Genomic DNA, 127,836 nt, shown 5'->3' on the forward strand with positions numbered 1-127,836 from the left:
TGGTTATTGTAGCTTTGGAGATAGGAGGAAAGAGAAAAAAAAAAGTTGTGTGCGAGAGTAAGAGTTTAAGCTTATGCTGTGCTATAAGCTGCTCTCAGCCCCGAGGCACAGGAGAAGAAAAGAACATCTCTTCATGATTAAAAGGGCTGAGGACCAGGAAGGGAAACATAGGAGAGGACAAGCTTCCAGCCCTCAGGGGTAAAGGCTCTCTGGAGAAACAGAAGGCAAGAAGAAAGGCTGCAAGAAAGCAAAGCTGGGAAATGTAGGGGGGAGTGAGACTCAATTCTCGCCCTCGCAGTCTCCTGTTTCTCTCTCATCATTAAAAAGGGGCAACGGGATAGATGAGAGGCATGTTTGCAACAAGACCCACAAAGAAGACAGAGATAAACATACCCCATTAGGCACTGCACATTTCTGGTATGATCGTAGACAGTTCAGGCGGGTAGTATCTAACCAAAGATTAAAAAAAACAAGAGAACCAAGAACAATTTATTTACTTCACATCTGTGAGCACCAAAATAAAACTCAGAGAATAAAGGTTCAAGCAAATCCAGAAATATCAGTGTGTTTTGGCAAATGTGGAGCTGCTTTGTTGTGAATTTGGGACAGAAGTCACAGAGTCACTGGGACAGAGCAGCATGTCACTGGACCGGAGACAGGTAAATTATGTGGAATTTCACTTTCAGGTCAGATAGGAACTTCCTATTACGTCTATACAATGACATCCACATATATTTGTGCAGTCTTCATGCTCCACTTGAAGTGAGAATGACTAACAAGCAAAAAAAAAAAAAAAGAGTCCTTGATGGTAAACACTGGTGTGTATCTTTATTATGAATACTGAATACAGATTAGCCTACACACAGGACAGTAATCAAAACATACTTTATCTATTCATTATTTCAAAGTTGATTTTATTGAGATCTTCAATATGAAGACCACATTTCCCATTATCCTTAAATGAATCTCTCAGACTTGTGCATGACAATACCAGTGTTTTTGATTAAGGCTTAACATAAATTTAGAAAAATAAAGAAAATGGATTACTTTTATGGTATCACCAACGTTTTGACCACCCTTGTTTTTTTTTCAAATGATAGCACAACCATTGGAACTGTGCGGCCATTCGTCCACCTTACTTTTGGTGTGCATTAACCAGACTTATTATCACATATGATAGAAATGCCATGTTAACATCCAAGGAACTATTAGCAAAATTCTGCGCCACTGCTTATTAGGAAAGGTAATTTTTTGTGATGCAGATAAAAATTCCAAGTTGCCATTTGAAAAATAAAAAACACTAAAAACACCAAATCATAAAGACATTCTTTCATAAAAGTGTACTTTGGCACGAAGGTAAAACCATTTACAAAAAGCGATACTATACATTTTGTATTCAACATGTTTGAGTATGTTTTAGAAGCTGTTTAAGCTTTATTTTCCTGATAGACTGCAGATGTGTGAGCTACTTGGGAAAAATTATATAGGACCTAAATGTCAAAAAGGCTGGTATTATCCTTTAAGAGATGAAGTCTTCAAGCAATACTTTGACATTTTGAACTCCAGTCTGTTATTCTTCTTCAACAAGCACTTGTTATAGTGTGCGTGGGGGGGTACTCTGCTAATCAAACAGCACCTCAATGGTATTATTAGCATTCCACACTGAAACCAATGGATACTACTGGCTACAAGCTAGCCTGTTAGCTAGTAGCTGTGTATTGTTTTCCATGCTAAATGTTAAGAAACCATTTTGTGTAGCTTTGGGGCAAAAGCAGAAACATTTTACCGACCACACAACCAGCATCTGATGAAGGTAAATAATATACTAAACTTAAAACATGAGGGGGGCTGCTGCGCTAATCAAACAGTAACTCAACGGTGTTGTTTTCAATGCTAAATGTTAAGAAACTATTTTTGTGTAGCTTTGAGGCTAAAGCAGGAATAATTTGCCGACTACATAACCTGCATCTGATGAAGGAAAATAATACACTCAACCGCAAAATGTCAAAGTAGCCCTTTAAGGTACATTTAAATGAGACAAGAATCACTCATGAGAGATTTCTGCTTTATAAAATTGGCATTTAAGTCCACAAAGACAACTGAATGGCACTGGAAGATGGAGAATACAGAACAAGAGAATTAGAAATCAGTTACGTATCAGTTACGTATATCAAGAAAAACAAGTTTGAGGCCAGATAGCTTCCTTGGTAAATTTCTACAAAGAAAACCAATACAGTGTTCTCTGGTCTCTGAGTCCACTTGGTCCTTGTTCAGTCTGACTATAATAAAACTGAACTGCCAGCAGAAACACAGGTATTAGAAATAACTAACCACACTCCAAGAGAAACACATGGAGTTACTGAAGATTACAATTCACTCTGAAATGAAAAAAGTGCTGATATGTCTCCGTCTCTCTCTTCTCCTCACATGTTGTAGAGCTGGTGAGGGGAGAGTCAGACTGAGAAGGATGAGAGAAGTCTGATTAGGTCGAGTACAGCGCTCTCCAAAGTCTGCATTACACATCACACCTGAGTAAAGAGGTAACGTTGAAATCAAATGGGGGGAAAAAAAAGAAGAAAAATCTGACAGTTAAAATGTTCAGGCTTGATGTGAAAGGTGTCTTTGTAGTAATGTAATCCAGATGGATTTAATGGAAGACACCCAGGGTGAAAGCAGTTCTCATTCATAATTACACAACAATATGAAAACTGAAATCCTTGGATTGGCACTGGCATTTCTTTTTGTCTCCTTTGGTGAAGTTACTTTTTATTGGGACACCAAACCAGTCAACTGCCAGTTTTCAAAATGACATGATACTACAGAAACTTTGTAAACTCTGATCTGTCTCTCCTCTTGGGTTAGCACATTTATTGGGTCCTAACTTCGGGTATATATAAAAACACTGACCACAAACTGTAAAAATTAGTCAGTCTGCACAGCGTCAACTTCATCCCCTGGTCATTGTGGGTGACAGGGACTCGCTTGTCTGTGGACGACTCTCTCATCCCGATGGGAAAGTTATCTTTAGGCGATTAATAAATTCTGCTAATCTCTCTTGGAGGCCATGTTCAAAGTGGGTCACAGGAAAAGGACCCAGAGTGCTCTCAGTACATGGCTGCACCTGTGTGCTGGTATTCACGTCCAGGTTAGGAGAAAGGTGAGCTAGAAGGTCACAGTTGCAGTGCTCTTGTTCCGAAAGGTTATTGTCTGGATGCTGGAAAGGATTTTCCTCTGATGCCCGGCCAGAGTCACTCCCATGTGCAGCAGATCCCTGAACAAAGATGAGAAAAATCACCAATTAGACAGGAAGAACAGAGAAAAATGAAATATATAGATTTGATGAACATTAAAATCATATCAAATTTTTCCTCTCTGGGCTTCCACAGTCTTTCATACATAAATTCAAATAAAAATTCCACTTCAGGAAATTGTGGTCAGTAATTTAGCCTATTTGCAGTTGTCACTACTAAAAGCTATGACGCCAGCTCCCTGACCTTGTAGCCAGTAACTGTGAATGGAAAAGTGAAAATAAAGAGATAAGTATCAGTTTAGATAAGAAAACTGGAGATAGGAACTGACTGTGTGGTGATCTGGGCCAGCTGGTCCACTGAGTTGAAGTCGGCCTGCAGGAAGCTGTCTTCGTAGCGCTCCATCTTGATGGCCCTCAGCCATTCCCCCACAGAAGCACACGATGAGAGGGCTAAAGGTGCACGCTGGTCCAGTAGGGGGTAGGACGGCCTGGGGGACAGAGTAGTGAAACAAAGGGACAACTTTCACACACTGTCACCAAAACAACAGTGAGGAGCTTAAATATATCCTGCGGCAACATTCCAGTCAACAAGCAGAGGTATAATCTGAGGCTGAGTGACTGACAGGGACAAACAATGGGATTTGTTAGGGGTGGAGCATCCTCTGCTGTATGCGACCAGCTGACAGGCAGAATGTGGAGGGAGGGAAATGGGCACAGCAAGTGGCTGACAGGTCACAGCAGGACATTAAGGTGGTACATAAGATTGGGCAGTAGGAGGGTACTGTCTGTCCTGTGACGGTTCGAATTCTAAATGGACACTAAGAAAGAGACATTATCAAAGGACAGACATGCTTTCTTTTGTCCGTTCATTTACAAACTGCCATTGTGACCATATCGGGGCAGGTCTTATGTCAATCACCCAAACACATGTGCACTCTCACCCTGCTCCTTCTTGAGCCACTATTTTCAGCGATGCAGGGTTGCGGATCAGCTTGTCCAGGGCACTGACGAGGTCCGCGAAGCGAGGACGCGCCGAGCGGTCCTTCTGCCAGCAGTCCAGCATCAGCTGGTGCAGGTGGGTGGGGCAGTCAGGGGGCGGGGGCAGCCGGTAGTCCTGCTCTATGGCATTGATTACCTGATAGGGAGAAAAATTATCACTATCCAAACCAATAAATTAACTTAATGGTATTTAAATCAATTTTGAGTTGCTTGGAGGGTACAAACAGGAAGAAAAAATAAACTATACAGAAAAGGGAAAAGCTAGAAACTTAATTTGCCCTGTACGACTGTGTTGCTTAGCAATCTCATGATTAAGCTACTATTCAAAACACACTTCACTGATTCCCTGAAAAGTTCAAACAATTTTTTTTTTCAGAATGCAAATGTTAAATTTTGTTTTAGAAAAGCTGACAAGACCTTAAAAATAATTTTCAAGAATGGCCCAATCGTGGCTTTTTGTTAAACTTACATCCTGGTTGCTCATGTCCCAGTACGGCCTCTCTCCAAAAGACATGACCTCCCACATGACAATGCCATAGCTCCACACATCTGAGGCTGAGGTAAACTTTCTGAAGGCTATCGCCTCCGGTGCTGTCCAGCGGATTGGGATCTTACCTCCCTGCACAGAAAAGAAAACGGTCAGCTAAAAGTAAAATAGTAACTTTAAGTTAATGCGGCTAAATAATGAACTTTTACTATTGAAATTATAATATTTCAACAAATGTACAGCGAGTGAGTAAATTAAACTGTTTAACATTTATAAAATATGTGCATCAGTCTTGTGCATTAAAGTTAATTGAAAGGATTAAGAGAATTGCCATCTCACCAGAGAGCTGGTGTAGGTCGGGTCAGAGGAGTTCTCCTGCAGGAAGCGTGACAAGCCGAAGTCGGACACCTTGCACACCAGGTTACTGTTGATCAGGATGTTGCGGGCAGCCAGATCTCGGTGGACGTAGCTCATCTCTGCCAGGTACTTCATGCCGGAGGCGATGCCACGCAGCATACCCACCAGCTGGATGGGCGTGAACTGGCTGTCATTCAGCTACGGAGGAGAGAAACAGTTCAGTTGGAGAATGAGTGAAGTGGAGGTGTGTTTCAGTGTATAAGTGAAATGACAGCGTGTTTCAGTGTGCGTTTTCTGTGTCACACTGACCCGTAGAAAAGAGTCCAGAGCTCCATTCTCCATAAACTCTGTGAGGATCATGACTGGACAGCTGGCCGTGATGATCCCCTCCAGGTGGATGATGTTGGGGTGCTGGAACTGGCCCATGATGGACGCTTCAGACAGGAAGTCCCGTCTCTGCTTATCAGTGTAGCCTCCCTTTAGTGTCTTAATTGCTACGTAGTTTTCTTTTTTCCCTGGGATCTTCAGCCGTCCTCGACACACCTCCCCAAACTCTCCTGCAGCACACGGACACATAAACACACATTAGGGCTGTTTTCTTCAACGGGTGTTTACCACATTGGGAGGATGACAGTTGTCTTCTGCAAACCTAAAGCTCGCTTGCAGCTAGTGGTGTCCTTTGGTTTGGTAATATTGCTAAAATATTTATCAGTTAATTACTTTATTTACGCTGCAATTTTGAATTTTGCCTGATAAGGACGAATACAGACATTTAAATGTCACAGAATCAATTTAACTCAGTAAATTAGATATATTTTTAATAATGTTAATTTGAAAGAGGACAATCTGTAAGACTACAAAGTACACAGAAATAGTTGACCACTACAAAGTTTACTTGTGAATAATGGGAAATGGCTGGGGCTTACCAGCACCGATAACCTCCTCAATCTTGACAAAGGAAACATCAATTTCCTTGGCAAATTCTCGCACTGCCTCATTAGGGTCCTCATAGGTGAAGGGGTCGATATAAACCTTGACCCCTGCGAGAGAAAGACAAACAGAGTCGTGGGAAAGGAAAAGAATAAATGTTTAGAGTACTATGAGCAGCAATGAACCCAGGCACATTAAAAATGATTTTCTTGACGTGAATAAGTTGTAAATCACAGCTGAGGTTTAGTGTGCGTGTCCTTGATCTGTTACCTTGGCCAACAAGGTACTGGTTGTTTTTGTCGCTCAGTTCTGGATCCTTTACTCGGCTGTGCCTGCTGCAGGCAGAAAGAGATCAGGAAAAATAAAATAAGGATTAGGATGGCAGCACAGTTATCTGAAGAAAGGGTGTTAGACTTTATTTTCTGGCAAGCCTTCCTAATGCTTTATCAGCCTAATGTGATGCAAATCAATTGTCTTACAATGTGGCTGTTCAGATACAAGAACAGTACAATAACAAAGATGCCTCTCTAAATACTAAAATACAAACTCAAAAAAAAGCACAAATGAGCCAAAAATCACTAATTATATGATTATTTTTATTTGATGTTACAAAATTCTAGGTTGCAGGCAAGCATAGAAAAAAAAGATAATTTATTGATCCCCTTGGGGAATACTCTGCTATCTTGGCCCCATGCACTGAGAGGTCAGAGGTCAGTTCAGCTGCAGACCAATGCCAACAGAGTTACAGTGATTTGAAGGACACTCTCTGTTCCAAAAACAGCGCCATTATTTTATTAATTTTTTGACACAAAAACTCTGCCTTGTTAACAAAAGGCTTTTGTTGGCCTTAAACAATCCTCAGCGATCTCAAAAGGCACACCACACGATGGCTTGTGGTAATGGTGAATACCTGAGCCAGCCTCGATGGCACTGCTCTTTGACACAAGTTGCTACATTATAATTCTGCTGGCGCAAACTCATCCCTGCAAGACTGTAACAACCCTGTAGCTACTGGATTCCTGCCTTCCTCCATTTCTCTCCCTCTCCCACCTCATAAGCCTAAAATAGCAATAATGCACCACCCTCAGTTAGTGGCAGATCTGGGCCTCAGCCACTGGTTTGTGTGTGTGTGTGTGTGTGCGTGTGTGTGTGTGTGTGTGTGCGTGTGTAAGTTTGTGCATGTGTCACAAGGTCACAGCTATTGTTCTCCTGTCCTGTGGAAACAGGGTTGGGACGCCTGCATCCTGTCTCTCCCTGCCCTCTACCTCTATCACCATCTCTCTCCCTCTCCCTCTCCCTCTCTCTCTCCCTCTGATGGCATCCATTATTATTTACTCAAACAATGAAGCCTAAGGAAAACGTTCTAATGAGCAGGATTACTTTTAGCTGTGTAAGCAAAAGACATCATGAGCATTGCTTTGTGTCTGAACTGCCTCACACAGAGAAAAAAAATGGTGTGGGTAACAGAGTGCAAATCCACTGTTGATAAGATATGATTTGTATAAACAAAAGAACAAAGTGGTGCAAAACCGTAAAATTGGGGTCACCGTTGTTATTGGTTTTCGATCTCCCCCTTTTTCCCGTTTCCTGTTATTCTGTCAGCGTCTTTCCCTTCCAAATCTATCTTTTTCTCTGCCTCTTTCCCTTTCCCTCATTCTCACCGTATGCAGTAGGCGGCCACAAAGACAAAAGTGACAAGCAGCAGCATCCCAACAGCGATAAGGATGCCGGGTACCAAGAACTGGGAAGCAGAGTCTTGTCCTGAGAGAGGAGACAAACAAAAGACACAGAGAAGAGAGAAAAGGAGACAGACAGAAAGAGAGTTAGAGTAATGTAATGACAAATCATGACAGGAGGTTTACATTGGTAGTAAAGAAAAGTATGAGAAGGAAAGAAAGAACATGACAGGAATTTATAATATTACAGAGGCTCAATACAAGGACACTAACTCAATACAAGGACACAGGCAAAAAATTCATACAAGAAACTGTGTAGGGACTGAAAGAATCTGAAAAACCTTCCCAGTGGAAATGAAAAAAAATGTGTGAAAGAAAAAAAAAAAAGAGTAACGTGTGTGAAACTCCCTCTTCAAGAGCAAACAGTGCCTTTTCTTACCATCAGGAAGGGTGCGGAAGATGGCCGCAGGACTGAAGCTTCCATAACCTGCCATGGTGCGCGCCCGAACCTGCACTTCATACTGAGTGGCCCTGCGGAGGTCCGTCAGCACGGCCTGGTTTCTGTTACTCTCTGTGTAGTGGCACTGATCTTCACTACGTCGCTCCTACCATATGAAAACATGAGTTAGCTGGACTGGAAGTGAGCGTAAAACAGGAATAAGTGAGGAAATGATCAGGTCATCTATAGGAATTCAAATATTCAAAGTTTAGTCAAACTGACCTGAACTGAACCTGGACTTTCGTTCAATCCAATTACAGTACATTAAAACATAATTATACAATCTTAATCAGAAGCACGTTAACTAATATGTTGGAGGGGTACATATGTTTTGAGATTTATTTATATAAATGTGAAATTTATTCACACTAAAGTGTCTTGTGCCTCAGCTGCAAGATGGTGCTTCTGAGTCAGCTTTTTCATTTGTGTTTTGGTCAGAACAAAAACACAAACCATAGTCATAGAAATGTAAATACGCACCCATGTGTATTGTATACTGCCTCGACAGTTGTCACATGCAACACTGAAACAAAGTCTTACATGGCAATGTCTTAAGCTGATATACTGCAATATATCATTTACATTGTCAAATATCTGGAGCACAGTTGTTTGGCCAGACGATCTACTGGCTACAGGCCAGTTTCAGTTCACTTGACCTGCATGTTTTTGGACTGTGTGAGGAAATCTACATTAACCACTAAGCCTACCTACCCCTGTTTACATTTCTTTGCAAAGCACTGAGTTTTCTAATCCTGAGCCATAGTACGCCTGAAAATAAAATCATTAAACCTGTATAGCACGTGACCTTTAAGCCAGACAGTTGAGGGATGTTGGCAGGGAGCTCTCACCTTCTCACAGTAACGTAGCTGGTACTGCAGGATGGTGTAGTGTGGCTGAGCTGAGACTGACCAGTGCAGAGTCAGACTACTCTCTGTGGAGTCACTCTTCTGAATCACAGACACCAGCGATGGCACTGCACAGATGGCAGAGGAATTATAAATACCACATGAAATTCTGACTATTTATACCTTTCTACCTCTTCGCCTCCACTCTTACCATCATGGCTTGTGGTGATGTTGACACTTTCACTGGCAGGGTCCTTGCCGCTGAGCTGAGACACCCCGTTGAGCGACTGGATAATGAAGGCGTATGTGGTGTGAGGCAGCAGACCCCACACCTCCAGCCTGCGACCCAGCAGGCCGTGCTGCTCGGGCCGGTAGGTGACGCTGTCGCCGCAGGGGAGGCACGGCCCCTTGGGTGACCTGCACACAGAGCACCTGACAGCGTAGCTCAGGTCTGTTCTGCCGCCGTTGTCCAGAGGCTCATTCCACTCCAGACTGAGCGTGGTGTCGTTGATCTGGGTGACGATGCTGCGCGGGGCCGAGGGAGGTCCTACAGTGACCAAAAGTTGCCACAGTTAAACTGATTTTGCATTCCCTATATTGTAAATTATGGAGGTCAGTAGAAGAATTGTCCTTCAAGCTCCTGTAATAGCAAATCATCCTGCTTAAAATAAATAGTTCAACATTTTGGGAAATACACTTATTTGCTTTCTTCCCAAGAGTTAGATGAGTAGATTGATACCACTAACATGTCTGTATGGTAAATATGAAGCTACAGCGTGCAGCCAGTTAGCTTAGCATTAAAAATAGAAAAGGCTTGGATCTGTCCAAAGATAAATACATCTTCTGGTTTTACAGGGGTTTATATGCGGGACTATTTCTTGGACGGGTGCTCCCAGCCAAGAAATACGCCCACAAATAGACAAAGCCAGGCTAGCTGTTTTCCTCTGTTTCCAGTCTTTATGCTAAGCTAAGCTTCTGCTGGCTGTAGCTTCATATTTACCATACAGACATGACAGTGGTATTGGTCTTCTCATCAAAATCTAAAATAAAGCAAATACACCTATCACCCAAAATGTCAAACTATTCCTTTAAATATTGTCCTTTTCCTGGTCTGCAGCAGCATTACTGTCAGGCCCAGGTCTTGCAATTTTCTAAACCTGTCAGACTGATTCAGCAGAGTCATTATAGCAACATTACATATGATGATTTATCTCTTTTTTTTGTGACTAAATACCTTCATCCCCCAGATATTGTCACATTATTCAATCAAAAATGTCAGATATTTTAATATTTAGGTATCACTTAGCCCTGATGCAATCATAGTGTGTACAATTTCTCTATCAAATCAAATTATAATCTCTGTCATTTTACTGATGCTTTACCTTTCCATGACCCACACAGACCATTTGTTTACATTTTTCCATATAAGCTGAAGACATTTTATTCAGTCTACACATGTAGTCACGCAGCAGAATGATGCTCCTGCAGTGGCTTTGCATCACAGCAGGGGCATATGTGTTGCAGAATTTAACTGGTGCAATTACATTTGTCTAAAACTGGATGATAATGAACACCGTCTGAAAATTGTAAGAAGATAGCTATTGCCTCAAGCCAAGCATAACTAAACAGCAATACCACTCAGCCACTGTGAATGAGATTCTGTTCCTGCCAAGGAGACAGAGCTTTGTCACTGAGCCTGCAGCTAACTTAAGTGCTAATAGTGTTCTCATTGGAAACCCAAGTGGGGCATCATCATAGACAATCTGGGTGCGAATGAATTCTGAATTCAACATTTGGGAATGGGGATTTTTAGAGGCGATACATTTTATGACTTACAATCAGAATCCACTTTATTAAAATCACCAGGGCTGTCACAGTAATGTTAAAACACTTATTTTCAGGGGAAAAGGTCCGCATGATTTACAGATGATACGGCTGGTTTGCAATTTTGCATACAAATTGAAAATATAAGTGATGTGCAGAATTGCACAGGCAATCCAGGACAATAACATAATATATAATAGGAATGGCCTAATTAAGTGATTAATAATTAAGATAAAGCCTTTGTAATTAAAGTTATCAGTAATAATGAAATTGGTGGATGTAAATTCTAGTTTCCATTGATATCACACCTGCAGAGAACAGGAACTGTCACCAGCCCGACGCTGTTTCACATCTTCTTTATGGCCATTCCAAAAGAGTGCACCTAATTAAAAAGTCCCTCCCCTTCACACAAGCAACATGCAGCTGAATTGAAATTCCTGAGTCTGCATTGGAGGTGTCACTTGAGACCATCAATGCCTACTCCACTTTTGACTGAAAGCCCTACCCCCAACAACCTGTCACAAAAGATATGCATCTCAATGCCCAGCAGTGGGACAAAGGACACAAAGCAGATTAGAGGAGTTTGGCTAAATGACACCAGAGGAAAAGATCGCGCCAGATACGGTTAAAACAAAGTGAAGAAGTGCAGGGGAAGGTAAAGAGTGAAAACAAGCGAGTGGATACTTGTGTTGCTTAGCACCTCTATATTTGCATGTGGATTCGTGCATAAGTACCGTTTTCTGCATACTTACTAGTGCATGGGGTGTCAGGAGCGTCAGATTCAGCACGTAAGTATCCAGAACGACAAGCACACACTGAAGCCCCCCTGATGGTGGTGTAGCTAAATCCTGGACAGCCTGTGCACTGTCCCTCTGTGCCCGGCTTGAACTGACCCACAGGACAGGCTGAGGAGGACAGGAGGGGAAGACAAATGAAGGCAAATCATCATGGAGGTCTGACCTGGACCTGTGAATACTACAGAACATTGCACGAAATCTTCACACCCACTGTGCCCCAGACAGACTTGGGTCAAATTGAATTTGCAAATACATTTCTGTATTTCTCATTTTTTTCAGGGTACTTGGTTGCAGATTAACAGACAGAACCAGGTAACGAGGGCTATAAACTGTCTATATATATATATCTCTATCTATATCTATCTATATCTATATCTATATATCTATATCTATATATATCTATATCTATATCTGTCTATATCTATATATATCTATATCTATATATATATATATATATAGATATATATATAAATAAAACAAACAGTCATTAGTGGCATCCCTAGTGTGACCCCATTCTCCTCGATACACACCAGGTTCAACACACCGACACTTGAATGTGTAATGAGCTGTCACCTTGTAATGCCACATACACCAAAACCAGCAGTGCTTACGATATGTGTTCAGTATGGCGGTTGAAATGCAGCTCCAGCTGCTGAGTGAGAGGAATAAAATAATAAACCCACACCAAGTGGAGCAGTGTTATAGACAAAACTGACTTGTTTTGCAGGGTCTACACACTCTGGCCTTTCCGACTGACATTTTGCCAGCTGGAATTTCCCACATGCGAAAAATGTATTGGTGTGTGCCGAGTGCTGCTGCAGCACATCTCACCTGTTCAAAGTTGTTAAAATATATACTTTATAAATCAAATGAAATTGACTGTCATAAGACAGGATTATGAAACTTGGGTGCTTTTTTGCTCTCATTTCCCCTTAAGATATATATATATATATATATATATAAATGACACTAACTGATTTACCTCGAGGAAACTATAAAAGAAGGAAGGGTCATTACGTGACTGTGTAGCGTGTGAATGCACATTGCTGCCAAGTGTGAAAACTGGAGCTTTTCCCCACAGGAGTCGAGAGAAATTAATAATATTCAGGAAGGCTATCGTTAGCCAGAGCTGTCAGGAGCTGGCGCTAATCGCCAAATTTTATTTGCTTCTATAAATCTGGACCTTTATCACTTATCGGTACTTATTAACTTTGTTCGTCAATGAACTCATTATTATTTTTTTATCTTGTTTTTAATGTTGTACAGCACTTTGGTTCAGTTTCGGTTGTTGGAAGGTGCTATAGAAATAAAGTTTGATTGATTGATTGAACTAAGTTAGCATTTGCACTTTGTTTAGCTAACGTTAGCCAGCAAGTGTAAAAGAGACAAACGTGCTTTATTTTTTCAGTCAGGGAACTGCGGTGTTGGTGAGTGATAGCAAATGTTACAGCCCCTCTAGCTCAAGCGTCATGACTTATGTGTGTGCTAGCTAAAAATGTAGCCTAGATGACTAGTACGAATGTAAGTCACTGAGGCAAACTGCAAGGCATTGTAGCATATGGTCAAGTCCTAGTTTGGCTGAAGGATATTTACCTAAATCTGACAAAGCTGCTAACATTTTGACGTAATTTCAAATCTATTTGTTGTCTTGTACCCTTTTGTATTATATAACATTGTTAAACCTATACTGGGGAAATATACCCCTTCTGATGTAACAATATTTATAGCCTATAGTTTTAAATATTCTAATCAAGCTCATCTATAACACTAAATCAACTTGACAGAACTTTTCATAAGTTTTATGTTAAAGGGTTGTGTTTGACCCAGAAAATATACAGTATGTACTGTCAATGGCATTACAGCAAAATTAATTCAATTTTAAACCTAGACGTCAATTTCATTTTCTGAAATGACCGGCCTACAAAGCAAATAAAATGTTCAACCATGCTATAATGGCAATTTCCCTTTATGGTCTGGTGAATGTTTTTTCCTCACTGCTAAGTGACAGAACGCTGGAAATGCCAACCTCATTTCACCAGAAGCAAAATGTCGGAAATTATTTTTTGTCATGAAAAATCATTATACCTTCCACAGAAATCAAACTGAATCCTACCTTTAAATACAGATAGATGCAACCACACATTTTCTTGAGAAAATGTGGCATTTCTTCTTGTGTTTCTGTTTTTTTTTTTTTCAACATTTATCTGTGTTGGTGTACTGCGGTGTGTGTGTATGTGTGCTAATGTGTGTGTGGGGGGTGTTCATACACGAGGCTTGTTAATTGGACTCATTAGACAGAGCTGCTGCACAGCTCCTGAGAGAATCATCCAGCTTCTTCCTTCTTTTTTGTCTGCTTTGCTTTGATGTTCTAAAAGTGATATGATCTTTACCCTGAGCACCCCCCCCCTCGCTCTCTTCACCTCTCCAGTCCTCCTGCGCTCCTTCTATCTTAGCTGAACCATGAGTTGTGGCGGCAGTAAGCATTTGACCCTACTCTTCCTTTCTAAGATAAGTGCTGCTCCACCTGACCCCTCGCTGTCCCCTTTGTGTCACAGCCGTTCCCCTGCCTCATTAACTTCCTCGGACTCTCATTTCCTCTCCAACGCTTCGACCCTCAGTGAACCCCACCCTCATCTTACCATTGTTTTCTTGTTTAGTCTACCTGCTCTGCTGCATATGTGGGTGTAGTCTATATACATACTTATATGTGTGGCCTACCCTTGCCTCCTTCTTACCTGTGCATCTCGTGTGTCCTTCAGCGGGCTCAAATCCTGATAAGCAGGCGCAGGAGGTTGTTGGCTGGCCCACCCACTGGCCATCTTCCCCACAGAAGAGCTTAGGCGGGCGAGGTCGGGGCCCCTGCTGGGCGGCGTGCTCCACACACACACCCTGCGCCTCTTGCACCAGAGTATGGGGAACAGTCTCGGGGAAAGAGGAAAGAGCACTGACCAGGGGAGGACACTTCTTGAAGAACACCCTGACGGACAGCAGGGCCATGCAGGCACCCTGAGCCTGAAAGGCCAAGTAGAAGCCTCTCTTAGATAGAGGCCCGAGTCTTAAGGTCTTCACATTAAATTTCCGCTCCCCGCCCTTCCTCAGTAGAAAGTCTGCAGCCACTGTGTCCACCTAGGACAGGAAGAAAGAGAAAAGATCTTATGTAATGGCCAGATTCCAACACACAGGATTCAATCTTAAAAAGGACCAGACTGGCGGTTTTGCATGTTTTAGCCATTTTAGCCCATTAACTAGAGATCACATATGCTTTACATTATTGAACATTTTCCAAAGCATACCACTGTGATTTTAGATTGATTTACTACCTTCCAGGCAGCCATTGTTTCCCATTTGTTACAGCACGCTTTGAACCTCTACTAGCAGGAACGTGCTTAGGAGAAAGGTAATTCATCACAGTGAACATTTCATCACTTTTATTTTTCTGTCAAAGTTACATTATTAAGTGGTAATGAAGTCGAGGAGCAGGCACTGTTTTTGAAACCTCTCTTTGACGGTGTGTTCAAGGACACTACGACATCTGAGGTTTGATGATGAGATTCCAAAAAGCACTGCACTCATGAGCTATGTGTTTGGAAAATGAAACCCAGAAGATAAACAATAAGCAAACACGCAGGTTGTGAAACAGACTGAATGCGCCGACGAGGAGAGTTTTTTTAAAAGTTTTATGTCCAATACAACTTGGACATAAAATAAAAGTAACCCAATGTCCAATGTAATAAATACATAAGTAAAGCAACTTGTTTGTCTTTGCAAGCTGATTTTGATACTGTAAAGAAATGAATGGAAGCCAGCTGCATATTAAAAGTCGATCTGGACTAAAAATGCAAAACAACTAGTAAAGTCCTTTAATGAAATGTGGACAAGGGAACATAAAGCCTGTCTTGGTTTGGAGAGATTCACTAATATTGTCAAAGGGAAAGACAAGAACTTTGCTCGTTAACAGAGCCCTCATACAAAAGTTACACTTTTCAGTGATTTGGAAATTATGCACTGCTGTTCTTTTCTGAATACATTATGCGATTTTTCTTGAATGCACTGAAAGGATACTTTAGTAATTTAATATTGCACTTACATAAAGTTAAGGGACTCACAAGAGACAGATGTTTTGAAAAGAATGGTCAGATTTGATGCAGCAGAGGCCAAAATATCCATACGTTTAGTCCCTAGTAAAACTCTTTTATTACTTTTTTTTATTACTGGATTCTACACTTCCCATAATGCAGTTCAAGAACTTCTTTTCATTGAGCCCTCCTTGCCTGGTAAACACCCATGTCTTTTAAACTCCACACCCCCAGTTTGTTAATATAGGCTGTCTGTAAAAAAGTTTCAAACTCAATCCAAAACAACCTGGATGACATCATCAGTGTTATCTTGGAATGTAAAAATTAATTTGAGCTTCAACGATTAGTCAATGAATCAATTAGTCAATCAACAGACTATTAATCTGAAACTGTTTTGATTAATTTGATTTCGATTAAGTCGATTTTTCAAGCAAATATGCCATTTCATGGTTCCAGTTTCTCAAATTTGCTGTTTTTCTTTGTCATACATACATATTACATATTACATACATATTACAGCCAATTTAATATCTTTAGGTCTTGGACTGTTGGTCAGACAAAACAAGCTAATTAAACACATCACTGTGGGCTCTATAAAATTGTGAATGGCATTTTTCCACTATTTTTTAACATTTCATAGACTAAACACTTAATCGATTGATCGAGAAAAGCAAACCATGACAAGTAAACTGATCTTCATATGTAAAATAGGTGGAGTACCCCTTTAATGCAGATGTTGAGTATGTTAAAAGTCAATCAAAAATATTATTTAAAAAAAAATAAAAAATCATTCCTCAAACAACCACAGAGAGAAAATAAGTCCCTTGATTATAGGATATCCCATAACAATGTGTGACAAATTTGCATATAACATCAGAAGGTGGCCGTGGACGTACCTTGATGTATGGGTTCTCCATCCAGGGTGGGTAAGTGGACGTGGCCTCGTTGGAGTCTGCCTGGTAGTAGTAGAGATTAAAGGTCTCCTTACAGCTGCGGTGGTGGGTGCTACTGGATGAACACTCCATCATGGTGAACCGCAGTTCCACGTAAACCTGAGACGCTGCTCGTCGCTGGATGAAGCCACTGCGCAGCCAATGGCTGGATGAACTGTCAAGCTGACAGATCTGATAGATCCTCACGCTGTTGTTCTCCTCATCTAAACCGCTTACTTCCTCCCACTGAGAGCAATGAGGAGAACAAAGGGTTGTCAGGTTGCAAGTTAAAATGACATCTGACCCAGAAAACTTGAACATTTTTGTGAGTCCTTAGTATATTTAATTCTCCTGTAAAGACTTTCACTAGGGTCTTTATATAATCGGTCACATTAAAAGTCCTATTCATCGTAATAATGTTGCAATTCTTTGTTGGCCCTCTGCTGTACTGTACCTGTCAGAGGCCCGTGGGACAAATCTGGCCTGCTGTGGATTTTGATCCAGCCCAAATTTGAATCTGGATTGTTAAATCATTCCTCCTGCTGAGCTGCAGCCCAGCTAGTGGGAATTCAGGTCTCACTTGTCAAACAGAGCACACTACTGCACACAGCATCCGAGACAGACAGTGCTCTCACCCTTCAAACACACTTTTAGACTAAAATACAAGAAGACAGAGGGGATATCACAAATATGTATGAAGTGAAACCCCTCCACAGAAATCTACATTTGTTGGGGAGCCAAATGCAACAGAAAAATGCTTTAATGTTTGACTTCTGAGTCAACAGCAAACATATTCACCATCACTATGTTCCCAAGAGTGGGAAACAAGCAAGAAATTAACATACTCAGGGCAGAATTTAGCAGATTTGCTGAACTTGAGGCTCAGAAATTCAGTTATGTAAATATGTAAATCTTTAAAAATCCATTTGCAGATGATGTGTTGAGTGAGGCAGAATACTGGTCTGAATGAATTACAGTGCAGCAGAGCACAGAGCCAGGTTTGAATCTCTCGATGGGAGAATTTCCCTTTTAATCCCAAAACAATAAATACTATGGACTTTGGCAGCACATATTTCTGTAAACAAAATGTTTTCTGCGATGAAGACGTACAAAATATCCCACAGGGCTCATCTAGATTTGACAAAAATCATTTAAAGCAATTGTTAAATTTAGTTGCTGTGTTTGACTGTCCCTTCTGTACAAAACGTAGGTCTGAGTGAGGTAAATGACACTACTTTCACACACACACAAGCTGTGTTTGATACATACATTCAACCTATGTTAATCCTGATTTATCGCTGTTCACTTACACTGTTAAACCACAAATTATATTGATGATTTTATTAAAAGTAGTAGTAAAGCACTGGAGGTTTAACATGAATATTACCTTTATTTGGTCTCTTTAAAAAAGTGAATGCAACAACTAACATTTAACAATGATGTTCATATAATTTATATGAAATTGAGAAGCCAGAATTGATATCTGGCAGGGTTGGGAGTTGCCACAAATATCTACTATGAGGGTATCATAATCCTTAAATGCTAAAAATAAATAACCATATATGAACCTTTTTATATCTGTAATCTTTGATGCAGACAGCTCATGGCATCTCTCCACTCCTGCCTGTCATTACTAACTAAATCACAGTTTTATACTTTTTAGTGTTAAGTTAGTGTTAAAAAACACTATCCTGCCATGTTTTTGACAATGTGGAGCTTTTGATAAACTACTTCAGATGATAATGGCTGTGCAAACTATTTAGAGACTGTCGGCCTGTTTTGCTTTGCATCTTGATCAAAAGCACAGACACATTTGTTGAGTATTTCCGTCCAGTTCCAGAAATCTCCTTGCCAGCATCACTGTAACCATTTTCCTTCTGAAACATCAGAAGTTGAGCAGTTTTGGTCACTGACAGTGCTGGCAGGACTGCCCTAGCAACCACCCCTCAGTTGATCAAATTACAAATATGCCTTTTTCTGGCTGCAGTATTAAAAATTGTGGGCAGCCAGTGACTTCAACTCCAACATTGATGGGATATATCAAAGCATCTGCTTTCAATATACTTTGAATCCCACATTCACTCTGGCGTCTCCTTTATTCTGTCAGTTACCTGCCATATAAGGAACTCTTTTATAGCCAAAGTAACAAAGGAACAGCTGTAAGCCAAAAATCCCCAGTCACCAAGCTCTGTGTTAGTAATACAGATAACATGGTGAAGCTGGGGCTACAGACCTGGGGTTTGGCATTTGTGAAGATGGTCCATTTGAGATCAGACGTCTCTGTCTTAGTGTTCATCAGAACTTCTGTGAAAAAGATAAAAAAACATAATATCACTCACAGCAGGAAATATAAAAATGACACGTATGAGACTCATTTACATTCAGAGAAACACATAAATGAATTTAAAAACACAGCGTGAACATATTTCCCGAGTCCCGAGCTCTCTGCCAAGTATCAGCTATGGCTTATACTGGGATTAGGGTAAAATATGGAGTTTCACCAGTCAATTACATCAACAGAAACATTCCCACTACCCTAAAATTGTCTTTCCTCTCATGTTTGTTTTTATTCTCTCCATGTCCCTTGTGTTCCCAGCAACACACCATGCCTGTGGTCACACTAAACCCGGTGAAAGGAGTCCGCCTTTGTCCAGAGAGTAGGGACAAGTAGTTGGAACAAGAGAATCGACCAGACACACACACACACACACACACACACACACACACACACACACACACACACACACACACACACACACACACACACACGTATGTAAAGATTTAAGCCTGAGATTACAATAGAATTGATTTTTGGTAATCTTTTGAGGGGCAGGCTGCCAGCTCACAAACAATCTGAGCTGTTCTGCTATGATTCAGTATCTCAATGAAAACCGGGACCTGAACAGCATGAAACCTGATGCAGAGTTAGGTTAGGGTGAAGGGACTTCATGTGAGGACATATTTTTTTTCTCCCCAGCTGTCTTAGCAGATTGTCTCTGTTGAATTGTGACTAGTGTTTATACTGATGGGATGAGGTTTCTGTCAGACTGGCTTTCAGAGCCCTGCATGTTCTCCGCGAAAGCTCATCTCAAGGGTGAGGCAGTTTGGTTTTTACCAATAAACAGGATTTAATGCGGCTCTCCTGTGTGCCATGATCAAGGAGAGCACCTGCATGAAAATGGATGCTGGAGGAAATGGGGGTTTCAGTGTGAGTTTATCACTGGGGTTATTAAAATGTTTTGTTGAATTAGGCTTCCAATATAAGGCTAAACAGTAAAGCCTGGCATCCCATAACCCCTCTAATACACACTCTACACACATACAGACAAATACAATACTACATCTGCATTAAAAACAAAACACTTCTTTTCCCTGTTTTTTCTTTTATGGTTTTATTTTCCCCGAATGTTTATTTAAGTATTTGTGTATTTTCCCCATCACACTTAATTGATTTTAGTAATAATGCTTCATATAAATAATAAAATGGTGCCTGAAATGCACTGAAACCATATCTTAAAATAAAAATTAATTATAATAAGATTATTCTTATTACAGTCATTTAAAAAAAAAGATGCTTCACTCTGAATCCTGGATGAAGACAAAGTGTTGCTTTCCTCAACTGTTTCAGATGTGTTGTTTCCACCTCCTACTTGCTTTGACATGTTGCTTTGTTGTCCAAAACATCCGCGGCAAGTCAAGTGTCTAATTTTATACACAGATTCAGTGATTCCATATGTATTTATCCAAATGTGGAGATTAGATGGCCCTGTAGTTCTTTGATAATACTTCTTCCATTGGCTTATTTGATTTTGGCATTTGTCAAGTTCCAACAATACTGGTTTACATTATCAGAGATAAAGTTAGTAATTATTATCTACAGTTAACTTTTTTGAAATGTGCATTACACAGAATGTAGTCTAAAACACAACAAGAAATACATGTTTCCCATCATCTGGAACTTCAATTTAATGAACCCCAAAGTTAAATAATGGTGAAATGATTGGTCCAAATAATTGATTAGTTGACTGACCCAAAGAAATCAGCAACAATTTTGAAAATCAATTAATTGTTTAAGTTATTTATCAAGAAAAATGCCAAACATTGTCTGGTTCCAGCTTCTCAGATGTGATAATTTCTTGATTTCCTCTGTTTAAATTGGATATCTTTGGGTTTTTAACAGTTTGGCTGGTGAACACAAGCAACTTGAAGAGGTCACCTTGGGCACTGGGAAATAGTGATTGGCATTTATCAAAAAAATAATCGATAAATTAATCAAACATAAAAATAATAATTAGTTGCAGCCCTAAAGTAAAGAAAAATACCTTCATCTAATATATTTCGTCACCACACTTCCCATAGTTTGATGCTGCTAGAATCATGAAAATTCATCCTTACAGTATAATCCTATTATCAGTGTCCAAGTTACTTTTATAGTCTGTTCAGTGTAACTGCTAATGATTGTAGTCAGTTTCATGTGCAACACTGTATACAGGAGAAAAGGATGTTTGGAAAAAGCTTCTGCACAGAACATTATGAAGATATGGAGGCTGTCAGGGACACTTGTAGTATTTTACAAAAATAACTGCAACGCCTACAGTTACTAATCTCTGTGATCCTGTGTAAAGTGAGAGGCAATCACATTTACCACTTACCAACCCACATCCCAATGAAATACACATGAAGGCACCAAAAAAACTCTGATATAAGGCAGGATCTGACTGGTGCTTCCTACTGAGACAAATGTTACAACCGTAGCCGTCCAGAGCCAGGCGCCATTGTTTAACACTAATGAACCTTAAACTGTCGGTTAAAGATCAGATATTGCGGACAAAGGCGGCCTATTCAGGATGGACAGTAAACTGTGTCTATAGTCCTTCCATAGCTGCACCCGACACTTACAAAATAAATATAAAGGGATATTTGGTTATTCTAAGCATATAGTTCATGGTAAATCAGTTTGTTGTTCCATTGTGCTTGATGGAGGTGATAGCTTTTTTATTTTCCCTCACTTTTTCAATTAATTATCCTACATCCCACATTCTACTAGGAAATATTAGGCTAATGGGATGAATTAACAGTATAATACAGTTGGTCAAAAGTCACAATCTATAGAAAAATACAAACAAACACATATTACAGATTGATTTGATAACTGTATTAAATAAATATGTCCTCCTCTGCCCCACTGCTATTCCTCCATTAGATAAAAAAAACATGTTTAACACAAACATTTTAATACAAAATAATTAACAGTAAAAGAACAAGTGTTTTAAGTGGAAAACATCTAGTGTCATCTATAAATATCTGACTCTATATCCTCGTTTTTCCATAATGATTTCCATGATTACTCAATCACGCCCACCGCTGCTCACATCTTAGCTGCTGCTAATTTAATACATTTCCTCAGTGAACAACCCACACAAACGCTGAATTCATCCCCTTTTAAACCCCACGCTCACTGCCGTACAGCCAAATTACCTAAATCTTTCTTATTGTATTCCACCTCAGTGTCATTTTATCATTCCCATGGTCTGGGTGACCTGTCCCATGCACAGCATATGAAAGCAGTGACTTGACATCACTAATTATCAGGGTTGCATATGCAGCAGGTTCGTCATTATATCACACTGAAAGGTAAATGTGACTTTAATCAGGGACTTCTCCGTCTGTATTACACATTTTTCTTTTGCAATCTACTCAGTTCACTCTCTCTATGCAAACTCCCTGTAAAGAAACAAATGTACATGCTTCTTACCCTCTTCCACTTGAAAACCACAGAAACCCACCAGCTTTATAACAACAATCTGAGGCGATAAAGAGGAAGAAAGGAAAGTCTGCTGAGAGCAGAAAAAAGAGAGGAGAGAGGTGGATAATTGGATGACAAAGTTCAGACAGGTGCTTTCCCACATTTAGTCTACCTCGAGTTCACTCCAGCATAATTTAAAAAAAAAAAACACCTTCATAATATTCCAGCTCCAGTTTGGAGACAGCCCCATCTCCACCTTTCAAATGCACAGCTGCCTCTGTTTCATATTTTTTTTGAAGGAGTGGAAAAGAACCCCCCCCAGGCATGGTAATCACTGTTTATCGGAGCTCTATCATTAAGGTTTATGAGATAGGATGCGTGAGCTTTAGTGTTTCTATGTGATGGTGAGTGTTTCTATTATGTGCATGCACGGCCTTGCCTTTCACTGAAGTAGATCCAGACTTAAGCCCTGTAAGAGGAAGCTGGCGTTTCCCCTACATTCTTACAGCAGCGGCGGCCACCCACCGCCGGAAAATTGCCCCCAGTGCTAGAAAAATGAAGGAACAATGAAAATTCGTCATCTGGCCATATTTAACACCCAAAACAAACAACTGTACAGTAATTACAGCATAATCGCCCACATTAGGAGACACTAGAGAAGTCTAAACTGATACTGCCGCTGGCCAGAAGACTAGGACTGAGCCTTGGCATTATGGAGATATGTTATATGTTACATGTTGTTAAATATCATAAATAGACATTATTAGCCAATTTTTTTCCCCAAGTAAAGACACTGAGAGGCAGGTCTGAAGTAGTTGGGTTGAGATATCAGTATTAGCATGGTATAGTTTTGATTTTAATCATCAAACCATGTCAGAAAAACACAAGTCAGGGGAAGGTATTAAGTTTTCTGTATGAAAGACAGACAACAATAAAGGGTGTTGTACATGGTTTTCTTTTGAAATGTAAAACTTGACCCTGTATTTTTGACAAAGGAGGGCTATACACGGCAAATTTTACACCTTCATTTTCTATACAGCTGTCTTCAGGCTTTATACAACTGACCTCAAATTCAAGAGCAGGACCCATTTTCTCTGAATCCCGCTTGCCATTCTTCAATTTTGTGGTCAGTTCTTTCCTGCGTGCCCTTTCCCTCCCTATTTTCCACTTTCTCTGTGGCTCTGGAGTGTGATAGGGAAATTATAGGCCTATGAACATTTGCCCTGCTTCAGCTGCAATTAGACCTCATTTTAATTAAAGAAACAGAGTGCCAATTAACAATAACCATACACCTAGAGAAATGGAGACAGAGGGGAAGAACGGAGATAATGGAAAAGAGGAATGTAAGAGGGGAAGAGATAGTAGAAGGTTTAAGATTTACAGATGACATGTATTAAAACTAGATGGGTTTATCTGTGTATTTGCCAATATTACAGCTACATTCATTAAGCTACTTGCTCTCAATGTCTGTTTTTTGTGTGTGCTTGGCTTGGCCAGCTAACATGACAGGCCATGACAGGCTGATAACATCTTGGTGTCATTATAATGTTTAATAATAAGTTATAATTGTATAGGTTTCTGTACACTCAGTACTTTTACATCACATTCCAACAAACAATGATACTACTGACATGTACCACATGTGTAGCTTAATTATTTCAACATAAAAACAAACACTGACAATATTTCTATCTCGGTGAAATATATTGCTTTTGTTTTGTAAAGTAATTTAATCAATACAAGACACAAAAATGAAATATATGATAAAGTGCTGAGCAAAGGAATCACATCTGCTTGCATAGTTGTTTGGTGGTTTGGGACTTAAAGCTGCTCCATTCCATGCTCGAGATGAAGGTTTGTCCTGCTAGGAACGTTATTGTGCTCCAGTTATAACTCAAAACCTCATGTGTTTCAGGGAATACTTCTAGCACATGTTTTAAATTTTGCAAAGATCAGATGCTTATGGGATGTTCTGGTGCCTCTGGTAATTTGATACCTCCATGTTTCATATTTAAAGTTAAAGGAGTAGTTCTTATTTGCTTTCTTGTCAAGAGTTAAATGAGAATATGGATACCAATCTGTGAAAAGGCGGATTTCCAAAAAGTTGAACTATTCCTTTAAAAAAACAAAATCCTTCACTTTGGTCATTTCCAAGTAAGGCTGATATTCATACATGACTAACTATAGGTATAATTAATGAGCTTGTCTGTATTAACATTAGTTTGATGGATTATAGCCGCTACTACAAAAGTCAGTTAAGTTTGTTTTGCTTGTTGGAGTATTCAAATAATTCCTTAGCAAAAGATTATCACATTCATTATATGGTAGGAGTGATTGTCCTCCAGGTATTATTGACCACATGTTACAAAGAATATCGTTGGTTAATCTTTAAAAATGCTAATTTTGGATGTCCTTGGTTATCTACCATAGTGCACTTTAAGAATGCAAATGAAAAGACGAAATGATTTTCTTTCACGTGTCAGCTTTCCAGCGTTGTTTTTGTGAGTGTAGGTAAGTGTGTGCATGTGAACATTAAAACTTATGCACTGAATGTGCGTGTGTGAATCGTGTTTGTGTGTCTTTGACAGAGTTGTGTCTAGTGAGGGTAGACCTCAGCTTCCTGTAGTTCCTGTCCCCTTCCCGTCTCCTGGTCTGGTGGGGGCCGGCCGCCAACACGCACATCATTCCCATGCACAGCAACCGAGCGGGACATTGTTCAACTCCTGTCTACTGTACAACAAAAGGCTCCAGTGGCACGTGTGGATGAGCTCAGCTACTTAAAGTATGTGTCATGGAGTAGTGAGATGAAAGGAGCGAGGGTGAGATGAAGAAAAGGTATTAATGTTTGACACTTTCCTTTCTGCGTCTGTCGGGACGCAGCTCATGTTGTGGTTGGTCTCTGTCCCAGTACAGGATGTGGCCTAGTTAGGGAGGAAGCTTCATACTGGACAGAAACCAAAGATGCTACCAGAGAGGATCAACACTGCTGTGAATGAAAGTGACTGACCCAGAGCACTGAGGATTAAGTATTGGTCTAAGATACCTGGCCTCTGAACGTTTTGGCATACGTTTACACGGTCATCAGAGATTCACCGGACAGAATCATTACATCTATCATTTTTCATGTGTTTTCCCCAGTCTCAGTCTCATAGTTCACACTGGAGAGCTTGTATGAGAGGTCAATGACTTTTCTTCCTTAGCTAATAATAAATTCACTACAACACTGAAACTATTTTGATTTCTAGTTGTTGGTCAGACAAACATATGTTCTGATCCCCGGGCAAATCACCCTTTTAATCTTTTCTAATTCTTCCCCAGTGTCATGCCGCTTTAGAAAAAAAAAGTATTTTTTATTTTGTCTCAGCAGTACAGCGTGATCTGTTTATTTCTGTAACTATAGTAACGTAATACTGGCGCACGTCTTGAATCAGGAAGTAGATGTGCGGTAGTCAGTTACGGCAGTGTGCAAGCTCTACCGGTCATCCGTTCTCAGGCGATCGCTTTCTCCTCTTCTCTTTTGCTAAAGCAACGTCTGTTAGTATTTCTCATCATATAATATTAGGACAGTGCCTATTTTCATCTTTGTAAGGTTATTGAGACGGCTAAGTTAGCTTTATGTTTATTACTGCTGATTGTTTACTAGCTTGATTGCGTTTACTATATAGATCACCGCTGTGTAGATAATCTGTGCTGTTTTTTCTGTCACTTTGTATTTGGATTTAATATTAATACATATTACATTTGTATTGCATTACAGTTTCACAATATGCCCAGTAAACTTTATGGAAATGAATCATCTGTGTCCTGGAGTTTCTTGGGAGTGTTTAAGCTGAATGGAGCTTAGTCCATGACACTCAGTTAAATATGAATACATCTGTGCATCACAACAGAAGAAAGGATTCAACAAAAGCTTTGCGCTGGAACACAAAACAAATGTTGACAAATACAGGTAGAAGCACCCAAAGGTGCATCTATGATTCATTGCAATTCCCTTAATTGTGGTAAAGTAGAAGGAAACACTGTTGCATTATTCAAGCCACACAAGTTCAAAGTGAATATTTACTCAATCACAGTGGTGTAAAAAGTTTGGAGCCTCACATAAAATGAGAGGTTAAGGTTAAGAGGAAATGAGACGTTGGCTTGGTTCTGTTCCTTTTTATATCACCGCCTACGAGTAATGAGTTTTGACCTGTGGTGTTAACTGCTGAACAGCACTTGTGCATCTTGGACTCAAACTGCCTTTTTCCCCTCAGACAAACAAAATTCACATAGCTGTGAGGCCAAAAGATATTCCCATTCCCAACATTATCTACAGAGAGGTGACATCTATGACTGTTTGACAATAGATTAGTGTTATTATAAGACGTGTTTGCAGTGGCATCTGTGTACAAGAGGAACTGAATACAATGAAGAAACTTGGCAAGAACAAATGAAAGCAATAGATTTCAACATTTAATTCCCAACATGACGAAAGGAAGTAAACAACCTTAATTATTTTTTTCTGGTTAAATTGTTAATCATTCGCAATTCTAAATAGACACATTTGTTTGCTGTTGAGCTGAATCTCGTGGGCAGGACCTACGCTGAAAGACATAAGACACGTCCCTATTGGCCAGCCTCAATCGGAGTGACAGCTTGGCAACATCCACTGTTAGCAGACAACATACGGAGTTCCATGGAGAAGACGGAGCGGGAGCAGAAATGTCACATTTCCATCGTGTTTTCTACATTGTTTTTTTCACCGTTTGAGGTCTGATTTGCGTTCACTTAATTACGTCATCTTGTTGCATATCTTATAATGGAAAGTTGGCGCCAAATACTGCTTACCTCGGTGCACCAACTCCTATAATAATAATCACATTACGGTAGTGATTAGAAACAAAGCATTCATTCACATTTTCTTTTGCTGATTTTTGTCCCACCAACCGAAATTACCTTTGGGAATATGGCTTTATGGTTACATGCTTTATAAGTATGGGAATGTGTAGTGACACGGTATTATTGATGTTACTGGTGAGAGATAAAATATTACTTCACTATCACTCTGTTCGAGGCTGGCCAATAGGGACGTGTCTTACATCCTTTAGCGTAGGTCCCACCCACGAGAGTCAGCTCAACAGCAAGCAAAGCTTTTCAATTCAAATGCAAAGCTTTCGGTTTCAAAAGCAAAACGGTATGTGTATATTACTGCACTTTTCAAAACCTCTACATTTCCACAAGCCATGCTGCCTTTAAATAAAGAATACTGTGAGGGAAAAAGAGACAACACTTGACACGATGCCCAAATTAGAAAGAAGACAAACCAATGGTTATCTGTTGGTTTTTGGGGTAGACAATCATATTTATCATTTCCACTTTAACCTGGAGACTAATTTCATTATGAAACTCCACAACTAAGGCTACAACTAGATTACTTTTATTATCGATTAATCATTTAGTTTTTAAAATGTCATGCTTCTGAGCATGAGTTTCTGTGTTCAAAAAATGTGTATTATTTCTTTTCAGAGACCTTGATTCTACACGATTGAAAAGCAAGTGCCTCAGTAAACAGTACATTTTAGCACTTTTACAGTTTTACATTGTTGGATGCTGTCAAAGGCTACAGTCTGTACAACTGCAAAGTAGAACAGAGAAAATGAGCTAAGCAAAACCTAACTCAAAGCCACACTCATCTATTTAGAAAGGTGTCTGGGAAATGACACTCTGCTCTTTGATCGATCATCTGGGTGATGTACAACATCAGAGCAAAGCAGTTTAGATCCTGTGATCAGAGTTGGCAGAAGAAAGCACCACATTTCTGTGCTTGACTGCAAACAGGCACATGTCACACATTTTCAGTTTGTTATGTAACAAAAAAAAAAAAAGATTATCTATCATCATCTTGGAAAGAAAATGACATAACTAAGATAGAAAGCTGTCAATACATCTGTGTTTTTTTACCACAGCACCAAGATCCTCATGAACAAAATTCAGGTCTGACAACTTTATAGACACTTTCCTGCTCTATACCTGGGAGCTATCACACATCATCACTCTGTGGCCTCTACAAACCAACTAGCCTCAAGTTGCTATCTCCTTTATAGACGGCTTGAAGGCAGTGGATAATCTGTGAAGCCGCTGAGCTGAGCTGAGCTGAGCTATGTGTCATCACGGCAAAAGCACCATGGGAAAGTGCAGGTTATGTGCTTGTTTTCAAACACTTTCTCAATCCTTGAAGAGGATATTCATCCTCTTGTCTTCTCCTGTCCACTGGAGGCCTGAGGTCGGGTCAGTCATAGACTGGCACCCCTACAGGGCAGACACTTTGGAGTCATGCAGTGCTGAAATCTGGGGTGATCTTCCTAACCAGCAGGAGACTCTGCCACCACAGTGTTTGCAGTGCCTTCCAATAATTAAACCAGATTGTTTGCCAGCTAGATGACTATAGATTAATTAATGGCATGTTTGTGTCTTGTGTCATTTAATCATGAATAGAAAAGACTGGGAGCCATTCCAAAATGTTGTAATGTGTGCGATCACCAACAGGGCTGGAATGATATATTATCCTATCGAGCTGCAGCAGCAACATTAACTCCCATTTGTTAGAGCGGAAGAAGCATGGAAATTTGAACTTTTATAAAGTAATATATGACAGGTGACCTCTCTCATTTCAAATCTGGCTTGATGAAAAACCCATATAGCTCCATTTACTGCTGTGATGCAGCTAACAAACTCTACATGAGGCCCAAAAATGTCGACTGCTGTACTTAAAACAGAGTTTTTATCAAAGCCTTATTCATTTTGGGGAAAAAGAAATCTTGCCGAAGAAAATGCACACACACACACACACACACACACACACACACACACACACAGCTTTCAGTGACTAATCTGCTGTGGGAGGTGGACAGCTTGTAGCTAACAGTACAGACTACAGCTAAATAAACCATCTAAAGATTGACACATCTAAGTAGAGATACAAGAAAACAGACTCTCTGCGAGAATTTTCTCTTTTATTCTGACACATCACGCTTTTTCATATTCAAACAACAACAGACGGGCTGAGAGCTAATTCTCTTCATCAGTCTATGCATTGCTCCTACAAGCCTGCGACTGGGTGTTTGTGTGGCAGTGACCGATTTATCTAGAATAAAGATAGACTCATCTTTGGATGTGAAGCCATTTGTTAGAGTACAAAGAGCATAATTTTCCTTCCTCAGCCAGCCATATTATATTTTCAGCGAGTAGTGAATTCAGTAGTTTACAAACTGTTTGAATTTCAAGACCACACTTGTCCAATCTCAGAAAAAGGGGCCGAGTTCAATAATACAATGACTGTTCTTCAATGACTGTGTAGGGTTGAGGAGAGATAGCAATCACTGAAGCAATGGTGATATGTAAGAATATGAGGGAAGGCAAAGAGTGAAAGATCATTTTGTGTGCAGCACTCCCTAAAAATAAGATACCAAGCCGCCAAAAAAAGGTGTTTAATGCTTCTTTAACTGATCTGACCCACTCCTTTTTGGAGCATGACTCCCTCTTAAAGCTCTTAGCTGTGTGCAAGCTGTAGGAGGGCAGCTAGCACACAGGAATGTCTCTGTTATGCCGTACATAGCAGAGCCCACTTGGTTCAGTGCAGTAGATAAAAGATGGCCCTGGAAGACAAGCAGTGTGCAAGCATGAAGGTGGAAACAAATATGCACGTGTTCTCTAGGTTGTTGTCGAACCAAGTGAATTGCATTCTAACTTAAAACGAGCATATCAAACACAAGATGTAGGTCAACCTATGACGCAGGGAGGAAAATATCCCAGACTCAAATCGAATCAAGTCTACTGATGGCGCATGCTTCAAGCAGAGAAATTTTAACATCAAGGTTGCTTTTTTTTAATCAATTCTTGCACATCCAGCCTCAGACACCTTACCAGCCTCATGTTGCTTCCCCCCCTTCAAGATTTCATTCTATTTTTGAATGTAATGACAAAAACATCACAAGGCATAAGACAACAATGGCATGTAGAAACGGTTCACAAAAGATTTTTTCCAACACAATGCTCAGTATGCCTCAAATGCCAGCTGCGATTAGACTGCAAGATAAATGGGAAAGATGGACCTGAGATAAATAGCTCCTTCTCAGTTGTTGTCTTCTAAGTAAAGGCCTTTTTAATCCCTTTGTTATACTCACATATTCAGCCCATCACTTATATCTCACATATCTGGCCCCAGGTGTGTGTGATTACAGAATGCAAATAGATAATATACCCACTTTGCTCATTATGCAGTGTGCAGACGTGCACATACATGCACCCTCATTGCCCTCTCTGCACTTGCTCTTTTCGTTGACTCATGCCGGTCTCCCCATCTCTCCTTGACTCACTTCAAAGAGAACCCCCATCCCTCTAAAAGTGCCATTCTCCTTGGTGCTTATGGCTGATAGGCTGTGGCCTCATTCCCTCTCTGCTGCAGCCTGTCCCCATTGTGTCCCACTCTCAGAGAGTAGCGTGTGGGTGGAGGACAGACCGGCTCTCCAAAGTGGATGCCTGACATGGATGTATGGGCTGGGGGTGTATGCTCTCACCGAGCTAAACTATCATCCACCTGCAATTCCCGGCTGCCATATGCATCCTTCTCGGCGAAGAGAGAAAGGGAGAGTGAGAGAGAGACATGGGCTGAGAGTACTTGTGGCACTCAGATGCCTGTTTAACTCTTGAGGAAGCTAATCATCGGATTGAGGTACTGAGGATGATGGGCTACAGGCTTTCAGAGAGGGGGAAGGTTGCTTTAAATGCAAATCCCTTTCTTATAAAAATCGGTTCCGTTTAAAAGGATTTCTGGGAAACGATCCACATTTCCACGGCAGGGGAGACAGTCAGCAAGAGAAAACAGCATAGCACCAGTCAAACATCAAGGAGACAGAGGACGTGGAAAGAGTAGCAAAAGAAAAGGCTACATGTCTGTGAAAGAAGGGATTGAGGCTCAAGTAAGGCCTCTTGGATAAAAACATCCTTTTTGCATTTGAGACACTTAGAGAGTTTTAGTTTAGATTGAGAAGCATTATGCTATTAATCATGCTAGTTATGGCACAGAGGAGTCAGGAGGTGAAAGACTAAACAGAAGACAGACTGTGTACAAAATGCGAGTCTCCCTTGATGAGCGTTTTTAGAGGGTCGGTGTCAATCTTGCCTTCCACCTAAAAGCCGTCTATCAGCAGATTAGATAAATATGAGCCTTGAAAGTTTTGTTTAATTCCATCTAAAGAAGCCTGTTACATGTTGTTTGGCTGCCTGGATATGAGCAGCTGGTGAGTGTTGCAGTATTTGTTTAAGGCAAGATCCAGATGTGCATTGGCTTCCCTCGTTGCCTCCACCCAACCACTACCAATCAACAGCACTGCACAAAAATGTTCAGTGAGCCTGTGGGAAAATTTGGGCATCTTTGTCAACCCACTCACATTAGAGCCGGGTGATATGTCAGCTTTTACGATTTTTTTCCCACATCAAATATGTATGGAGAGATATTTTTTAATTTACAATATGTTTTAAATCATGTAACACTAATGGAAATGTGAATTTATTACTCCATTTGTCTCATTACTCCCACTTGGCCCCTGGCGCATCTACTTGTAGCTGTGTGAGCTCATTGTTCAGAATGGAGGCTGCACGTGTGTCATTTCAAGTGCCAAACAAAAGATATTAATGTCACCTCTTTTGTATAGGGTTGCTTAGGTTTGAGAGCGTGTGATATGGAACAAACCACTGCTGTGTGTAAAGTTTGCAAGAGACAGGATGACACCTCACCCCTCTTTCCATCAGCAGAAGCTAGAAAGTGCTGGCGATGTTTTTCACCCCAACAACAAGACAGCGGCTTCTGCTAAACAAATTACACTGGCAGCTGCACTTTCTTGTTGCACACTACGTGAAAAGATATTTTGTAAATAGAATAGGAGGTAACAGCTGCAGCAACATATACAACACAGAAGGATTTACAATGCTGTAAAACTATAAGTACAAGCCTCCCAGCCAAAAATAAACAAGTTTGCTAAAGAGACACTGCCTTTACTTGACAGCAATGTTCAGCAGACAATCACACATGAACTTCAGAATCTCAGCTATTTCTCCACCACAGCCAATCTACAGTCAAGTTGCATGAAGAATGTAACAAGAGTGTTATGGTGTATTTCCATCCACCTGTTTTAAAGCACATTTTCAATTTGTCCATAAAAAAACCTCAACATTTTTGTACTTGGTTGAGGTGGAAATATTGGTATATTAATAAAAACGAAACGCGACAAAGTGCAGTGGAAAACAGACTTAGCGAATTAGGCTAATCATGACGAACATGAAGCATGTGACTCACTTGTCACTCATGTTTCCACTGAAGAAATGAAAAATTGCAGCAGACGAAAACATCAGATCTGTGTGGTGCGATGAGAAGACTGTAACCTTCCTCAAATAAATACACAAAACAAACATAAAAGCCATATTGGCCATGTTTTGTCTTTTTTGTTCATTTGAGGTTCAACTGGCGCTCTTTTAATTCCGTCATCTTGTTGCACCCTCTTCTTGAGAATTTGTGCCACCAACTGTTTATCTTGATGCGGACAACTCCTAATATTTGCATAACAGTAGTGAATTGAAATGTGCATTAATTAACTTTTTTTTTTGCTGATCTGGAAATTCGGTTGACATTTGCACTACATTTGGATGGAAACTTGACTTATGATATTGCTGTAAGAGTGACTGTCTACACACCGGTTACACCTCAGACGATCACACAGGTGATTCAGTAGTACTAGCGCTCAAAAAATATCTTCAAGCCATGGAAATTAGATAGGACAGAACATAAATATCGTCCACCTGGGTGGAAAACTGTCCTATAACTCTAGATAAGAGGCAACGAGTTAGCATCATTTTAGCTCTGGACCTGAACAGGTGGAAAAGACTGCAGTGCTTTTGTCACTGGCTGCATTTTGCCATTGGTGAGAGAGAGAAACTGTATGTGTAAGGAATAACGAGGGGCAGGGAGAAAAACAAAATGGGTACTTTAAAAGGTTGAGAGCCTGTGTGTGGGAGGATAAGGAACATTTATAAAGTCAAATGTTTTAAAATCACAGTAGGGCTACATTAGTAAGAATTATTAATACTGGATAAAAAGCTTATGCCTTTTTAGTTTAAGGCCTTGGTTATACTTTTCTGTACATGACACATTTTTTATATGCAAAGCAAGGCAGAGAAAGAGTGTTAGTTTCTTCTGTGTGTGTGTGTGTGTGTGTGTGTGTGTGCATCCTCGTTACTAATTTCCACCCAAAGCTTGCTATTAACTTCCAGCCAAAGTAATTATCTGATCAAGAGGTCCGTGTTTTAATCTTCATGGAGACAGAAGGAAAAGAGATCCATGCGCTGGCTGAACGAGCAAGTGGTGTGTGTAAGTGAGTCATTTATCCTTTCGTTGGAAAAGGAGGAGAAATTTGGCAGCTGTGAGCTTCATCTACCCTCCCATCAGTTCATTACAGAATTCCCTACTAGGTGGAGAACAAGGGGGAGGATGATCCAAAGCATGCTGGCAGAGCAGCGGGCCATTACCCAAGACACAGAAACCAGACATCTTGTTCACACTTGGCAAGGCACAGATGTTCTGGAGTCAGTCGACAAGGCGCTACGACCCCTCAGCTCCTGACTACATGTCTGTCCTCCACACCATGCCTGTGCTGCACCTGTTTGGAACCAGCATCAGCAAGGGGGACACAGAGCCAAGTTGACTGAGACTATTCTTGATTTTCTAAAAAAAGGGACATGTTTGATGATTCTGCCACCAAAAAACCTGCTGGGCATCGCTTCCCACACATAGATCTGAGGTTAAGCATCTCCTATGTCCCAGAGAAAAAAGACTGAAGAACAAAAACTCAGAACAGTTGAGTCAAAGGTCGGGTGCCACAGCTGCAGAAGAAGCTACAGTTCCTCTAATGGCCTGATCCCTGGCTCCCAGAAAACTCTGACCAAATGTTAAGTGTCCGGGAAAATCCCAAACTTCTCTCTTGAAATACAAAGTCAACAACGTTTTTCCCCGCAAGAATTCAGACTCTCAGTAGCTGCGGTAATTTAACATCTTCTTTTGATGGGTGTGTGCGCACAAGCGGTAAATCCAGGCTTCAAAACACCCTTCAGAAAACCATAGCTGAAGTCACATACTGTATACTACATCCATGTGTTTGTACAGTCTACTGTAGAAGCCATACTGTAAATCCACCCCTCCAAGAAAGGGCATTTAGTGCCAGAGGATACAGCATGCAGCCTCAAACCAGAGGCAGTTGACAGATTCATGTTCCTGCCACAGAATATGTGTAGTCATGCATGTTCATGGTGTTCCTGTTTACAGCAACTATTGATTGGAATGAACATACTTGGGGGAAATTTTCATTGTTAAAGTGCTCATTGTTTTCATGGCAAATTTATTTTTTTAGTTACAAAAACTCCTCCCTTATCTAGAAATGACTGTTGTGTCAATGTTTTGCTTTACGTTAATGTATGTATATATGTCCATTCTTCTTCCTTTTGTGACGCTAACTAGCGAGTGAGGGGGAAATTACATCTAGAAAACATGCTAGTTATGCCACAATGAAGCAACAGCACCTTAAGCAGCTGTGTATAAGCCTAAAACAGTACCAACCAGAAAAAAAGCCTGAATAAAGAGCAGTCACAGGAACAGCATGCAGCCTACACAGCAGTAAGGTACTTTTAAAAGCGCTGTGGTTCAACAGCTCTTAAAGAAACCCAGTTGTGATCCTTTGATCACCAGTAAAAAAAACAAAACAAAAAAAACAGACCTGTTATTTCCAAAGACCATTTTCTATCAAAGGTCTTAGAGAACGTTGTCTCAGCAGCATTGTTAACAAACTCAAATCAGCTTTCACTTCCCAAAAAGACAGAGAGAGGAGATTAAAAATAAATAAAAACCCAGCCTTCTAGCTGATTCTGATTTGTCAGCGTGGCTCACTGAGGCTCAGTCTCCCACCCCTGCATTAAGCAAATCATCCAGACACTGACCCTGTTGTTATGCTGATGATGCCGAGCTTTACTCGCCTGTGAAACCAGACAATTTGAAACCATCCTTTTCTTTAACATTGTGACAGCTAATTTCATCCTGTCTTATTTGTCCCTCCAGGGTTCACAAAGCTGATCCAGGACAATTTGTCCATTAATGTCAAGTCAGCTGCCAGAAATTATGATCTAGATTATATATTAGATGTTTTTCCTCAAAGCTAAAATGCCTCATGTAGATCTCTAAATCTACCCACAGAAATCACAGCAGCCCTGTATTAGCCTCAATGCACCTAATGTTTAATTGATTTTAGGGTGAGCTGGATAAGGGTCCCTAGGGGGCAGCCTGGGAACCTTTTGATGACTTGAAAGTGAAAACTAATAGTGACTATGTCTTAGGAATGGCCTTTCTGAAGATAACAGGAGGGCAAAACCAATGTTTCTTATTTCTTTGGCAACACTGTGGAAGAAACTCTTTTTAAATAAGCTTAATAGCCCACTGCGAGAAAAAGGATGAAAAAACAACAACATAATTTTATGAACACTTCCATGGTGTTACTGCTACGCCTGTAACATGCAGTACTTCTAACTAGTGAGGTAGAGTCATAACCTGCCATGATATTTCTATGAATAGTTATTCCCCTGAGATTTAGGTAAAGTTCTTGTGTGATCTTTGCATAGCAGGCTTTTAAATTTTTTTTGTGGTTTTACTACACTTCCCTTTGGTAAGGAACAGGATGCAATACTAATTGGACATCTCACTCAACCATGTAACCACAGAAAACATGTCTAGGCAACATTTGAAGGAACTCACCTTCCTCTGCAGAAGCCAGAAGAACCCAGTCCAGGAAGATGCACCCCAGCAGGACAATGCTCCTGTATGTCAGCTCCATTGTGCTGTTACTAAATGGTAAAAAAAGAACCGACTTCTGTTTTGCCTTGAATTAAAAATCAAGCGGCACTGGCAGCTCGGCTGTGCACTCACTGACCGCAGACCAATCCGCATTTAAAGTGGACTTCAGTTCAGAGAGCCGCACACTGTGGTCAAAACACTGCAGTAGAAAAACCACACTTCGGCTAATGCGGTTATCAGTCGATAGTGAATATAAAGCACGTTTAGCTTCCTTAAATAACAAGTGTTATCACGACAGACTGGAAACTTCTCGGAATTGTCCAACTTTGTGTTGTGGTGAAAGTCTGGCCAGAAAACAACAGTCAGAAACAAGCCACAGTGCTGCAGCTCCACTTCTACCTCAGTCCTCTGTCAGCACAGGGGGGACATGATTGAAACTTGTTGTATCCTCGGCTTTAACCAGCTCTTTGTGCTCCACACGACTTCTCCCAAATTCTCCCCCCCCTCAGCTAGATGACCGAGCAGACTGAATCCGCAACCAGGGCACCTCACTGCATATCTGTTAGTGGCAGAGATAATCCTCATTATCAGCCGGTTCATACCTACTTCCACATCTTCTTGTCATGTTCGGCAAAATATCCGCCAAAGTGTGTTTTGTTTTCCTTTTTTTTTGTACCTTAAAGCATCAGAATATTTGGCTGCGGGAAAAAAAAATCCACGAAAGGTGGTGGGGATACTGCGCGACACGTCTAGCCTGGCCTGGATTAACGGGCAAAATTAGACTGAAACTGAGGGGAAATGTCTAGTTTGTTCTCTGGATAGATGTCAGGAGACTGCACGCACAGCGGATATTAAAAGTTGTGCGCTAAAGTAGCTCGTAGGGCTGACTACAGTAAGCTGGTCACCGAGGACTTCATCACCGCATCAAACCCGGAGTCGAATGGCACCAGAAAGCTCCGCCCATCATCGTTTCCATAACAGCGGAGTGAAGAGCACGTGATAAGATAAACCATTTCCGAAGCGCGCCTCCAAAATAAAACATATATTAACAAACATTTGGAAAGTAGTAAATATCTTAAATTAAGGATAAAAGAATGCGTTTAATTTTGTTCTGTTTTATCAAAGTGACCCTTTAGGCTGTACACACTCACATTACGTTTACAGGCCTGAGAGACATAGGCCTGATAGACATAGGCCTACTATACTACTAGCCACAATTTGCAAAGGTAAGATAAACTTTATTGATCCCACACAGGGAAATTAAAGTGTCACACAGCAGAAGTACAAAAACAGACATATAGTATAGTATAGTTAAGGAAAGTAACCTAATAAAACTAGAATGCTTCATACAGTGAGCACTTTGCACATAATCTTCATACTAAAAACAACTACACACTTAATATTTGCACATTCCATCCTCCCCTTTCTATTTTATGTTTATGATTCTTGACTTGTGCAATACTTGTTTTTTGTTTTCTCTTACTATGTTTTTTGTGACCGCTATGCACCAAAAAACCAAGGCAAATTACTTGTATGTGAAAACCTACTTGGCAATAAACCGATTTCTGATCCTGATCTACTATATACAATAAAGCGCAAGAAAAATTAAATAAAAATCCAAATGGAGGTATACACCTTCCCTACTGTAAATACTATATACTTCATACATATACACGTATACAGTCATCCAGATAAACCTATTATATAAGTTATATAAGTTCAAGGTGGCTTTCCATGCAAGCTCCACTGGGACACAGCTGCTTCTGAAATTCTTCATACATGCACTTATGTATAGCACTGTGGGAACATCACTTATCCTGTAACCTGTTTTCTAACAACATCAGCAAGGTGTCTCTATATTTAGGTACTTTCCCTCGTCTGTACCAACACAAAACATTTGGTACAATTCCACTTTACTCAGCCAGCCCTCTTTGTTCTTCTCACTGTTTTAATTTCAGGTGGTGTCTAACCCAAATGCAGCTGCATTTTTTATTGTTTATTTGTTGTTTATTTCCACATGAAGCACGGTTCAGGTGAAATCACAATGGGAAAAGGAAAGATGTATGCTTTTATTTTGACAACAGATTCGCACATTTTCCGGTGTTTTTTAGACTATTTCTTAGTGTCTTGACTCCAAAACAACAATTAAGTTCGGTCTTTCTACGAGTGGTGTCATGCTGTTTCAGTAACCTGTCCTCTGGATGAAACATGCAGGTAGGTGATGGTACAGTCAGCCCAGGCGAATCAATGGTCCGATTCTAGCCCAGTTGGTAGGGAAAGCAATCAGATTCTTTACCCATCCCTTATGCGGACCAAAATCAAGTACATCTTTACTAAAATATGTTTGATATAACATGTTGACTCCCCATTTAGGGCAACTCAGAGCCGCAGAGCAGCACCACTAGGCCTTCAAGGACACCTCAGCAGGGCTGATAACTTCTGGCACTGGGGATTTCAACACATACAGCATGTGGTCTCCAGTTGAGGTCAAATAAGCCTAAGTCTGCGAAATGCAGATAGACCAATTTAGTTCATCACCTGACTCTTGATGCAACCCTACTGCCATATTGCCTTTGGCAGATAAGACTGATCTGTTTTCATGCAGTCTCGTGAAAAAATATAGATTTTGCATAATTAGCATGGCTAGCACTAGGAATTAGCTGTCACGCATTTGTGCCACCTCACTTGCCATTTTAAAACTTGTATGTTTTATGACATCTCTCGCTTAAATGTGCTTATTTTTCTGCAACTAACCATCTGAACACAACACATTTGAATGAGAACCATAACATTGCCGATTCATTTACATCAGTGTTGCAGCACAGCCTATTTTCTCATTTAATTAATGGGTGTTTTCCTCGAGGGGAACTGAATGGAATCACTTTTTGAAGAAGATCTGGGAGAGACAGCGGCATAAAAAAGAGAAAATGCTAATTTTAAGTCTAAATGACAAAATGTAAATAAGACATTAGCAATTCAAGCTCACTAACAAGGCCAGACCAATGTTTAATTTTGGCAAGGCGAGGCCAGTGTTTCTTTATCTCTGGGTTCAACTTGTGTTGTTTAGTTTTTTGCATTGAATTTATCCATCTTGTTGACGTCACCACAGGCTAACACGCGGTGCAATGCTGTATCTCCCAAAATTAGGGAAGAAATATCTGAAAATGTACAATCAGACTATGATGAGGTCTACTGTTTATGGCACAAGAGAATGAGTCTTATTCTTATATTGCTGTGTTGCTCAACATCAATACCTGTTTATCAAAGTATGCAGTGTGAAAGTTGTCTTGCAAGTAAGATGAGTAAGATCAAATGATAGAAACAGCACAGTTAGGATTTAAGTTTTGTTTATAAGATACCTGTATTGCTTTGGTTTTCCTATTATATTTGTGTGCTAAACTGCACTGCAAATATTGTATGGCCACAAAGTGTAATAAGTTAAGTAAGAAAGTTTTACAATTTTATCCTGACTCTGTAACAGGGCCTGTTGCTCACTTCTGCAGCAACTTTCTTATCTTTTCCTTTCTGTTCCTTTGTTTATATGTTAGTGTGATATATAAGTGGATAGAAACTCAAAACAGCATGCATAAGGAAGATGCTCAGGGGTATTCAACTCACCAAAGCTGTCACATTTACTGTATGCAGTGCATGAAATTCTTCTTCATAAGCTTTAATCAGGCTCTCACTTCCAGCACTGGCAAGCTGCAGTGGGCGCTTCCACAGGAAATAATTGTGAAACAAACAAGACTGAGAAATGTCCTCGGGAGGTTCCATTTTTCTTCACACTGATTTGTAGAACCCCTCGAGTGTAAGTCAGAAGAGCTTTGGGCTCAGAGTGACCTACCAATGGGAGAAAACAAGGCTATTTGTCAGCTGTTTGTGCAGAGGATATGTTATCAGACACCTGAATGTCATCCCAGTTGTAAGAAGGCACAACTTTGTGAGACTGGTTTGGCTGGTGTGGGAGATGCAGAAGGAGGTAAAGGAGCAGGAGGAGTTACTTTGGAGCAAATGGACAAACTTCATGGAACCAAGTGACTGTAATCATAACCACAATCATTCCCATACCTGAACATGATAAACATTGTACTTTCTAAACACCAGCATGGTAGCATGCTGCTGCATTTAGCTCAAAGCACTGTTGTGCTTAAATACAGCCTCACAGAGCTACTAGCATGGCTGTACACTCTTAGTCTTGTTTCCTCAGACATATTGCAAGGGTTTTTTGGATTCAGTGTTTTGTCAAGGTCACCTGGACATGCAGACAGGATGAGCCAGGGATTGAACCACCGGTGGCATTGCAATCAATGGCCCACCCCCCTCTACCTGAGCTATAGTCATCCCTGGTTGTCTTAGGGTTTGTCCATGTATTCTTTCCACATTGCATAAAAAGTAGCTTTTTAAATGTAGCAACACAATGAGAAGTTAACTGATTTTTTTGTATCCTTTTAGGTTGGCACCCACAACAACTTGGAATAGTCATAATGGGAGAATAGCACAAGTCATGCATTGAGCTAAACAGCTAAAATGCATTTGAAAGTACACTACTTGCACACCAGGAACAACTTAATTTCTGTTTCTGTCCTGTCACTTTTATGTAAAGACAGAAGCACTTCCCCCAATGTCCTCCAAAGTCCGTTTGCATTACCTCTTCTTTTCCAGCAGCACTTATCTGGGCAGTACACTTTACTCTTCCTTAAATGTGCATTTGTGTATTATTTCTGTACGCACATGGGTGTATTAGCCAAAGCATTTTAATATTCATGCCATCATCCTAATTTTGGGATCATATGTCACCATTGCTACTACAAAATGAAAGTGTGCATTTGGCCAAGGTGACACTATAAGCCTTATAAGCTCTGCATGCCCTTGCAGATTCAGCTTATAAAGCGACACCAGAAGGCTATAGTTTAAAATCACTGTCATTTTCTTGGTTGGTACCTCACTGTGCAAAACCAAAATCTGTCATTTGTCATTTTCAATTAATTTCAAGGTTGTTGAATATTAACTGCAGAAGGTAACATTCTTTTGAAGCCAACATGCCATATTTTGATTCGTGGAATGGGCGAAGAGTTGATATTTTTCAACAGAAGTAATGCCAACACACTTCTCATAATCCATTTAATTTCATTCTCACATCATTTCAGTACAGAAATATCTTATGTGGCAGGTTTGGCTATAGTGTGGTTGGTGGGTTTTTTTTGGGGGTTTTTTTTTTGCCAGTTTATTATAATAAGCCTTTAATAGTCAGAAAAAAGGCAGAAGAACCCATTAGGTTTAATCCAACATCATTCTGAGAGCTCTGGCACAAAACCACAGGAGTCGGTATTATCTTGGTCTATAAACTTAAGAAGGCAGCTCTTTTCAAACAGCATAAAGCAGCATCTTAACTGCAAAACCCTGCACCACACCCTGCCGCACACCAATCTGAGGATGAATCATCTCATCTTTATGCAGTCAGTGTGATACCGGGAAAAAGAGCAGTGAAGCTGCCAAAGTGACACAATCCTGACCCAACACAGCACAAGATCTAAACAAAAGAGTTAAACTCAAGTTGTCCTACACAAACAGTTTGATGGGTTCCAGCTGGGACCTCATGGGTGAAGGAGCGAAAAGAGGGGATGAAGAATCAGTGAGTAGAAGACACAGCCATCTGAAATGAATAATAAAATATGGCCACAGATCTATGTTTGATCCTCTACTCCAGGCTGTAGCTGCCACGTTGTAATGAAGATAACAAATGATGCTGACAACCCCCTGTGTGTAGCCAAAGTGATTGGTAGACTGAAATGTCTTGGTGAAGACTGTGACTAACAAGTCCTGTTGTTGTTTTTGAAACTCCTAGACAGAAACATGTCTGCTGTATAATCATCCAAGATCTAAGGGGATTACCTTGACCAAAGAATTCAATCTGTGCAGAAATGTAATGAATTGAAACGTATGTGGACATATTTACTGCAAGCTTTCCTGTGTACCACCACTCATATGTACATATTTTCAGAAGACCTCAGCATTTAATGTGATCGTCTTGAAGTCTGGGGTGTGTTCTGCAAGTCAGGACTCAAAGTAAAGGTTCAGGGATGACTGATGCTTGAAACATCTCAGCTATTGAGGTTCCGGTGATAACATTGTCTTTGAGTTGTGCAATAGCTTGTGTTGCACTGAAATGCTTTACCGGTTTCCTGTGCAGAAGTAGGCCTATATGAGCAGTTTTGAGGTTGCTTTGAATGCTTTGAGATAATTCTCGGGTGAGTCTTCTTCCCAACACCCACAAGACACATGTCAGCTGTTCTTTCATCCAAATCAATCCCTGTCACTGCAGCTCTGGACCCCAGCAGCAGGCATAAAGAGGTTTTACTCCATTATCAGCCTATTGTGAAACAGGCTGCGGATAATTGCTGGTGATACAGTAATAGGATCGACTTGCAATGCGTAATGACAATAACCTCGATCCCACTAAGAGTTGTGAGATCGAACTGTTTGACAATTATCCTGCTAGTTTTACTCCGCCAGTTTCCTAATTTCATCGTGTTTGGAGTGAAATTTGATTCTAATCTCTGGCTTGATTTAATTATTCCATTTCGAAACATTCATTTCTCATTCCTCCTTAGTTTAAAATGACTTTCCGCCCTGACAGTAAAACGGCATGCTTGCAGTGGATTGTGTGTACATCTGTGATATACACGGTTTCAAGATTTTCAAAACATAATTCACTGAAATGATTAAAGAGTTAAAGTTAATTAAAGTTTATCCAGTGAGTCAGTTACTTCATTAGGAGGACATTTCAAGTTCTAATTTTGAAGTAAGCACATTACTTTGGCGAATGTTTCAATAATCCATCTGCCAGGCATCTGTCTTGCTTTAGGATCCAACTGTGCATTCGTCCACCAGCTTGTGGGTAGATGCATTACATGCCCTGTATGGAGTAGACACCTGTTAACGGCTAGGAAGTATAACAGAAACATGTGGATGGGAGTAACCTGATGGATGTGGGCCCTTAGATACATATCAGTGTGCAGGTTTAAATCCTGTTTATGAGCTTTGATAGATGCTTTGATACACGCCCCCCACCCCCCCGTCAAATCCTTTCTATCACTTCCAGTTGGTATAATACAACAGAGACCAGGCTGTGGTCAACCAGGTGATTGATGTTTTGGATTTCAGTAGTGAAATACCTCAGCCTCTCTCAACAGGAACAAGTGGTTGAGAAAATGGATAAATAGATGAATATGTTTCCTCAGTAATTTAAACCCCTTAACATACATATTTCCCATTTTCTCCCTAAACAGGTTTAAAATAATCATATTCCACACTGTCTGAGCTTGTTCAGGCACTTCATTGAAGCTATATGTACACAGAGTGAAGTATTCAAACCCAAGACTCCATGTTTCATATGTCTGCACCAGATATTTTGTGCATCATTTTAAACACAACACCCCCCAAAAAAAAAAAAAAAAAAAAACAAACAAAGTTCAGCCTGACGTATCTGGCATTTTAGCAAAATTCTGGATTTACAGAAGTAAGTACAGTATTTAAAATAAAGTTCTGTGGGTTTGAACAATCTTTGGCTGCAAAGCATGAGTTTGTAAAGACTGACCCACTGGCAGGTGAGTGAGGTTTAACAGGGTTTAACAGCTTGTTGGCTTTCTCTCAATGGCCTTTCTAGTGTTAATGTAGAATTTTAAAGGACCAATATGTAATTCTGTGACTCTATAAATTAGAAGTAAATTCAGAAACAGAAAGACTTTGGGTTATAAATTAAATCCAGCATTTGTGTGTTCCTTAACCAATCACACTTCATAATTGGGGGCTGTTTTACCCTTTGTTAATAAACAATACTGATATGAGAAAACCATAACCATACAGCATCAGAAAACATGGTCAGCTTAGGTGTGTGGGCATTAAACGACAGGATTAATAGTAGTAGTTAGATTAATTTGTTTATATTCGAATCACTGATTGTGCCTTTAAAACTGTAGAGATGATACAAATATGCTACAAGAACGGGACATAGCATCATGGCAGGCACATACACAGTGTGAATGTCCGCGTGTTCCCACACACACACACACACACCAAAGCATAACATGCAATCAAACGAAAGGGTCCTCACTGTGTGCTTTTCTAAAGAGAAAATGGTTCCCCTGATGAGAGAGGGGGAGGCAGCGGAGCGACCGGCAAATAAGAGCCACAGCAAGTATGTGCAAATGCAGCTGAGAGGAGCTTGTATAGGCAGTTGAAAGTGGAGAATGAGTGCCCTCCCCTGGTCGTACTGTTGCTTTCTCACAGCCTTCACCTGTGGAACTGCGAGGCATCAAGTCATCCACACAGACAAACAAAAAACAAGGCTGCTGAGTCCATTTTCAGAAATCATTTTTAAATTCATTTTATTATTTTATAGCTAATTTACAACAAGCGCTTCACTGAACTGGAACATCTTATTTTGCTTGATACTGTCATCGTTAAATATATTTTTCTGCGTCAGTTGACTTTGTTGTAACTTTGTAATCAGTCTTTTCTGTAAAAATTCATATATTTTATAAGGAATATCACACTATGATACGGATGGCTGAGAGAGATATTAAGAAATACATTTAACCCTCAAATAAAGAAATTGAAAACATATTATTCCATTCATGGATGTGTTGTCATGTGTTGTTGTTTCTGTGATTCTCTCAATGTGTAAATGTAAATGGATGTGTGGATGTGCTGATATCTTTGTGTGTGTGTGTGTGTGTGTGTGTGTGTGTGTGTGTGTGTGTTGCCCATCGGAGTGTGCAGATGTTGTTTCTGTGTTTGAGCAGTTAAACTGGGCTGTGGCTCTGATGGATTCTGTACTTGTGTCAATTCAGCAGTGTGCGCGGCTAAATCTAAAGCCACACAGCACTCCAACACCTCTAATATATTTACAGCATTTCTGGCCCGAGACCCAAAAGCTCTCTCAATGTGGAAAATAAAATAAAATAAAAATATACAGACTTGAGATGGAACCAGTGACAGTTCTAAATAAATCATAAACAAAAACAGAAATTGATACTTGTCATTCACAAGCTTCAGCTGTTCCACCTTGAGCCGAGAGAAGCAGGTGAGCAAAAATAAACAAACAATAAATATGAATGGTCACTTCCATCAATACTTCCACCTTCACTCTTATAATTCAGAACAAATTATAAGTAAATACAAATACATGCTCATAAAACCTTGGAGTCCTTTTGCTCACCTTTTTCTTGCTTATACCTGTAGCATATAATGCCGTCAGTGCAAACTTTATAAATACTGTTTTAATCTTATACACACGTTAAACCATCTTCATTGCATAACATCATAGCAGTATTGCACTACATCTTCTTGTGCGTGTCTCACTCTCTCGGTCTGGCACACACACATACGCACGCCACCCATTTATATATTATACATTTTAACCACCAGTGGATGTTAGAAAGGATAGATCTTCTCATATAGTATCATTTATATTTCATACATAACACACGCTTTCTTTTCACCCACACACACACACACACACACCAGCAGCAAACACACGTACGCCCACGCACACAGTCACACAGACACACACAGCTGCATTGTACATGTGTTTTGATTCGTTTTCAACGTATACAAGAACATGTCAAATATCAGTTCAAAGCTCTAGTGTGAGGTCTGCTTTACATGGACTTGAACGGTTCAGTTATTTCTGTGTAGATTTTTGCTGCGTTTTACAACAATAAAATGGGAACGTGAGTAAATTCAACAACCAAACTGCAATATTACCCAAAGAAATCAATGGAATATTGTTTGGAGATGTTGATTTTTACAGACTTAGTCCCGCTAGAAATTGTCATAAAAAAGATATATATATATATTTATATTCATATTTATATTTATATATATAGGCCATTAATTTGTTAAACATGACTTAGCTTTAATTTGTGTCGACACAAGAGGGAGAAAGAAGCAGAGAAAAAGTGGAAGAGAGAGAAGAAAAGAAGACCTATTCCTCCCACGCAGAGGAGTTTCCACACGATTGTGCACATATCTGCGCACACAGAGAGCCACGCGCACATACATACACACAAACACACAGACATACACACACACACACACACACGCCATGGCTTTTACTGCGGCCACTGGAAACAGTGTGTATGTCTGCGGCTGAGGGATTCTTTTGGAAGAGTGATCGGTGAGTTGGCTGCGGTGCGATGAAGCTAACAGCTCTGCTGTTTGTGCCTAGAGATAACATTCATCCTGGATTCTGACTAGCAGGTCAGAACAGCCAGTCCCCCCTGTAGAGGAATGTGCTAGGTTACAGCTGAGGTTACAACTACGTGTGTGTGTGTGTGCGTGTGTGTGAGAGAGAGTGTGTGTGAGTGTGTTTGTGTGTGGGTGCGTGAGTGTGTGTGCATAAGAGAGCAGAGGCTAAACTGTATGTCAGAGCATCTACTGTGCTCAGGACTGGCCTCTCATGACCATATCTCATGACTGTCTCTCTTCTCTTCTTTCATCACGAGACATGCTAAAAAACTCCTCCACAATAAGGAGGTGGAGAAGGAGAACACACCCTACTTACACGCCTTTCTTTTTATTCTTTTTTTTTCAGTCAGATTTTTGTTTGTTTTTGTTTTTGTCTCCTGTCTCCATTGTCTTTGAGGATGCATGCACAAATTCAGCATATTAGTTTTTATCATTATAATTATTTGAACTGCCTTTAAATAATGCCTCGCAATATTCAACATGGGTGATTGAGCAAATGTCAGTCTTGGTCACTGAGGTGTTATTCTGAGTTCACACTCAGAACCAAGAGGAAATTCAGAAAGAAAAAGGACTCTTTGCTGAGAAAACACCTCATCAAGAGGGACTCAGCAGGATCTGGGTGCCCCGTTCTCAGTCTTCCCCCTTTCCTGTCCTGAAACAAGGGCAGAGCTGACAGGAGGAGGAGGAGGAGAGAAAGCCAGCAGGTGATATAAAAAGAGGGACCAGTGTCTTTTTGGGCACCTCCATCTCTGACATAGGCGCGTGGAGGTGTTCAGTGGGGGTGTGAGACTTGAGAGGGGTGGGGAGGGTGAGGTGGTCTTAATACTACCTCGGGGTCCGTCCCTGCTGGGTCACCCTCTACTCTCTTTCAAGCCCTGTTCAGACCTAATGTCTTGTGTCCAGATATATCCAGACGGTGTTGAGATCCAGATGACATGGACCGCAGTTCACACCTGGCACCAGAATGCATCTGAAATCTCTCGAGTACTCACTTGTGATTGGATTTCGCTACACATTTGATTTTATCTGTTGGGAAACTGCAACTGCATCTAAACAGAGAAAACCCACATTACACACTAAGTTGTTTGGCAGCGCTAAATCAACTGTGTTGAGGACATTTGCGTCCCCAGTTTTGGGTGCAGTCACAGCTGTATTTAGAGCTTTCCACTTGTGGCCAAGATGCATTTTAATGCTAAGTGTGAACAGGGCCTCAAGCCTCATTAAAGTGGAATACTGATTAAGTCTTTTCTCTCAGTCTCTTTCAGTCTAATTACACATCACTGTGTTCACATCTGTCTCAGAGTCTCTTTTTTGGTATCGTTCTTTGCCTCGCTGTGTCACTTCCTGTGTGTGTCTCTGTCTCTGTGTTTGTCTTAGTATACATTTGTCTCTCTGTGTCATTCTCAGTGATTGCCTAAGCACTGACTTTGCTGGAGGACAGACAGGCAGGCGAGGCTGGCTTGGCTGTGAGGGTGAAGGGTGGTGTAGGTTGGTGGTTGTGAGGAAGGGGTGGGCGGGCAGGTGCAGCATCACAGCCTCTCCCGAGTGGGGATCCAGATGTAAGGCCCTGATTGCTCCTCGATCACTGTCTTTACTTTGTGATAGACCTCTTCAAAGCTGTCCCCTTCCACGACAGCTGCAGCAGGATACAGGATGTGTGAGGGAAGGAGAGAAAACAACGAGGAATGGAGAAAAAGAAATCGGCACAGACAGTGGCAAGCAAAGAGGAAAAGAGAGACAGCAGGAAGCAGAAAAATGGAATCAAAGAAAGGACGTTCATCAGATGTGTTTGCAAGTGATTTATAATCTATGTACATTGTCAATATTGTGTGAGATCACATTGTTAACAGGCACATTTCCATTATGTATGCATCTCTACAAAATCTCCCACATATTTATTTAGCCTCACACATATTCTTTTCATGGTTGATAAAATGTCACATACGACAGCTGTTCCCGATTTGTTATAAATTGTAGACAGCACTGGATTTGTGAGGAAACCTAACATTCATATTCTGTCAACTGCTGTGATTTGCCCTAAATGTGTCTCTTAAATGTTAAAATGCCCTGAGTCCTCCCAGAAGGAATTCATTTTCTCATTTAACTCATTCAGCTTTGCCAGGAACATGGAAAGTGAAGGTCATCACTGTGAAACAGGCCTGTTTTATCATTGCCATTTGTTGGCAATAAACAATAATAAAAAGAGGAAAAAGTGATATGAAATGCACATATTATCACCCTCTGAGGTGTGTAAATGTGCACCAGCAATGAACCAAACATATGGACAAAGTGTTGTTTCTAAAATCTTGTAATCATAAAATGGAGGATTTTTATGATCACCACTCCACATTAAATAGATTATGAGTAAGCGTACAGTGGAGTGCAAACACAGGTTTATTAGCTCACCTTTACCATCTGGTGCTGCCATAATCCAAACCCAAATCCACTAGTAAGTAAGTATGCAGGGTGTGTAGACAGTACAGGACACCAGTTTGCTACTTCGAAATCTCAGGCTCTGTGTGTTACCTTGTGTACACGTCGTTTCTGTGTGTTCATGTTCATATAGACACAAACGCTCTGCTCTCACCTGAGAAACACTCTAGGAAGTCTTGTTCTAGTTTGAGGGCTCTGTCCATTCCTTTCCTGGCCTGCTCCTCTGTCAGGCGAGTGTTGATCTCTCTGTTAACATCATGCACACAATCTTAATTACACCACATATTTTCATGACCTGCAGCATATTCAGTGTCTTTTAGCCAAACATTTTAAAATGTATAAAGAAGTTTTGCAGTACGTACAGGACATTCTCTAGTGACTTGGGCCGGACAAAGATGGCAATGGGATGAAGCTGAGCTGCTTGTAGTCTGCGCACAGCATTGGCTGATACATCCAGGATGCAGTGTTTCCCCTGCTACTTGTGCACACATGCAGGGAAAAAAATGCTATGGTAAGGATTAATGAGTACAAACTGCTGTTTTAGTAACGACTTTTAGTAAATTGCCAGTTAATTAGCCATGAGAGGTTGCGGCTCATTGCTTAAACTTTTCTCTAATGGAGGATTGCTTTTATAAAACATTTTGAACACACAATTGAAACAAAAAGTATTTTCAATCACTGATAAATTCATCATATTTAAATAATATTCTTGTGCCTGATCTTACAATTCTAGTACAACTCACTAGTTAGTAATTAGTAGAAGTAATTAAGCCAATTACTAAAAAAGGATTGGAAAAACACATTTTAAAGAATTTTATCATTGCCATTAATTCTTATTTCCTGGTACAACATGCTGCTGTGCACCTGCTCAGCCACCTCGCGGACACTCTGGACACTGGTGCCATACAGGTGACTGTTGTACTGGCCCGCCTCGATAAACCGATGACTCTGGATGTCCTTCTCCATCTGTTCCCGTGATGACACGAAGTGATAGTCCCTCCCATCCACCTCATACTCCCTCTTGGGCCGTGTGGTGTCTGTCAGGCGAAGAACAAAACAATAACAGCAGCACATACACTCACACCGCTTTCAATGTCAAAATTAAAGCAGTTACTTCTCCGGGAGGCATGTATTATGCAGACATCACCCTAAAATGGCTGCAGGTGGCAGCAGTGACATCTAATGAAAACCAGAGAACGGATCAGTCTCCATGACTGACAGCATAATTACTTACGTGGGACACAAGATCCAAACTTATCAGGGAACTCAGACAACAGGTCATCATTTATCCTGTCTTTCACAGGACCCAGAATGATGATGGGTCTCGCATAATGAACTTAGCATGAAGAGAAAGAGAGAAGAAAGACAGTAGGAGCATTCAGAAAAGGGAAATAAAACAAAAATGAAATTTAATATAACAGCCTTAAACAATGGACAATTCTTCTTTATGACCTTACCTTCCACTTGGGTGACTGTCTCATAGCTGTGTGAGGTTTTATCTCTCCCTGGTGACAGAACATTTAGAAGCATTCAGGCAAATTTCTTTTTACCGTTATAAATGACATTTAGGTTTATGGTTCTGCATGTGTGTCTGTATCTGTGTGCACTGAATGTGACGTCTTTTCAAATGTCGCAGCATATAGCTGTCGTTATTGACAAGAGCAGTAAACACATGACTACATTGGAGGTAAGATGCTTTGGGCTCCAGTCCGGAAGAAAATGTGAATGAAGACTGCTTGTGTTTATATTTAACAGGCTGTGTAATGTCCACAAATTGGTGGAGATGACAGCAACGCCAAAGGGTAGGGCAAAGGTAGGGAAGGGACTGCTCTGTGGCTGCAGTTATTGGCAGTTAAAACATTTACAGGATGCAATGCCACTTGCACCTTCAATTGAGCTATTAATCTTGTCATGGATACACGGAACAGGATCCCAGTGTGTGTCTGGTTACTATTAACATACATAAACATTAACATTAGGTGTATGTAAATAAAGTAAGATATTGTTTGTGCATGTGTCAGCAAACCGTGTTCTCCTGTTGCTGTGTCCTGCCCCATTACTACAGTGTTAACACTAATCAGCTAAAGTCATTAACATGTGTAAATGGTAGCTTGCAGTGTCAATACACAGTGCATTTATGCTTCATACTTATTACCTTGAGTGCTCAAGCTGTCTCGACCATGGTCCTGCAACAGAAATGAGAGCAGAGATTTACACACTGGGAGGCAGTTTGAGAGAACCACCCTCGTTCAACAGCTCTGGTGAATAAACTTACCCTCTCTTTGGTGTTCACACGAGACCACTCTTTTCTTTCCACCCTGTAGAGATGAGGAGGAAGGACAAAAGAAATTACATTTTGAAGACAGAACAATCAAGCTAAACTGGCATTAAGCTTTTCCATAAATTACATTTAGTTTGCTATCTAATCTAATAACTCCTGTATACATATTTCTTGTCACACACAGAATAGAAAAGTTTAATCAAGGTGTTTAGTAACTGTTGAAACATGATGAAAGATTAATAATCCCTCCCACACTCACTCACAGTGCGTCTGACCTGTGCTTGCTAGGGATGAAGCCGACTTCCTCAGCTTCGTTTTGAGGGCTGACCTTCCGGGCCTGCCACCACTCCTCGTCTCCGCAGTCCAGCACATGCAGCACATCCCCAAATTTGAAGCCCAGTGCCTGACTGAGGAAGCCACAGTCTGCAGTCTTGTCATAGTCAAAAAGAGCCCTGAAAGAAAATCAGTCCCTTAATAAAAAACTATTTTAAATTCTATTCCCTTTAACACCAATATTATGAACAGTCTTCTTACATTTTGCTTAAGTAGCTTCATAATTACAAAGATGTTTTCTCACTGTTTGAAAACATCACATAGGCATACAGTATGTATTGTGATTGCTTTTTACAGTGCTTTTTTAAGTGTAAGTTATTTAAGAGAGGCAGAAGACAGGAGGCATGTGGCATGTCCAGATTTTACTATATAGTACAATAGTCTAGATAACAATTTAGCTAACAAAATGGAGAGAAAACCCCAGGGACGTAAAAATGTGGTGGTTTACATTAGTATTATTGGAAAATGGTTTCCGACCACCAGTGGCAGCACTGAGCACTGTGCTTCTGTGCAGAACTCCAGTTCGCTGAGCGAGGAAGGAATTCTGCGCCATCTTGGATTTATACATATTTTAAAAGTGTGATTGATTGCTCCTGCTTTCCATTGGCATAAGTCGTGTTTTAGTTACTTTATACACAACCCTGACACTGACGTGAATTCGGCGGAACTGTTTCTGAGAAGTTCACCTGCTCTCTGGTCGTTTCTTTTTCCAGCCTTCATCTAAGAAGCAACTTTTTGTTCAGCAAGGAATGCCTGTAAGGGTGCTTCTGTCATTCAGCCATTCAGGACCATGACACATAACGCAGACCCCGAATGCCATCAGCAAGTAAACTCCTCACCCGGAGCGGAGCTATCATTTCTGTTCAACGGCAGATAGCTTAAGCTAGCCTCACTGCCATCAGAACCGGAGGCAGCGGTAACGTTAATGTCGGGACGCATATGATCTGATTAATCTGACCACAAACAACAGGCACGGCCATCAACTGGGCAATTCTGATTGACAGAACAAAAATGAAACGGAACTTGTGCCAGAGAAGAAGCAGGACGAACATGGCAGCATCTCCATGGAGATGGCGGGAGTTTTGGAGGGAAACTACAATAAAGTGGCAACGGGACAGCTAACCAAGAGCACGATTATAATAGCATATTTCTTCACATGCGGAGGAACTTTGGGAGCTTCTGTTGTTGTCAGGAAGACGGATTTTTAAAACACATACTGTATTATAAAAAAAAATCTGAGACATCCGGAATAAATATCATGACCCAGAACAGACTATTTTCATTGTCCTGTCACTGCTGGCTATTGAATCACACCTGGACCAGGTGAAGACTTAATCATCAGTTTACACAGAAGTTCTTCTAAAGGTAAGACCCATATTCCTTTTATTCTGTGCAGTGTGATATGGTTTGGTGATTGGATGTTTGCTCAATGTGGCAGAGTTTTCTGTTTGAACTGGTTGCACAGATTATGGTGATTATTATGAACCTAATTTCTATTATGCATTCATCTCTATATGACAGTCTTTTCATAAACTTCAGTTTACACAGACACAGCTTCTTGTATTCTGTCGCTGGTTGGTTGGTTTGATTGGTTGGTGTGATTACTCTTTGACAGTAGACATTTGTTTATGGTGTTACTGAAGTATAGATTGGCACACTTATTTTTGTATGTTAAACACAGGAGTTCTTAAAAGTACATGCAGCAAGTCTATGGGGTGAAGTGGTGAACTGCAGCATTTTATTTACTATACAAAGGAATTCTAAATGGGGCGCATATTACTGTAAATTATTATGTACCATAAACAGTAACACCTTTAGTGTAAATCATAGTTATTTTATTGCTTTTCTGTATTTCATGTGTTTTATTTCTTTATATTTCGTCATTCACTGTGTTATTTTATTTTTCTTGTTGTGAAGCACTTTGTACTTTGTTTTGATAAGTGCTCTATAAATAAAGTTTTATTATTATTATTATTATATAAACACAGTAATGCAATGGCGTTTTACTAGTATTTGCAGTAAATCTAGTATGGGCAATGAATCTGCTAGATACACGTAAAGCCACAGTGAGTTGTACTGTGGTACATGGTGTGCTGTATGGTGGAGTGGCCAGACGGAGGCCACTCCTCAGTAAAAGGCACATGACAGCCCGCCTGGAGTTTGCCAAAAGGCACCTGAAGGACTCTGACAATGAGAAACAAAATTCTCTGGTCTGATGAAACAAAGATTGAACTCTTTGGCCTGACTGGCAAGCGTCATGTCTGGAGGACACCAGGCAACGCTCATCACCTGGCCAATACCATCCCTACAGTGAAGCATGGTGGTGGCAGCATCATGCTTTGGGGATGTTTTTCAGCGGCAGGAACTGGGGGACTAATTCACGATCGAGGGAAAGATGAATGCAGCAATGTACAGAGACATCCTTGATGAAAACCTGCTCCAGAGCACTCTGGACCTCAGACTGGGGCGAAGGTTCATCTTCCAACAGGACAACGACCCTAAGCTCACAGCCAAGATAACAAAGGAGTGGCTTCGGACAACTCGGTGAATGTCCTTGAGTGGCCCAGCCAGAGCCCAGACTCAAACCCAATTGAACATCTCTGGAGAGATCTGAAAATGGCTGTGCACCGACGCGCCCCATCCAACCTGATGGAGCTTGAGAGGTCCTGCAAAGAAGAATGGGAGAAACTGCCCACAAATAGGTGTGCCAAGCTTGTAGCATCATACTCAAAAAGACTTGAGGCTGTAATTAGTGCCAAAGGTGCTTCAACAAAGTTTTGAGCAAAGGCTGCGAATACTTATGTACATGTGATTTTTTTTTTAAATTAATTTATTTATTTTTAAATTCTTTATTTGTAATACATTTGCAAAGATTTCAAACAAACTTCTTTCACGTTGTGTATATAGTGCCTTGTATTGTCATTCTGTCTCTCTGTTCTGGCTTCCACTCACACAACTTCTGAGCCTCTCTGACTTGTGCAACTTAGGATTGTCTGCAGTGCAGTACTGCTCCAGTAATTCAGGGATAAACGAAGTTTCTTAACAACAAAGTTGAAGTCAGTGTGCCATAAGGCTTCTACAGGAGCGTATACCATTGCTTTAACAATCTTGTAGCAGATGGATATTCTGCTTTCACATAATTTATTTCTAATAATCAAATTCCCTCCTGTGACAATGAATCATATTCTCACTTTCAAAACTCAACATTTCAGCTCTATAAAGGCTTTGCATTTACTTCAGACATTTAAAAACAACAATTGGCACCATAACAGTGCTTTAGTGGATGACTGGGTTTGCTCATATTATGAACTATATGACAACAACACTACAAAAGATTCAGTTTTTAAGTGCAGAACAATCTAGTAATGTCACATATAAAGTCCTCTGAACCTAAAACAGTTGTGTTGATTGTTAGCTAGCTAATGTCATATTGCTGGTAACTTTAACAAAGCACAGCATTGACATTTACTTTGGCTAAATATGCTAAACATCATGTTGACTATTATGCAAATTTAAATGCATTTGCAACAAAATTATCAACATGACTAAACAAGCTGATTCTCTACAAAATCAATCAAAACATAATTTCTTTGAAATAGAACCTGAAAGCCTTCTCATGGAGTCACTGTTTGATACTGTACCAGTGGTACTATTTCAACTTTATGTGTGAGACCTGATGTAGAAGCCTCTCTTTGGGTTGCTCCTTAGCGTTGTGGTCCCAGAGCCCATGCTGCTGTTCATCAGCTGTTCCCTCAAGTCGTGGATCTTAGCCTCAAAACGGCTGTACTCTGAAACAGAGAAATACAAACACATCGAGACCTTTTAGCCTACACTCAGATACATCAAAAGTTTGCTTATAAGTGATAGGGATGCACCAATCCAACTTTTTCTCTCCCAAAACTTATTACCTTAACTTACCAATAAATCAATCAAATACCAGTGCTCTTTATTTATTTTTTTATATATACACACACTGTACCTCACTGCATAGAACTAATTTGAATGATTTTATGAAGGTTACATGAGGCCAGGGATTGCTGTGGCACTAAAAACTAAGTCAGCGGCCGAGCCAATGAGTGAATGTAACTTATAGTAGAATTCAGTCTGTTTTTGAGATATTTTGCTAACAAACGAACAAACACACAGACAAACGGGACTCAAAAACTTGGCAGTTGTAACAAAGTAAAACCACTCTTCAAACGACACTTCATTAAAAAAATCTTGGAACAAGTAGATTCCCAGCACATTTTAAAATTCTGATTTGAAATTGTTATTTAAGTTTAAAATTGTTTTGTAAGACACCTTACCAGACTAATCGACTTCGAAATTACATAATATTAGAAATTGGATATCTTTATTTGAAGGCTTGTTATGTTTGACAGTTGTGGCTTTACCATCGGGTCTGTATTGAGCGATGATGGTCACTGTCTGGCCAGCGTTCTTCAGTGCTGCAGCTGCCTGTTCATGTGTGGCCATACGCAGGTCCACACCGTTCACCTGATGCACACACAGCATGACTGTTAACTACAACTGAAAAATCACTTAGTGCCACTGAATGCATTATTGTGTGTGTGTGTGTGTGTATGACAACTCTCTGAAGATAAAAGTGTCTTTACACTGAGGATCTGATCGCCTTTGTGCAGCTCTCCGCTGAGGTCAGCTGGCCCCCCTGCCAGGATGAAAGAGATAAAGATTCCCTCTCCATCCTCTCCTCCAACAATGTTGAATCCCAGACCTGTGGAGCCTCGGTGGATCAAAACTCTGCGAGGCTCCCTGGAAAAGAGATGAAGGAGAGAGGAAAGTAAACAGTCACATCTACAAGTTATCAGTAATACTTTGCACAACACAAACTCAAATATAAATAGTCATACTGACACCATTACCGCTAATCCTACTATTACTACTGCTAATATGAATACTACTAATAATAAATAAGTATACAATGAGAAATGTTTAGCTGAAGGATCATTGCTCACCTGGGGATGTCATCATCTCCCATCATGCCATGCAGAACGGGAGAAAACCGACTAGGTGAGGTGGGAGTGAGGGCTTGTGGGTAATCTGACCCAAGATAGTTGGGGTGGCTGAGTTCAGTATCCATATGGGAATATGCTGGAAATATACACACAAAACCAAAAGAGGTATAATATACCAAGCAGTTATTGTACACAGATATGCAATATTTTAACGCAGCTCAAACTTCTGGCTGTCGGATTTTCCACCGACTAAATGCACTTGTGGAATGTGACATTTTCTTTATGTTTAGTGTGGAAAATTATCTCATGAAAACCTACTGCAAAAAGAGTATTACCACACACGGATTAACATTGTTATAAGGGCAGACTTTCATGAAGTGGTGTATTCAAGTCAAGGAACATTTTTGCGTTTTTGTGAGGGGGGAAAATAAAAAACCCTGACCCTGTATACCTCAGCTTTGAGTTTCCACAGAACTCCCACAGTCATCTGCAGTTATTCCCTCTACTCTACTCTACTCTATTTTTGACTACTGTTTCAAGTCTGAAGAAAAATCTCTTGTTCTTGTAGGTGTACATTCTACTCAAAGGCAGGACGTTTGGTGACACATTTTTCTGGTCTGATTTTAGCAACGCAGCGTGCCAGTAAACACACAGTGCAGATTAACAGATCACACAGAGAGGGGCTTACTGCTGGTGAGGTCTGGGGGGTTGTAGGAGTTGGTCAGGAACAGGTTGTTGGGCTTAGCCACCCTGAGGTACACCACCTCGGCTGTGTTCTTCAGAGCCCCCACGGCATCCTCATGCATCACATCTTCCAGACACACGTTGTTCACCTGATTGTTCACGACAAGCAGGGAAACACAATCAGGATCACCAACCGCAAACTGCAAGGCTCAGTGTGAGAGGGAGCTGCTGGAAATTGTGAATCATCAGAGCAGAGATGACACTGGATCCATCATCCCATACTGATGCATTTGTATTTACATTTGTGATACCATTTATGCTCTTCACCAGAGCGACTTACAGTGGTGCTCAACATACTGTATATGATCAGACAACACAAACAGATCAAATTTAGATCGCCATTTAGCAGCAAAATGTTAGTGATGAAAGTAAAATTGAAATTTATTTTGGTGCATACTCTAGAAATTATAAGAGAAATTGCTAAGCATTACTTAGTTAGATATATATACCTAAACTACATTATCACAGTCCATATCATCATTCACCATTATTTATTACTTTAGGCAAAACTAAATATTGAGCTAGTGGTTTCCAGTAAAGATGAGCTAAACTAAAAATAAAGCTAGGAGTCCCCTCTGGATTGGGAGCCCTTAAAGGTAATATGCAAATTCACACCCTTAACTAGCGCTGTGTGTTAAGGTTACAAAAAAGAGCATTATTAAATATGATGTAATATAGCCATTGATGGTAAATGTATTTTTGAACGGATTCATAATGAGCAGAAGCATGTTGCCATATCCCATTTAGTGGTAAAGCATTTGCTCAGACACCATTTAGTAGAAACCAAGCACCATTTTGAGGTTGCTGGTGTTGAGCTTGCCATCAGCTGCTATGTTACAGTCTCTCTGTTCTCCAGCAGATGGCAATAATGCTGCTTGAAACTCATTGTGGCAATACTACAGTTAAACATTGATCCCATCCTACACCTCTATTAACATATTAATGAAAGTAATTTCAGGCCTTGAAAATTACAGCTGCAATTTATCTTTGCTCTTGATACATCAATGCTGCTGATATACCCAAATGTGTGAGTGTGCATGTGTGTGAATGTGTGTCTGTGTGCTTAGAAGGTTAGAGTCTGAGGCTATCCGTGACGTGTGGACATATATCTCTGCATGCTGGTTGTTATTCCATGTCAGTGACCAACCGCTAAGATCTTGTCCCCGATCTGCAGACGCCCATCTTTATGAGCCGCGCCGCCTTCAATGATCTTGGTGACATAGATGCTGTTATCCCCTGGTATGTGCTGGTTTCCCACCCCTCCAGCAATGCTGAAACCTAATCCTGAGAAAAGGGAGCGATGAGAGAGGCAGAGAGTGAGTAAAAGAAGGTATGGGTTAACAACACAGAGCAGATTTGCTAAATCCAGAGGGCACAGCTTAGCTGGGTATAAAGCATCCTTAAGCCCACACAAAAGCGTTGATGCTGTACACCAGTCCACACTTCCATACACTTCATACCTTTAGGCCCTTTGATGAGTTTGATTTCTGTGACTTTCTCTGCTGCTGGTTTTCTGCGGAGAACATAGAGGCGGACGATAGCACCTGCCTCCTTAAGAGCCTCCACAGCTTGGCTGTGTGTCACCTCCCTCACATCAACATCATTCACAAATAGGATGCAGTCATTCACGCTAAGAAACAGGGTGGGAGAGAGGGAAAATACAGGATGAGTTTTTGTTTTGGTGAAGAAATGGGGTGTAATCCTCCACCAGAGGAGGTCAGGAGCAGTCAATCTCCAACTATAGCCGTGTTGGGCAACTAGTTTCACCAGATATCTAGCCTTTTCCCCGAACTCTGAGTATCCCATATTAAAGAGGGTAGAAACCATTCTGCTGTTGATTTAGCACAAGGGTAATTTGCAGTATAGCTCTCTTTGTGTTAACTGTTCTTGAAAATGGTGAGGAGTTGATATGTAAAGTGAAAGTGACAGCCTGTGTGCAGAAGAGAAGCTGATTTTCAAGCAACAAGATTTTGATGAAATAGCTATTTTCAGACACACAGTCTTCCTCCAAGGGCCTAAAAACTCTGCTTATCCCTATTCCATTCATGTGTTTTTAAAATTGATTTTATGGCCATGAAAATTATAGTGTGTAACATTTTGTAAGACTGAAATAATTCTTGAGGGCTGCAAGAGGTTTAACAAATGAAGCTCAACCAGGAAGACTGTCTTCATGCTTGCTCTATTTATTTACATTCTCTCTCTCTCTACTTTTCCAGCTTAGGCTGGCTGAGTCTTTCAGTTAAACCAATCAGTTTGATACGTCTTCTGCGCTGCACAAGATTTACCTGATCGCTGTAGCGTGCCATGTCTGGGTCAGTTTTGGCAACGTAAACGCATCGCACTTCTGTGTGACAAACAGTTGTCGGCATTATCTGTATTTTAAGGGGCGCTGCTCATCAAAATACATCATGCCTTTTATGAGAAGCATCACATGGTCATCTGTCATGCTCAGCTTCGTCATCACGGCCCTTCACGTGCCCAGTCATCATAACATATTAGCTGATACGCTTTCCCATTTCAATTTCAAGACCAGACCTGTCCAGATGCCAACCCAGTGCCATGATTTAGTTTGGAGCACTTTTGCTATGTTATGTGTTTCTATTGGTATGCCACTTAAGCCTGTTTTTAAATACTGTGATTTTAATTTGTTACTGCATGGATGTTTGCCATTTCAAACCTCAGTACATCTGTGGGTTGGTTGCTGTGATTCAGTTATGATCCTTCTTTTCCTATTATTAAATTACTTCTGAAAGGTATTTCAAAAGTTTCTCCTTCTGTCCCTGACCGTAGACACCCTATTGCTCTTTCCACTTTGTATGGAATGTCCACAGTACTCTGTAAGGAGTGTTTTCTCTCCTTACATTGACGCTCTGCTTGATTCTGTATTCTTATTAGCTTTTTACACATTCCTTAGAAGTGGTGAATTTACAGCATCTTAAAATTCATTTAACCCAGGTAGAGAGATTTCATTTTCTGAATTTGGCATTTCATCCTAGACACTACATTGTACTTCTTAAGCATTCTAAATGTGGAGGTGTCTGCTCTGTAATTGTGGCTCGCACGGATTCATCTTTTTGTCCCCTCTGATCTGTGATCAAATACCTACAATTTAGACCTATTACCAGTTCTTCTTCTCCTCTATTTCTAACTCCAGGAAAACATTCCTATGTCAAAATCTTGGTTTAGTTCTCATATAGAGCAAGTCCACATTATAAGCAACCTATCCCCTCAGCATTATTCAGGACATTGCTTTAGAATAGGTGCTGCTACTTCTACTGCCAGTCAAGGCATTTCATCTACCTCCCTTCAACAACTGAGCCACCAGTTATCCTCTGCCTACACCTCCTATATTCGCCCTGACGTTGACACTGTCCTCGCAAATCGAAAATCTTAAATTCTCTGGTAAGTCATGCATATAACTGGTGGTGGTGTTTTGGCTTTTCACTGTTATCTATTGCTGCTTACTGCCCCTTTTGATCTTATTTCGTTTCTGGTCACTGCTGACTCTGGCATTAGATTCAGGTCATTGCTGACCTTATCTATTATTAATTTTCATGCCTATTACACATCATCCCTGGCCATATTAAATTCATAGTGACCATATTATATGCATTCTGGTCACTGCTGGCACACTGAGTTGTCATTGCTGACCTTATTCATTTAGTTCCTGGTCATTGCTGGGCTCATTTTGTTTTCTGGCCATTGTTAGTCATCTGCTACCTTAACCATTAAAACAAAACAAAAAAATCACATTTCCTTTATCTGCTATGCCTTTTTTCTGTGACTAATTGTCATATTATGTATTTTATCTAGAAATCTGCTGCTACACTGTAAGGAACAATATTTTCTTTTTGGGGGATATTCCTGTACAGCTCATGGCATGTCTACCCCGTTAAAATGAATCTCGATGGGGTCTAATCGCCAAAGACATATTTCTTCAACTTTTCCTTTTGTGCACACTATGTCGAATAAATTAATATAATTACTCTTAAGCCTCTCTTTCAATTAAGTCCCTCCTGATTGAACTTTTGCTAAGCTTAATTTCAATCAGGAAGACTATCTTCATGCTTACTCTATTTATTTATTTACATTCTCTCTCTCTTCATTTTCCCACTTTGAACTCAATCAGCTGAAAGAGTGAATGCCATCAGTCAATCAGATTTTGTCAGGACCTCTGTGAGCCAATCATCTCAAATCCCGTCAGACTTAAAAACAGTTCCTTTCTCTGCTGCTGTCAGCTGTCATTTCAGTGTCGATGCAACCCTCCTCGACCCCATACACCTCCTTCATCACGACCAGCGTCCATGGGTCCTTCCACTGAGCTCACCAGAAGTCCTGTTCCACATTACATCTGTCCAGATTTTCAGTGATTTTCCTATACAGCTTATGGCATAACTACCCCTTTAAAATGATAACATTTCGATGGGGTCTAATCGCCAAAGACTCCTCACATATTTCTTCAACTTTTCCTATTGTGCACACTATGTCAAATAAATTAATTTAATTACTGTTAAGCCTCTCTTTCAATTAAGTCTCTCCTGATTGAACTTGACATACATCACTAAAGCCAACTCCAAAGGGAACCAATGGCTGCTGACATCTTCATTCAAAGGATTTCTGAGCTGAATATTGTTTGTGAGGCAGTATTATAATTTTTTTGCATGTAGAGAGCACATTTGCATTATCATACTGTAACAAATGTTTTAATTATGGCAATTCTAGTGCAACTCTTTTTGCTACCATAGAGCATCCTTTTTATGTTCTTGTAGCTATGTGCTTGTAGGGATTTACACACAACCTTTTTTAAGCTATAAAAAAAACCTACTGTATAAAATGTTCCAAATCAGCACTATTTAACCTCACTTTTATAAACCTCTATCTGTTCTTTATTCTGGTTTTCAAGGATTTTTCAAATAAATCATAGGGGCCATTGAGTCACACAATTTGGAGGAATTACCCTGACAGAATGTTTTTGTATTTGAATCATCAAATAGAGACTGCAAACCATCTGAAAGCAACATGCGTTTTACACCCACAAATTGCAGGTTTTGTAAGGTTTTCAAGGAATTCCATTTTTGTGATACTAGCAGTAAGGTTCATAGTATTTTCCTTAAGATATTTGAGATTTGTTGCTCATAGCAGAAAGTAAAGGCCAAGAAAAAAAAACCCTGCACTCAGGCAAATATAAGCGTTCTCTCCAGGCCTGCTTTAAACTCTGAAGTCATTCCAGATGGACGTTTATAGGTCTACTGTAAAGAGGAGGACGAGGAGGATGCCTCTATACATGGCTTATTTATTGCAGTGTAATCGGGAAAACGGCTCATGAAGTGCAGTTTTTTTATTCAGAAAGGCAAACTATGCACTACAGCCCTTTTATGAAAGTGGGAAAACAAACATGATATTATTACATATTCTTGCAATGGGCTTCTTAGAATTTGATCCTCCTGAGCTTTAATTTAAGGTGTCATTTGCCACAGTTTATTTGGTAAGAACACAGTATTTTCATCTAAAATATGTTGCTGCTGCTGTTAGCTTCTAGATTTTCTCCTTTTTTAAAGATTAAATACTTACAGTGAGATCATGGAGTTTTATTTAATGACGCTTAACTTGAAAAACAAAACAATACATTTTTTATGTTTTTCCTCACCATTCCATATCATGTGCTTAAAATAGGACCTCTTTTAAAATATAAATACTGCACAAGACTCTTTTGAACCTCACAAAAACAAAAGCAGCAACACTACAATAAATAAGTCTTAACAAATTTTTAGACTAAATACAAACAGTAAAATTAAATACAATTGTTGAAAGACCTATTAAAGTAGTAGAGGACATTCAGATCTTGAATTGAACAGGCAGGTGCTCTCTGATGTAACTTTGATGCTGAACGGGCTGGACAGTCAATAGGCTGTAATTCTGTGATATATTACTTTGGACTTAAAATGAAGAGGTGAGGTTCTACTTAGGCTGTTTCTCTTCTCCAAGTGTGTTTGCTGGTAGAAAAGTGACTGGTTGTCTGTATCAGAGAATTCAAAAGAAAATGTGCAGGAAGGTGGAGAGAGAGGGCAGGGCAAATGGGGACAGTAGAGCAGCATTTTGGAGTCGGCCTAGCCTGGTCTACCCACAGGCTTTTGGTTGTTGGATTTTATATTTCTGGAATGTGGGAACATGAATGCATGCAGGCAGGTTGGCTTTGTGTTTATTGTAGCTTAGTGTGTGTGGTTTTACCTCAACCGTCCATCCTGAGCCGCGGCTCCTCCAGGTATGATTTTGGTGATGAAGATGCTGGGGTCGTCGCCCACATGGGGGTTGTCTGTTCCTCCTGCTATACTGAAGCCAAGGCCTGAGTTACCCTGCAGTAGCAAATACAAACAAACACACACTATTATTCGCTTCAGGGGCTGTGGTTTTAGAGACTGTGTCTCCAGTCTCTAGTGGGAACTATTGTGTTTCCATGTTTGACTAAAGCCAGACCACCAATAATCAATATGGTAGAACTGCAGAGGAGTAAACATGTACTGTAAATATGTCTAAAATCAAGTTTAAAAGATAGTCACCCTCTCCAGTGTGATCTCCTCATACTCGATTTCCCCTTCTGTCCCATTGACCTGTCAGAAAGGGGTGTTAGTTTATTTAGAGACAATTTGGTTTTCAGGATTTTTTTTTACAATTATTTAAACAATTATACAAGTTTAACTGTTAGTACAATTTGAGTATAAGCAAAAATAAGAGTCTAAATCCTAAAGTCAGCTAATGTTGATTCCACATTTACTCTCTGAGCTGGGTCATCATATGTTGCTATTCATCACCTGACTCCGAAGTCCTGGATGGGGGATTTCCCGTCAGCTCCTGAACACAGCATCATCATCATCACTAAATTGCCACTAAATTGTATTGCTCCTCTTTGACATACTGTATGTGTGGACCAGTGTGGCACCACAACACCATTCTTTCAGTCTAATTCGCCTTCTGGCTGAACAACTCCGCTACACATCAACTTTACCTCCGCAATTAAGCAAGTCCCAGAGGATGAGAGAATTTAAAGAACTTCAGACTTCACTGTTTTGGTGCTGACCTAGAAAACAAGTTTTCTTAGTGCTGTAGTGGTGCAAAAATACTGGTCTGTGATTGGAGGCTTTTCTCTGAGACGCCTCATTCTCTAATCCCTTACAATTCATGACAATATATGTTCTCACTGCTTTCAGAAATGGCATCATTAAGGAACTTTGAATCGAATTAAGTAATGTTTCTGTTCTGTCAAATGTATATCAACAGAGAAACCTAATTTAAATTAGAAAGGAGTGAAATGAATTACCGTTATCATTCAGATTAAAACAGTGAGCAAAGACCTACCTGGATGCTTGGAAAAGGAATGGAATTACTGATAATACAGACTGAATATGAAAGCAGTTAAGTTAGTCATATGGTTGAGTCTAACATAATAATACAATAAAGAGAAGATTAAACATAATCCTTACATATGGGGAGCCATCAAGTGTGTCAGTGTTCACCACCACGGGAGGAGTATTTCCCTGGAGGGAGAGAGAGAAGAAACATTAAGAAATTATGGCAGAAACTCAAAGATGAGGCAGCTCCTGGATGAGCTCTCAGTAAATCCCTGAAACCTACAGTCACAGCCAAGACTGATGGCCATTTTAAGCCTTCCCTAAACTAAACTAAACATTTGAGTACATTTTTTTTAGGGGAATCAGATTTATTTATTTATTTGTTATACTTTCAGACATTACAATCAAAACGTCTTAACAATTCTACAGTAAAAGTACTGCACATTTATTTATTACGAACAAGCACAAGCCCTAATAAGAAATCAACACAAATATCAGCTTTAGCTTTTATTCTTAAAAAAAAAAAGTATTCTTATACTATTAATCTATTATTATTCTTAGCTAGTTTATTTATGTCATAGTGTAAAAATAAATAAATAAAATTCAGCTATGGTTTTCACTCTGCTAAAGGATAGAGAGCGCTGCTGGAGAGCCATTTGTTATTATCCACCCATGATGGACACATATATCATTCATGCTAGCCCCCATGGTTTTTCCAAAGTCTTGGTCTTTGGTTGATCTTGGTGTAGCTACTGGTTGAATTACAGCATAGCATGTATTACTGATACTGTAAATGGTGATCTAGTGACTACTGTGGACATGGACATCTGCCTCCTGCCCACCAGTCGTTTCAAAACAAACCTTTCATGATTCATGTACGGCAGCACTGACATGGTGGAAATTTCCCAACACACTCGGAGGATGATGAAGAAAAAGTAACTTGGTAACAAGGCAGTGACAAACAGCGTAGTTAGTCCAATTATCATTAAAGCTTGTCAGCTCGCTTGATGGTCAATTATCTTTGTCAAAATTTTGTCCAGAACCATACTGCATCCATTATGGTTTATACAAAGTGTAAAGCCAGACTGAATCTCAACATTTCAGCAAGTTACTCATCGGGAACAAAGTGATACAGAAAATACTGGAGGAGACAGCAAGTCAATGAGAGGACAGGATTTTTGGCATTGATATGGTTTGGGTTTACCTGCTGGGACTTTTCTCTGTCAGCTCATCTAAAGTGTGACAGTTAACCTCTACACGTTATTCTTATTCCTCTCCTTTTAATCCCATTTCCTTACAATGGCATTCTCAATCTTTCATGCTTCTTTCCAGGATTCACTCTCATCATCAAGGTGTCTGATGTTGGAAGATGTAAATACACCATTATGTACAGTACCCTTTGGAGAACACGGTCTGACTCTCCATCTAAACTGCTGTATTTATTGCTGTCATTGTTTCTGTACCACGCTGACTATCATGGGAAAGACTCTGTGTATTTAAAGTGCTTACAGGACAGCAAAAAGCAGCATAAAATCAGCCTGCTGACCTTCACAGACCTGACTGCGCTGACACACACAAACAACTACACAACCAAACTGAACACATTTTAAAAAAACAAAAAACAAATTCACATTCTTTACCCAGTGATCTTTATATGATGCAATGTGAAGTTATTTTTTCACTCAGTCTATTACTCTCTCTCTAAGAGATTTAGGTTGTCATGGGAACTCAAAGAAGAAACACTCACTGTTTTTGCATAGATTATTACAGTGATTTGTATTGTCTTTGAAAACTCCAGAGCTGGAGTCTATATACACTCAGTTGCCAGTTTATTAGGTACACCTAGCTAAAACTAATATAGTCTATTATAGTAATGCGACAGTCGTGCAGTAAATCCTCCCTTCACGAAGGTTATAATCTTCAGTTATTGTTGAAACTGTGAGGTGTTGATTCAACTGTATGGTCATTTTGGAGACAGATTGTATTGCATTATACTGACAGGTGTTTCCATTGTCTTGTCCACCACATTTATATAAATGAGGGTAGGCTAAATAACAAACACCTCTATTATTTTCCTGCTTCAACATGTCAAAACCTGTTCTTAAACAACACCACCATCCCAATGCGCCTTCTCATTATTAATCAAGTTGAGTGATACTAATTATAGCGGCCATTATAAAGAGAAAATACTACTCCACATGAGGAAAAGACATAAACCTCTCCCCCAGCCCTCCACAGAATGTCAGAGCTCGGCTTTAACTGCACACTGTTCGATTATAACAGTGCCTGTGTAGAGCTTCACCATGTAGCTGTGTCCAACGGGCCGTGCTGGTGAACATTACGTCAAATTCATCCTTATCTAGAGACAGAAATAATGAGTATAGCCAGCAGAAATCTAAGCCCAGTGCAGGCAGTTTCCCTGCAGGGATTCTGACAGAGCCCTCTCTCTGTTCTGTCAAGTTGTTCAACGTCGGGGTTGTTAGGATTTACAGTGTTTGGCTGCTCTTACCCACCTATATTTTAGCACCACCTATTCAGCTAACCCGTCCTGTGCCATGTCTCTACAGGCAGCACCACCATCCATCTACACACAGACCTTTTACCTCTTGATGGATTTATATGCAGCAAGTTAAGTGCCAGAATATGCATTTTCAAAGACAATTAAAACAACAGATTCATTTGGATTTTTCTAGTTACACTGATTCCCAAATTTTACTGTCATACAAATGTGTTTTGTATGACTTAATCATTTCCTAAATATAAGAATATATATCAGTATTCTAGCATGCACTGTGCTGAGGCAAGAAACAGAGCAGCAAATGAGTGAAGCAGTATGTTTGAATCAATTTCTTTTCTCCATTAAGAGTTGAATAAATAGTCTTTGTATTGGCAGTTTAGCACTGGAAACCATTCAGGCTCTGTTAAAACTGTCAGGGAATCTGATCAATCTCTACTGCTCAGTGCACGTGTACCTGCACACTGTACGTGCACATTTGTCTGACGCTTATGACCCATTCTGTGCACACACCACTAGTCACTTTCAGTCTGATATTTTCTGTCAAAGGAGGTAAAATAATGCCAAATAAAAATGTCATCTGTTAAGCCTAAGAATATTTAAAACACCAACTGCTGTCTTTGCCTTTCCTGTTGCGATTAAGTGTGTTAAGAATGCGTCTATATCATCAGAGGGGATGATGTCACGTGTTAGCTGGCATTGGATACAAACCAAAGGTTGCATTAGAGAGGCTTTAACGCTACATGTCCTGCACACCTTGCAGCAGCTGGAAAGCCTTTTAACACATAAAAGCCATCCGGTCAATAAGCAAGATCTCTACTTAAATAAACAATATGAAACTATTAATTGGTATGTGTTTGATAAAGGAAAAGTGTACAAAGAGGCACAGACCGATTAAGGCTGAGCAAGGCTGTTAAAGAAATGGAAATGAGAAGACTTGTGTGAAGTGTTTTGTAATGTGCAGCTGTGATTTTTGTGTGTCAGTTTCAATGGCTGGTGATTTAGCTGCCCGCCTTTGTGCTTGTGTGTGTGGGATTTAGTGCAGAATGTGACATAGGTTAATTTGGACATCGCATTATGCACATTTCTCACTTATTGGCTCCTTATTAAATCCCACATATATCTGTGGAGTGCAGGAAAAGGTGGTGGCATTCGTGCATATGTGTGTGTGGGTTATGGGGTTGTGGAGTTGGTGGTCACCTAACAGCCCAATGTTTGTTGGAATATTAAATGAAAGAAACTGCAGCTACACACCAATAGAGGAGGACTCCCAAACATTACCCCAACACACACACACACACACACAGCAGGATTTGATTAGTATCACCAGATTTGTTTACTCAGGCTCACTATGATTAAAATATCTATCATGGGCCTTAAGTGCAGCCATAGCCTTGGCCTGATTTTTCTTTCTGTGCAGATAAACAAAACAAAGCCTTGGTACCACAATAATAACATAATCAAACACACTCTTCAAGCACCACTTCTGAGCCGCCAAGCACAATGGCATTTTCATACAGACTTCTCAAATATATTGAGGTACAGTCATAGTAAAAAAGAGTAAACATGTTTAAAACATGCCTACCATCTTATGATGTCGATGTTTCTTGGTTTTCCGAACATTTTTGAGGAACCGGCAGCCCATCTTTTTGGCGTACCACACGGACATGAACATTCTGCTTCAGTCCCGAAACATAAACCGTGGTTGATACTGGGAGCAACTCCTGCTCACCTCCCAAAATGACATACACACCCACCAAGTATGTGGCTAGGATAGTTAGAGCACGCTCTAGAAGTTTCTGTTTTCAACAATACCACAAAAGCATTATTGCAAAGTGAGCCATTAGGTCTAGGCCCTGCCATAACAGTTGATCAGAAACCACAGAGCGTCCAGATTGCCTCAATTAAAAGATATCTCTTTTAACTTAACACATGCCCTTTCAGCTTTGCTTTACTATCAATTTAAATCAAACATAATACAAAAGCATAGCATGCTTTAGACACAGGATACACCATTTATACAATTTTAAATCCAAAATCACAGAAAGAGCATAGCCCAGTAAGTGTCTTCCTCTGGTTGAGTCGGCTGAGCTGGAGACTTCATTTGAGGAAACCCAATACCATTCTCCAAACCAAGGCTCGAGTTATAAAAATGACTCATCGCTGATAGGGCTCATTATTATCTGTGAGACAGTCGTCCTGTCTTCAGAAATCACCCATCCAGAGTAAAAAGGAGCATTTACAAAACAGATCCTTCCATCCTTCGCCATCTGTGGCAGTGGACTGCGATAGCGGTGCCTCCCTGCTACTGGTCTGTGCTCAGTGAGAATGCAGTTCATATTTTCTGCTGCTACTGTACTGTACCCCTCCCATCCCCGCTGCTCAGGGAAAGAGGAGCGAGCAGGAAAGTTTGATGGCAATTACTTAGCTGTCTCTCTGTATAATGTCGACGCTGGTGATGTGAGAGGGGGAGGAATTATACTTTGGCTCAACTTAGAAGGACAAGCAGCTCAAACTGGCCTGACTTGTCCTAGGGAGCACTTGAAGCTGAGAGGGGGCTGATGGCCTGCAAGCCCCAGTTCTAGTCAGTCAGCCAATAGTGAAACCTAAACAGTACTGGCAGCGAGGGTGGAAAACTGTAACTTGACATCAGATCATTTTAGTTTGTCATCTGTGTTTTTCTGTTTTCAGTTTTCCAAGGTTGTCGTTAATAATGTGTACATTTTTTCAAAACAAACATCGTTCACAAATAATGCAAATACTTGCAAATCCAAATCCTCCACATGGAACCTTTCATGTTTAGTAAGGATCATAAGAAATCTTTGCAAATATTTTACAGCAATTTGCCTTAAAAACAAAAAGCAAATTACAGCATTTTTACTTTGATTTAAACACAGTAAAATGTTCCTCATCTCATCAAAATCAAACGTTTTGAAGCAATGTTAATCTAAAACCTTTTATGAGGACTGTCATGACAGTCCTGCTTAAACCTTATGGCCCTTCTGCTGCCAACGAATCCAGCACCATGAACAGCAAAACACTTGAAAGACAGTGAGAGTAAAGAATGGGCAGGATGTTTTGAAAGGGAAATTACATGTATGTAATCACATATATATATTTTTTTCTCAAATCAATTATGAAATGGTGGATGTAGCCTTACGTTGGCACACTACTTACACAGGTTTTTTCACAGCTCGCTCGAGCTCTCTTTTTGAAAGACAGATGGATCGACAGGCGTGTATATATATGCACACACACACACACACACACACACACACACACACACACACACACACACACACACACACACACACACACACACACACACACAAAGGCATGCCCACTGAACAGACTTATGTAAGGACATGCTGAAGGACAAGCTGTCAGCTGACGTTCTCATTTTGTTAAATAAAATTCCTCGGTCTACCTATCTAAGAGCCTCTCTATCTGTCTTACTCCGCCATTCAGCCTGAACAGCTCTCTCCTCCTCTTTTTGCATGCGTACATATTTTTTTCCCTCTTTCTCTCTCCCCTCTCCTTCCCAAAGGACCTGAGCTTCTGCTGCACTGTAATTACACCGAAGCTGCAGGGACATATTTAAACATTTATTAAAGAAAAGTAAAGAGGACGGAGAAAATGAAGATAGAAACCAAATACCAACCAGACAAGAGTGCAGGGCAGACCGGGGAGGGTATAATGGAGAGCTCTGGGGGAAACACTACAGAAAACAGTTATTGAATCCTTACATTAAAAGCCTCTGATTGCCTTTTTTTGCTAAGTGTCAAACACATATTAGAGGCGTTGACTGTTTTGTCTGAAGAGGATTTGTGTGAAAAGTATTATGTATAGGAACAGTTCGGTAGTTAGAGAGGAGAGAAAGTGATAGGCATCCTTTTTCATTAGGAGAGACAGAGTGTAACATAAACTGGGCGGTGGGGGTCTTCAGCAAGCACTTTGTGCCTGCTGGTTCTCACTCCCGGCTCGTCAGGTGAAGGATAAATGGCAAATGTGTTGTGTAATATTTTCAGCTCAAGAACTCCAATCTTTTAAGATAAATGTACCTTATGCATTTCCAGGAAGAACCCCCCCCCCCCAGTTTCCTTTAGAATATTTTTGGGACAGATCTCTGTCAGTGAATAAAGTCAAAGCGCTGCCTCGGGGGTCGCTAACGTGTGAGTGAACCTCATCCAAAATATAGAGAATGAATGGAATTTTAAAGACATAGATTGGTTTTGAGGGACAGTGAGTGACCTAGACACACACACACACACACATTTACATTCATTTAAAAAAAAAAAGTATTTATATAGTTACTTATTTGTATTTGAATTTTTTTAACTGCAAGTCTACATTTTTTTTCTATTTTTTACTTATCTGTATATATAACAGCAAAATCACAATTCTTCTGTTTATGTAAATGTTTTTTGTTATTGTTGTTTTATTTCACACTTGCTTTGGCAATATAAACGCCTGTTTCCTATGTCAATAAAGCCCTTTTGAATTTGAATTTGATTGGTTTTGGAGGTAATTGTGGTAAGTCACACACACTCAGTCACTGCCTTCTTTTATGTCTACATGTGAAGTTTGAAGGAATCTTGAATGCTGAATTCAGCTTAGCTCAATAACTAGATGCCTATGGGATTTACCGCAAAGGTAGGGATATATATATGATGTGATATATAAAAGCATTTATTTGGATCTACTATTTGCTGTCAGATAGAACATGAACTCGCAGCAGCAAGAATAGCCCCCAGCGCATGATGTCACAACAATTTATGTAGCCCCATAATAAAAGGAGGACATGGTAAAGCAGACTTATAGAGTCATATAGAGTAGATGAGGTAGAAGGATCAATTAATATGAGCACAGATCAATATTAAAAGTTCTGTGCAGTGTGGAAAAAAAATCATTTCTAATTACATTATGCCCTAAGTTTAAAAAAAAATAATTGATGTCATTTGAAGCGAAAGCACTTCTTAGCTAAATCATGTACATAACCCAAAGACCTCCTCTTACTTTGCCAAACCATTGCAGTGCTTCCAGAGACAATCCTACCCATAAATCAATGGGGCCTGGAGTGGTACTGGCAAACCCCACACCATTAAAGCAATAAAGAGACAGCCTGACGACACCACCTACACATCAATGACAACCACACGAGCACTACACCAGCTGCAAAGACATCCACACACATAGGTGTTACTGCAATGCATCTTGGAGACAGGACATACTTTACTCAACTAGTGTAGAAAATAGAAGGCATGCATATGCAGAATGAAGTACTTATGTATACATGTGATGGAATGTATGCAAACACATTTTTCTTACTGATGACTTCATGCTGAAGGGTGCAGAATGCCCCTTATGTTAAACAGTTTAATTATAAGCAGGCGCTATTAGACAGGGGTGTGTTCAAGGTCAGCGCAAGCAGATAAAGACAAGAAATGATGTATAGTTACAAGAGTAACTACTTGTTCAACAGAGACGGAGAGACTGAAAGCCAGATTTTATAGTCCACTCCTTCCAATGAGCCTTTCTTTTCCCTTTTAAAAATAATTCTATTCAATTACACTTCTAACTAGCTTTTGCATTCAGATTTTCCATTCAATTTATAGAGTTTATACATGATAAGTTGCTTGTTGTTTTTTTGTATGAATTCCTTTGCCATTCTCTCTATATATTTTTTTGCCTTGCAAGACAGACAAAATGTTTTGAGCAATTCATGGCGCGTGAGGCTATTGCAACCTGTCTGATCATAAAACTGTTTTATTGAGAAAGAAGCATAGCCATCTTTTCAAGGTTATGAAAGTCACTCTGCACGGTTTAACACTGACACCTACAGGTTTCAGTCTGTCCTGCAAAAAGATTACATCTGTCTATCAAACCCTCATGCTATATGCCACCTTCAACATAGCACTGAAGCTTTAACAGTGACACACATTACAATTATTTTTACTCATGTCTCACAGCATCATGCGTACTTTTCCACTGATTTACATATTTCAGGATAGGATTTTGTGTGCGTGCAAAATCCAGCCCAAGAAACTGATTCTAGAAAAATACCATTTACACTTCTTTACACTGAGGATCCACAATGCATATTTTTTGATACATTCACTGCATAGCAGCTTAGGTGCAGGAATGCGATAATATCACTTTTTGTGTTAGAACATGGAAATAGAAATATGAATACAACACAGGAATTCAACATTATACTGTGATGGAAGCACAACATTTTCAGTTCCAGTCATGTGATGTCAGGCACAAGAATAGTCATTGAGTACAAGTACAAGAACAAATCTGTCAGACAAAGGGGATTTGAATGACAATGAGTATAAACAGACTGATATCATCAGAAAACAGATGACCTCATACTCTGGCAGTACAGATAAAATGGCGTTGAACGGGGCAGCTGTCTGTCTGCAGTCAGACAGCCAAACTTTGAGTGACACCAAATTCAGCAAAGAAAGGAAAAGAGGACACAAATCAGACTGATGAAGATGACTGATGATGATACTGGTAACTTTCAGGGTGACGGAGCGTCACGGATTGCTGTGCTCTTACCAGTGTAGAAACAGCGGAGGTGTACATTGGAGTGTGTCCCGTAGACATCAACACAGGCTGCAAAACAACAGAAGGGAGAGGGTAATTGTGCAGGGCATGCAGATGGGTACAGGGGGAAGAACAGTGGGTACCACTTTGTTGTTTTTGTTAGTTTTTTCCTCTATCAGAGGGGATGCTGACAAGTTAATCTATGACACACATTCACATCTGGGTTCATAGCAGAGGTCCACCAAAACCAGGTTACCAGAACTGATACCAAGGACCAAGTTTGTCAAATATGAATGTTAATACTGAAGTTTAGTATTAATAAAATATATAATAAGTTTTTTTCTATATGCTTTGAATATGATGAGAGCTGATTATATATTATATGTAATTATACTGCAATGTTTAATACATGATATGCACAAAATCATAGGGAACTTTCAGCAGTGTACCATATAGAAAGCATATAGTACAGTGTTGCATAAAAGTACAGTGTTGCATAAAATCTGTATACACAGATTGGGGACACCCAAGGGAAAACAAACTGGCTCTTTTGTATTTTTACAATATATATAGTCTAACCAGAACAATTAAACAAACGAGTCGTATTTATTAATATGATCATATTATGCACTGACTGTTAAATAGTAAACCACAAATTAAAAAAATGGCCAATAATAGAACAGAAAATACACAAAATAACATATGCTTGATGATATAGCACCTCTTTCCCCCACTAGTCATTGACAGTTTATTGATGGACTGATAAAAAAATCAATTAACCAATAAAGAACAGTGGGATCATTATGCCTGTTAAAGCAGAAGCTGTAGCTACTACTCTAAACAATACACCCTGTGCCTATGAATTTTACAAATAGCAGCAGTGCAGCATTTTCACATGTCAGGAGACACTTCCTCCCACTGGAAAAGTTTTATATTGCAGCAGAGCACGTCATTAAAGTATGAATGTTGGGACAGCTATATTTGCTGATCCAAGTAGGACTACCTGGGAGGTGGATTCATGCTGATCCTGATGTTTACAGATACTATCTGTGCGCCTCTCTTTCCTAATATAGACATGGCCTTCTATTAATGGCTCCACTGGAGACATTTTGGACTTCAGTGCCTTGCTCAATGGCACATCAGCAGTAGTTATTGCATTAACAAAGATTAGAGCATTTAACTAGCACAAATGTATTCACACTGCCCCCCTCAAGACTTTCCTTGCAGGTGAATAGGTTCAAACAGGCAACCTTGTGCTTACAAGTCAACTTTCTGCTGCCAGCAACCAGATACAAGCAGGGAGAGGGGTGCAGGACATGGAATGTGTAGTGTGGAAAAAGGGAAGGAGAAGCATACAACTAATAAGAGATGTGAATGTGAAACATGGGAAAATGGGAGTGATGCAGGCCAGGGTATCCACTGAAGTTACTCAACACATCACACACTAATGAACCGGGTCACAAAACCAACCAAAAATGTCAAGACTGAGCCCCCATGAGGTCATCATGACACTGTATGAGGAATGTTTGCCCCTGCACTGGCGATACCAGTGCAGGGGCAAACACACAAGTGCAGATAAACCAGCCACCACCGTCATCATCATCATCAACCTTACTCTCATTATCAGAATCATCATCATTGTCAACAACTCTTTTTCAAAATCCTCATCAACAACAGAGAGCAAAAAACAACCCTCATAATCTTCATTATCATTATCCTCAGATTTAATAATCTGTTACACTATGTAATTATAACTCATCACGCATAAAATGTTAATATATCCCTCATGCCATATCTGAATATACAGTATGATCACGATCACTGACACGAGGCTGAACAAAAAAACAAAATGGCTCCAACAGTGTTTGTCCACAGTCATCCATCAGCCTGGGGTTGAGCTATATTGATTGTCTTCTTTCCTTCAATAATGGCTATTTTAGCTTCGATAAAAACAGTATAATTATGCACCAAATGTCTTATTTACATTTGAAAAAGTTTTAGAATAATTAAATGATTAAAACTTCCGTTTAGTCGATGTCCCCACAGTGTTGCATGACAGGGGAGAATACTGTTGTAACTGTTTTCCCCCAAATACTCTTCGATTTTTAATTTGTTTTCCAGTCCAGAAAAGCGTAAGTGACCCTAGATAATTTTTTAACCACAACAATTGGGCAACTGGGCTCTAAATATTTTGGGAACCTGTTTTTCTTTGGGCCCTCTGCAGTCTCCTCAGTGGTTAGATTGAATAGGTTTAAACTGATTTGTCAGTCCATATGTTGAGCTGCTATTCCGTGATCCAATTCCAACAGTGCTAACCCTAGACCAACCTACTATTTCTATTGAAATAATAGATAGATATAATGAAGTTTTAAGAATAGATTTGCTACACTCCTGTTAATTCCAGCTTGTTAGAGGCATTATTGTGCACTTGACACTGAAACAGGAACCTGTTCCTATTTAAATCTGCACAGATTTTAATACTAAGCTTCCAATTTCTTTTACCAATGCCTGCTGATTTCTTATATTCTTATTTAACTGATGCTCAGAGGTATCTTTGTGTCTTTCTGCCCTTTCACTTGTCAGTGTGGTTGAACCATTGTACAGCGTTTTGTTCTCCATGTACCAAACATTCCTTTTTTTTTGCAAACCCTTCATACAAAATAACATTTATTTGTAAAGCGGACTTTCTATAACCTAAAAGCATGAAAGACCATTCAAAAATGTTCCTCTCAGCCATCTGACTGTACCGAATCAAGCTTTTGTGGCAGGCAACCCCAAACTTTTGAGCAGTAGTGTGTGTGTATATGTGTATATATATATATATATATATATTTATTTTAACTATTCAAGGATGCAGACCACTGACATAAAATGATGTAAACAATTCACTTTGAACTAAGTGATCCCAGACCTTCATACTTCACAGTGCATTCAGTTCTCCCTGAAGAGAAACACAAGACTTCATAAATAATGGCAGTATTCCAGAAATAGAAATAGGGCCAATCCTGGTTCCCAAAACACTGTGAACAACATCAACATGCTCCCTTTCATGTGATAGGAAAATAAATATCCTGAAGATGGAATTTTGTTGCGGTGTAGGTATCTTAATAACAAGGTACAAAGTCATTTATTTATCATTTTACAACACAAGGTAGTGCAATGAAATGAACTTGTAGTCCCTTCATGCTACACACATAGAAAATAACAGATAATTCAATTTATATTAGAATAGGGTAAAATATAAAATAAATTAAAATAAAACATTATAATAAAACATGTTATTCTTGCTATTTTTATTTTTTATTTTTTTATTTGCTAATTTTAATTTCAATTACTTTCCCCCACCACTTCATGTATTGCCTGTTTATAAGACAGTTTTGTATCTCACTCTAAAGTTTTGATTCAGTATTATGTACGAACATACTGAGCACCAGACAGAAGTGCTTTTGTGGTATAAAAACAGCAAGGCAGCAAGAAACCAACCATACTAGATTCTTATAGATAGATCTGTCACTGTCAAAGATGTTCAAGCTTAGTTTGCATTTGGTGTTTCCTTGTGTCACATTAATCGGTTTGTGAATGAATGTAGTGCTTTAGATGCTAGCACTCAGGTTAACTACATAGTGTGCTTGCCAAACAGAAAAATATGACATGTAACAAAGGTCCCCAACTGGAATCAAAACAGGGATGTTGCGAATAGAAGATAAAATATACATAAAATATAGAAGATTATGTTGTCAAAGCCCCCCCCGACACACAAAGATTTTAAGTCAATCAAATAGAATGTGGATATTATTGGAGCAAATTCTTTGTATTTAGTCTGACTAATTATCAAAATAACTGTGCAAAGGACTGATTATTTTCAGGCGCATGGTGTCAGAAAACCTAGCCTACATCAAGTACAGGACAGGACACTGCATATTACATGACACATGAAACACTCTCAGCCCACACAACGCAGTGGTTTCAGTTCTAAATATGGTGATATGTAATTCTTTTATATGAATTCTTTTGAATTTATTTTTAATGTTATTGCTGATAGGTGGGTAAGACAACATCAAGACCTGAGAAAGCTCCTAGGCCCAAGGGAAGCACACTAGAAAAACCACATGAATAATACGGTGCTAATTAAGGGTACAAAGTCATGTTATACAAACACCACTGACTGATGATGAGCAGTAAAAAAGTTTAATTCCACTCCTTCCTTTATTACAGATTGCTTGTACAAAGGCACCTATCCAGCAAAATGCACTGTCCCCTGAATTCAATGAAACGGTCAGTGACGGTCAAGAATCTTAAGTACAACACAGACGTGTAGTACAGCCAGTAAAATGATTTGGCTGTGCAAAGACGTGACATTAACATCCTGTGGGGGAACTTGCATCCTGTGCATATTGAGAAGTCTTCTACTTTGATGCCTAATGAAGGCTCTTGACGTGTTTGCCTCTTACTAACAAGTTTTGATGCGGAAGTGCAGACTCCCCACGCTTTTATTATCAACGCTGCAAGTAAATATGTAAATATCATATCCTGTTTAAATTAAATAACCAGTTTAAGATATTTTCCCAGACAACAAATCCCATGAAAAGACCAAAACCAACAATGTTAATGTTCTATATTTTCCAAATTCCCCGCCCTGTTTCTGCCACAAGCCCATTTTTTCCTACTGAAGATGCAAATCTTTTGAAACAGGTCACAAATACAAAGTCAGTTCTTAAAACACTGTAGGTTTTAGCAAATGTTACTCAAACAGGAGCAAATAGTGCATTTGTTGGGGACAATTTTCAGTTGCAGAATAATACACATTGTTCCGCTAGTGAGTATTTATGGCAGTAGGACAGTTTATGTGGAATTGACAGTGACATAAAATTGGGAGTTTTTCCTTATCTGAATAGAGTATGTCGTATGCTCTACAGATTGTAAAGCCCTTTGAGACAAATTTGTGATTTATGATATTGGGCTATATAAATAAAATGGACTTGACATATCACCCGGTGCAATGGTGTAGCTCATTGATGTGTTTTTAATAGTTTCTGGACAATAATGGAGGTCTGTGGCACAGAGGAATCAGACTTTGGCTGCTTAGGCAATACTTACTAGTAGGATACGATACATTCATTGTTGGCTTTGGTCTTTTCATGGGATTTGTCAAGATGAAAAATATAGATATCACCAGCCTTACCATTTTAAATGAAATGTATCTGGAGACTTATTACACATACTAACCTTCTTACTTACAATGTAATTATTACTTGGCATAAAATGATATTTCCTGTATGTTGCCTGTTACCTCACTGATATACTGGAATTCAGAATTTCTGATACCACAAGCCTCAGGGAAATGACTGAATGAGTCATGTAATGGATCTGAAACACTGGAGGGCACACATCACATTTAAAAATGTCTCTAAAACAGATTTCAATGGCCTCATAATGGTGGATTTTATGGAAAGGAACAAGTTTCCCTCCCCATCACCATAATAAATGGTGCACCCATCAACCGTGAATAATTACTGATCCCTTGGCATGTGCTGGATGACAAACTCCGCTGGGACAAAGGGAATTAATCAAACCAGCAAGAAAGGTCAGCAAAGGATAGCATGTCTACCCTTCATGAAAGCAAACTATTTCATGTTTTTATAATGTTTTTAGTATTTTATCAAGGTGTTATCATGATGTTTACATTAAAATCCAAAATATGTATTTTTTAGTTCATCTCCCTAACTGTTGCAGTACATCACCCCTAAAATATGCTACAAAATATGCTCTCTGTGTTGTTTGTTCAATAAGCAATAATCTCCATTAAATGAAAACCCAGTAGTCAGCGAGTCATTCTGTTCTGTTCAAGGTGCAATTTGTTCAGGCCCTTTTTAGATGCAAATGAACAGAGAGCAGTGAACGCAGAGACATACACACAGAATCAGATTGTAATACGTAAAACATGTGACATTCCTCACATTTTCTACTATACTCCTGGATTTCATTAACCTGTGTTACTCATGTGATGCACTGATTTGATTTACCAATCTGTCTCTATGAAAGTTAGTCGTGTACACTGTGCCATACTGTATGATTAATTGTTTCTAATGTATCCAATTCCAATACTTTTCAATTTGACAATGTTCCTAAACTGAGCACCCTTTCAGCACCTGCAAGGAGAAATCTCCATGGCCACCACAGCTCATGCTGAACAGGCACTGTATGTTTTAACAGCAGTGTAAAGCACAATAACTCAGCCTCTTCTCTCTGCTTATTAAAACAGAGCATTTTAATTGACATATTTGCTCCTCTGGGACTTCGGTGTACTCCCATGTGGGAAATAGAGAAACACTTCCCCCTTCAAAGCAAATAAATACAGGAACTCTTAAGTCTTAATAGCCAGTGAGGATGTTAAATAACATGTGTGGGCATATGAGATGGATCGATATTAAGTGCGCATTATAGCTTACACATGCTTGCATTTGTAGCTACAGTATGTATTCGTTAATGCACTCCAGGCAATGTGACTCCGCTCATATTCCTACTGATGTCAGCTGTATCTTTTGACTGTGTGACCAGTAGTTCTTGTGTTGTCTGCATCAGTGTCTCCTTCTTTGTCATGGAGCTCTCATAGGTTTGTTTCTCTGCATTAGATTTTGCATTTGTAAGACACTTGTCTTAATTTTATACTGTAAAGAAGCAGCTCAGTGTCTGTACTGGGAGCTGCTGCGATTGTATCTTACATTAGCGTCCACAAAGTTCTGGACTACTCTTTCCACTTCAAAAGTGTACCTCTCCAGTGTCTATGTCTTCTTTAAGTAAATTGAAGATTATTAATCTCATTGGATTACAAAATGAATCATTGGCATTTCTTGCTAAACAAAGACATACAACGTGCATCAATCAGTCCCTATTTGCTTCTGTACCTGCAACTACATGTGCCAATCAGGCTATTTGTTGATATCATTTTTCCTCTACAAAACTAATAATGAGAGATTTTATTTCAGTGTGTAAATTGCAATCGTTACTGCTGTTACACATTATAATCTATTAGGATAAACTGATCTCTGACCACATCCTGAAATGGTTCAGGTAATCAGTTTAATCAATACATCTTGTCAGAACATCAGAACATCTTGTGTCCACTTGCACTTTGATTTTCATGGTGTTAAGCTCTGATATCAAATTGCCTAATATGCATGCTCATGCAGGTGTAAAGTTGATCATGTTGTAAAGGTGCCATGGGCCGGATTTCCTCATAAATACATTATATTCCCATCAAAGTATTTATGTTGAAGAATTAGAATTTCAAAACAGACAATGCATCACTTTAAGTGCAAAGTTATAATAATAATGATAATGTGTTGTAATGAACCACTCGTGTGTGAGCTAAATGAAACTCTTAATAGAAATTTAACAAGCTTAGAGGATGTTATGTCTATGAATGAAGCAAATTAGAATGAGTGAAACCACATTACCATCACTATAAATCTGTCTGATGATTGGACTTTCAGACCTAGCATTTGTATTAATAGCAAACTGGCAATGCATTGTAAGTTTGTCTCATTTCGCTTTAATTTGAAACATTATCACCCTTACTTATCCAATCAATACAATTATCCACTTCTACAGTAGCTACATTTAGTATAATTTTAGAAGTGTTTTTGATCTGCAGCAAAAATGTGAAATATAATAATATAATATATAATTAGACTGCAGAGTGGCTCACAATTTATTTGAATTTGAGGTCAAAATTATGTCACTAATGTCACACTGAATGTACATTACTGTGGTAAAGACATAACTGTGACCTACTGGCTGAGGAATAGTGTGATGCGCTCTGCAACATGTTACAATATGTTCACCTTTGAAGGAAGTGTGTGTTTATTCTAACACAGTAACAGGCCCATTCCTAAGTGCTGACAGGTATTGTGCTTTTGTAACAGTGTTACGTATTGATCAACAGTATACATAAATGAGTGTGTGTCCTACCTTGACAGGAGAGATATGTGTGTGTGGTGTGTAGCCATGTATGGCCTCCATGGCAGCAAGGTTTTTGTCACTCATATGAAGCATCTCGGCACTTTTCCCTGGAGCCAGATGTGCTGGACTGTGCTCCAAGGGGGGCGTCTCCTCATCCTGGTACCTGTACTTCTGCAGACACGCACACACAGACACACAGATACAGACGAGGTTGTTAGTCCCAGCAGGTCTCATGTTTAAGGAGCAGCTATTGGCTGAGTGTATTTTATTAAAAAAAAGTCAAAGGTTGATAATGTTTAAATCACAAACTGTCAGCCTCATTATGGTAACCTTTCATTGATGTCTCATCTCCTTTGAACATAATGGTGTAAATGACAAACCCCCTTCACCAAGGACACAGAGCAGAGTTTCCATCACAGAAGCATCTTTAGCCAAATGTAGGCAATCTATATGCAAATCTCGTATATAACATAACAAGTGTTACGCCTACAAAGTGAAGATATCATAGGAGGCCTCAAAATATTTCTATTGAGCAAAGCGATCGTCCTCCACAACCACATGGAGCAAACAGAGCCATGACTCATAGTGGCTCTACAGTAGCAGATCATGCAGCTTCTTCCTAGTAACCTTACTCCCCTACCGATATCCCACACCTGGGCAGCCTGCCAGCAGCCCACTGTGTTAGCCACACATGGTAGGTTTCATTCTAGGCGTGATGACACAAAATCTGCACACAGCATTTTCCATCACAAACACATCAGAAGGTGAGCAGCATCACAGTGGAGCTCTGCCACACTGTCCTGTAGGTTATCGCTTGTGGTTTTGCAACAAATCTGTACCCTCTTAAAGCCCCCCAGGCTCACAATATGCCCTGCAGCACTGCAGATGTGAAGCAGCCATTTCTAAAAACAGAGAAATTTGAAGAGATCATCTGAATTTTGGCTGATGGCCTGATGGCCAGCTCTGCCACTCTCCCCTCTTCTTTTTTTTTTTTTTTTTTTTTTTTTTTGGAGGCAGACGGAGAGGGAGGTGCATCACCGAGCCCTGTCTCAGACAGGCTGCCTAGCAACCAGAGCAGAGCAGAGATTGCAGTACCACAGTTGGGGCTGCCAGCGTCGGTCCTGGATCACATTACACTGAGACAGCAAGAAAGAGAGGGAGTGAAATAGAGATGAAGATAAAGGAAAAAGTGAGGGGGATGGGTAAAAATGAAAATGTGAGTGAGACCGTCAATAAAGGGAAGCAGAAAACAGCAGCATGGGGGTGGACCAGAGAGAAAATGAATAGTTGTTGATAGCACGGTTCCATAATTACAGGTTGATAAGCAGGAAACAATAGATTTGTCTCTATTAAGCACTGCAGAGGTGAGCATTGCTTTATTAATGTAAACATAGATTAAATATTATGTAACTGTATACCACCAACTTCCTATATACAGTGTAATACGCAACTGAACAACCGCTGGTTAATTAACTCATCTCAATCCTGTCTATATCAGTAAACTCTGCAAAGTAAGATTTGTATTAAATGACAGAAAACATTAATGTAAAACCCTGAAAGATTTGTAAATTCCATGAATCACAGTTCAAAGTAGCCCCCAGCACTTTGCTCTCCACTGCCTCCCCCTCTCCTGCATGACCAACATTCATATTGCCATGTTGCTTTCTGTCCCACTGGTGGGGGATGTGACAGTAAAGCTTAAGATATGTTACAAAGTGTCCTTCTGGAGAGGGGTTTACGTGATTTTCTCTGACCAGTGAATTGTATGATTGTTTCCCAGTGTAGCGCAATAGCACAAAAACACAACTTAATAAAATACAATCTTTAAGAGTCCAAGATTCATTTATTTGGAGGTGAATGAATGCTGTCTGATAAATCCTGTCTTGACTAAAAAGCTGCACTTTGGTATGAGGAGCTGAATTATGACACATGCAAATACTATGGATTCAAGTGACGTAAAAGGAGCAGCCAACATCAATGAGAGGTAAATTTTCTTCAGTCAGTAAAGGGACACTTAACTCCAGGGTATTATCAAAGTTCATTACATTTTTCCAGCTAGTTAATTGCTCATCATTGTATTCACCTGGTGTTCCAGATATCAATTAGTCCCTGATTAGATGGCTAAAATGAAAACAGGCAGCTCTGAGTCGTGAGAACAAAGACAGTGAACTTCTGCTCGAGATAGGTAAATGTTAAGGTGTCCCCTTCTGATGAGTGCAGCAGCAGTTAGTATTTTTCTAGTCCAGAATTTTTTACACAGGTCCATACCTGCAGGATTTCACATAAGCTACACAATTTCACACTAATTCACACAACCTGAAATATTGTCTGATTGTTATAGCTAAAGGCCTTTTGAATGTGCAGCATTTCTTCGATTTGAGATACCCACATTTGAGTGCAGCACACATGCTAACATCAGCACTAGTGTAAGGAGACTGCCAGACAAACAAAAATTGCTTTGTTACAAAGTAATGTTGCACCACAGGTAAAAAGTTCTATCAGAATTCATACAAAAAAGGGATGAATATAAAACACTGATTTATTCTTAGTCTCACACTAATGTCTAAAAATCATGCATGACACGGGTACTGGGAATAGACTGGAATCCCTCATTTACACTATTTCTGTCTGAGCTCTGCACTTGATTTTGTGTCATCTATTAGCATGGTTCTGCCTGAAATATTGCATTTAACTTTACTCTACGTATACATTTTGTTGATAAGTGCCTTTTTGTGCAACTGAAAGCCTTAACTTTTATCATATACTTTAATCTGTCTCAATTAGGTCCTATGAAATCCTGAAAGTGTTATGTTATTGCAATCAAAGACCTTAAAGGTATTACTGTCTGACATAGAATTGAATGATCTGTGCTTAGTTGGTATATGATGAGTTGGCACTATTTTTAAAAGGTATAAAGTGTGCATGGTTTAGTAAATAGTTAGTAGTTTTTTTCTTTAGTCATTCTTGTAATACATAACATGCACTTCCATGTCCACTAACACAGAGCTGGAAATGCAAAACAAACATAATATGATATTATCTGTTTTAATAAACATAACTGGGCATCATATCAATAAAATTTGTTTACCTGGAACCCTTTTCTCACAAGCAGGGGGCTTATAACAGCTTGCAACAATTAAAATCTGCTTCTAACTGTACAAACAGCCCACTAAATTACCACTGCAACAATATTCCTCTGGGTTTCTCTGGCTTTATTGGCTCAGTATATCTCCATGGAAGGAATCCAGTACATATTGAAGGAATTACTCTGCTGTAAAGGTCAATATAAGGAGAGTCTCCAGTTTGCAGTTGTTGGCCCTCCTGTAATAAGAAATGCACATTGTGTGGCTGAATAAGCTGTCCCTTTAATGGTTAAATGAGTTAACTTAATGTGGAGCAAATGTCAAATGATATCTACCACCACTTGGTTTGTAATTCAAGGACCAAGCTTTTAAATTACTGTGCATTAGGTAATGGAATGAAAGCTAACCTCATCTCTTAGGCATATCATTTCCAAGAAACTTAGACTGCAAATGCATTTGACGTGTAAGGTGTGACAGGAACCACGAGGAGCTCTTCAGGTGTAAATTAAAGGCGGCAAATCCCCACTGCATCTTCACAGAATTTATGCTTCATCTATTTGCATTTTCTTTAATGATGACTAATCCATTTTTTCCCTATATTTGGATTAATTTTAACAGTTGCTGCTCTGATGAACTCAGGGGGATTTTATGCCGGGTGCTACATCTGCGTGACACTTCACAGTGCCGTCAGAATTAACTATATGCCGGAATTTAGTTGTGTGCAGCACAAAAATCTCAATGAAGTAAATCTGGACAGGTAAATGTAATTACTTGTCCAGAATTTAATTAAACTGAATTTGAATCAATTTCATGAAGAGATGTTTAAATGTGTTTAAATTGAACTGCACAGAGCCAAAGACTAGCCACATTTCTCCTATTCAGAAAACCGCTAATGATACATTGTCTGAAACCAAACAGCTTATTTGAATAATCATCCAGAATACACAAACAGTAATTAAATGTCTAAAAAGTACGTAATTGCAGTTTTTCCACAAATACTGTATCCGGCTCTTCTAATACATTGACTGACCTGTGTCACACCTCTAATATTTTTACCTCCTGCTACTTTTTATCTCTATGCAACTATGTAGCCAATGTTCTACCTTTTGATTTTACCTCAAGCAGGTTGTACTTCATACTTACTTCTTAATAACATGCTCATCAGTCAGTACTTTGCTGCAATCAGTAGTGAGACATATTTTAAATGTACAGTATTTCACCTGTATTCACCTGTATTAACAGTGATCGAGGCTCTAGCTTTACTTCATTCATCAGCAGAGCTATTTACCTCCCTAGTGATATTATATGTAGGCCAGAACAGCAGCTGGATGTTACTGTAACAGAGCAAACCCACACACCCACCCACTGGCACCTATAAAACAGCCACACTTAAGCTGAAGACTTTTTAGTATGTTTAAAATTAGACTGACGATATGTAAGAATTTGAAGCATTAGCTCCACAACATCATCACTCATTGTCAATTCGACAGAGCACTGATGAGAGAACAATATCTCTGTTTCTGATGGTCATCTGAACTTTCTCTTTTCCACAACAACCCATCAAAAAAAAAAAAAAAGAAATACAGCCATGGTTGCCTTCTCAGTTAATTTTCACTCTCAAGTGTCTCCTCAAGTGCCAAACCCCAAACACAGCTTTCATCTAATTTGCATTATCACAACTGCTGTTGCCAGCCAACACCTACCAGTTCAACTGTTTTTTTTCATGTATATGTAAGTCTCAGAAGACAGAAAATTCACTCATCTTCTGCCAATGCTAACTTCAGACTATTCTCCAAGGTGTTTCAGCACAACTTTGACAAGTGTTAGTATCCTGTAGCTATGTATGCTGCAACAACAACAACAGACTTTACATTTACCATGGGGCAGACTGCTTAAAGCTGCACCAGGAAGGATTTTAATGTAAGAATCCATCCAGCCTAAATCAAAAAGTGGGGCTGCAACAAAGAAGAGCTTCTTATCCCCCCATGGAGTCGCTCTATATTCACCCACTTCGCCCAAATTTAAGTCTGTTGTTGGGTGTAGTCACTCTAATTCTTTGTAATGCTGAAAACCACAGAAAGATGGCTTTCTAAGAGTGTAATTTGTAAAGTACATGCCAAATGACACTAAGACTACGAAGGAAGAGTGGAAATGTATTTACTTATACACATAATATTATATACATATAATATATTTATTAACTTCTTTTTATAATTCAAGCTCCAAAAACAGCAGCACAGGACTACCTCCGTTTGTGTTAAAAAGGTGCACAATATCTCTGTGCAGGTGTTTACTGAATGCAGAGTGAAGGTGTTTCATATGGAGCATCACCTCGACTGCATCAGTACATTGTCCTGCAGGGAGATAACCTAGGTACACATTCTGCCCAGAAGCACTGTTGAGATTGTCTAACGCTTTGTCATGTTAACATGTAAAAATACTTTCAGTAGTGCATGTTTTGAAGCTCATTACTGTCCCAACCAACTTAAGACTTTCTCTAAAAATAAAAAATTCAATTTCTAAAGTGCTGTTGGGCTTTCTTCACCACCAGAAGGCTGAAATTAGTACAGTGAAACAGGAAAAGTCATAAAAAATAAAGAGAGAAAACTGTTGTTTTTTTTTACTCACTTGATACAAGCTCAGCACTGTTTTAGAGACTCAACATTTAGTCTTCCTTACATTTCAGTTTTAAATATTCGCTTGTTAATTTATGTTCATCTAACCCAAATTAATGAGATTCTGAATCTCGTTTCTGTAGCATGATTCACCATTGATAAGACCCACACAGATGTATCATCCTCAAATTTAATAATCAGATTAGCGTCATAGATACAGTAAATGGTGCCATAGTGGGCGCTTGGCTGCAGTGCTTCTGCTGAGGATAGTGTGGGGGGAGGTTTCCATCTTGTCTTGTCTGGAGCCTGTTTTCACAGGAACTTCATGCTTATTTGTAAGACAAGAAAGGAGCGATATTTATATGATATGTAAGAAAATTGCAGACCATGTGGACTTAACTAGGCTCAGGTTTTACATTAAACTAGATGAAAGCATGACGAATACCCAAAATAATGTATTTTTATTAACCCTGTATAACTGACCCGAAAAAATGATTTTTGTTTGTGTGTTGCAAAAGAACAAGACCTTTTTGGAGGATATAATATATGTATATATTGTGAACTGCCCTTACAAATCAGCAGTAACAGCAGTGCCATAAACAGTTAAAACACAAACAATTGTCTGATCCAAATTTTCTTTTATTCAGATGCTATATTATTTTGCAGTTTACAAGTCAGGTGCATCCTGTTCCCCTCAATTTCCTCCACAGGTCTCACACTCACACAAAGCTCAGTAGTCTTGATCATTTCACCCCCCCCCCCGTCCACAGAAGCATGCGCACACCATTTTTATGCTGAGTACATACATTTTTAGGTATGTTGCACTTGTAGTGGGGGATTGTAGTGTTAACCCTCCCCCAGCCCTCTGTTTTGTCCACACACACAAAACATGCGAGTGGAAGCCATGTTAACACACAGCACTGTACGACTGGCTAATGATTTCACTAGAAAAAAACATGTGCAATAATAGCAGCAGCGGGAATTTTCATTTATACAATGATTATCAGCATTGTTTGCAAAAACACGTCTGAAACAGCTCTTTGGTGCAGAGCATTAAGTATTCTCTGTACTGCTGTTAGCAAACTGCACTTTGTTTCCTATTGGCTATCCATGGAATTCAAACGAGAAATAAGACGTTTATCTCAAGCATAGTGAGAAATTTGTCTAAATACAGATACTATAGCCCACTCCTCGTATCAACATTCAACATAGCAACTACATACACACATACACCCACAACCTACAAACAGAAGTGGTTCATTTCATGGCTAAAGTTTAAAAAATGGAGAAAAAAAAATTTCAATATGAATAATGGCCATGGTTTTTGTGGTTCTTTTAGATTTTTGGATTTAAATGGCATCTTAAGGTGTGTTCAAACAGAAAGCGAAATTTTGGCCTCATTTGCCGTTAGCGGTAGCTCACTAGCTAGCATCACATGCTCAAACTCGTGTGTCTGTGTCAGTTTGTGTTCAGCTCAGACTACGACTGATCTCAGAACTTACCAGAAATGTATTTTTCTTTCTGTTATTTTCCTCCAGTCTCTCCTTTTTCTTCTTGTCTCTGTACGTTTATGAAGCAGATTCATAAGACAGATAGGTTGAAACATTTCGCCTCAGTTCATGAATTTGTGTTTATTCAGACCCACTCAAACCCAAAGTAAGTTACTTTGATTTTGTCTGAGGCTGAATTTGGTTTCAAAGATTGATGATGCATATCTGTGCCAGGTGCTTAGTGAGGTGGATTTTTTAATATATTATGTTCTTCTCTGTTCACTGTCTGACAATCAAGATAAATTAAAAGTATCTATAAAAAGGGCCTCTATCAGGTATTCAAGTAGCCCACCACCATTTCTGCAGCTTTGATGTCCTCGAGGTTTTTTAGTGCTACACCATGTAGCTAGGCAACCCAACTATGCAGATTCAATTCCGGTGGTTTTGACATTTGTAAAGGATCATGTTGGCCAGTTTGAATATTTGAGTTTTACAATCTTAGACTTAGTAAGACGCTGTTTACTTTTATGAGCAACATTTACTTGATTACTATTATGATTATTTTGTTGCATGGCTTTTATAGATAGATACAGTAAGGGCCATTTCTGTAGAGTGCTGTTTTTTGTACCACGAGTGTGCTACTTACTCCTACAACCTGCACATCTATTGCTCACACAACACCAGCTGCAGTATTTGATAGCAGATAAGCTGGGAAGAGCAAATTAGCAAGGTAGAGGTGCCCCTGAATGCTTCAGTCTTAGACCTGAACTGAGCATTAGTAAATGTCTGCTACCGCACATTGTTGTTGCTGCATCTCTCCAAGCTTACTGTCAGAGCTGAGGCTCACTGCTCTTTATAAAGCAAGATGACACAAACAGCAGGATAAAATAGGTCAAATCCATAGGAGGAAATGTGTGTTTGCAAGGCTATAAAAACACTTACAGTAAGGATGTGTAAAACCAGTGCTTCAGCCACAGGAACACAGACTGCACATTGCAGTGCAGCAAAGCAAACCACCTCTGCTTTGATATCACCTGCTGATATTTTCTACATCATTACTCTTGATCATTTGATTGGTTAGCTGGTAATGAGTAACAGCAGGTCTTTTTCCTGTCCATTTTCCAGTTAGGACGTCTGAGAATCGATTCTCGGGGTGAGGTGATCATTGATCTTGATATTGAGATGAAGGCGCTCTGATCTCTGAGTCGTAAATCATTCATTACATTAATACTGAGTTTCCATTTAAACACCATAGTTTGCCTAGTTTACATTGTGTGGCCTTCAGAACAAGCACTGCACTGAATGATAGCTTGAAGACAAACTTCAACGAGGCAGTTTGTCTTGATTAAATGTTGTGAGGCCATCAATGAGCATTAAGCATAAAAGAGTACATTAAAGCACTGCTGAACGCTTCCAACCACATAAAGACCCTTTTAATTAAGATCCTGAATTGAAGATGACTGAGAGACTCTGTGCTGTGCTTTGTTTAAGAACAAAGGGTATGCAAACAAATAACCTTGGAAGATCACCTTGGGAAATGACCAGTCATGTGGTAGCTATTGTTACATAGATGTTTAGCAAAGCTATGGCAGTCCTGGAGAATGTAGGGAATAAAAACATGAGGTAAAGCTGGAAAGATATAGAAAACTAGGGACGGGATACAGAGGAACAGTAAAAGCATATCCCTGCAATATACCGTACATCCCAAAAGATCTGGCCAAATAAAATCCCACCAATAACAACCCACCACGAGACTGCAACAGACTGCACACAAGCTGTTTGAGGGCTACCGAACCTGCTGGAAATACTATGTTTGTGTACAGAGCTACAATTTGGGCATGTTGAGAATGAGATACTATGACACTAGAGAGTAGTACAAAGTCTAATCCTGAGTTTTGGGATGATTAGCATGTTTCAAAAGACAGGAGATCCTTGACAGAATTCTTTGTGGCATGTTAGAAGGAGGCAAATACGGCAACAGTTAAAGGTTAAAAGTTTTACACAAATGATCTGCTTGTAATACGTGAGATGAGCTGAATCCCATTATTTTAAGCCAGATCTGTTATAACCAGCATTTCAAACTGCAAAGCACAATCCATTTAAATTGAGACGTTAATCCCATTTTGAAATCGGCTCTTATTACAGAATAGATGTTTGCTGTGGAGTTACATTTCACTGGTGGTTGGTCATGATGATTCTAGATGCAACTTGAGTCTGTGGGAGGAGAATTTTAATATGTTTTCCACAAGGAAGGCGTGGTGTCTCAGATGGAGAAACAGAGGAAGATATGAGCCAGGAGGGAGTGAGGCGTGGGGACTCATTGGATTATCTGTGCTAGTAATACTCAACACTGAGCACAGCAGGACCTCCCCTTCAGAAACCCAGAAAGCAAACACCCACATTAATTTTAACAGCGGTGTCTCACAAATATAGAAATTGTTCTCGTCTACCAGACAAAATGTAAAAGTAATCACGATTAATGAAATATAACAAAAATATCCACCTTTTTCATATAACCATAATGCATTAAATGCAGGAAGTGAATCATTCTAGCAACAAGACAGAACACAAACCAAAATGTCAAAGCTGAATCAACAAACAAATTATCTGGAGCTCTGTACACATGTACACATCACTTTGGCAAGTGTAGGGTCCATGCTTGGACAGAACAGACCAGTGTAGTTGGATTTGGCTTTGAAAAGCTAACAGACTAGAGGGCCATGTGGAGGGAAACTCTGTGCTGGCTGCCATACTGGAAACACCTGAAGCTGGGAGGGAGGGGCTTTGGGGATGTGATGGACAATCAGTGAATGAATGAATGACCATGCTGTGTCTTTGGACTGAAAAAGACAGCATCTCCCACTCAACATTACTGCAAATACACAGCTAAACATAATAGCCTGTTTTCTTTTGCTGATAATAAGCAGCTGAGAGCAACTGCCTGGGTCTGATTCATCAGTAGGCTGTAGAAAACAGCAGGGGCACTGTTCATGTTACCTGATTTCAAGCTTGGATTAAGCCTCCCTTGCAGTGTACAGTTTCTCTGATGATGACTGATATTCAAGTGGCCGTGAGCAATAAAGTGCATTTCCCAAGGTCAAAAGCAAGCCATGCAGTTTGCTTTGCTGGGATGCAAAGCTAAATGTGGACCAATCAGCGTGGTGAACCATATGGTTTAGCCCTAACGTAACCTGCCCTACAGATAAGGAGGAGACATGTGATGGTGACTGGTGTTTCATTAATTGAATATCAGTAAACATTTATTGTAAAGAAGAGCTACCACCAAACACAACCGTGCCTGCCAAGGATGCTGTCGCCTGTTCCGCGTAAATGGAAATCGGCCATCTACTGTGTGAGCATGGAACAAACCGACCACGCGGTGATGTAAAGGTAATATGCTGTGAATAAGCTTGTACCTGAAAGCGAGAAAGCCGTAGGTGAGTGTGATTACTGCACTAATAACTATAGTGACTGTGTAATGAGAAAAGCGCGGTTCAAATGAGCTACAACTGGCACAAACATAAACGCGCAATTTCTTACAGAGGCCTCTATCTCTATGTTTTGTTTTGTTTTGTTACATATTTGTAGAAACTAACAGTCCACAATGTGCATTCAGATAACAGTCGCTGCTCCAACCATCGGCTGCTTGCACCCCAGGCTTACCTTGCACCCGAACATGAGAGAGAGGGTCCGGTTGCTGCAGATGACCTTACACTGGCACATGACCGGCGAGAGACACTTTAAATTCCTGACAGGCAGAGACATCAGTCCAAAGCCTCACACCAGACAGACAGCACAGACCAGAGCTCGTCGGTCCGCCGCCACTCACTCAGAGCCACGATACAGTTGGAGCCGCGGAGGCGGGGGGCGGGGGGCCTTCCCGGTTGAAATGTGAACGTAGCGGTGCACAGGTCCAATAGACGTGTTTTTATGCAACTTCAGATCATGCATGTTTGTCAAGTTTAAAGCGTCGGTCTGTCGCTATACATTGCCATGTTGTCCAAATAACACTGGCAGCATCATTCAGGATCTGCACAAGTCTCTCTCTCTCTCTCTCTCTCTCTCTCTCTCTCTCTCTCTCTCTCTCTCTCTCTCTCTCTCTGATTGACCGTAAAGTTTGTACTTAACGCGCAGCTGGAATCATAAAGGAAAAGCAGTGAAGAGACTCAAGAGAGCACTGGTAGCCTATATCTATTTTGCCCAAAGGCAGCATGAAAATAATATTGGTAGTAATATTAAAGTTAAAACACACACACACACACACACACACACACACACACACACACACACACACATCTCAAGGCAGTGGAAGCTGGCAAATATTAAATGGTCACATCAAACTGCTTCACTGCCACGTGTTACAGTATGATCACTGCGCCCCCTGTTGGATATTTAGAAAAGTGCTGGAGGAGCTATCCAAGGTGCTGAAATATTTCAAATCAGTGAACAGCACTTGACGGCTACAAAATGTCTGTGTATCTGTTTTCAGATTGAGCTAAAAACCGAGCGTCATTCATCAACACACACGCACAAGATTATTGCCAGTGTTTGTCTCTGTCTGTCCCTCATTTCTCATAAATGCCACAATCCATTCACAACAAACAAAAAGGCATGCTGATGTGTGATCTGCATGTAAACACATATGCGCGCACTCACAAATAATGAAATGAAGTAACGCGAAATAACATCACACTGAAAAGTATATATCTACAACTGTTGTTGTATCAGTATTTTAGCACTATTTTTGATTTGTTCACTAATCTCCCTATATCACTGCACACAGCATTTTTCAGTTAAAATTCCAGTGTTAAGCTTTGTTTTTTAATCTAATCGATTGGAGAGGTGGCAACAGTTATTTGGGATGAACAAGAGATTGTTTTTTCTCTCATAGAGCTGATATGGCTCTCTGTAGGCTGTTCAAAACTATTAAATATGTTAAGATAACTGATGAGTGTGGCTTCATATAAGCAACTTCAATAAAAATTATACCTGATGATTTTTCTATAATGTTTGGTCTTACTGATCTCTGAAAGAAACAAAATGATATATAAATATAATGTCTTTCACAAGATGAATGTCTCATTAGATTTCATTTGGGTTTTGTTCCTCTCCACTCCTGTGTGTGATTGTGCTGACATGGTGAGCCCACAGGGTGGAGCGAGAGAACCAGGTAGGCTAGATTTAAATATTGTGCATTCATCTCAGGGCCGACTGCGGCGCAGGGCTCAACGCTCCTGGGTGACGTCAGCATTAAATTGAACACTCAGACCGTTCCAAATACACCAGTGTGCTGCTGATAGTTTTTTGAAAAAACAAACAAAAAAAAACATATTACCCTCCCAGAGAGTTGGGAATGTCCTGGGAAATCTGCAAGAGGGAAGTCATAAATTTCAACACAGTGTGAAGTAGACTAGTGTCACTTTCTTAGGAAGAATATTTGTTACAGTTAACTCAAAGACCAGAGAAAGCAGTCTATAAATCAAGAGCTCAATACAATCAACACAAAAAGAAGTAAGAAAGCACCCTGTACAGTGATGTGTGATTTCCAGAACAATACACATAACATTTATACAGCTAGATCGCCCTCAGTCTTGATCACATAATATTTTAGATATTGTGTGTGTGTTTCAGTGTGTGGGCATAGTCTTATTCACATTCTTCTTTTAGTAGGATGTATGACGTTGTTTTTCTTTACAATTTGGTCTAACTTTATACTTTGACTCTTGTCTCTGATCACATAAGAACACTGAGAAGACTTTTCAAACCCACAACAGTTTCCATGGATATTGCTTTCTAAAAAAGAAAACTCTGTCTTTGATTACAGCAGTGAGTGTATTTTAATAAGGGACTCTGGTACACTGTACAGTACACTGAAAAAGATTGCAGCGATGAGCAACAGACTTAAAACAGACCACCTCTTCAAAATCACACAAGGGTGGTTGCACACATTTTCCCCTACTCCTCTTTAAATTACATCCACACTATTTCTCTGTGTTCCCCTTATACCAAACCCCACAACTCACTGAGCTCTTGATACAAGTTCCTTAGGCGTGATCCAACACACTTTGAAAATAGGACCAATATCTTATCATCTAATCAACAGGAAGCCATGTTAGTGCCTCTCAGTGGTTTCACAGAAACACAATTTCACAGAAAATGTCATTGAAGGGCTTTTTGGAATAACCAGCCTGTATATATGAACAACCTATTAGATTATTGTATACAAAATATGTTTTTTCTAGATTTAAAATGTACACATCTTTATACATTTAAGTAGATTTCTTTTGATTCCAGCAGCATTTTCAGGCAAGTAACACATAAAGATGGATATTACTGTAATACTATCTATAATACTCTCATAAATACAGTATATTTTCTATGGTGATCATACACTGTAAGTGGCTTCCCCCTTCCACTACAGCATTATGTAAGCGTGGGAGTCACATGGAAACCTGAACTGTGGTGTTCCAGTGTTGAGTATAGCATTAACATCCTAATGCTGCATTGTGAGAGAGAGAGCCCCAAAAGAGCCAGAGTGTTTCCATGACAACATCTGCAGGGGGTGGCAGATCCCTAACAAATAGTCCACTTACCAGCAGCATTCTGGTCACCGTATCTATAAGATGACTGCTGCTGTCACGGGTGATTGTGTACATAAAAGCAGGTGCCTCATGCTACTACTACATGCGACACGAATAAGACACATGCCGGTGTTTTCTTAAATACACAGAGAATATAATGAAGCACTGTGACTCTAAGAGGAAGCTGATAGTGCTGGCATTATTCACTACTGGCTGTTATAGCACCTCACTTAGCCTGTGAGTGCCAGAAATTGTGCTAAGCCTAATACACTGTAGGTTGAGCCAGATGTGCCGTAATTAACATTTTCTCATCTTTTCTGCTAGCCTTGGTAGCCACTTTTGAATCTTGTTATTATCAGTGGTTGAGAAAAACATGTATCATTAATGGTTAAAGAAAGAAATCAAACCCTGATCAAAGGCCCAACACAATTTGACTGTATGCAAACTGAAGTATATGATCCAGAGTCAGAGAGATTCATTCATTATGTCTCTTGACATATGAATGTACTGGATTAGCTCAGTTAATTTTTTAGATGTCTGTGGGATCAATAGCTGCTGCTCCACTAAAAAGTAGCAAACTACACTGTGTCTAACATTAACTATTTAATTTTATTTAGTGTTAATTTTTCTTATCAGACCCTGCCAGAAATACATGAAAATCTTCACAATGACATTAAAGTTGGAACTACTTTCTTCAAAATACGCACATTCATTTTGATCCATTGTGCCCATGCTAGATTGGACTGTACATATTCTTTATGTGAATAACCACATAGTTTTGTCAGACTAGCCAGGCTTAATTGGAGAATTGGCAACTCTGCTTAAGTAGGAATAACAATGACATTACCCCCAAACAATACCACGCCTTTATGGATCCAAAGTAAATGCATCATCAATACGGAATGGCATGTTGCATTGCAAGGAAGTATCCCATCTTTTAGTCATGTGTCGAGCAATTTTTAATGAAAACACAAAATTGAATGTAGTTATTTCATAATGTTTTGTTACAACCTTCATATTTTTCCACATCCTCCAGTGTCTCTTAAGAATGATCTGGAGATTCACCCCAATTCTAACAGCGATAATAAAGGAACAAGCAGAACAGTTTTAGACTATGTCATTTGAGGACAGTATTTTTTACTGTCTGGACTCTCTCTCTCTAAACAATTGATGTACAAATATGACTGTGATGCAGAAATTATGTGTTTCCACCCTATAATCTGTTTTGAGTGCAGCACATTCAAGCTTCCCTCAAAAAGGTCTTCCTTATTTTTAGCTTGTGTGTCCTTTAGCTACATTCAGATAGCTTGTATTGACAGGCAAACCTACAGAGACGTTTTTACAGTGATTGTATTCATTGGCATTTCCAACTACTGTCATGTAAAGAAAGCTCGGTATCTAAAACAGTGGGAAAAAATGTGGATCACTCTTACACAACAAGCCTCCAGTCTTCAGCCTTCGATAACCTCCAGCACTCAGCAGCTTTGACACTGAAATAGTCTAACTAAAGTGCAAACACAACTGGGAATCTCCTGAGGCTCTGAGACTGCCTCAGCTCTACTGACTAGGAAAACACCCAAGGTGAGAATTATAGTATTCACACCTACACAGAACCTGCTATATATGATTTCTCTTGGCTTGAATATCTGATTTCACCTGTTCTTATTAGAAAATAGTGCTGTTGTCGGTTATTATTATGTTATAATGTTATAATGTTGCTGCTTTAGCTAACTATCGCTAACTATATTGCTGTTTTAGCTAACTATTGTCAGTTAGCTAAAATGCATCTCAACAAAGTAATCCACTCTTCAAAATGTCAGGGAAATTTTAGTTGGACTCTATGGTTACCTTTAAAAGACATTCCTCATTCCCTGGAAGTTGCACAGGGATTCATTCTTCCTAGTTAAATTAACAAAACAATGTTACACCCAAAACCTGGACACCCTGGATCCTGTGGTAGTGATTGTCTCACCTCAGCTGCAGGTGCAACAACTGCACTCAAAGGTTGCTCTACAGGCAAACCGTAATGTTTCACATCTGATATTCCTGGTTCTGTCTCTTGCAAAACCATCCAGTCGTGTAAATTTAACATGCCAGAATGGAGTCACCACCGACAGAGCAATGCATTATGCATTAAGTTTGGTGTGCATGTTACACCTTCAACACACACACACATTTCAAAAGCCAAAAAATCAATCAGCCCAGGACTGCACTTGTTTTTCTCCTTTTGGTAGCTGCAGACATGCTTAGAGACAGTTATTAAATGGTTAAATTGAGCTCTTGGTGATAATTATCTGCACCACCCTCAAATGGGATGAGAACATCTACACCATAATCATGAAAGCCTAACAGACGATCTTCTTCCTGTAACAAGCAAAGAATGTCTCACAGCAAGTATTGGTTTAATTCTATACAGCCATCACCTCACTTCCTCTATCACAGTCTGGTTCTGCTGTACATCCTCCCACACTAAAGACAACAGCAGTGTGTTGTCCACAGTACTGAGACGATCCTCTGCCAGCTGTCCTCCATCTGAGACTTATACATGTATAATGTGAAAATATGTGGAAGAATGATCGCTACGGACTGTCGACTCCATCTCCAACCTGTACCAAAATCTGTCTGTTGTAAACCAGCACCACCCACGAGCTAAAAAAGATTTCTCTCAGCTAAAGCGACCACCATGTGCCTCTCCATCATTTCTAACTGCGGAACATGCTGCCACAAAGACTGGCTCTGCTCTATATGCCATAATGTAATTGTTTATTCACTGTATAACACGAGTCTTGACTTCAAGTCTCTATAAGTAAGTCTTATTTCATTTGTATTGTGTTCAGCTTATTTCATGTCTAACTAGTCAAAGCAATTTTAATGAACAGCACTTGAATCATGTTCATTTAAATTCTGATTCTCGATGGCTCCTCCTGTTGAATGTTGTGAATGTAGTGGACAGTACATGATGTACAATGGAATAAAAAAAAGAGAAAATGCTGCTAAACACATTTCTTTCCTCACTAATGAAAAACATAATGCCAAATATGAGTAGAGGTGGGACAGATTTTCGTACAAATAGAGTTCAGATTTTTGAGAGATGGGTCAATTTGAAATGAAATACTGTTTTTTACTCCTTTTAATTTACATTCAAACATTTTAATCATAGCACTACTGTAGTAGATGTGTTATGTCTGGTTGTGAGAAACTGTGTGCTGCTTTACTTTGCCAAATCTAATAACTGGCACCATGCACCTTAGCCAAGTCAGTCAATATACACATTACGGACGCCTTTTTGTGAGCTAGAAGTAGCCAGATGTCTTTTAGAGGAACATTGTTCCCATGTAGTGTTTCCGTTAGCGTTGACAAGCCTTGCCATGTTTTCTGTAGCAGCTGTAGCAGCAAGGCTCACTTCTACCATCCACTGAAATATTCTGATAGCAGTAGATGGTAGTCAGAATACAGTTTGGCTGCTATTAGTTTAATTTTCTTTGGCTTCGGGTGTCAGCTTAGTCTATAATTAGACATTGTGGGATTTTGTACGTTTTCTAGCATGACCACAGCCTGGACTCAGATCACTTAGTGGGCATTACATTGTTAATCATTGCATAATATTTGACTATTGGTGCTAGCCCCCCTATTGGTGCTTTAATATACAACCTTGATGCTTCTTCCATTAGGGCAACACTTATGAACCAGGTAGCATAAAGTGCCAATGGTTGTCACAGAGGTGCCACACATTTACATCACCTAACCTTATAGATCATTGGTCTTAATTCAGTACGATAAGAGTGACTTTATTGACTTTTGTCCATGTTGTTTGTAATATTGCATAAACTTGTCTGCTCCTGTGCTCTGGCGTTGACTGCCAAACAACTTAATAGTATAAATGTGCAGTTGTCATTATGGATTACTTCACTGATGGAGGCAAAGCAGCCAAAAAACATTTGGTGAATAAAGCATTGTGTGCTGGAGAAAAGTTGTGTGCCGTGTTTTAATTACGATGGGCTTGCATTGAAGCTCAAACTGGTCTGCACCTCGCTGCGTGTGCTCTCTCAAAGTTAGAAGTTGTCTCACTCTTTTAACAGAGTAAAAGTAGATTTTTTTGGAGCAACCTCTGATGAAATGAAACAAAGAGGCTCAGACCACCACTGATAGGTTTGGCTCGGCATGTAGCGAGCACAGCAGGGTACCCGTCTGGTCAGCCACGGCACCGCTTCAAGCCAAGATGATAAAAATGGAGCCACTGGTGCCAACAGGTAGAGCTGACTGGCAGTATTTATGCAGTTGACTCAACTAAGTAAATGCTTCTGTAACGCAGCACTGTTTTTATATGACCATCAATATAACATTAAATATATTTTGCTATTATGACTGCTAAACATGGCTAGCAAAGCTGGTAGAAGTAACCAGTACATACAGTACCAGTACAATGTGAATGGCACTAAAGTATAGTTTTAATGGACAGACAGAAGATTTTTTTCAAGTAACTAGTACACTGCCTGGGTAGCAGTAACTTAAGAGCGCATAGTAATTAACAGCTTACCATAATTACCCAGTGTGCTAAGTAGTAAGTAATGTTTGGTTGAATATAGGCTGTTACCACAGTTACAGAAAAGAGGATGAGAACCGCACAATAAAAGCCATTGCTTCTTAAACTGGTAACTACCTGGAATTATCTGCATTTGAATTTGTGTTGAACTAATTAACACACCTTTCCACTACATTATGATCCATGCCCCTACACGAGAACCTCATCACATCTCATGAAGACTGTGCCATGTCAAAGTTCTGACTCTCATGTTATGATTGTAATCAAGTCTGTTTTCAATCTTTCTGCAAATGTGCAAAATGACCTCTGCAGAAGCCTGATTCATGACGGTAAACACAATCCATCCTATCGACTGATCAGATACTTTAGACTCTGCCCTCCCATCACCATCCCTTTTAGCTAATTGGTGATAGGGTAGACCAATCAGCCAATCACATGGCCCATCAACCTCATTATAAAGCTGTTATAAAATAGCAAGATGTTCCACTTCTTTACATGCTCCCATTGGGAAAAATCATCCCAGCTCATAACATCTCTTTTCATTGCTACGCAGATGATACTCAGATCTACCTCCCCCTCAATTCCCAAAATCAGGCCGATGTAACACGATTACAAAACTGTCTCCAAGATATTCAAGACTGGCTGGCTCATAATGTCCTTCAGTTAAATGATGACAGGACAGAGATCCTACTCTTTGACCCCCCACATCACACCACTGTTACTGCCCAGAACCTCAATCACCTTTCCGCCTACATCAGACCACATGCCAAAAACCTGGGTGTTATATTTGATGGTGATCTAAGTTTCAACAGGCAGAACCATCTCCAAAATTAGGCATTTCCTATCACCCTCTGATCTAGAAAGAATCATTCATGCAATAATATCATCCAGGCTGGACTATTGTAACTCCCTCTACCTAAGCATCTATCAGGCGACCGTTTCCTGTTTACAACTAATTCAAAATGCAGTTATTAGCAAGGTCAAAGAAACAAGATCACATCACCCCGATCTTTGCATCCTTACACTGGCTCCCTGTTCTTTTCAGGGTAAACTTCAAAATCCTTCTAAGTGTCTACAAATCTCTCCCCTACATATATCTCATAACTTCTCACCCCCTACAGCATAACCAGACCCCTCAGATCCTCCCAGCGTGGCATGTTGGCTATGCTCCGTTTGTGGACAGGGGCTTTTTCTGTAGCAGCTCCTCGGCACTGGAATAGCCTGCCGGAGGCCATTAGACAGGCTGAGTCTGTTGATCCTTTTAAGAGGCTCCTTAAGACCCACTTCCACTCTCTGGCTTTTAATTGTGTTTAACCTGTTTTTATTTTCATCTGATTCCTTGGGTTTTAAATAGTGTTAAACTGAAACTGAAACATCACTTACAGTCAGCTTCTGATAAGAGAAAGGACAAATAGAAGACAATGGGTGCATAAATACAGCACAAATTGAATGCTCTATAGTATAGTGTTGTGACACCATGACTGACAAAAAGAAAGGTTTAATAATTTTTACAGATTGTAAAACCCAATTGAGGCAAATTTGTGATTTGGGATATTTGGCTATATAAATAAACATATACTTGACTTGAATATTTCACATTCTGATTTTGACTAGTCAAGCAAGAATATGGGAGGATCATGATGCCTTAGTAGTTGTATTAATAGGACACTGACACATTTGTGTGTGTGTGTGTGTGTGTGTGTGTGTGTGTGTGTGTGTGAGACAGAGAGATCGCATTAGATTTGAAATCACTATGAGGTTAAACTGTTGACTCTCAGCTATAAAATTTGGGGATTTACATCCATATCAGATGAACCTTGTCGGAATAGCAGCCTTTTTTATACATGGTCCCCCAACATTTAGGGGACCAAATGTAATCGGACAAATTTTACTAAACTCAACATATGTGGTTGAATTTCCTTTACAGTTACTTACTGGTTGATGCTTATGACCCATAGACCACAATAGACACTTGATATCTTCCCTGGTGATGCTCTGACTGATGCTCTGATTCCTGGATTGCCGCCATCTTCACTCCTCGCTTGTATTGGATTTTTTTGCCTTCAGTCTGGCCCTCTGCAAATTAAACATGTCAGGTGACTCGGCCAGTCAAGAACATTACACTGTTTGGCCCTGCAAAATCTCCTTTGTTGCTTTGGCTGTATGTTAAGGATCATTGTCCTGCTGATAAAGCATTGGTCTATGAATTCTGATGCATTAATTTGGATCTGAGCACTCTGAATGTTTCTATATACGTCCACATTCATCCTGTGCTGCCGACAGCAGTGAAATTATCAATGAAAGTGAGATGACTCCACTGGCAGCCATACACACCCAAGCCATCACATCACCTCCACTGTGTTTGACAAATGAGGTGGTATGCCTCGGATTATGAACTGTTTTTATTTTTTCACACTTTCATCTTTCCATCATTCTGACTAAGGTCGATCTTTGTCTCATCTGTCCATAACACTTTGATCCAGAACTCTACAGGTTTCCTGGAGTCCTTGATGCAAACTGTAACCTGGCCTTTCTGAGGTTAACATCTTGTGGTGAACCTGCTGAGGTTATACTGGTGTAGTCTTGTCTTGATTGTTGTCTCTGACACATGTACGCCTAGATCCTGGAGTGTCTTCTTGATCTGTTGGACAGCTGTAAAGGGGTTTTTCTTCAAACTTCCCGTTGTTCTTCTGTCATCTACTATACTGGTCTTCCCTTACCCAGCAGGTTGTTCACAATTGCTTCATTATTGCTTCTTAAAGGTTCCTTGTGGAGTTTTAGACCTCAAGTAAGCACTATGGAGCTGTTTTTCTATGAGTGGGTCCCTGTTTTGGTTGTCTTGTGCTCACACATAATGACGCACATGCACGTGCATGCGGTTCACCTAATACACAGTCCTACAAAATGGTGTCACACTATTTCACTGACAAGCTAATAAATATGGATGTAAACAATGTTGGATTTATAATACTTAAAAAATCAGCTTTGCATATGTTATAATTAGGAAGGAAATGCGTTCAACACGTTTCTTAGACCTCACGGATACACACAATGAGTTTTGGTGAGTAACACTGAATGCAAACATAACTTTTGCCTTATGTTGGCCTACTTTACTGGCACTTACTTACTTTACTGACACATCTTTGGTCTTCATGTTGGGAGACAACAACAGACCCTAAATGCAATTGTCACGACTAGAATCAACTCTAGATCTTTTTACATTGAGTCCACTAAAATTGGGGGACATTTGCTACATGATGCAAATACCCTTGCACAGAAGCAAAACAACAAAAATGTGTCAGTGTCCTATTAATTAGTGACTGCATTGTATATTCCAACCATGTAGTCAATACAAAATAATGATTCTCCTTCATCAGAGCCACTTACACTATTTCTGTTGCACAATGAACTGCGATTCGACCTGCTGAAACGGACAGCTCATATTTGTGTTCACATTTGCAACAACTCTAACATAGATAATAACGATAAACCACACACACACACACACACACACACACACACACACACACACACACACAAACACAGTGGTTTCTTGCTATGGAACAGCATAAAGTGGCATCTTGGTGCCATAAACCTCAACCAGCCCAGTACAAGCTCATCATGTCTACCCAGCTAATTAAGGCTGGAGGAGCTCTGGACTTCTCTTGCCTGCTCAGTGTTTTCATTTTCACAAACACAAACACACACAACTGCATATATGTATTCAACATAATGGAACTTGTAATACCCTGTACGTGTGACAAAAACCCATTCTCACACCTCTAACCCTAATATCTGTCCCTAACCCTGATGTTGATCCTAAGCCTTTAACCCTAAAAATGAAATGACCTCTTTCAAAGTGACGACTGTCAATTGGAGGATTTTCCTAATCTTAGAGCACTGGCTTTGTGTCCTAGTGTCCTCACAAGGATAGAGGAGCACAAAAATATGAATGATATTCAAATATATATAGACAAAAGCTATTCAAACTTAGAATAAAAGCATTCCATACACAAATCTATAATGCTTTTAATCAACAAGTCTGCTAGAGTTTTACTCCTTCTGCGTGTCTAAACAGGCTCACTGGCACATACACACCCACATGTGCCAGGCCACGCTCATACGTAATACCCAAGTGCATCAATAAACCTACTCAGATCATACGTACAAGGAGAGCAAAAAAATCCTTAAACACATATTTCTGATTAATGTATGACAGTGGAGGAGATTGCAAGCATGTTCGATGCAATATGAACAGATGTAGATGCAGACCTCCCCTGAGCCTGCCAGAACGACTAGCAGACTTTAAGCTAACATGCAAAACAGAGGCAGCAACAGAGAGATGGAAGGGGAAGAACGACACGAACAGAGAGGTGAATTTACCTACCACACACGGGCAGAGGGAAGGGAGCTTAGTGCGGCCCTTCATGAGCGAGAGACAGAGGAAAAACAGCCTCCCAGACACCCGCAGTAGAGGAGGAGAGGGATGGGGAGAAAGAGAGAGAGAGATGGGAGGCTGGGGAAGGGTAAAGGGAAATAAAAAAGAGGGAGGGGGAGAGAGGGAAGGGGAAGGGGGGTTGTCGTAGCAGACGGGGAGAGAGAGTTTTCCTGGAAGCCAGAGTTGTTGGTGTTGGGTATATCTTGATGTTAAAGGCAAGGGTCTGAATAGAGAGGACTGGCAGCCTGCTCCAGCCGTGACTCATAAAATATGTTTGTCACTGCTGGTGAGTGAGGGAGGGGAGAGACGGAGAGTAAACCTTATATATTATTTTATTTTTCTTCTCTTTTTATGAAATAAACACTACAGTAGACTTCCATCCACGCTGCTCTTTGCTCGCTCTCCCTCTTTGACACACCGCCACACGTATATGTTACGAAACATACACATCAAGTAAAGGCTAAATATTATGATGATGATTTAAAATGAGGAACATTTTGACACAGATATCTCTGTTATGCAACCATTATATAATTACATATTTATTACTTTTGGGGCTAGTGTTTTAACTGTAGCCTATATGTTCAATTCACGTCGTTGCCATCATGTCTGTCTTGACATTGGCGTACAGATTGATCACACTTGAAAACTGCAAATATAAAATATCAGCCATGCTTATCAAGGATGCTCCATAATGACCTTGTGGATGTGCAGACTCTGGAAACTTCTGTGCCCATGAAACACTGAACTGATCAATTGATCGATTAATTGACATCATCTATTAAGCAAACAATGCCAAACATTCGCTGGTTCCAGCTTCACAAATGTGAGGTTTTGCTTGTTTTCTCAGTTTGACATTCTAAATTTAATACATTGGTCAGACAAAACAGGTGATTTGACAATGTTATGAGCTCTTGGAACTTTTTCACTATTTTGTGATGTTCTATTGATTAAACGTTTATTAGATAATCAAAATAATATGTTATGATAGAACCATAATCAGTCCTATTTATAAATTTAACTTTGGTCTTGTATTCCTACCAGATCTGTCCCTGCACATAGCCAACTATCAGAAGACTGTGTCTTCAAGCCACAGAAAAGAGTAAAAATATTGACTCGAAACAAAACCGCAACACGTTCCATGTCTATGCATGCACTGAAAAGGCCCTAGCATTTTATTGACCTGTAAAAAAACAACAACAAAAAAAAAACTGTTGTGCAGAATGTACAAAGATGCTGCCCATTGGGAAAGTGGAACCCAATTTCTTTAAATAACATAAAAATGGAAATGATTTCTGATCCATTTTACACTGTTACATAAGTATTTGAGCAGTTGTAACTTTTTTCCCATTTTGAATTTTATATCCAAATCCTGAGTCACTGTGCCTTTATATTTTATAATGGAGTACAGTTTTAAAATCCTTTTAAATGGCATTCACTGTGAAAAAAAGTACTTTAGAATAGATGGATAGTACTGAAATGGAAGTTGGGCACTCACATCTGCAGAAACATTGTACATTGTACTGTAAAAATCTGAGGAGGTCAGTCAGAGGTTTTAGCTTAGAGTTACCTTGTGTATAAATTGTTTACAGTTATCAGACAACGCTGCTGGCTCTCAGACTAATTTCATAGACTTTATTTCAAATAAAAGGGATTTTGTCTCAGCATCACCCTCTAACACTATTTATGCCCTCAAACTATCTAATTTTAACAATGATGAATTGGGGCTGTGTACTACCTCTGTATGTCGATCAAAAATTCTTTAAAGGTTATCATAAATTAGTCATACTAAACTCTGTCTTTTTAAAGGTCATAGTTCATGTCATGAAATATGCTTTTTTTTTTTTTAAACATATAATGCACCTTCGGTGGCAGAGCGGCTACAGCTCCTGCCTCCCAATAAGGAGATCGTGGGTTCGTGGTTCGATTCCCGGACCGGACCAACATCACACAATCTCTCTGGGTGGAGTCTGCATGTCCTCCCCGTGTTACCGTGGGTTCTCTCCGGGTTCTCCGGCTTCCTCCCACCGTCCAAAGACATGCATGTGTAGGTTAATTGATAACTCTAAATTGCCCGTATTGAATGAATGTGTGAGTGAATGGTTGTCTGTCCTTGTCTGTGTCTGTGTTCGCCCTGCGACGAGTTGGCCACTGTCCAGGGTGTGCCCTGCCTAAGGCCCGAAGTCACTGGGATAGGCTCCAGTCACCCGCGACCCCCTAACGGGGACCAAGCGGTAGAAAATGGATGGATGGATGGATAATGCACCTTCAAAATGTGACCGATAGTTGCCAGTATTATTGGCTGGATACTCAGATCTCTTTCTATGCTAAAAGATTTTCTATTACACTTTTCAAATTGGACCTCTTAGACTGCCTTTTGCGCAAATACTATCTTAATATAGCCTACTGTACTCACCTCACCAGTTCACATCAGCCTAACACAGTTATATCAATAAAAAGATTAAAGCAACAGGTGTCACAATAGCTATTCACATGTTAAAATGGCAGATAATATTTATTTCTGCAAAAAGATCAATCATCTATTTGAAGATACTCAAAACATTAATTAAGGATGCGCAGTTGTTTTAAGATGTACATACATGTATCTTATTCATGGAATTTCATATTTAGCATATCAATGATTTCAAAGTCTAAATATTCTAAGATAAATAAAAGAAATCACTGTAAAAAGTGTCTATATTTTTTTACACTAAACATCTAGTATAATTGTCATTCAGAAACTTTTTTGATTCAACTACGATGATCGATGTTTATTAGACAGGCATTCAATAAGATAGCAATCCCGTTTGAAGTAAATTATTTTTACAAACCTATGGTAATAAATTGTTAAAATTATTATTATACGTTTTATGGTAACTCTTTAGCCAAAGGAGTTGGGTTGAATCACTCCTCTGCTGCGACTGCTCCTGCTGCAAAACAAAAGAGTGGACTGGACTGTGAAAGTCGATTTGCCAATGAATTTTGAAGCCAAATATTAAAAACTAACATCAATTGTAAACGTTATAAGATGAGTATTTTATGAAATGTACAAATAGGGATATTTGGGACAAGTGCATCACGCCTCAGAATATGTTGTTTTAACTAATGTAAGATGCTAAAATCAGTGATAGCGGTCTATAGGCAACACAAATTTCAGTGCTCTGTGCAACTAGTAGGCCGAATTTTAGTACATTTTCTATAATGGTCCAAAAATGAAAGCGTCTCTTGAAATACACTTGTTACATTTGTCCTGGCGTTGTTAAATTAGTGACACTAATTTATTAAGTTATTATTGTAAGGATTGATCATGTCACTTGGTCACACCACTAATTTAATCAATGTTGTCAGTATTTTGACACTAAATATAATTCTGCTTCCACTCTTATCCATACAGTACAGTAGCTTAATTGGCATCTTAATGGGTGTATTTGTGTGTAGTTCCTGCTCTTGCCTTCTCAGGCCCTGTTTCTTTCTGCTACATGGCTGTATTAAGGGGGAAGCAGAGTTGAGCATGGGAATAAACAGAGTAAATGCACCATGACCCCATTGGGCTGTTTTACAGTGGACTGCTGTTGGGTGATGGATGGGTTATGACACCTACGGAGGTTAGGCCCAAAGCCCTCTGGACCTCAGCGACACACTGAGCTGTGGCTTCTGCATCAGCTTCACTGTCTGTGACTAAAGACAACTGTAGCAAGTCGTGACATTTCCATCTGGAATTACGCCTGCACTGTTAAAACAGTGTCAAATGCTGCGTAACCCGCGGATCCAGCCGCATAAGACCCAACATTCATTTTCTATTCTACACATTCATGAGCGTTCTCTGCTGCCGCCTACATAGAGGTCATCCTCCTACCTGCACACTGTGGGCTTCACATTATCAACACCCTTCCATGGCACCCCCCCGCCCATCTCTCTTTTCCTCTCCTCTCTCCCTCCCTTCCTCCTTTCATCTCTATTCTCTCCATGATGATACCCCTGCCATGTTGTCATGGCAACAATCGGGCCCTGATTGCTTGGTTGCTAGGCAACTGACATCACCTATAAGAGGAACATGAAGATACCAAGCTAGAGACAAACAAATCACACAAAATATGTGCGCTTGTACATAACTTTGTCCTGTGTGTGTTTGAACTCTCACGCTGTCATTGGCTCATGTCGTGTTTTTCATTCAAATGTTCACGTTTTTTTTGTTTTTTTTCAGGGCTTAAACCACACATGGAGGCAGCACGGTGTATCATTAGAGTTAGAAAGCATACAATTCAATTATGACTGGTACTCTGGGCAGTCTTCTGCTCTTTGCCAACCAGGAGTTTGAAAACCTCAAAATCCATGACCTGAATTTCAGATGAGAACATTGCAAAGGTCTGTGACAAGAGACTGCTCATGAATAACTGATACAGGGTCCAACAATTTCCTATTAATTTTGAGGAAAAAACACAAAGCCTTGAAATCAGTGAACGCAGACCACATATGTACTCTAAGACACAGGCTAATGTTGCATAATGTTCCATCCGAGCATCCAGATGCTTGTATGGACACCAAGTAGCTTAAATTTGACAATATCCCTGAGCTAGATTGTCATGGACTCCAGTACTGTAGTTTACCAACGTACCACAAGGTGTCATTGTGTGCTATATTGAAAAATATGAGCACTGTAAGAAAATCTGATCCCATTTGCAGTGCTAATACAAGTGCTATTCATATCAGTGATATCAGCACTACCATCCTTGTCATTCTTGTTTCTGTCATTTTTATTCTACCTTCCTCTTTTCTGCACTTCTGCACATCCCAGTCCCACCCTACACATACTGTACATAAGCACTACAATGACACAATGACAAACACACTCTAATTACATAACATATGCAAATTAGTTGACTCTTTTAACTAAAATGCCTTTAGTGTGGACATACAGTTTCATTAGAGGTCCTAGTGAGAAGTTGACCCTCCTTGATCTTGGATCGCTACACAATGAGGCCCACAGGACCTCTTCTATTGAATCTACTCACATCTTTAAATATACATCATCATTGCTATCAATTTAGCTATTTCTCAGTCTTATTTACAGAATTACCACGACAATCTGTTGTGTTTCTTGTCCAGTCAGTGCATACTACAGTGTTAGAGCAGAGTAACACAGCAATCAGCTACAGTCCTCCTCCTGGTTCACCATAGCAGGCTCATGTTTCGCCATTAGCCTTCTTGCTCAATGTGAGACGACAAAGTCTCCAGCCCAAACAACCCATGATGGATCTAATCTGTCACCTGTCATATGGACAATTTCAGGACGGATAGCGATGCTGACAGCCAAAACACTGAAATTAAGCAGCAGAGCCTGTAAGCAGGGTTTGCTGGTGGACAGCAAGTAGCCTGTTTTTTAAATACAATTAAGACCAAAACAAAAGATTTTCTTTATTACCAGAGAGGCTATAGAGGCTATAGGCTCTTTGGTGTTAACAATGTGTATATATATCATGTTACATCAACAAAATGATGATCAATCAGTGTCACCAAAGATAAGTGTTGCCTTGCACAGTGAAAGCCTAATTGTCCAAAAGGGTCAGTCAGGCTCAAAGAAGAAGAAATGAGCCTTTTCATTCAATGGATAGAAAGATATATAAAAAACACTAAAAAGCAATAAAGATACTGACTGAGCCTGTGGCCTCTTCACATTGTGGCATACTGAAACATTCATCAATAATGTCTAAACATTCAAGGTAATATTCCAAAGAAATGATAAGGCATTGCTCATCTTCTCACTGGATGAGACTGTAGAGCCGAGGGAAGCAAAAGACAAAGAGAAAAGAGTGGATCACAGATTGTGTTGTGTGCGTTTGACAAAGAGAAGCTCTTAACAGCCTCCTTGCTGGCTACAGACCCTGGTGGGGGTGGTGGGCATTATAAAATAGTTGAGAGACTAGAGGTTAGCATTGCATTAGCAACATATTATCATAGAGAGGGACTGATGAGCTTGGATGAAACAAGGTGATTGCTGAGCATAGATGTAGAAAATAAGCTAACACGCAGTGATTTTATGTTCTGAGCAAAGACCACTTTGATAAAAGTTGCAAATTATCCAATGTTTTATTTCTGCTACAACACCATTCAAAATTGCAGCTGCTTGAATGTAGCACCTGCAGTAAAAATTAGCACCATACAGCAAGCCTCTACCTCCTGTTTAATTAAACCTGACAAGTTTTCTAAGACATGAGCTCGCACCGATTTCCACACCGAAGTTGAGCAAGGCTGCAGTTACAATTCACAGTGCAGAAGCCACTTGTACTGGAGCAGGATGCTCTGCAGTTTGTGTGAGCTCTGTCTGATCATGTAGGTGTGTGGCTGTCTTTCGGGAAAGCGGTTGAGTGGGTGAGTGGTGCAATATGTACTTAAAGACGAAATGAAAACCATAGCTGGCCGAAATTACAGAAATATTTCTTCATGAGCACAAAGGCAAGCTGTCATTTGAGCAGAAATGATGATGGAGAAATCAAGAAGGAGTGAAAAAAACATTATCTGTATAGCATTACATCTCTGCTATCCCGTCTACCGATTTTTCTTTTTATTGGACAATAGCTGTGCAGTCATGGCATCAGACTAGCACCGGGGCAAGCCCTGCTTCTTCGCTCACTGTGCCCTGGGAGCAACTTGGCAGGATCAGTGTCTCTGTGGTTGCATACAAAGGCCTCATGGAAGCTCGTGCCCTTGAGCGGAGATCATATTAGATCCACTGGATCACTAATCCTAACTCACAGCACACTGTACTGTATGTCACACACTCATACAGACACACATCACACGGTATGGTGAATGGACACTTGTTAAGATGAGCAGAATTGTGGAAGAGCTGAATGAATACTGAGGAGGCTCTGTTTGATTTGTGAGCAGAGGGTTTAGCTTAACTCCATTTTGGAGACTCAAGATGCAGCAGCCATAAGCTTCCCATCCTTGTACGCACACACACAATCACACACACATAAATATTCATATATATTGAACCATAAAGAAGCTGGCAGCACAAAATAATTACAAAGGTAAGTGATAAAACCCATTCCAGAGAAGAAGATGTTCATGTTGGAGCATGAAGCCATACATGAAGCCAGTAATGTGCACACAGAGCTGCTGACTTTGACTACATCTAGTCAAATGTATAATTTATTTGAAGGAGCACTAACTAGGGAAGCCTTGAAAGGTAAACTAGCGAGTAGAGAGCTGGAACGAGGAGAGTAAGCAGAAGGGGAAAAGGAGGTAAAATGAGATAAAGGAAAGAGGAGGCTGGAAGAGAGGACTGAGTGAGGGATTACAGAGGTGAAGGAGGCAGAGAGGACAAAAAAATGTGGAATTGGAAATGTGAGAGCAGAGAAGTGGAATGAGGGTGACAACAGGGAAAGGAGTGATAATCAAAGGAGTGTAAGACAAGCATAGCAGGAGAGTTAGCAGAAATATACTGTATGTCCTCCTTTCCACACGGGAAGCACATACATGATTCTTTATTGCCACAATTTTCTATCAGACATCACGATAGAAATACGATAAGTTGCTTTTAGAGCTTAAATCCCTTTTACTGTGTACACCATCTTTGTTCTCGCCTCTGAAACATCAAACTGTCCATCTCTGCCACACAGGGAGTGAGAGTCAAAGGTATTGTCAAACTTGCAACCAAATATAAATCCTGTGACGTCTCCACAAGCTGATATGCCCTAATATTCCAGTTCTAAATGTTATATAATGACACTTCTGTGTGATGCATTGCTATCATTTGTTGCAATTATTATTTTTTTGCCTGAGATTTAAGTGTAGGAAGGAGCAGAAAATTACATAAGCTGTTGAAAGTCATTTCAACACACACAAAAAAGAATCTATTACCTTATCTAGGAATTGAAACTTTGAGTATGCCTGGGTCATCTCTTATAAATGTAGATGAAATTATAAGCTTAGGCATTTTGGATGCTTTGGGAGATAGAAGGCAATCTTACTTCAAATATTATCCAAGCCCAAAGGTTGGAACATGTCAGGGGTAGACAGATAAGCTATAATATTAACTTCCTCTTTAGTGCAAAGGGGTTTGCTTTAAGTGCTCTTTATTTTTCCTCACAGAACTGCACTAATTCTGCCTCTATTGCTGTCAAAAGAGGTTCATTTATTACATCTCACTGGAAATTCAGGGTTTCGCCGAACTTCCCACCAAAATACTCAACACAGTGGCTCACTGAGGAGGCCATTTAAGTCTTAAGGACGGCTGGGAGAAGCTTGTATTGTATTATTAAGTATTTCTCGAGCTGCTATTCTTCAAACTAAAAGCAACATTGAGCACAGTGGTGCTTTAGTTAAACTTGGTGTCCTGTAGACAGTGTCAGATATTTGTCACTCACTGGCTTACTGTGGCTTCACCCACACAGCAAAACTTTGTGCACAGACTTGCACTGGGAAGCAACATTGTTCACATAACCTGTTCTACAGTATGTGGGTGTCAGGGAACAGCTCACCCAGGGAGCTGCTCACCCATCATCTGCTACATGACGGCAAGCCACACTCCTCACCTGCAATGCAGCCAGCTTCCATTAAAGTTTAATAACACATTTAAAGGAATACACCAAGTTTTTTGGCAAATCCGACCCATGATCAAGTTAAATATCCTTTTTTTTCTTCTTCAGTTAATAATATCGCATATCAAAGGTTTAGCTGGTTTTGTTCGGTGAAATGTTCATCATAGTGTGTTTTAAAGTTACATGTGGGCACAGCAATGAAAATGCAACCAAACATCTCATTGGATGATAAAGAGTCAGTGTATTCCTTTATGCACTTTTGTGCACTAACTTTCCCTTTTATAAACTGACCATCTGTCTCACAATCTCTTGGCAATAGTCGGGTTTTCTTTGCCACCTTTACAGTAAGTCTTTTCTCACTTTGATAGCGATGCAGGATTCTGGAACAAGTTTGGTGAAATATCCACTCTTACCAACTGTGGTCTTTTGCTTACAGTGCCCCCCCCCATCTCACTCAGTGAGTCACACTCAAGGCAAATAAGATGCATGAGGGACTGATGTTCCAGGCTTACAGAGAGATACCTTGACATTTTCATTTTTGTTTTCTCACAAAGAATTTATCACACTGCATCGTGTTAGGTAACAAAGATAGGCTTGTGGAACCAACAGGCACTTATCAGCTTGGAAGTTAGCTCGTTAGAGGAAGATGTGAAATCAAGTCTTATTTTTATATCATATCAACAAAAATGTATTTAATGTACTTTAATGTAAACCTCCACAGTGTAAAATTATGTCTCCCTGTTTATCTGACTGCACCTTCCTATCTATGTGTAACTGACCAATAATCTCTGTTGCCAAGGAAACTGAGAGGATGATAAGTAAATGAATGTAATGTGCCACAGTTAAACACAAATTTATGTAATACATCTGAAAGGGCCAGCCGCACTCACTTCTGATCTGCAAACACTTAGTCCAAGTTAAATTTTCAAATGATCCCCACCGTCACACAGCTTCAAGAGTTGCTGTGTGTGTGTCACTTCCTTTCAGAAACTGCATTCAGGTGCAACTGCTACAGTATATTCACCTGTTTTTGAATCTGTGTGTGAGTAATCATGTCCACCAGGATTTTTGAAGGTCTAGAACAGTTTGTAGCCATTTGAACAAACAGGCTTTGACCCCAGAGTGTGTCTGGAGTCAGGCTACATTAAAGCTCTTTCATTTTTCATTTCATTGGCCAATTTCATGACTAGGACTGCCTCCATGGAGCAGCAGGCTGAGTGCCAACGCTGACCACATGTGTGTGATATAACACATCGCTCATATCCTGTGTGTGAGAGGCAGATGCACCGTGGGTAGCTCTATAACGTGTGCCTACGGTCGAGGTTAAGATAAAGCAGCTGAAAATATGAGGAGATTAGCATGCAGGATGCCCTCCCATGGTCTCTCCCCGACATATTCTGCAGCTCCTCTGTGACACAAAGCAACACACAAGCAACCCAAGCGCTGGTTCTCTCCTGCTTTTACTACATCCACACAGGTCAGCTGGCCCCTGTTTATACACTCACAAAGCATGACACAGAGTAGGAGATGCAGAGAGAGTGGGAGAGGGTCATCCAGAGGGGGAAATATCAAAGAGTATTCTGTCTTCACACCACTCAGGTAGCCCAGCTCACCCTGAGGTTTTTCTGAAATATACACATTTTTAAAAAGACCTCAAAAATAGAAACATGTTTGTATCTTACAGAAGAAGAAATGGTATACTTTCATAATTGAGAGATGACAGAAAAATGAATGCTTCCTTCTACTCTGTGTCCAGATACAGTTGTGGCACCTCTCACTCTTTCTCACACACACACAGAGCTAAAGTAAGGAACAGCAGATAGGCTTACCTTTGTAGTCACAATGCAGAGGCAGTCCATGGTACTTAAAACAAAATATTGGGGTGTATCTCAACCCCCCCAACCCCCCACGACAGAGGGCTGAGACCCCACACCCCTCTCCCCAGCCTGCCCCACTCCTGCGCTCTCACTCTCGTCCTGCCTTTCCCCCCTTTTCTCTCCTTCCGTGAATCTGTTCTTTGACTAACTGAACCAGCGAGGGAAAGAGAGGATGGAGGGAGGGGGAAACATGAAAAGGGAGGGGGAGGGCCACAGGGAAATAGAGAGAGTGAGCAAAGAAAGAGAGAGGAGAGGAGAGAGGGTGGTCTCGGAATTTAGTATGAGAGAGAGAAAGAGCGGAGAAAAGGGAAGGTGAGAGTACATCCGTTTTTTTCTCCAAGGCGAGAGAGAAACGGCGGAAAAGAAAGAGTAAAGATGGGGTGAATATGAAAAAGAGATGGAGGAAGGGGGAGGATGGAGATGGAAAGCAGAGGTGGTGGGGATTAAAAAAGGGGGGAGGGAGGTTCACACTGTGGAAAGAAAGGGAAAAAGAGAAACAGAGAATAAGACAGCGAAACAGCAGAGGATGGAGAGGAAGAACTGAGGGAGGGGACAGTGAAGGAGAGAGAAAAGGAGAGGGAGAGTGGGTGAGTGTGTGTGTGTGTGTGTGTGTGTGTGTGTGTGTGTGTGTGTGTGTGTGTGTGTGAAGACAGAAGGAATTAGACCGAAAGAAAATGTGTTGAGGAGGAGAGTGTGAATTACATATGCATCACAGAAAAAGAAAAGACGAAGCACTGCGAGAGCGATTTAAAGAAGACCAAATCACACAAAGAAATGGGACGGGAGTTTGCATTAACCGGATGAAATAATGAGATTGAAAATGCATGAAGGTTTTTCTGCTTGTTGTAGCACTCTGCAGCTGTTGCCTTAGCAATGGTGCAGTTGTTGCCATGGCAATAGGGGGGCTTGTTGTTGTCATATGGTCACCGTTGTAGTGCTGAGGACTGAGCAGGGAACTCTGCATTGGATATACACACCTGTGCATCAAAATCTATGTGTGTGTGTGTGTGTGTGCGCGCGCATTTGTATTTAGGTGCGTGTCCATTCATTTTACATTTGAGTAATACAGGGCAGAGAACCATGAAGAACAGTAATTTAAATAAGTAATCACTAGAAATTATCAATTATTATTTGAAAATTAACTATCACTATATATCCACATGATACAACACGTGATTTTTTTATAACTCCCAGAAACCATTTACAATAAATTGTGATTTCTATTTAGTTTAGTTCGAATAAAATGGTGTAAAAAAAGTATGCACTCGTGTCAGCTGTACACTCTGCCTTTAAGACTGTGGACCGTACCACTCAGAGTTGTGTAAGGGGGAATGTGTGCTTCAGTGTCTTTGCATCATCAGTTCTATAATTGTACAAATCCACCCCTCACCCCGCTTTCCAGCTACCCACAATGCCGGAGCAATGGTGCAGCAATAAAGCAATTCTAAATGATGAACACACATTTATCCCCCGGGGTGAAGAGTAGAGGCTTTGATCGAAATGTACAGTGCAATACAACAAACACAGATACTTACATCCACAGATGGCCACTGTTATAAATACACTCGCAGTCATGCTTTCACAAATGTCAAGCTCTGTAATTAAATGGAAGGATGGGCTACCTTAATTACTCCACTTCTACTCAATTACATACCTGTTAGTCTACACTCACACTATTTTTTTCAGTTTTTCTGGCATCTGACCTTCATCTTTTGACTCATATTGAACTGGTTAACTACAAGTCTAACTTAGTAGAAGCAAGACAGCAGCTTAATGTGACAGTAGTTTAATGAGAGATCAGCAGAGATTTCAGCAAAGGTAGTTTAAGCAATATTTCACTGTCATCATATAACGTTTAATAACTCCCACTGGCCCTTGATGCCTTCCAGCAACTGTATTTATTATACATTTAAAGACTTTTTTCTGAGAAGATTGATCTTTTAAGAGAGTACTTTTGTCTGTTTTCAATTTTGAATAGAGAAAGAAAAAATGTAATAATAGGAAATCCGTTAACAGGACCAGATTATATTTATCTCTCAGGAAGTTAATGTTTAGAATGTGAATATGTTGTACTTTCAAACTAATAAACAATATAATAAGCAATTGTAAGTCATGTTAAACATGTGCCACTTTTTACATATGATATTCAGTGGCAGTCAAAAGTCATGCAAGAAAAACTATACAAACTGTTTCAGCTTGCACTTTTGTCTGTTGACTGAAGACATATTTTAAAAAGATTAAATAAGATTTAATTGTTATTGCTTAGTATATTTGCAGTGTAGACCACAATGATTTTTACTACAGTGGCAATCATGAGCCTTGAACTGGTAGTTTAATGTTCCTTCAAGTGGCAGTGTTGCCAGTGCATCCCTTAAAGGTACACTAAATATGTCTTTTTGTGTGTGTGTTTGCTTAAATATTTGTTTGGAAAAGAATTTGGGGTTGTAACTAATGATTATTTTCATCCCAATAAGGAGAAATGCCCATCACAACTAAAACTAGACCAATAAATTGGACGATATCAGCTTATTGCAGATAAATCAGTGTATATATCGGCTGAAGTAACAAAAAATGGCAATGCCAAACTAGGTTTGAGGTAATTTAGAAACAGTGTCACATTACATAGTTTTTCCATCAGAGAGCACTGACAAGTTGATTTTTCAACTGTAAAATGTCCCACTTAAAAAAACTAATCTAAGGGATCTGTATCAAGATTGTTGTTTATGTTTGAAAACATTACTGTGGGCCGATATATTGTTGTTCCCAAATGTCGATATTATTATCAGTCTCAAAAATCACAAATTCTCAGAGTCCTAAAGGAATTAATTTAATATGCAAATCCTTGCATTGGAAAAACTGGAATCCACAAATATTTGCCAATTTTATTTGATAAGTTAATTACAATGATAAATCTATTATTAAAGGATAGGTCCACATTTTTCATGTCTTTCTTATAACAAAACTCACATGCCCATATGTACATTCAAACAGTCTTGTTTGCTGTAATCTCTCTTCCCGTTCGTAGTGGCCTTTCCCTTCCTAACATGCTTTCAGTGGAAGTAATGAGGGGAAAAATCCACAGTCCTCGATCATTTAATAAATGTACTTGTATTCCAAAGAGTATCTCAGGTTAATATGAGGCTTCAGCACTCTGAGTTACACATGTCTTACCAACTTAAATTCTTTTTAGTACAAAATTCACTGATTATAGGACTGATTATAGAAAGCTCTGACTGTTTCAGTGTACACATGAGCGTGTGAATATTGTTTTAAGATGGACTTGAAAAATTGTGAACCTATCAATGAACTCCACTGTAATCAGTGCTTCACTCTGCAGTATAACATTATTGTGTATTGTGTGTTGTACTACACTAGTCTTGACTAAGTGCCAGCAGAAATGGGTTTACAAAATCACCTGTAAATGTCACAGATATTTAAGTATAGTACACTTATCACGTCGGTGATGATGTGAGGTTCCTGTTTTTATTTTAGTTGTTCATTTGTACAGCAGCACTTGATGCACCTTCAGCCGTCGTTTGCTTTGACAGCTTCCTCTTCCACTACTAAATTTATAGACTGAAATATCTCTCACATACACAAACAAAGCAAAATGTAAAATATCTGTGAGTATAAGTGTCCATACATGAAGCTGAAAACATTTTCTGTGTATTTCAGAAATAAATTGAAAAACATGTTATGCCTGTGTAAATATTTTGTTGGGAAACTAGGAGCAAATCATGTTAGGGAATGGGAATGCTTTGGTAATTAATGTACGTGTGTGTGCCAGAATGTTAGGACTATGACAGCATTTTCTTTACATTTTGGAGTGTAAGTGGCAGTGTATACATATGAAAGGGCTTGTTTGAGTTATGGGCCATATACTGTACGTAGCACATGTTTTCTCTCTGAAAATGATCCTAATATGGCTGACCTGTATACAAGATTATATAATTCTGCTCTCGAGTGAGCAAGTAGCTCTGCACTCACATTTCTTTGCCAAAGCTTGAGTATTCTCACATTCTCAAAGTTATGATTCCTGTGATGAACAGTATGAGCTTTAACTGTCACAAAAAAATAGTTACTGGGGGAAAAAAAGCATAGTATTGATGATAATTATGTAAATGAGGAAAAGGACTTAAACACACAAACCTTCCACCCACACACACACAGGCACATACTTACACATGCACATGCTGATAAAAATATATCATGCTAGAAGTAGCAAAGAGAAAAACCTCTCCCCGTGGAAAAGCTGGAATACTGAGAGCATTTCCACTGATGTACATTCACAAAAATCCATTATAATAATTCTCTCTAAGATTTGAAGAGCACTCACCCATAAATATGTTCTCTCCATCCTCCTGTGCCGCTTTGCTTAAAGACTATAGTCTTCTGGCTCCATGGTATGCCTCGGACCAAAAAGTAGGCCAAGGACAAGCGCTGGTCATCTAAACAGGCTAAACCTAAGCAGAACAGCCAGATCATGGGGGTGCTGACTGAAAAGTGGCCAGATTTATCTTTAGCAGAGGCCAATGGCACAATTTTCATTAGAACTGCCTTATTCACATTAACATATATTTGCTATGATAACTTTTCAATTAGTCAGGAAATAATACATACTGAAAGAAGTGTTATTTTGATTCAAAACATCAAACATTTTACTCAGAATACCTAAAGATGTTCTTTGTTGTTTATGTTAGTTTCAGTTTAGTGATGCAGGCATATACAATGAATTGCTTTTAGTATTATTCAAATATTACTGGTCTTGTTGGCTTCTATACCTAGCAGAATCTCCCTTTCCCTGGTCCAAAAATACTCAGCTGGCATAAAAACCGAGAGAAACCATTTCTGAGTTGTCAAGGCCAAAAGACACCCACAGGTGTCTGCATACTCGCTTGAGGAAGTGTCCCTTTCGTGGTGTTGTTTAGGTGCATCATTGTGAAGGAGATTTTGGTGGCTGCTAGCTGGGCCTGCCTGCTCTCAGTTATGCAGCACGGATGTCACTGCAGCTTCTCTGAGGTAAACTATCCTTAGTGCAGGTGATGAGTGCGATGTACCATGTGTGAGTTCCTCAGGAAACAGGCTGCAGTTTGGATTCTGGGAATTTTTATGTGTCCCAAGGCAGATGTTCACTGATTTGGCTGATGTATGTAATTTGTTTCTGAGCGATATGAAGGAAATATCTCACCAGACTGCTTTTGCATGCTCTATGTACGTGCGTGGATGCAGCAGGCTTTGGGGTTTGTTAGATGCTCATAGCGGTGGAGCTGTACTCAGCTTCGACAGGAGGTGAGAATGTGAAGAATATAATCATCACTCACAAGAACCATACAGCTGTGCATTTCGGTGCGCTTGCCAAAAAAAGTGGATTATGCTACCTACACTCTTTACTCACAGGTCAGTAAAAACATAATGTACCCATGTTGACTTGCGGTGGCCTGGCATCATCAGCAGACAACACCTCAACTGTCATTTTGATTCAAATATTGCAAAATTCTGATTGGTGCATAGAGCTATCACCATTTTCCAACTGAGCCCCTCCCACTCCAAACCAGTGAGAAGAGCACAGACAAAAACACCAATATAGAAGTGTCTTATGTGAAATAATCAAAACTGTTCTAACTTTAACATTTCAGTTTTCAGGGCCTTTAAAGTTGGCGATTAAAGGAAAATATCAATGCTAATTATGCGGACGGCGTACAGACTGTGCCATTGGTCTTTGCAGTCTGTAGTATAACTGCCTCTGCTGGCAGAGAAATGACTGCCTGCCTCTCAGTGCCTACATGTACCAGCATGCCTCGCACATTAGTGAGTCAGTTGTGAAAAATCCAGTTCTTTTGAATGGCCTTTTGGTACTAATAAAAGAAAAGGAGAGCTGTTAACTCTCATAAATAATCCAATCATATGTTGAGCTGGGTTCTGAAAAGCCACTTCAACGTCATCTTGTTGAATTGGTTAGACTCTGACTAAGTCATTTAAAAGAATAAGTCTGCCAGGTTGGCACGAGTGGCAGCCTGAGCCTTATCTCCTCTTTGTTGCATTTCCTCAGCTGTAGATCCACAGCTTTGACTCGGATAACATGTTATACAATGGCAAATATTCCATAATGTCCTCTTGTGCAAATAAACTGAGAAGTTGTCTGACCGTCCAAAATGCTGTTCTGGAGTCAGACTGTGCTGTAATACCACCAGGCGGCGAGAAAATGAAACTTAAACCCTCCCTGTAGTCCTTGATACGTCAGTGGATGGTGGAACTTAGCCAGGCTGCTATGAACACTGTCAAAGTGTTGTTATACACATGCCAGCACCATGAAAAATCACTGACAGGATCATTTAAGTTTCAAGTTCTTTGCTGATTACGCCTAGATGTGAAATAGGCTTACATAAAATACACACAGAAACCAGACAAAACAATTATGCATTTATTTACCATTTGCAGCCAGATAGACAGCTCAGTAAACAGACAGCACATTTTAATTACCTCACTACTGCACAGTATGATTAGCCACCTTACTTCCACTTGTCAGTGCATGCTATCTGCTTCGCTGACAGCCTGGTGAAATGGCATTTGGCACACCGATAAAGCAAAACCAGACACAGAGTGAACAAGGTACTTCCCTGACTAACACTAGCCTAGCTCGCTAGCTTGCAGTAACCTATCCTTGCTGATTATTCTCGCCAACCCACAGCTTGCTAATTAATAAGTAGCTGGGGAATCCCAAGGCTGCTAATACATTCACTTGTCCACTGCAGCATGTAATGATACAGCTCACATTCATCCTCCTGGTATATCAGTCTGACTAACAGAGCTGGTTGTAGGAATTGAGATGTTTTTTCAATTCTAAAGACTTTAATGTTTGCATGTTAATATGAAAAATACAGTACATTTGGCAATAGAAATCTGAATAGGATTATCTAACCTTGTGTATGCATGTATGTATGCATTTATGTTGGTGTGTAAAGGTGTGGTGCTGGAAAGCTTTAATTATTTAATTATTATAATACTATTAAACATACATAATTCAGATCCCTGAGGACACATGCCAGGAAAGCGGGCCTTTTACCCCTAACTCCTTACTCCTAACTAAGTGTTGACTGGAAGGCAGCCGACTCCTCCTCCAAGGCTGCCAACAGTGGGCTTACAATCTTCACCTAGCCAACCGTACGCCACGTGGCAGTGTGCCTTGCTCATCCTCTCAGCCAAAGATAAAATCCTACTCTTCCCCCACTTCGCAAATCCTAATATTTGCTTTAGGATAGTTAGGACTAAATTGTAAAAATTTAACAATAATCACATTGTTTCATTACATTGCATTCATGTATCGTACAAAATGTTTTTTTTTTTATTTCTTTAAAAAAATGTTTTAATCCATGCTTAACAAGATCATGATTAGGACAAATTTTACTGCCAACAAACAGATTTGTTTTTACTGAATAGAAGTGAATTTAGGAATGTATACCATCTAAGAGAATGAGTAAGTCTTCTAATCTTAAAATACATTTAAAATCTGATTGATTTACTGTTCGGTCTTATGCTGCTCAATTAAATGAAAATGAGTGTTTACATCCCTCATTTGTCTGAACTGCTTTCTAATTAAAGTAAAACCTGTGATTAAGTTTCTTACCCACTAAATAATGTAAATAATATGATGGTTGTAGGTATAAAACATATTCCTCATTGTTAAACTTTTCAACCTTGATACTCAAAATGACATTGTGCTGGGGTTGATCTGGTGTCTTATTATATGGAGCTGAACGCCATCTCCTGGTCAAATTCTGTACTACAATAAATCATCCTGAATTTTCATTATTGCTAGCAATATGTAAAAACTAATGACTAATTGTCACATTATTTTTAATTCAAAACTTTTACTATTGCTCATGTTGATAAAACAACGCTACATGTACGGACAGACATTACTGTAAGAGTGATTGTGGCATCACATTATGGTAAATTTAAATATCAATGAGGAAAAGTCCTAACAGAAGACATTTTGACATATCACAGTAGGAAAAGTACAGGTGTAAATAATAAAATGAATGATGGCTGAATTCAATTTAGCTGCTTCAGTTTCAGGGTCCTGGTATTGTGCGTGCTGGTTCACTGTCACACTGATGTGATTTACTGGGACTCTTTAATAGCCAGAGCGATTGTTAATGTTATTAGTAACACCTGTGCTTTACCTACTATAAGTCAAAATATCTGCTGTGAAAGAGGCCGATTTGCACCATAGGTACACTATCATTCTGTGACCATGTGTATAAAGCACACATGGTAGGACTGGCCATGTGCAGAAATAGAAAGCAGTCTTCCTCTCAAAGCCCCCAGCAGTTGACAGCAGGACAAATGGGAGGATATCAAAGTCCAGGCTTTGAATTGCTCTGACATTCCTTCTTGTTCCCACTACCACCTGCCACGGCTCCAACTGCCAACCAGTCACCTGTACGGTCATTCAAGGTCTTGGCCAAGCTTCTGAGAGAGCAGTCATTGAAGGATGAATGTCCGTGCCTCCTAGGGAGAAGCAAAATTACTCAGACACTTTTTCCCGCCAACACCTGGAATTTACTCACTTGAAGAACAGCCATGTCCAGCTGATGAGCTTCCCAAGGCGGAGGAGGAGCCAACTGCACCGGGGCATCATCATCAGGTCATCCATGAAAGGTCTAAAGAGGACATGGCCAGGGTGGCTTATGGCGTTCCACTTACTGACGGGATTTACATTTTGATGGAAAGGGTGAAGGCGATGACTCAAATGGTGTCTCCTGTGGAAAATCCTCTGCATGCACTGTGACCAGTTATGATTTTTGCACTTTTTAAACTCATAGGAACAGCTGGTTAACATTAAAAATAGGATCATAATGATTAGCCGCTTTTAAATGACCTCATCAAACATGAGGTCATTTTGTTTCAGGTAAATAAAAGTGAAGGGAAAGTGCTCTGCCTCCAGGCAATAAGACAGTGAGTGTAGCAACAAAATGTATTTGACAGAGATTTGGAAAAAAATGTAATTATAATCAGGGTAGAGAATTAATTTTCAACCTAATAGAAGGGTTAAAGTCATCACCATCGAATCAGTATGTTGGTGCTTGTGGCAAACGGAGGTGAGATGAAATATGAATCACAAGGCAGAGAGTTGAGGAAGAATCTGTGGAGACTGGTGGCATGTTATTCTTATATCTCAGCTACAAGGCTGACACAGACAGGGGCCCTTGTGAGCTGAAAGACAAGTGAAGAAGCCTATTAATCATTTATACCACTTGGACCGTGTTCCAGAAAAGACAGCATTGCGATAACTCATTTATGTTACCTCGATTGTCTTTCTAAAAGAGACAAGTACAAGGCATGTGTTGTCGTCATTGTTGTTCCTGTTCGATTGCCGGTTCAATATTCAGCTCATTTACAGTAATCACAGCAGTATTAAAGTATATATGTAAATAAGACACACTATTTTAAATATGTTAATAATATTTGCTTGTAGTTTGTGAGTAAATGACTGTCCTTTTACTAGAATAATACCCTCCAAGGATTGCTTTTTTTTGGGAAAACTATAAACGTTTGGTCACTGAGGCCCTGTGCTGCATCAGTTATCGCTTCATTTCTATCCAAACATGTATATCTTGTCATACAGCATTGTATAGTACAGCACCCTGAGCGTGTGTGTTGTACGTACACAAAAGATTCCTCGCTTTACTTGCTCTGTCAGGAGGTTGAGTAACTGATTTTACAGATTCTTCTTTTTCTTTCTCTAAAATCCTTCACCTCAAATGGTGTGTGACTCATGGAACAGTTGGTGCTATTCTGTAAAGCGCAAGAGCTACAGTATTTCTCTCACCTCACACATGTAACACGACCTGAATAGAATAAGTACAGTTTTACAGTTTCTGCAGAGTTTAATAACACCTTGGTAGAAACAGAGAGGAGTCCCAACCCCCCCCAAAAAAACATTTGTCAGTCTGTGAAGAGGCCTATTTTCTGTCACGTCTGTGATCATTTCTTGTGAGTTTCAATGAAACATGTAATACTAATGTTGTCACTGACATACTGCACAGCCACCAAAAAAGTTATTTTAGGCCCAATAATTGACAAATTAAGACCAAAGACCAAATAACCAAAAAAAGAGAGAGAGAATAGCAGCTAACAAAGCAATGTTATTGTCTGTACTTGTCAACTGTCTGCCTTCTGCCAGTTTTGAAGATGAGAGGCGAATAGCTCTCTGCATTGCAAACTTACTGTGCATTACAAAGTGTTGCAAGCTTTGGGTAGCTTGTTTGCTATTTTAACTTTAATGGCCATTCATTTTATCTCTCCAAAAACATTAAACGTTACAAGGGACAAGCCAAAGATGTTGTCTTTGCTGTTGTTTCTTTATAACTGAAAATATGTGAAACATGTAAGTATGAGGAAGTAGAAAGATGACACTGTTGTAGCTGCTGCCTAGCTCCACTGCAAAATGTGTTATTATTTCTTAATATATGCTCTGGTACACTATGTACCTAATTACTGAGTGTCAATGAGGTCACTTTGTCATTGTATACACCTGTGGCGGTAAAAGCAAGTAATCTTCCGTCAGATTGCGACAGAAAACAATAAACAATACAACGACATGCATGCACGCATACTGTATGTTTTCACCTCTGACTCATTTCGAGTCATACCGATTAAGTGACAACTCTGAGTATCAAGGTGTGTCTCACTTTATTCATGCATGGATGCTACACTGGAATTCAAGTGGCTTTGTATAGTAAAAGGAAAAACAAATCTATGTTGAATTGTCCTAGAGATACTGTAACACAGAACAATGGTGGTGATGTTGCATGGAGGCCTGTTTGGCTAAAGTATGCTTGACACTGAAGAGGATCAGCAGCAATACCACACTGCCACACATGTGCAATACTGAAGTCTTTACTGGTCTTGTAAAAGAAGGTTTCATATACAAATAAGGTAAAGATGTTGAGCACTTAACATGCGACCAAATATTGAGCCACCTTAATGAACCGGTGGACTGCATACATATACGGTTGCGGTATTTTCAGCAATCTGATGTTATATAATTTTATATAATTCTGTGTTATTATTCCACAATACCTCAAGTGTTAGTGCTTGCTAATCTCTATAGCTAACAGAAACTAAACCTGGACCCTAACTGTTGTCTAGAGTGCAACGCTTAAAAGCTTGCAAACTGCATAAGAACCTTTAAGTAACAATGAGAAAGAATAAACAGAGCAATCCCGAGAAAAGCCCTGTTCCTTCACACACATTAACAGGTTTCTACCAGCTGGGTTTAAAACAAATCAGGCTTAGGAAGGTACATTTTGAGCAGAAATAACATTTTAATTGCATTGCAAATTGAATGAAAACTAATTCCACCTGCCCTAAACCAGTCAATTGGCATCCAACCTGTAATGAGTTGTCTAGACTGTCTGTAAAATGAATAGCCTGTGGGCCATTCACTTAGTGGAATATATTAAAACAGAATAAGATACACAAGGACATGACCTCTGAGTGGACTTGTACAATAAAATTGTAGCTAATACAGAAGTTATAATGATTTATTTCCAAGTTGAGGGTACTGTGAGGTAATACATTTGCCTAAATAGCTCTAAATAGCTTACAAACTTCCAACTCAGTTAGTTTAGAGTAAAACTTGTGTGATGATAGATTTGGCAAAGGAACCAATGTTTACACTGTCATTATCACCTAACTACATTTACTATGAAATATGAAATACTAGACGCCTCCAGACCATCAGAGGTCATTTGCGAATGAGGGAAAATCTAAGGCACACACTGTATTTGAATAGGGGAGGGCAGCATAGAAGCAGAATGAATGAATGAATGAATGGATAAATAAATAAATAAATGAATGTCCATAAAGAGAAGTCATATTGCTGCCCTCTGTTGGTTACATTTAAAGCTGAGTGAGACATGACTGGACCTGCCTGTGAAATTAAAGTATGTACCTGATTTACCACAGAGAACATTTTATCTGTGGCAAGAATTCAGTTTTCATGTAAAATATTAGTCACAAAAATATTTCTCTTACTTAATGTCGCGGGCTGCAAAAGGTAAAGTTGAGGTTTAATCAAATCAAAATGAATTTAAAAAATGGGTCTGTTTTCCTCTAAACTATGCAGTTTTTTTTCTGTATGAATTTTACTTATCAGTGGAATTTATCAGTGGAAAAAATTAATGAATTCATCAGTAATGAAGAAAAACCAGTATGAGCTCTACACATGTATTTACCTCAGTCTGTTGACAGTGGTCACGTTTTTTAGTAGGTTCAAATGGCTTTTATTTAAACCAAAAGCCACAAAGTAAAAGCTATATATATATACAACAACATTTTAAGTCATTTGGTTTTCTTTAAGCTGACACTGCTTGACTGAACTTTTGAAGAAGAGAAAAAACATCTAGGGATTTCAAATACAAATACTGTTACAGTGTTTTGTTACAGGATGTCTGCTGTCCAGGTTTAGGTGAGAACTTGATTATCCGTTGGTCCTTTACCTCTGTGAGCCAGTAATTAGCTCTGATTCATACTTGCACTTGAGTAAGTCCTTCACTGTTGGGCTGCTGGGACCTTTTTTTTGTTACATTTATAAAAAAAGATTGTTTTATTTATTTATTTATTGATAAATCTCTTCTTGAAAATGAGAAATTCTGGCACAGTTCCAGGCTGTTAATCCTCAGTGAAGGCTTTCCCAACCAAAGGTCCCCGCCCCCCATCATTATTATTTATTATTATTATTTTTTTATTATCTTGTCTAAGATGTGGAAGCTACCTGAGGAACTTAAAGGTTTAGATGAATTAATATGAAGCACATCAGGTATATTTTCAGTCATTTTATTTTTTCTGTTGCATTTTTCCACAATATTATTTTATTAGTTATTAATATGGTACACTTTGGGGAAATGGGTTCATAATTGTATTGTAATTTGTATTTTATGTTTATTTTTTATTGCAATCCATTTTTTAAATAAAGTAC

General features: G+C 39.7%; 2 protein-coding genes across 8 annotated transcripts; both read right to left on the reverse strand.

Annotated features, from left to right (window-relative positions):
- Nucleotides 1-802: 802 nt before the first annotated feature.
- ephb4a (eph receptor B4a) lies at nt 803-37,248 on the reverse strand. The gene is made up of 17 exons (XM_044223008.1): nt 36,247-37,248; nt 18,906-18,976; nt 16,637-16,918; nt 14,400-14,790; nt 11,620-11,772; nt 9,255-9,590; nt 9,047-9,171; nt 8,139-8,304; nt 7,685-7,784; nt 6,294-6,358; nt 6,020-6,133; nt 5,403-5,650; nt 5,076-5,291; nt 4,719-4,868; nt 4,192-4,385; nt 3,580-3,738; nt 803-3,271 (listed from the first exon to the last, which is right to left on the reverse strand). Exons 1-17 carry the CDS (start codon nt 36,323-36,325, stop codon nt 3,163-3,165), a joined length of 2,958 nt encoding a protein of 985 aa, XP_044078943.1. The 5' UTR covers nt 36,326-37,248; the 3' UTR covers nt 803-3,162.
- A 7,407-nt stretch (nt 37,249-44,655) lies between these two features.
- Nucleotides 44,656-115,351, reverse strand: LOC122888501 (disks large homolog 4). Of its 7 annotated transcripts, XM_044223016.1 has the most exons (23): nt 114,804-115,351; nt 101,926-102,066; nt 81,688-81,849; nt 73,729-73,785; nt 64,782-64,835; nt 63,861-63,911; nt 63,532-63,656; nt 58,764-58,933; nt 58,451-58,587; nt 57,248-57,392; nt 56,560-56,695; nt 56,200-56,356; nt 55,978-56,080; nt 55,257-55,371; nt 51,514-51,702; nt 51,245-51,287; nt 51,125-51,155; nt 50,427-50,474; nt 50,204-50,305; nt 49,834-50,006; nt 49,332-49,444; nt 49,124-49,215; nt 44,656-48,172 (listed from the first exon to the last, which is right to left on the reverse strand). In XM_044223016.1, the coding sequence occupies exons 2-23, from the start codon at nt 101,944-101,946 to the stop codon at nt 48,066-48,068; spliced, it is 2,331 nt and encodes a 776-aa protein (XP_044078951.1). In that variant the 5' UTR covers nt 101,947-102,066; nt 114,804-115,351; the 3' UTR covers nt 44,656-48,065. The 7 variants fall into 7 exon arrangements, with proteins under 7 accessions (XP_044078951.1, XP_044078950.1, XP_044078948.1 ...); XM_044223015.1 differs by lacking the exon at nt 101,926-102,066; XM_044223013.1 differs by lacking the exons at nt 101,926-102,066; nt 114,804-115,351 and adding an exon at nt 104,378-104,516.
- Nucleotides 115,352-127,836: the final 12,485 nt, after the last annotated feature.

The sequence above is a fragment of the Siniperca chuatsi genome, linkage group LG14, assembly GCF_020085105.1.
Source record: "Siniperca chuatsi isolate FFG_IHB_CAS linkage group LG14, ASM2008510v1, whole genome shotgun sequence".
NCBI lineage: Eukaryota > Metazoa > Chordata > Actinopteri > Centrarchiformes > Sinipercidae > Siniperca > Siniperca chuatsi.

Excerpts from the sequence above, each read along its gene's own strand:
- ephb4a (XM_044223008.1), bottom strand. The coding sequence starts at position 36,325 with ATGGAGCTGACATACAGGAGCATTGTCCTGCTGGGGTGCATCTTCCTG. Across the intron at positions 11,773-14,399 it reads AGGACACACGAGATGCACAG|CCTGTCCTGTGGGTCAGTTC; the intron begins GTAAGAAGGAGG and ends TGTCCTCCTCAG. Across the intron at positions 9,591-11,619 it reads TCCTGACACCCCATGCACTA|GACCTCCCTCGGCCCCGCGC; the intron begins GTAAGTATGCAG and ends TGGTCACTGTAG.
- LOC122888501 (XM_044223009.1), bottom strand. The coding sequence starts at position 92,631 with ATGTCTCTGCCTGTCAGGAATTTAAAGTGTCTCTCGCCGGTCATGTGC. Across the intron at positions 50,306-50,426 it reads GACAGTCACCCAAGTGGAAG|TTCATTATGCGAGACCCATC; the intron begins GTAAGGTCATAA and ends CTTCATGCTAAG. Across the intron at positions 50,007-50,203 it reads GTTTGGATCTTGTGTCCCAC|ACACCACACGGCCCAAGAGG; the intron begins GTAAGTAATTAT and ends TTCGCCTGACAG.